Below are 144,179 nucleotides of genomic sequence, written 5' to 3' on the forward strand. Positions count from 1 at the left end.
GATTTGAAAGTAGAATAAATAGCTTAGAAGAGAAGGTGGAAAACTTTATACAACTTGTGAAGTCTTTGAAAAATAGAGTGGAACAAATAGAAATCATTATCTCCATAAAACAATAAGAAATCTTAGAGTAAAGTCAAAAGATTGTAAGAAATATGAAAAATGTCATCTATTATTAAAATAACAACAACTTGGAAAGCAGATTAAGAGGTAATTTAAGAATCACTGGTCTTCCTAAAAAACATGATGAAATATAAAACCTGGAAGCCATTTTACAAGAAATCATGAAAGAAAACCGCCTACGTCTTTTAGAACCAAAGGACATGAAAATAGAAACAAAACAAAATAATCCACTAAATACTTCTTGAAAGAAATCTCAGACTGAAAGCACACAGGAATGTAATAACTCAAATAAAAGCTTCCAGTAAAAAAAAAAATACTGCAAACAGTCAGAAGGAAAATGTTCAAATACTAAGGAACCACAGTTAGGATCACAAAAGATTTTGGCAGCAAGTACTGTAAAGCTAAGTGGCATAGCAGATAAGAGTACTGGGCCTGGAGTCAGGAAGACCTGAGTTCAATTCTGACCTCAGACACTTACTAACTTTTTGACCCTGGGTAAATCACTTAACCCTGTTTGCCTCAATGTCCTCATCTGTCAAATGAGCTAGAGAAGAAATGGCAAGCCACTCTAGTGTCTTTGCCAAGAATACCCCAAATAGGGTTAGTTACAAAGAGTTGGATACAACTGACCAACAACAAATCAGATTCCTTTTCTTTCTTCACCCTTTCTTTGTAAAGAAGAGTTAGGAAGGAAAGAGAAAAAAGTATAAAAAGATATGGAGAGAAATACATAAAAGTCACAATAGTAAATGTGATTGAGCTGAACTCACCAAAAAAAAATTAGAGGACAGCAGAATGGATTAGCAAGAAGAATCCAGGAATACAAATGTTAATAAGAAACACACTTGAAATATTTCTAAAGATCTGCCTATTGCTAAAATGAGGAGCTGGAATAGAATTTATTATATTTCTGATTCATTTAAAATGTAGGTATAATAAATCTCAGACAAGGAAATAATAAAAATTGACATGAATAAAAAGACAAGTAAGGAAATTTGGTTCTGCTTAAAGGCACCATAGATAAAGAAATAATATCAGCATTAATGTTTATACTCCAAATAGCATAGTGTCTAAATATTTGAGGAAAAGTGAATTGAATTTCAGGGAGAAATAGAGAAAGGATAATTGTTTGGGAACTCAATGTGCTCCTTTGACATTAGGAGATATCTAAGTTTTTTTAAAGTTAGTTAATTAAATTAATTTAGATTATTTTTCCATGGTTATATGATTCATGTTCTTTCCCTCCCATCCTCCTACCCTCCTCCCATAGTCAACGAGCAATTCCACTGGGTTTTACATGTGTCTTCGATCAAGACTATTTCCATATTATTATTTGCATTAGGGGGATCGTTTAGAGTCTAAATCCCCAATCATATCCCCATCAAACCATATGATCAAGCAGTTGTTTTTCTTCTGTGTTTCTACTCCCACAGTTCTTTCTCTGGATATGGATAGTGTTCTTTATCACAAGTCCCTCAGAAATTGTCCTGGGTCATTGCATTGCTGCTAGTACAGAAGTCCATTGCATTCGATTGTACCACAGTATATCAGTCTCTGTGTACAATGTTCTCCTAGTTCTGCTCCTTTCTTTCTGCATCAATTCCTGGAGGTTGTTCCAGTTCACATGGAATTCCTCCAGTTCATTTTTATTTTTTTATTCCTCTATTTATTTTTTTAAAAACCCTTACCTTCCATCTTAGAATCAATACTGTGTATTGGTTCCAAGGCAGAAGAGTGGTAAGGGCCAGGTAATGGGGGTCAAGTGACTTGCCCAGGGTCACACAGCTAGAAAGTGTCTGAGGCCAGATTTGAACCCAGGACCTCCCATTTCTGGTCCTGGCTCTCAATTTACTGAGCCACCTAGTTGTATTATTTCTTTTAGTACAATAGTATTCTATCACCAAAAGATACCACAATTTGTTTAGCCATTCCCCAATCCAAGGGCATCCCCTCATTTTCCAATTTTTTGCCACCACAAAGTGTGGCTACAAATATTTTTGTACAAGTCTCTAATTTTTTTTAAAAGATGGAATCATAGAATCATAGATAAAGAAGAAAGAACTTCAGGGCTTGAATAGAAGTTTAGAAACATTATATATGATGGAACTCTGATATTAAATGGGAATAAAAAAGACTACATATTCTCAGCTCCATGTGGCACCTTTACAAAAAATTAGCATATGCTAAGGTAAAAACTTCATAAGCAAAAAATTTTGAAAAACCTCATAAATAAATTCAGAAAAGGAAATATATAAAACACATACTTTACTTATCACAACACAATCAAAATTAAAATCACAAAGGACATTTTACAAAAGGCTTCTTAGAGACTAAAAATAATTTAATTCAAAAGAATTATTAGACCAAAGAGGAAATCATATAAAGAAGAGATAATAGGCATTAAAGAAAGTTATAACAATGTCTCATCATTCCAGAATTTTTGTAATTCATCACTAAAACACTTTTCATTAACGAAAGGAAGAAAGAACAGATTGATGAATTAGGTCAGTAACTAAAAAATAAAAAATAATAAAAGCCACAAATGAAAAAATTCCAAATAAAGACAAAAATGAAAATTCTGAAAAGCAAATAGGAGATAAAATTGAAAAGTAAAACCAAAAAATTTCAAGTAATAAAGCTAGAATTTTTAAAAGATGAATAAGATAATTAGCTAATTAATCTGTAAAAAGAGGAAAACCAAATTGCTGATATAAAAAATGAAAAAGGCGAGTTCATGACAAATAGGGAATAAAAGAAATCATTAGAAATTATTTCCCCCAATTATATGTCCACAAAAATAACAAATGAAACAGGTGAATATTTAAAAAAATATGTACGTTATCAGAAGAGTAATGATGTCAAATAATCTAATCTCAGGAAAAACAATTGAACAAGCAAAATTCCCAAACTAAAAAAGAAAAAATCCAAGGCTGAATGTGTTAAATAAATTTTATGTAACAATCAAAGAACAATTACCTCCAATTTTATATAAAAAGTATCTCCTTAGGATACTTTTTATATACTTTTTTTTTTACTTATCCTGAGAGCTGAGGTCCCCATTGCTCATGTGCACCCATCTGGTATGATTCCCTCGATATTATTAACCAGTTTTTATCTTCCCAATTACAATTAAGCAGTTGATACCACTTAGATTTTACAAAAGGAGAAGGCGTAGCAAAGACAGGAATACACACACACAAACTCAACAACAACCAAAACACCCAACTTTCTTCCACAAACTAAAGCTAACTTCTCTCTTCTGCATTCAGACTTACAGTGGCGGGTTCAAAATATTCCCCTCTCCATTTCCCCCACTCCATCCCCAATACCCACCAACCTTGGGGGTACTTCCTCCTGAATATACACAAGGTCCCTGTCGCGAGTGGGAACTAACTCAAAGCACAAAAGTACCGAAACATCTGGAGGAGACACATGTAGCCAAAGGGTGATGGGATCTGGGAATCTTTTTCCTTTATAGTTCTCAAAAAGTTCACTTCCGAGTATGGTGCAACCAATGGATGAATCACTCTCTTGCCTACAAGATAGCATGTCTCAGTTCCTGGATTCATGCATGGCTGTGCTGGGTGAAGCAGGTCATTCCTCAGGGCTAGTTCCTCATTGAACTGGGCAGACTCAGTTTCCACCCCCAGTTGCCATACTTCTGATGGTTCTTCCAATCTTTTCAAAGCATTCAAGATTGTAACCTGGTCTGTTCTGTCTTTGAATGCTCATTCATGTATTTATCAAGAAAGAATAAATACAAGAAACAAAAATACTACACCTTTTTCTTTTTAAGTCCTTACTTTTGATTTTAGAATTCATACTAAACATCAGTTCTAAGGCAGAATTATGGTAAAGGATTTTAAAAAGGAAAAGAAATAGAATAGTAAAAGCTAAGAAATTGGGGTTAAGGAATTTACTCAGGGTCACACAGCTAGTAAGGCCATATTTGATCTGATCTGAGGCCAGATTTGAACCCAGGAATTCCCGTTTCTGGCCTGGCTCTCAATCATTGAGCTACCTAGCTACACCCTATATCTCTTTCGATTCTCACAACAATTCTGTGAGCTATTAGGTGCTATTATTTATCTTCATTTTACAGTGGAAGAGAGCAAGCATTTATGAAGGACCTTCTATGTGTCAGGTACTATCCTAAGCAACAATACGAGGGAGGTAGGTGCTATTATTATCTCCATTTTACAGTTAAGGGAACTGAGGCAGACAGAGGTTAAATGACTTGCGCAGTGTCACCCAGCTAGTATGTGCCTGAGGCTGGATTTGAACTGATATCATCATCATCATCATCATCATCATCTATATAGTGCTTACTATGTGCCAGGCACTCTGCTGAGCCCTTTTATACTTATTATTTCATTTAATATGCACAACAACCCTGGGAGATAGGTGCTATTATTATCCCCATTTTACAGGTGAGGGGAACTGAGGTGGACAGAGTTTAAGCGACTTGCCCACTGTCACAAAGTTAATCATTGCCTGAGACTGGATTTGAACTCAGGTCTATTTAGACTCCAGATCCAGGGCTCTGTTCATTGTGTCACTTAGCTGCCTGGCCAATTTTTTTCCCTCTCCAAACAACTTTAATATAACACCTCAAATTGAATTCTGGGGTAGCAGAACCAACAAAAGTTTAGGTGAAACAATTTTCCTGTCCCAGACAACTTGGAAGGATGGCAGGAAGGGATTGTCTCACCAGGGTGGTGGTTGGCCCTAGAGAGCAGCTTGGGATGTGCCTCAGAGTCAACAGCAGGCTTTAGAGGTGGCAGTAGCAGATCCAGAGCTTTCAGCAGGCAATAGGGGGTGCCAAGCAAATGGCAAGAAGGAGATTACAGGAGACCCTCTGCTGGCTTGCATTGCCCATACACAGTTACAGGACAAGGTTCCAGGGCAAAAAGGAACACTAGCACGCTGAAGCTTGTGGCCATGGGGTGGGGGTACCTTGACCACAGTTCCAGGACAGAGAGGAGTGCTTGTTGTTACACACAGGTTAGAGAACAATGACCACATCTCTCCATAAAAGAATTGGAAACTTATACTCAGAATTACCTCTGAAAACAGGAACACAAAAACCTGAAGCTTGGGACAAGAGCAGTGCTGAATTCTAACATAAAGTTAAAAGTCAAGCAATAGGCTGGAAAAATGAGCAAACAAACAAAAAAGAACCTGACCATATAAAGTGACTATGGTGACAAGGAAGATCAAGATACAAATCCAGAAGAAAACAAAATGAAAGTAGCTAAATGCAAAAGCCTCAAAGAAAAATGTGAATGAGTTACAAGCCTAGAAAGGACTCCTGGAAGAGCCCAAAAAGGATTATAAAAATCAAATAAGAGGAAAAGTTGGGAAAAGAAATGAGAATAATGGAAGAAAATAATGAAAAGAGAGTCAATTGCTTGGTAAAGAAGGCATTAAAAAAAACACTGAATATTTTAAAAAACAAAACTGGCCAAATGGGAAAAAGATATAAAATCTCACTGAAAAAATAAACCCTTAAAAATTAGAATTGGACAAATGAAAGCAAATGATTCTGTGAGACATCAAGAAACAGTAAAAAGCAATTAGGGGGCAGCTGGGTAGCTCAGTGGATTGAGAGCCAGGCCTAGAGACGGGAGGTCCTAGGTTCAAATCTGACCTCAGACACTTCCCAGTGTCACTTGTATGACCCTTGGCAAGTCACTTGACCCCCATTACCTACCCTTACCACTCTTCTGCCTTGGAGTCAATACACACACTCCAAGATGGAAAGTAAGGGTTTAAAAAATACACAGACTCCAGGTGTTTTCTTTTTTATCTTCTGGGGGCAGCTAGGTAACTCAGCCAGGCCTGGAGATGGGAGGTCCTGGGTTCAAATCTGGCATCAGACCCTTCCTGTGTGACCCTGGGCAAGTCATTTACCCCCCATTGCCTAACCCTTAACGCTCTTCTGCCTTAAAACCAATTATACAGTATTGATTCTAAGACAGAAGGTAAGAGGGAGGGAGAGACAGAGAGAGAGAACCCAAATGGAATCACAAAGGGTCAGACCCAACTGAAAAAATGACTGAACAAAAATTAATGCTTGTTCCTTTCCCTTTTCACATTCACTGACAATGGCCTACCTTTCCAGGCTGTCTGCACATTGCTCAGTTGATTCTAATTAACTCAAGTGGTTTATTGCTATCTTTAGGATCAAATATAGGATTTCTTCCTTGATTCTTTTCAAATATACATTCCTGTATTTTATAACATATCATTATTAGTACCATAGTAGGAATAAGGGCTAGACCTTATTAGACCAATACCAGGAAGTCCCACAAGTTCAAACTTGCTGTCATTTCAGGTTGGCATTTTCTCTGCGACTTTTAAACAAAGGGAGTTGCTTTGAGCACCTGGAGGTCAAATTACTTGCCTAGGGTCACACAACCAGAATATGTTTGAGGCAAGACTTGATCCCAGGTGTTGCTGGCTTCCCATCCAACTCTATCCACTAGGCTGGGGCTATTTCTCTAGTACAGTATTGTTGTTTAATCGATTAGTTACGTGTGGCTCATTATGACCCCATCTGGGGTTTTCTTGGCAGAGATACTGGACTGATTTGCCACTTCCTTCTCCAGTTCTCCTTACAGATGAGGAAACTGAGGCAAAAAGAGTTAAGTGACTTGCCCAGGGTCACATGGCTAGTAAGTATATCATTTGTAAATAAGAAAATAAAGACACACGTTGGTGGGGTTCCACACTTTTTTATTGACAGGCACAAACAATCAGAAAATTTTCCACTATGAGACTTCTGAAGGTTTCCTCTGAGAGGCAGGAGTCACAGACTCCAATTCCAGAAGATATCCGCTCACTAAAAGCTTCATGAGGTGTGATCCTTTGTGTTTCCTAAACTGGTCACCAGAGATCACTTCAAAAGAAGGCCCTCTGATGGAGGTTAAGGAAAAGGAACTTGCCTTTGATGGGGAAAGGCCTGGGCAATGCAGAAGGAATGCCTGTGATTAAAAACTGTGAGCCCCATGGCCCAAAAATTAAAATTACGGTGCCTCATTCCATGGCTGCCCCATTTTCCATTTGTCCCTGTTTTGGCAGCCTTAACTTCAACCAAGTTGAGGCATGGAATGCTCACTCCTTTTTCTAAGTGTGCCATCTTTTAAGGAATATGTGGGCTGTGATGCTGGACTCATAGAGGTTGGGGGCCACCATGACACCTGGGAATACCTTGGGCTTGAATAATAACTTGGAAACCCGTCTTCCTCCTTCAGTGGGTTATGTGGTGCTGCTCAAGAAACTTTAGTGCTGGGGCAGCTGGGTGGAGAGCCAGGCCTAAAGAGGGGAGGTCCTAGGTTCAAATTTGGCCTCAGATACTTCCCAGCTAGGTGACCCTGGGCAAGTCACTTAATCCCCATGGCCTAGCCTTTACCACTCTTCTGCCCTGGAACCAACATCTAAGATGGAAGGTAAGAGTTTTATTAAAAAAAAAAAAAAAGAATCTTTGGTACCTTTGAGGCTCAGTATTCTTTAAAATGATGTTGGAACCTTTTACATGTAATTGGGGAAAAATAAAATTAAAAAACAAAAAAATCTTTAGTGCCTCCCTACTGCCAGCCAAATAACATTCAAACTCCTATTTCTGAGATTTGGGGCTCTTTATAGTTTGACGCTACTCTCTGCCTCAAAGCTTGTCTCCTAGTGCTCCCCTCACCTCTCTCTATACTATTTACCTAAGGAATCTTGGGCAAGTCACTCGATGGATAGTTCCCTGTTGGCCCCACGTGGCCTTTTCTGGTGCATAAAATGAGGGGGCTAGACAAGATGCTGGCTAAGGTCCCTTCGGACTCTGAAGGCCCTGACTGCAGCTCTCCACACTAGGGGATTGAAGGAGAGGAGACCCCCGGCCTGCTGAGCCACAGGACAACAATCCCAGCACAAAGGAAATTATTTATTGGTTAAATTGGTCCCTCCCTCCTCTACCCTCCAACCCCACTGTGTCAACACCCCACTGTCCAGCTGTGTCCCGGCCTCTGGCAGGACTGGGTCAGCGTTGGGGGAAGATGTCCCTGCACTGCTGAAGTATCAGCTCAACCACCTGGTTCTGAAACACCATGGTCATAGGCATGTTTCCCTCCTCGCTCTCGGGCCGCAGTAGCGTGGGCCCAAAGACGATCGCCACACTCTGTACGGACATGCGGTTTTCTTCTCTGTGTTCGATCACCCTGGGGAAGGCAGGCACGGGGATCAGGGTGGAAAGGGGATACGGGGATCCCCGTAACCCCACTGCAGCGTGGATTCCTATGCAAAGCTCCAGGGTCTCTAAGCTGAAGGAACAGAACCCTCTAGGCCTCCCACACCAACAAAATACAAATAAAGAGAGGAAAGACCTTCCTCACCTGCAGAGGTGCTGGAAGAGAAGACGCATGGTGTTCTGATTGGGGGCGGGAAGAGAATGCACCAGGTCCCGGACGTGGCAGCTCCGCTTAGCCTGATCCTGGAGTTCTGGGGCGAGAGGATGGGTACGAGAAGAGAGAAGGACTCAGTCAGGGGGTTCTGAGCCGGAAATGGTTCTCTATCTGTGCAGGGAAGGGCTGAATTCCCACCCTGAACTGGGTGTTTTTTCTTTCTTTCTTTCTGCAGCTTCCTCTTGACATTCAGAGGCCTGGGCTGGGGGAGGCAATCTTGAGAAACCCAGAGGCAGTGCTGAACTTGGGAGTGGAGAGACCCATGTTCACATCCCACCTCGGACACTTACAAGCTGGGGGGCTTCAAGTAAGCCATTTAGTCTCCTAAGCCTCAGTTTCCTTGTCTATAAAATGGAGATAATACCTATAGTGCTTAGCTCGCAAATGAGATCATGTACACAAGGCCTTTGGCAAACTTCCTCATACTCTAGAAATGTCAGGACTTATTAACAGGGGAGCTGTTCTTCCTGGGGAGAGGCCGGATGGGATTGTAACCACTGATTCCATCTCTCTATTCCTATCTCTTCTCTGTAGCTTTGAAAAAACCCAAACAACCCTTACTTTCTGTCTTAGAATCAATACTAAGTATTAGTTCCAAGGCAGAAGAGCCATAAGGGCTGGGCAAAGAGGGTTAAGTGACTTGCCCAGAATCCCAGTGTCTGAGGCCAGATTTGGCCCCAGGACCTCCCGTCTCCAGGCCTGGGTCTCTATACATTGGGCCACCTAGTTGCCCCCCCTTCCCCATAACCTCAACACCATGCCACCACCCAAGGCCCCCATCTCTCACTGATGGCAGAGATGAACTGGTGGAAGTGAGAGAAGGGGAAGAGGGGCTCGGGGAGCTCCCGGAAGAAGAGCTTCAGTGCTCCGGTAATGACGTGGACGTCCTCCCAGCGCCCATCGTCCAGGTCCAGGCGTTCATCTGGAGGACAAAAGGAAGAAAGGGTCGATGTCTCTTGGGGTGGGAGTGGGGAGAGCTGGCCCAAGTCCTCTCTTCCCCATCATCTGTATAGCAAGAGGGGAAAGAAGCCTCTGACATGGAGAGAAGAGGCCATCAGGAATCCGAGGGAGGCATGTATGAGGAGCTCATACAGGATCTCAGATGCCAGGGGCAGGTTTGAGGAATATTTTATAGCCATGTCAGCCAAGGGAATCTCCCTCACCACTCAGCCTTCTATGTCAGGAGCCTGGCCCAGATCCAGCTATTTCCTGGCAGAGGACTACAGGAACATGGGGCACAAGGCCCTCGGTACATGGAGCTCCTCTTCTCTGGGGGCTATTGGAACCGAACACAAAGTAGCCCCACTGCCCACCTCCAATATGGGTACCTTGTACATTCTTTAGCTGAAAAAAAAAATGAGAAGATTCAGGGGAACTCACCATGGTCCACCTTGTAACGTAGTTTCTGGATGGTGGCCAGATTCCCGCTGATGCGGTATAATCCATCAATGTCCAACCCTAGCAGAGGTGAGAGAGAAGGTGGTTTCCACCTCTTCTAAGAAGCCCTTCTGGATTCACTGGGGGACAGAAGGGACATAACTCCACTTTCCCCACCATCATCTCCTGCTCCAATAAGTGATATATTTATCTACTCTCAGCAAGTCCTATTTATCTCCTGGTTTGATTCACAGCCTTCCTTCTTCAGTGTTTGCTCAGCTGCCTCCATCCTCAACTTGTCTACATAAAATACACGGTCTCGTTTTTCCTAAGGAGCAATTACTGATGAAAATGGCATTCCATCTAACTGCCTCTGGGGCTCCATGCTTCCCCAAAGGGCAGAGCTTTGGGTCTGTTCTCCTAGCTCTGTATAGGACCTCACCCAGTACCCAGTTCAATAAAGATTCAGGGTGCCTACAGGGCATGAGGGAGAGGAGAGATAAAAAGCTAATGGGAGGTTCCTCTGACTTCTGAGTACCCCAGACCCACCCCTACATATCCTCTTAAGAGGCCTGAGAATCCCCGCTCTTGGTTCCTAGTGCCCACACGTACCCCGAGACTCCACTGTCCGGATACACTGCTGCACAAAGCGGGGTATGAGGCTATTCTCTCGCTCACACAGCGTCGACAACGCACAGCCAAACACCTGGTCTGGAAGGATAGGCGGGAGAACCAGAGCTCAGCCTCCATGAAGGCTGCTTCTAGGTTCCCCCTTCCCAGCCCTCAGAAAATAGAGATCCAGAGTGTGTGGGGGGGTGGGGTGGGGGGGGAACGATAAAATACACATATGCAACTATTGTGCTATTCAGGAATGACAAGAGGGAACAGAGAAGGGGGAGCAAGCTTGGTAACTCAGTGGAGAAAGCCAGGCCTAGAGATAGAAGGTCCTGGATTCAATCCTGGCCTCAGACACTTCCTGGGCAAGTCACTTAAGCCCCATTGCCTAGCCTTACTGCTCTTCTGCCTTGGAATCAATATTTAGAATTGATTCTAAGGTAAGGGTTTTTAAAAAATTAAAATAAATAATAAAGAGGAGGCAACATAGAACCAGGATTTATACTAGAATATCACTGCACAGAGACATCAGGGGCTCAATGGTTAACACACTGGTCCCGAGTCAGGAAGTCCTAAGTTCAAAACTAGTCTCAGACACTTCCCAGCCATGTAACCTTGGGGAAGTCACTTTAACCTCTCAATGCCAAGGAGGCAGCTAGGAGATCAGTGGATAGAGTGTTGGGTCCAGAGTCAGAAAGATCAGAGTTCAAATCTGGGCTCAGAAGTTCCTAGCTGTGTGACCCTGAGGAAGTCACTTAACCTCTGATTGCCTGACAAAAAGATTTGCTGGAGAAGAAAATGGCAAACCACTCTAGCATCCTTGCCATGAAAACCCCATGGATAGCTACAGTCCATGGAGCCACGAAGAGTCAGACACAACTGAACAACCATACAGCAAAAACATTATTGCACAAAAATGATTTTGAAAGAGGGAAAAAGTGGTCAGTGCAATGATCAACTTTGATTCCAGAGGACCAGTGTTCAAGTATGTGACAGAGAGGTGATTGGACATGGCCAATGAGGAATTTGTTTGTTTTCTCTCTGCATATTGCTTACCAAGGTTCTCTTTCCCCTTTTTCTTTTTCCTAGGAGGGGAAAGGAGGTAGAAGAGAGACTATAAATACTTATAAAAAAAATCCAGTGATATGGATGTCCACACTACCCAGTGTGCCTCCCATCCTGACTTTGTTGTGTCTAGACACACACACCCTACCTTTGATGTAGCCCTTCTCCCGAAGGGATTGCAGTGTTGGTCTCCTCAACAAGAATTTTCGGAGTTTGTGTCGAACCTTGCTGGAGTCACTCTCAGGACCCATGGGACTGACTGTGGGTGACAACCCCAGCACCCATTAGAGGGGTTACCTGGAAGCCCAGGGCTCCAGGTACCATATAACCTTCTAAGAGAACTTCTCCATACTAAAGTCATTCAGAGATTTCTCCCCGAGTCTACCGAGATGGGGGTGGTGGCAGGAAAGCCTTCTCTGCTCTGTGAGGAAAAGACCCCTTTCTTCTCTTCTCTTCCCCCACCCCATATCTCTCTCCCACATCATCCCAGGTCCCAGCCCCACTTACTAGGATGCTTCTTTTCCTCTTCTTTCTCCCTTCCACCTCCCAGCCGTTCACTGGACCCAAAGTCAGCACTGTTTTCACAGTCAATCTCAGGGTAGGAGTCTGTGGACTAGAGTCATAGAATCTTAAGAGCTGGGAAAGGTCCTCTAGTCAAATCTCATTTCCCCAAAGTGGGAATCCTGACTATCTCAGAATCCTCACTCTTTCAGAAGATAAACTTCCATCACTGGACAATGAAGAGTTTCCCCTTTTATTGAGAAATTGATCTCCCTCTACATTTGAAAGGGAGAATAAGGTAGTGCAATAGTTCTTCAACTCCCGAGGCTCAGAACTCTTTTATACTTTTAAAAGTTGAAGATCCCAAAGAGTTTTTGTTTATGTGAGTTATGTTTACAGATATCTATACTATTAGAAACTAAAACATCTTAATATCCTATAAAAATAGGTTTGATTCCAAAGACCTCCTGAAAGAGTTTTGGGGACCCTCCCAGGAGCCTCAGGACTGCACTTTGAGAACAGCTGGTGGCACTGGATTTGGAGTCAAGATGATCTGTATTCAAATCCTACCTCTGATACTATTATTAGCTGTGTGATCTTGGGCAAGTTATTTCATCTCTTTGGGGCTCAGTTTTCTCATCTGAAAAATGGGAAGGAATTTATTTAGATGGTCTTTAAGGTCCCTTCCAATTTTAATTCTATTAGATCTGATGAACTTTAATCTACTGCTCCTACTTTTGCCCTCAATATACAAAATTTAATTCAATTCCTCTTTCTTATGAGAGTCCTTCAAATATTCAAAGGCTACAACCCCATCTTTTCCTCCCCACCTTCTCCTCCCCACCAGATTCTCTTCTCCAAGGCTAAATATTTCCAAGTATTGGAGATTATTTCTCATATAACATGTTTTCCACTTTTTTTTGGCCATTTTAATCACCTTCTTCAGTATACTCCAGTTTATTGCCATCCCCCTTTGTATGTGATGTCTAGAACTGAACGTAATGTCCTGGCTCTGGCTTGACAGAGAGTCTGTGGTCTGCCTAGTTCTAAAGGCCAGACTTCTATTAATGCAGCTTAGTTAATTAATGACCTTAGAGTCAGTCGCGTTTTCAATATTATGATACATTGACTCATATCAAGCTTAATGTCTATTCATATATCCTAAACAGAACTTTTTAACCTTTTCTATGTCATGGACCCCTTTTGCAGACTGGCGAAACCTATGGATCCCTTCTTAGAAGGATGTTTTAAAATAAGATACTTAAGATGATAAAGGAAACCAAAAATACTGAAATAAAGATGCAATTTTTTTTCCTATCCAAGTTTGGATTAAGAACTCTTATTTTCTGGGGGGCAGCTGGGTGGCTCAGTGGATTAAGAACCAGGCCCAGAGACAGGAAGTCCTGGGTTCAAATCTGGCCTCAGATACTTCCTAGCTGTGTGACTCTGGGCAAGTTGCTTAATCCCTATTGCCTAGTCCTTACCACTCTTCTGCCTTAGAACCAATGCCCTGTATTGATTCTCAGTTGGAAAGTAAGGATAAAAAAAAAAAGAACTCTTGTTTTCTAGAAGTTTTTCTCAAACAGTGGGTAAACCAGAATTTCTCTATCTTGTATCTGCACGGGTGATTATTTTAAACCCAAGCATGGGATTTCATATTTTGATGATTTTTGATACTGATGAACCAGTGATCTCATCAATGTGGGTACTTGTTCCAGTTGTACATCTATGACATATTTTGTATCTTTCTTATCCACTTCCTCCCATGAGTTTTCTGCAGGGGGTCCCTCCTGTGGTGTTAGAAGCCTTCTTGGAATCTCTTAACATTTTGTGGATGCCAATGGAGTACACAGGCCATGAGATCTCCCTCCCTCTTGATAAATGACCAACCAGCCTCCCCTTTTGGTCACACAGCTCTGTGATGACATCCTTTACACTGCTTCTCCAGCACAATTTACCACAGGTGAATGTCATGGTACCACCTACTCCTCTTTACCACTATCCTCATTTTATATTTTATTCCTAATAAATTTCATGTTGTTAGTTCTGGCCCATAGAGTCAGCTTGAGTAAATACTTATTTTTTTAAACCATTACCCTCCTTCTTATCAATACTGTGTATCCAAGGCAGAAGAACGGTATGGGCAAGGCTTGCCCAAGGTCACACAGTTAAGAAGTGTCTGAGGCCAGATTTGAACCCAAGGCCTGCTATCTCTGGGCCTGGCTCTCAATCCACTGAGTTGGCCAGCTGCTCCCATAAATACTTTATGGTTTTTTTTTTAAACCCTTGTACTTCGGTGTATTGTCTCATAGGTGGAAAATTGGTAAGGGTGGGCAATGGGGGTCAAGTGACTTGCCCAGGGTCACACAGCTGGGAAGTGGCTGAGGCCGGGTTTGAACCTAGGACCTCCTGTCTCTAGGCCTGACTCTCACTCCACTGAGCTACCCAGCTGCCCCCAAATACTTTATGTTTTTAAACCCTTACCTTCCATCTTAGAATCAATCCTGTGTATTGGTCCTAAGGCAGAAGAGGGGTAAGGGCTAGGCAATGGGGGTTAAATGACTTGTCCAAGGTCATACAACCATAAATATTTTTAAATCCTGATTCTGGCATCTAAGATTACTTCTCCTCACATTTATATCATCCATAAAATCAGTAAGTCTAACCCCAGCTTCAAAAGCCCTTTCCACAAGGACTTTGGTGGTCTCTAATCTAATTCAAGAAGAATCTTGAAAAGTGGCAAATGAACTGTCATCCAGAAACTGTTAACTGTCACAGAAGGAGAGAGACTATTTGAAAAACAAAGATGAAGGACTACAGGAACTTCTTTCCTAAAAGACTAAGAGAGTTACTTTTGAAAAACACTAAAGAGACATTTTTTGAAAGAACTTTAAAAGTCTTAGGTTGAGAAAATACCCAAAAGAAAATTTTCAAGAGACTTTGACTACCATTCTGAGAGAACAGTTCAGTGGAGCTGGCTTTCCAGAGTTGAAGAGAAGTCAGAGGTTGTAGTTGATGGTTAAAGGGACTCTGGCTATAATCTTCCTTACTTGTGATACACTGTTAAAATATTCAAATATATCTTTCTATTGTTTGTTATATGAGTAATAAATTGTATAGTCAATAACAGTTATATTTATTTAATTCCATGACACTAGGAGTGAAGGGTAGTCTGAGAAAGGGAAGAGGGGAGAGAAAGTTTATGGGAAAAGAGGTTTCCTTGTTTTACTTAATAAACAGGTCAGAGATAATTGACTAATTAATAAGAATCATCATGAATTATAATAACTTAAGAGAAAATATCAGAATACATCTTGATTACTTTAGAAGAACTCAGGATAAACCAATCATTCTGGAAGGCAATTTGGAATTATGCCCCCAAAGGACTTTAAAATATTGCATGCCCTTTGATCCAGCAGTATTACTACTAGGTCTGTACCCCAAAGAGATAATGAAAAATATTTATAGCTATGCTTTTTGTGCAGCAAAAAAAAAATGGAAAATGAGGTGTTGTCCCTCTATTGGGGAATGGCTGATATGCGATGGTGGTGGAATATTATTGAGCTATAAGGAATGAAGAATTGCTTGATTTCTATATGAACTGGAAAGACCTCCATGAACTAATGCAGAGTGAAATGAGCAGAACCAAGAGAACATTATACACAGAAAGTGAAACATTGTGGAACAATATAATGTAATAGACTTCACTACTAGCAGCAATGCAATGACCCAGGACAATCCAGAGGAACTTATGAGAAAGAATGCTACCCACATCCAGAGAAAGAACTGTAGGAGCAGAAATGCAGTAGAAAACATGTGATTTATCACTTGTTTGTATGGGTATAGGATTTGGTTTTAAAAGATCACTCTATTACAGAAAATGGATAACATGGAAATAGGTATCAAGTGATTAACACTTGTATAACCCAGTGGAATTGCTTGTCAGCTCCGGAAGGTGGGGAGGGAAAGAAATCATGTAAACCTGGAAAAATATTTTAAAATTTAAAAACAGAGCATAAACAACAACAAAAAAAATGAATAATATGGAAATGGGTTTTGAGTGACAATAATACATGTATAACCCAGTGGAATTGCTTATCAGCTCTGGAAGGGAGGAGGGAAGAGGGAAGGAGAGAACATGAATCATGTAACCATGGAAAAATATCCTTTAAAATTTAATTAATTAATTTTAAAATATTTTAAAAGTGATTTTAAAAAAAGAACACAGGATAAGAAGTAGGTAACAAGTTTAGGAGCTAGCTGACTTGGAGGGGGAGGTCTGGTGAGGTTGTTACCAGGCTGCATAAGGCAGAGAGAGAGGAAATTATTTCTAAAAACCTGCTAAATTAGGATGCCTGCCATTGATGTCTCTATTTTTTTCATTTAAAAAGACATAAGATATAAATATAATAATAAAGTCAAATAGGGGCAAGGCAGAAGACAGAGTCCTAAAGCAGATCATTAAAAAAAATTACTTTCTTCACCCCTATCTAGAGTGACATTGATCTCTTAATCAATCGTTTTTTAGGTATAGGAAGCCATCTAACCAGGCTATAGAAGACCAGAGTTGGGGCTGTTGTTGCCTCCATCTTGACCCTGCTGGGGATCAGGTCTCACTTCTGAGGTACCTAAATGGCGGGGTTTGGGGGAACAGGCGCTGAGGATGGGATTGTAAAAATACACACACAGCTGCTGTCTCCCCACCACCCACCCCAATATCCTCTAGAGTTGAAACTGTTGGATAATGAAATCCTGGCTCTGCTACTTACAGCCTGTGTGAACTTGGGCTCACTACATGACTTCTTTGGACCTTTCTTTCCTTTTCTGTTAAAAAGAGGGGTCTGAGCTAGCCCAACTCCACGGTCTCCCTCAATTCCTGATCCAAACTATGAACAAAGTCCCTTATCACACACATAGGAATGGAATCCAACAGAATAACCAAAACAAAAAGTAGACTTTCTCTCACTTTTCTATAGTGATAGCAAATTATCTCATCTAGTTCAAGGCTGAGCCTGGGCTGCGAGGGTTGGCTGCCAGCCCCAAGGGTACGCCTGGTCTCCACTAGGACCATTCCACCTATAAACATGGCCCCTTTCTCTCTTGGTTCCTTTCCTCAGGAGCTCCCCAAACTCAAACGATGCCTCTAAATTTTGTTTCACTGCATATTGTTACCTGCTCCTGGATGCCCTGAATGATCGCCTTGTACCAAGTCCCAATAATGGTCTCTGAGTCGTGCTGAATCAGGTATTCAGAGCTATCTCGGCTCCGGAGCTGGAATGGCAAACATTTTCTCAATGAGGTATTACATTGGCATTCTTGATTTAAAAGAGGGAAGCCCCTGATCTGAGGTGAACTTTTCACCTTGCTTTGGTATATTCTTTTTTTTCTTTTTTAATTTTTATAACCTTTACTTTATCTTAGAATCAATACTAAGTATTAATTCCAAGGCAGAAGAGCAGTATGGGCTAGGCCACTGGGGTTAAGTGACTTGCACAGGATTGCACAGCTAGGCAGTCTCTGAGGACAAATTTGAACCCAGGATCTCGCATCTCCAGGCCTGGTTCTCAATCCACTGAGCCACTCAACTGCCCCTGGTGCATTCACTTATTAAGTACCTTCTCTGTGCAAGGATTATTTGAGTCTTTGTCCAAGCTCTTGGTTAGAAAATTCCAATAAGGCAAGACAGAGCAGGACAGAGCCCTATAGATAGCAGACCATGAAAGATACTACTTTCCCCACCACATCGTGACATAAGTCCATTAACCATTAACTATATTACCTCATAAGACTGTATTACTCACTGGAGATATAAAAAAAAAGTGAGGCAGAAGAAGCTAGAGGGCAAGAGAAGAGCTGAGAATATTAAAAACAAACAAACAAAAACCGAAAATGAGAGAATTCGAGGGAGAGAAGAAGAGAAAGAGGGAGGGGAGTGGGGAGAGAGAGACAAAGAAACAGAGAGAGGGAGTTAAAAGGAGAAAGAGAGAGAGGGGGGAGTTAAAAGGAGAAAGAGAGAGGGAGAGGGAGTTAAAAGGAGAAAGAGAGAGGGAGAGGGAGTTAAAAGGAGAAAGAGAGAGGGAGAGGGAGTTAAAAGGAGAAAGAGAGAGGGAGAGGGAGTTAAAAGGAGAAAGAGAGAGGGAGAGGGAGTTAAAANGAGACAGAGACAGAGACAGAGACAGAGACAGAGAAACAGAGAGAGAGGGGATTAGAAGGAGAAAGAGAGAGGGAGTTAGAGGGAGAGAGACAGAGAGAGAGGGAGTTAGGAGAGAGGAAGAGAAAGCAGTGGTGGGAGAAAGAGAGAGATATTACAAGAATAAGATGAGAAACTGATGGCACAGACTGGTCCCTGTTGCAGATAATCTATCTTATTCTCTATTCCTTGGCATGTCAAGTTCCACCTGTGTGTATTTGTCCAGGCTGATCCTCAAGCCTGGAATGTGAAGGCTCAACTCAGGTATCATGTCCTGTGGGATCCTTTCCTAATCCCATCCATCATTAGTGCTTTCTCCTTCCTGTTCAATTTATCATGCTCATACTTATCTGTTTACATGTTGTATCCCTCTTTACCCCCAAAGGAATGTAAGCTCCTTGAGGGCAGACTATTTTTTATTTTGTATTTCTAAAACCTAGCATTCTGTCTTAAATACAGTTAGTGCTTTATAAATGCTTATTGGGTTGGATTGGCTCCCCTTAGAGGGGCTGACATGATTAGACTGATGTCTTAAGAAGATTATTTAGGCGTCCCATTTACAGCACCTCGCAGTACTGTGTTGGGCACTGTAGGAGAAATAATGATGGTCAATTTAACTTGTGTTTCCTAAAATGGATATGTAAGGTAAGGTCCATGTCCTCCAGCAGCACAGAATCTATTAATATTTAGGGCAGACTCCAGAGCTCACCATACCAGCAAATGCAGAAATAGCTAGCATTTAATAATAGCTTGCATTTATATAACACTTAATGTTTGCAAAACATTTTATCTCAGAAAAATTGTGTGAGTCCTTTTACTGAAGGAAGAAATAGGGAAGTGGTTCTTATGATCGTCTCTGTTTTTTCTCCTGCCCCTATTCCTAGTGGGGCTCAGGCTCCCACCTCCATTTTTTCCCTAAAGGATAAAGAAAGCCTATGGAGTAGGGACCTCCCCCCCCCATTAGGACTAAGTGGGATTTTACCACCCTGCTCTGATATATTTACTGCTTAGGGGTATGGTGAGAAAAAGAGAAGGCCCCAAAGCTAGGGCAGCTCCAAGAATGATCAGATCACTGTGATTTCAACAGCAAATGCTCAACTCAGGCTGGAGAGATTCCTCCCCCAGTTCCATCCTCCCGTCTTTTCAGTACCTTCTAAGGAGCTGGGAAACTGGGCTCACAAGGAGAGTTAAAGACAGAGTTAAACTCCGGACCTCCTTAAATGTGAAGAACTTGGAATCCTTGAGGCCAGGGGTGATAGGTCAGGGGTAAAAGCCTTATTAGCACTGATCTTGTTCTTGACCCTGGTTTGGGTCTTAACCTTAAGTATATTCCACTGGGCTACTCCTGGTGGGAATCCACTTTGTTGAGAAGTACCAGTCATTTAATAAACTCACTCCTTCTTCTGACCCCTATTGAGTCCCAGGATCCTTACCTCTAGCACATTTTTCTTGCTGGACTTGTCTTTTGTGGCCCAATTCAGAGTAGCTCCTCGGAGGTCCACGGTATATTCTGGAGTCGACAAGTTGGATGGCTGTCTCTGGAAGAAATGGGGAGGAAGAATTTCCCTGAGTTCTTATTCTCCTTATCATCTTCATTCCCCCAACTCAAATGAAACTTCCAAGGTCAGAGAGCAAGAATCTGGCAATTGGCCTGTTCAGACTGATAAAAGAGAATGAAAACACCCAGGAGACCTTGGGGAAATTAGAAGCTTTTATTTTGTGGACCTCACTCAACTTGTTCTTTCAGTATAATTTACCTCCACTCCCTAAAACACACACACACACACACACACATACACGCGCGCGAATGCAAGGAGTATGGGTCACACAGTAATAGGATAATTGATTTCGAGATGGAAGGGACATTAGAAATCACTAGGTCCAAACCATTCTTTTTTTTTATCCTTATCTTCTGTCTCAAGATCAATTCTAAGACAAAAGAGTGGCAAAGTCTTGGCAGAGTTAAGTGACTTGCCTAGAAGTATCTGAGGCCAGATGTGAACCCAAATACTCCAGACTCTAGGCCTGGAGCTATATTCAACTGTCTCACCTAGCTGCAACCAACCCACTCATTTTTACAGATGAGGAAACTGAGGCACCAAGAGGTTGTGACTTGCTCAGGATCATACAGCTAATGATTGTCTATCACGAGTGGCATCTGAATCCAAGTTATCCCAACTCCATGTTCAGTTCACTATAATCAGGGGTTCTTGGAGACTGTGAACTTAAATGAAATTTTTTTTTATAACTATTTCAATCTGATTGGTTCTCTTTGTAATTCTAATTCTAGGCATCTGATACGATATATCTTAAAAACATTATTCTGAGGAGAGATCACAGGCTTTATCTGAGGGTTAAAGGGGTTCATGACATAAAAAATGCTAAGACTATCCCAATCAGTAAACATTTAGTGAGCCCCTACGATGTGCCAGGTACTATGGTAAGTACTGGAAATATAAAAGCAAAGAAATGCAGTAACTACTCCCTAGGGACTCAGTCTAATGGACTATGTCCAAGATCTTGCTTTGTCATTTTCCTATTCCAGTAGGAAGGCTAGATCCCATTCCTTGAACTCAATGTCCAGTGGCTAATTCAGGGAAGGTTCATTTCCTTCTCCAGCTCATTTTATAGATGAGGAAATGGAGGCAAACAGGGTGAAGTGACTTGCCCAGGGTTACACGGCTAGAAGTCTCTGAGGCTACAACTGAACTCAGGTCTTCCTGACTCAAGACCCGGGCAGCTAGATGATGCAGTGGACAGAGTACCATTTTACAGATGAGGATCTGGCCTTAGACACTTCCTCACTGGGTGACCCTTGGGCAAATCACTTTACCCTGTTTGCCTCCGTTTCCTCATCCATAAAATGTAAAAATCTATAAAATCTGTAAAAAAAAAAAAAAAATCTGTAAAAATAGCTGGAGAAGGAAACAAAAAACCACTGCATTATCTCTGCCAAGAAAACCCCAAATGGGGTCTCAAAGAGTTGAACACAACTGAAAAATGACTAACTATCCCTGGGAAAGAAATAAAGGCAATGGCTCAGATGTAAGAGCAGTACCGAGAAGAAGAGACCTAAGTGGAACATATATCTTCACGGGCAGTCTTTCCCATCCAGTGCCTCAGATAAGGCATGTTTGTGAGGAAGACACAAAGTACCTGAACACTATGTTCCTAGAGATTCCTTCTCCTTCTAAAGACAGCAGGAGGACACCTACCCTGTGTGTGGGGGCAGGATGCCTCCCAAGGAGGACCAGATGCCTCCCAAGGAGGACCAGATGCCTCCCAAGGAGGACTGGGTCCCCATAGGGATCAAGTGGAGGGGACTGTCTGTTCCTGATATGACCCATGCTAGGTGGGGCTCTCACCAGGCTGCCAGCAGTTGAGGCCTTTGACTCCTTGAAGAAGGTCAGAATCCCGCCTTCAAGCACAGTCCAGGAAGAGCTCCAATTCTTCTTCCTGAAAAAGGGCAATAATATCATTATTACCATCACCATCAGAAGAAATAGATATAATATTTACATATAATACTATATATTAATCATACATACATATTATATATTATAACTATTATAATTATATATGTTTTATATGATATATTAATTCTATGTCTATATAATTATATATAATATTTATATAATATATTACAATATAACTATAAATACACAAGTTATATATAACTAGATATTGTGTATAGTATATTAATTATATATAATTTCTATAATTATGAATGCTTATATATACTATATTGATTATATATAATTTCTATATAATCATATACAATGTTTACATAATATAATTATATATACATAAACTATATATAACTATTTTTATATATAATATATTAACTATATATAATTTCTAAATTACACGTTTATATAATATCTTAATTATATAATTTCTATAATCATGTGTATCAGAATATATTAATTATATATACATAGTTTATGTGTGGTTATAATTATATATCATATAAAATGTTTACATATCATCTATAACATATACATATATACACATATGCATATACATATACATATATAAAAGCATTATATATAATGTTTGAGTTTATCTACATAACCTCATCTGAACTTCAAAACAACTCCATGAAATAAATCTAGTACAGGTATCCCCATTTCACAGGTGAAGAAACTAAGGTTAAGTGACTTGCTCATGGCCACATAGCTAGGAATTATCAGAGATGAGAGTCAAACCTATATTGTCCATTACACTTCGATGCCACTCTTGGTGCTTACAAGCTACGGAGAAATAACCTTGGTAACGTTCCCATCCACACCTCACTTCCCCTCAAGTTCTGGGCTCTGACTCCCTCAGCGCTCTCAATTGCCCCTACTACTCACCGAAGACGCTTCCCTTTGTCCACTGTCTTGGTGCGATAAAGGACACCAGCTTTATCCAGAGTCTTAGACTATACATGTTGGGGAAAGGAGAAGAGATAAGGTCAAAAGCAGGAAGCGGGCTGAGGGAATCACAGATTTCAAGGCTTAGCAGCCCTTTTACAGGAGGAGCCCAATAAAAGCCTCTTGAATTAATTTGTATCAACTATTCCAATCCTTGATGCTCCTGCCTGGATGATGCTCCTTGAGGATAGACTCTCTTTTGCTTTTTTTTTTTAACCCCAGTGCTCAGCACAGTGCCTGGCACATAGTAGAAGCTTATTAAATATTTAGTGGATTGAATTGAGGATAGCTAATGGGACTGGACAGCCATTAGAAAGATCTGCCTTGAAATTTTTGTCCACACTTTGGTCCTAGTTCACAATCAAAGAATCTCTCAGCTGGAAAGAACCTAAGAGTTCATCTAGCCTGGTGCAGGATGGACTCCAATTCTTCTTTACTGAAGAAGGGCAGAAATATCATTATTTCCCTTCTGAATCTTCTCTTTTTGCTATCCAATCATTTTTCAGTCATGTTTGACTCTTTGTAAACCCATTTGGGATTTTCTTGGCAAAGACAATTCTGCCATTTCCTTTTCCAGCTCACTTTACAGAGGAGAAAACTAAGGCAAATAGGGTTAAGTGACTTGTCCAGGGTCACATAGCTAGCATGTGTCTGAGGTCAGATTTGAACTCAGGAAGATGAATTTTCCTGACTTCAAGCCTGGCACTCTAGCCATTATGCCATCTAATTGTCTGAGGAATCTTCTCTACCAGATCCTCGAGCAAAGAGTCTAGAGATGGGTAACTGCCTTCCATAGCCTTTTTTTTCACTTTTTAGTGCATTATTTTGATAGCTGTGACTCATCTCATGCTTCAAGGTACTATAAATGTGTGAATTTCAACCAGTAGAAGTGAGGATAAATGATGAATCAAGACATCATTGTTATTGCTATTACTTCTTATCTACTGAAACAGAAAAGCGCAGTCCCCATGTGGGGAGACTCCTTTTCTAAGCAGAAGAAACTTTGTATTAAGTTTTGTTTACTGAAAATCTTTTTGCTTGCATGCTAAGAGTTAATCATTTTCTTTGAAGCAGAGACACTAAAAATCTCCTAAATTTGGCAAAAAACTTTTTCCTTCCTTTTCTAATTTCTGCAGGACCAAAGGGACTATCCCCGCTTCATCTGGAAGTACCTGAGGAAGGTATGGGCAGCATAACTCCTCCCATGCTTACTAACCATCTGAGATCCAGCTAGTTACAATTTATCGTTGCAATAATGCATAAACTTCAATAAATCTCATCCAAATATGAGTGGAATTGTGTGTTCTGTTCTGCTTTCATCTTTTAGGGCAATGAGGTAATATTCATCAAAGAATTATCTTTTTAGAGAGTGTTGTTAGTGCTAAATTTTGGGAAATGGGTAAAAGAACCTAATCACCAGCTCTCCAACCTTGGAATAAGAAAGGGCACACTCACTGCCTCCTGAGAGCCCTTTCCATATTTGGACAGTTCTCATCTCTAGAATCAGATGGAATAATAACAATAATAGCTAGTTCTTTACATAGCATTTTATGGCTTGCAAAGAGCTTAACAGATCTCAATTGGTCCTCATGACAACTTTGGGAGTTGGGTTCTATTATTATCTCCATTTTACAGATGAGGAAACTGAGGCAGATAGAAGTTAACTGACTTGCCCTGGGTCACACAACTAGGAAGTGTCTGAGGCTGGATTTGATGTCAGATTTTCCTGACTCTGGTTCCAGAGCTCTTTCCACAGTGCCATCTAGCTGTCACAGATGTTAATCACCCAGCTTGAGGCTAAGCACCCAACTCTCTAGTGTCCCAACTCATCATGGGGGAAGAGAAAGGGAAGTTGTCAAAATGGAAATGGAATCAGTTTAAGGAGAATTATTCTATTCCTGTGAAGGTAAGGCAGACCATGTTTATTTACTACCCTTGTACCTCACTAGACAGGTGGGAAGTAGGAGAGAGATCAGAATTTATTAGAGGAGATAAGGGTGAGGGTAGCTAGATATGGGAACAAAGAAAACAGAGGGGCAAAGAGTGGAGGGAAGGAGAGAGAAAGAGAAACAGAGAGAGAGAGAGAGAGAGAGAGAGAGAGAGAGAGAGAGAGAGAGAGAGAGAGAGAGAGAGAGAGAGAGAGAGAGAGAGAAGCAAAACCTGGATCGAGGTTCACTCTCATGGCACCTTACATGGCACCCTTTCCCTTAAGGAGCCCCTAAAACCACTTACTTTTGCCTCTGGAGGACTGGTCAGTGTCAAGGAATCATTGTTCTGACTGGACTTGCTGCTGCTCTGGTAGCGCTGACCTGTGACAGGTACCTGGAAAAGGAGATGGTCACTCAGGGTCCCCCCATCTGCATTCTGACATCCCTCTCTTACCTTCCCCTCCCCTGGACCAGTACCTGGGGAAGCTCCCACTGGGTAGTGCTGTCACTGGGGTTGTAGAAGTACGGCTTCCCCTGCTCATCCTCAGATCTCATCCACTGGTGAGGAAAAGTTCAGTCAGTGACCACTATATATTGGGGGTGGGGGGAGGGAAGTAGTTCTTAGACAGGTGAACTCCCAAAAAGAAGTGGGGTGACTCGTGTCTCTGAGGCTGGGGTAGGGATAGAAAAGGGAAGGAGAGAGAAGGAAGAGAGTGAATGAGGGATGGAAAAGGGAAAGGGGAAGAAAAGAGGAGGGGAAGGAATGAATGAGAGGGAGAGAAGAAGAGAAAAGGAACATGATGAGAAGGAAGGAGGGAAGGGAGGGAGTGAATGAGAGGGAAGGAAAGAGGAGAAGGATTGGGAAAAGGAAGGAGGAAAAAAAGAGTAAGTGGATGAGGGGGAAGGAGAGAGGAGCAGGATGAGAAAGAAGGAAGGAGAAGGGAGGGAGTGAATAAGAGGGAAGGAGAGAGGAGAAGGGCAGGGAGAAGGAAGAAAAGGAGAGAAGGATAACATTTCAGAAAAGAAAGTGGATGGCCACAGAAAAGGATAATAGATTTGAAGGGGAAGGGGCTCCACAGGAATATTTGTAAGGGTCCAAGAGAGTTGTCCTCTTTCCAGATCTAACATACCTGCTCCTGGGTATAAAGGTTGGTATAGAGCAACTGCCCATCTGGAGAGATGTGGCAGGACCAGCCAGGAGGTATATGGGGGTCAGTTGTTCTCCCTGGAGTTGGGGATCCTGGGATGGGGTCAGTGTAAGAGCTCACTGGAGAGTAGTCTTCCTCTGGGTAGCATGTTAGCTCCTCTGGATAATCTGCCTCTGGTGTTGGTGGCTGGAACACAATGCCCCACGTCAAGAATCAATGGGTTGCTCTGCCATTTTGGATACTCTTTCTTACCCAAGAGCCTCCTACTCCCTCAACCCCATCCACCACCCATTTCCACCTCCCTTAAGACTTCGGTTCTATCCCAAGGTGACATCTTCTCTCCCCAAACTTCACCATCCCATTCTCACCCTTTGATCCATTGGGCTACAAGGGGCAAGTTCTGTTTGCATCTCAGGGGTGGTGGACTCCTCCCACGCAGTCTCACCAGTCAGGGGGTTGTAGAAGAACACTCTCCGGCTCTCTTCATCCCAGTACTGATCCCACTCAGCTTCAGGGTCCCCTGGGCTGCCCAGAGGAGATAGAGAGGTAGCCGGACTAGATGCAGATTCAGTAGGCCCAAAGGGAGACTCCCAAGTGGTCTCCCCGGTGCTTGGATTATAATAGTAGGGCCGTCCACTGCCCAAGTCTGTATGAGTCTCCCACACTGGGTTGGTGGAGATAGGGATTGGGGCAGGGGCAGGAGTAGAGGGAGAGGCTGGAGCCAGAGCAGGAATTCGCTGCTGCCTCTCTACATTCACATATACAGGGTCCAGAGAATTCTCTACCTGTGAAAGGAAGAAGAAGGGTCAGACATCATAGAACTGAAGAGAAGAAAAGAGGTAAAGCATTGGTCTACCTGCTACTGGGAAGGAAGGAAATCAGAAGTCAAAGAGGAATAGAGAAATAAGCTTGAAATAATCACCTTCTGGAGCGTCAATTAAAGCCCCATTCACATAAGGGGGCCCTAAATCCACTCATTTTCTGGCCAATTTCAGGGATTTAGAACGGCATATAAGAAATATTTGGAGTTCTTTTTTTTTTAACCCTTACCTTCCGTCTTGGAGTCAATACTGTGTATTGGCTCCAAGGCAGAAGAGCTGTAAGGGTAGGCAATGGGGGTTAAGTGACTTGCCCAGGGTCACACAGCTGGGAAGTGTCTGAGGCCAGATTTGAACCTAGGACCTTCCATCTATAGGCCTGGCTCTCAATCCACTGAGCTACCCAGCTGCCCCCAATATTTAGAGTTCTAACTGAACTCTAAAAATAAATCTCCATTGTAACCCATCATCCTCCCACCCCCTCCCACTATTTTGCATCTTTTTTTCTAATAGTGGGGCATGATATCTCTTTAGGGATCATTCCCTTCCTAGACACGAATCGATTCAACATCTATTTACCTCTTTAAGAAGTGACTATGTACAAGGCATTGAACTAGATGCTGGGGATATGACTAGGAATCTCAAAGTGTCTCAGCCCTCAAGGAGTTTATGTTCCACTGAGAGGAGGAGGATTCCAACATGGGCACAGAAAAGGGACCATACAAGGTAGATTGTAATAGGGCAAAGTTAAGATCCAGACAAAATGCTATAGGAATATCTGAGGATGGGAAGGGAGGATAATTTAGCTGGTGGGGAAGGGAAGCAATCAGGGAATGCTACTTAGAGGAGGCGGCAGCTGAGCTACGGACCTTGAAGAAAGAATGAGAAATGGCAATGAGAATGGGTGGCATCAGGACCCAAGAACAGAACTGAAAGTCAAGCCATAAACAATTTCTGCTTAAGATGTCTGTGTGAAGGGGGCAGCTGGGTAGCTCAATGAATTGAGAGTCAGGCCTAGAGACAGGAGGTCCTAGGTTCAAACCTGGCCTCAGACACTTCCCAGCTGTGTGACCCTGGGCAAGTCACTTGACCCCCCATTGCCTACCCTTACCACTCTTCTGCCTTACAGCCAATACTCAGTATTGACTCTAAGATGGAAGGTAAGGGTTAAAAAAAAAAAAAAAAGATGTCTGTGTGAACAGTGGCAGAGAAGTTCATGCATGTGCCATTGGAAAACCCCCCAAATAGCACCAAACTAAATAAAAAGGAAATTCAAAGAGAAACTATAGCAAGTGCTTTCATCCAAGTTAGAACTTCACAAAAAGGAAGTAAGTAGGCATTTATAAAGTACTTTCTTGCCAGGTACTCACTTTACAAATATCTCATTTTGTTCTTGCAATAACCCTGGGAGGCCAGTATTGACCCAAGGGAGGTGCTCACGGCGGTGTTCTGGATATCCACAGAACTCTAACCTCAGACACCAGAGGACCCGGAAGAGTCAGTGCTGGGATCCAATGGGGGGAGGGAGGGGGGTTCAGGATGGCAGGGAGAGGGAGGGCCTGAGACCTATCAGCATCCTGAGCACAGTCACAGCAGAGGAAGAGGAAGTCAACGGCGGGAGCCAAGGTCACTGAATTCAGAACCAAACAGGGTGTGACTATCTGAGTCAAGCATATACAGTGAGACAGAGCCCAGTTCTGGCACAAAGTCCCAATTCAGGAACAGATTGTAGATAGGAATAAAATACAAATAGACACTAAACTCTATAAATATGATGGATTCATAGACAAACAAGAGTCCAACCCAGAAGACACTAATTCCACACCACTCTAAGTAGAGCCTCAAGGGGAAAGAAGTTCATAACCACAAGGGCTACAACAAGAGTACCTAGAAGAAATGAAGTAAGAAATCTTAAAAAATGAAATTAAAATGAATGAAGAATTATGGTTGGGGAAAAGTAGAAGGAAATTTCTGGCCCAAATGGCTACCTGAATGGGGGTAGATTTTCAAGTTTCAACAGATACACTACAGCAAAAACCTAAAAATTGCACGAGTTGAAAGAATTTCCAAGAAATCCAATAAAAATGAACTGATGCAAAGTGAAGAGGAGCTGGATGAATATTGTACCCAATAATAGCAATATTGTAATGATGATCAACTGTGAAAAACTTAACTACTCTGATGAACACAATGATAAAAGATAATTCCAAAAGATCCAGGATGAAAAATTCTATCCACTTTCAGAGAACTGGTACACTCTAAATGCAGATTGAAGCATCCTTTTTTTCCCCACTTTTGTTATTTTTCTTATTTTGGTGGGTACCTGTTTTCTTTTGTAACATGGCTAATACAGAAATGTGTTCTGCATATTTGAAGCAGCCAAGGTGGTGCAGCGGATAGCATGCTGGGCCAGGAGTCAAGAAGACTCATGTTCCAATCTGGCCTCAGACACTTATTAATTGTGTGACCCTGGGCAAGTTACTTAACCCTTTTGCCTCAATTTCCTCATCTAAAAGGATTGTTACAGTTAATAAATATTGATATAACAAGATGAAGAGTGAAATGGCAAATCACTACCATCTCTGCCAAGAAAACCCCCAAAGAGTCAGGACTAAAAATGACTAAATAACAATAAGGTTTTACAAGACTTTCCATGCCTTCTCAAGGGATAGAGGAGGGGCAGGAGGGAGTTCAAATTTGGCCTTAGACACATCCAAGCTATGTGACCCTGGTGTGAGAAAACTGAAGGAATTCAGGAGATTAGGACAGCAAATGGTTAATTGTGGAAATTGAGTGATCTACACTGAGTCCATCTTGTGACTCAACTCTGGAGCTAGCTCAGCCCCTTTTCTATTCAATCACGGGCTTAATCCAAATTCTGCTTTGTGAGAAAAATTTATTCAATCATGGGAATTGGAGAAAACCTTATTGTGCTGTTTGAATCTAGCCCAAATGGCTGGTAAACTGGACTGCCTGTGCTTGTTGTACTAAGTATAGATTCGAAGACTTAAAGATTAGACAATTGGGGTTAAATGAGTTGTCCAGGGACACACAAGCCAACCCAAGACCTCCCGTCTCCACGCCTGGCACACTATTCACCTGTCCCTGTACCTGCTGTTAGAGATTCTTATGTACCAAGGACTTGGGTTATATTGCCCAGAAATACAGAGCTTATCACTGAGGGAAGGAGTACTTTTATAATTGTACATCTCCAGCAGCTCGTATGTCTTACCTGAAAACTGGTCCATTCTGATTAATCAGTTATTGTTTCTATGTTCCTTTGATAGTTTACAGATACTTAGCGAGGAATAGAGCACCTCTTATCCTGAATTCAGGGAATTGCACCTGTTTGCTTTCCTCTTCCCAACTTGGAAAGCCCCTAATATTCTAACCAATTAGAAATCAGATTACCTAATACTGTAATGTTTCCCTTTAATTGGTCTTATTTGAGTAATCACCTAATTAATGCAAAAAAGTCTGTCTCCTTTTATACTCAGGGTCTAGTCCTAAGCTGAGGAAGGGACTTGGTCCCTATTTGTTGGGCAGTTGGCATACATTGCTTAATAAACTAATATGCTCAGAAGATCAAATCTTTGTTCCCTTATTTCATCTGGAAAAGTCACAATTTCTGTTTGACTCAGTTTCTCAGCTGTGAAATGGGGATAACATCTATTATGTAGGGTTGTTGAAAGGTTCAAATGAGATAATAAAATGTTTCGCACAGTGGACTAGCCAATAGTAAGTGCTATATTAGTTATTATTATTTTTAATTTGTAAGGCTCTACATGAGGAGGCAGCAAAAGTGGAGGGCTTCCCTGAGAAAGCCCCAGGGTAACTGGAAATACACAGCAGCAATCTTGGAAAAGATCTGGAGTGGTAGTAACCAGAATGGTTATGAGCATGACAGTGCCCATCCTGGGACATCCCAGGTACTAGGGGCTCTGAGATCTCTGGTATTCAATCTTGAGATGCCATTGAAGGCCTGAAAGAGTGTCAGTGTTCTGAACTTCAAAAATTCAGTAAAGACCTAACCCTGGGAGGTAGAATGCTCATAAGAACCCAGAGGAACTAGATTACAACAAAGCTGAGCAGATTGCAGAGCCAAAAAGCACAGCCAAATGTAGCCCTAGGTCTAGGTCAAAGTCCCATTTCAGAATCTAAGGCTGAACATATGGACAAACACAATAAGATACAGACTATAAAGAATTAGGATGGAGGGGCAGGTTAGATCACCAGGCCTGGAATCAGGAGGACCTGGGCTCAACTCTGGCCTCATATACTTCCTAGCTGTTTGATTCTGGCCAAGTCCTTTAATTCAAATTGCTTAGCCCTCATCCTTCTGTCTTAGAATTGATTCTAAGATAGAGGGTAAGAGTTTAAAACAATTCAAATTAAAATGGATCCAGAGATACCCCAAAATCCAACCTAGAAAGAGAGAATAATTCCACAACTAAAAGCAGTGGCTCATAGAGAAAAGTGTGTTTTCCACAAGGACTGTAGGAATACTTAGAATAAATTAAACAAGACACTTTAAGAATGAAATAAAAGCTCTGGAGGAAAGAATTGGAAGGAGAATAAGTAGCTTAGAAATAGGAGACAAACCTTACCCAAGGAATGGATTCTCTGAAAAGTACAATAGACCAAAGAGAAATGAATGATTCCCTAAGAGAAGAAAAATATCTGAACAAATATGACTAGAAAAAAAAGATTAGAAGATATAAAGTTATCAAAAAACAAGTGACAAAGGGCAGCTGGTTAGCTCAGTGGATTGAGAGCCAGGCCTAGAGACCAGAGGTCCTAGGTTCAAATCTGGCCTCAGACACTTCCCAGCTGTATGACCCTGGGCAAGTCACTTGACCCCCATTGCCTACCCTTACCACTCTTTTGCCTTGCAGCCAATACACAGTATTGACTCCAAGATGGAAGGTAAGGGTTTAAAAAAAAAAAACAACAAAAACAAACAAACAAACAAAAAACAGCGACCTAGATACAACAAGTCAAAGAGAGGTGAGTTAGGAATCCTTGGCCTCTCTGAAAAGCAAGACCAAACAAAAAGCCTGTACACAATATTTCAAGAAATCATAGATGAAAACCACTCTGATTTAATAGAACCAGAGGGCAAAGTAAAGACAGAAAGAATCCATTAATCATACAATATAGTCTATGAGGAAAAGGGAAAGTTCTGGGCATGTCGTCAACAACATTCAGCACTTCCAAGGCAAAGACAAAAATACCAGAAAGAAAGAACTAAAGAACTAAGGAATCAGTCAGGTTCACACAAGTCCTGGTAGCTTCCATCTCCACATGAATTTTTAGAATATAATATTGCAAAAGAGAGATTTACAACCAAAAATAACTTAACCTAAAAAATGGAGCACAATCTTAAGGTGGGTGGGGATGGGAGTGGAATTTGGACCTTTAAAGGAACTGAGATCTTTTAAACATTCCTGATGAAGATATCAGAAACTTTGAAACACAAGATTCAAGAGAAATCTAGAAAGTTCAATGTATTTGAATAATTAAAAGGGACTTATGATGATGAATGGCTAATATTCCTTAGAGGAGAAAGAAACAAATATCTTGTTAGAACCTCAATTATCTTCAAAGAGTATAGAGAGAGATAGTTTAAAATAGTAGAGAATTAGTGGGAGAGATGTAAATTGGTTCTGTTCTGAAAGTTTTAGAGAAAGGAAAGCAAAAGTATTACATCAATGTAGAAAGTAGGAAGAAGAGAGTGGAAGTTGTTATTTCCTATATTTGGGGTATACCCACATGAAAGAAGGGGTAGAATAACAGGGGTCAATGAACTTCACTGTTAGCAGAATTTGAGAAAAGAGTTTGAGAATAAACACACAGTTTGGTGAAGAAATATATCAAGATCAATAAAGAAAAAGCAGATATGGAGAGAAGGGGTTAAGAGAAAAGTCAGTACTGGGGAGAGAATAGTTATAAGCAAAACACTTCCTGATTCCAAAGATTTAATTAAAAAGGGGAAAAAAGGAAAGAAATGGAAACTAAGTTAGTGTCCATTGATCAGAGAATTGCTGGACAAACTGTGGCATATGAATATTGCTGAGTTATAAGAAATGTCAAAAAAAGATGATTTCAGAAAAACCTGGGATGTCAGAACTGAGGTGGAATGAAGTGAGCAGAACCTAAACAATGTATACAATAACATTGTAAAGAAAAATAACTTTGAAAAATTTAAGAATTCTGATCAAAGCAATGTCCAACTACATCTCTGAAGGTCCTATGCTGAAGCATGCTGTATCTCTCCTGAGAGTGGTATTTTGGGACATGGTCATTGTGTGGATTTGATTTGCTAGCCTATGCTTATCTATTGTAAGAGATTTTCTTTTCTTTTTTATAACTGAGGATATGGTAGTAAGCAGAAAGGATGCCAATGATGATGCCAATTTAAAAAAAAAAGGAAAAAAGAGGAGGGCCATTGAAACATTTTGATTATACATGGAAGTATATATAGAAGGAAGTTCAGAAGAAAGCACAGTAAGTCGAGTTAGGATTTATTAAGGACCACAGACTGTGCCAACTTTGAGGGATATGAGGAAAAACAAAAAAAAAATGGTCTTTGTTTTCAAGAAGCTCGCTGTCTAATGGGGGACAAAACATGCAACAACTGTGTAGAACCAAGCTATAGACAGTATAAACTGGAGATACCAACAGAGGCACTAAAATTAAGGAGTATTAGGAAAAGTTTCTCACAGAAGGTAGATTTTAACTGAGTTTTGAAGAAATCAGGAATGCCAGGAGCTGGATTTGAAAAGGAAGAGTAGCAGGCATGTGGATCTGCAAGTGAAAATGCTCAGATGCTAAGAAATACAGATAAGTGGTACAATTTTGAAAATAAGTTAAATTTATTATATACTTTGAAAAAAAAGCTGTGGTATAGAACAGAAATTGTTTCTGCTCTGTTTCTTTTTTCTGCTCTACTTTGTATACGGAAATGCTCATGGTTTGAGGGTTTTTTTATTTGGCTGTTTTGTATTGTTGTGTTGAAGACCAAAAAGAAAGAAAAGAATTGGAAGGCTAAAAAAAAGGCTTATAACAGGAGAGATGGAAAACTTTACTCAAATAAACAATTAACCTCTTGAAAGTAGCCAGGAGCAAATAGAACTCAATCACTCCATGAGACAAGAACCACTAGGACAAAGTCAAAAGAATGAAAATGTAAGAAAATGTGAGGAACCTACAATCAAAAACAATAGACCTGCTGTATCCCAAAGAGATTAAAAAAAGGGAAAGAACCTGTTTGTACAAAAATATTTGTAGTTGCACTTTTTTGTGGTGGTAAAGAATTGGAAACTAAAGGGATATCACTCAACAAGGGAATGGCTGAAAAAATTGTGGTATATGATGGTGATGGAATACTATTATGCTATAAGGAATGATGAATAGGATGATTTCAGAAAGGGCTAGAAAGATCTTTGTGAACTGATACAGAGTTAAATAAACAGAACCAGGAAAACATTATAAACAGTAACTACAATACTGTGGAATGATAAAATGTGACAGACTTTACTACTAACAGCAAAAACGATGATCCAAGACAATTCTGAGGGACTTATGAAAAAGAATGTTATCCACCTCCAGAGAAAGAACTGTTGGCATAGGAATGCAGGTGAATACATTTGATTTATCACTTGTTTATTTGTATATATGTTTTGGGGTTTTGGTTTTATAAGATTCTTCACTTATAAAAATATTTTTTGTGTGATAAATCATGTATAACCCAAATCTAATTGCTTCTCAGCTCCAGGAGGGGGGGAAGAAAGAAGGGAGACTATTTGGATCATATGATTTTGGAAAATTTATGTGGAAATTTGTTATTAAAAATAAAAACAAACAAAAAGCAATAGACCCAGAAAACAAGTCCAGGATAGAGCATTTAAAAATCATTGTACTCCCTGAAAGCCATGATCAATCACTTTTAGGCTAAGATGGCTGCAGAGTAGAAGTAAGGGTCTTCTTCTCTTCAAAACAATATAAAGTGCCTCAAAAGGACAAAAATCAAAATCAGATGAGCTAAGGGGCAGCCTTGAAGGTAGGAAGGGTTTGGGCAAAATTACACCTATCAAAGCACAAGCTGATCACCCCTCCCCCACTCTACCTACAGTGCCATTGTCAGAGCAAGCACAGGGAAATCTCTATGTTTTCAGGGGCTCTCTAAGGGCACCATAGACTTACCCATGAGGGCAGTGAGACTTGGGACCCCAGGAGGCTAAGGAATGCAGAGCTTGGGTGCAGAGATAGGGCAGAGAGGGGCTGCCCACAGCAGACTCAGTGGAGACTGAAAAATAGCCTCAGGGTAAAAACTGCTCTGTATCTCGAAAAAGAGAGAGCTGCCTACCCTCCTCACTCAGACTTCTAGCTGGGAAGAGAAGAAAAAACTAACACAACAATGGCCACTAACACCCAAGAACTACAATCAATAACTACCCCCCCCAAAAAAAAAAGTCTCTGACTCTGTATAATTTCTATGGAGAAAAACAGTAGACTACAGAGGAGACAGCAGAGAGTGACAAACAAGCAAACACATCTAAACTTTCCAAAAAAAAAAAATGGAACTTGGTCACAAGCTATCCAGGAACTCAAATTAGAGTTCAAGAACCAAATAAGAAAGATAGAAGAAACTTGGCAAGAAAAGTGGGAAATAGTTTTTAAAAAAAAGTTTAAAAGATGAATCTCCCACTTGGAAAAAGAAGCCCAAAAATCACATGAAGTGAAAAGCAAATTGGAGATCAGAATTGACCTGCTAGAAGCCATGAAAAGCAGGATAGACCAAACCAAAAAGGAAAATCAAAAGATCATAGCTGAAAACCAGTCTTTAAAGACTAGAATTGGGCATGTGAAAGCCATTACCAAAAAAATCCTGGATTCTATATTTTGAGAAATCATTATTGAAAATGATAAAATCTATCAGAACCAGAGGGCAAAGTAAAAGAAAAAAAATTCACCAATTACCTGTTTTTAGGAGAGAGGTAGTATGCTTTATCTTTGGAAGTAAAGACCTGGTTAATAGTTGGTCATTGCATTTTTGGTCAGTGTCTTTAAATCTTCTAAGAATTTCTAAAAAATTATTTTCCTGGTTCTTTTTACTTTGCCTGGCAACAATTCATCCAGGTCTTCCCAAATCTCTACAAATTCTTCAAATTTATCATTTCTTATTATATCACAATTTGTTTTGTCATTCTCCAATGATGAGTGCACCCGCTTTCTATTTCTTTGTGACCACGGAAAGCGCTGCTTTAAAGAAGTATCAGGGGAAAGCTGTGATCAAATTTGAGTTTCCTAAATAACCTGAAAATATAATTGAGTGTGAACTATTCTTAGTCATGAGCAAAAGTAAATAGTTCCTCAATCAAATCCGAGTTGGCCACTGAATTAAGGCAATTGATGGGGCACAGGTAATTTATTTATTTTATTTTATTTTAATTAAACCCTCACCTTCAGTCTTAGAATCAACACTATGTATTGGTTCCAAGGCAGAAGAGCCATAAAGACTACTAGACAATGGGGTGGGGGGTAAATTACTTGCCAAGGATCATACAGCTAGGAAGTATCTGAAGCCAGATGTTACTCCAGGACTTCCTGTCTCTAAGGCCTGGTTCTCAATCCACTAAGCCACCTAAGCTCCTCCCAGTAACTTGTGATAATCAACTGAGAGGATCAGTCATATTTGGCCTAGAGAAAAAGTAAACTAGAACCATTTCAGGATGGTCCATTAACCTTGTTGGGTAGGCAAAGGGTCTTGGGTAGGTTCTACAGATTTCCATCAATGTGACAAGTGGTTGGGGACTGGTCAAACACACTGAGGGCTGAAGAAAGGAATTTTCTAGAGAGAAAGGAGCACTGGATTTGAATCAGAGTTAAAATTATAAGTCTGTTACTTACTATCTGTGTGACCTTTGGCAATTTTGACCTCTCTTGGCTTCAGTTCCTTCAAATGAAAATAGTTCTGAGGTTTCATCTCATAAACATTAAATTGACAAAAGTGAAAAAGATGGACATCATCAATGCTGGAGGAGTAGCATGTGGTGTTAGAGGAATTGCTAAGACAGAAAATTATACTGTGTCAATTATAGATTTGTAGTAGAATTTTGATATATTTTTTTTTGGTTTCACTGCTTTGTTACAAGGAAGAGTTATTCTGGACAGATGTGGAAAATGACTGCTATAAACACAAAAGGCATAAAATCTTTTTTTAAAAAAATATGCCAGGCACACTAATACATTATTGGTGTTGCAAATTGGCCCAACTGTTCTTGAAAACAATTTTCCATTGTAGGAGAAAAGCTGCTAAATAATTTATCATCTTTGACCCACCAGTCCTGCTACTGAACATGTACTCAAGGAAGTCAAAGACAAAAGAAAAATTTTTTGTGGCAGCAAAAAACTTAATAAGCACAATGTCCAACAGGGGCACCTAAGTGGCACACTGGATAGAGCTGACTCCATAGTCTAGAGCAGTGATGGGCAAACTACGGCCTGTGGGCCAGATGCAGCCCCCTGAAATGTTCTATCTGGACTCCCAACATTATTCCTAATCTGACAAGTACTATGAGTAGGATACAATACAATGAAACTCCGAAAGAGTTGCCTTAGAAACAGACTAACAGATGAGCATTTCCTTTCCTTTGGTCCCCTCTTTAAAAAGTTTGCCCATCGCTGGTCTAGAGGACCTGAAATCAAATCCAGCCTTAGACACTTCCTAGTTGTGTGAACATGGACAAGTTGCTTAATCTTGTTGGCCTCTGTTTTTTCATCTATAAATGAGCTGGAGAAGGAAATGTCAAACTACTCCAGGATCTTTGCCAAGAAAACCCCAAACAGGGTCAGGAAGAGTCAGACATGACTGAAACAACTGAATAATAGCAACAGAAAAGTGTCCAAACAATTGAACAAAGTATGGTATTATAAATGTAACAGAATATCATTAGTGTATCATGAGAAACATCAGAAGACTTGTATGAAATGATGGAAGAGTGAAAAAAGCAGAACAAGAACTTCAAGAAATGACTGGTAATGACTTCAAGAAATTAAATAAAACAACATAAAAAAGGATCTGAACTCAGAATAAATGAAATGAGCAATGATGAATCCAAAGGTCAGGTAGCGATGGTTGCCAAATAAGGCAGAAGGAATAAAAATAGTTATACTGGACAGTTTTGTTTGACTGTAATGAGACTTCTGGAATAAGGAGGGGGAATATTAATCGAATATTTATTAAGTGCCTCCTATTATACAGACATTGTGTTAGGTGCTAAGGATACAAAAGTTGAAATAATGAAAGTCTTTACTGACAGTCAACTTATATTCTAATGGAATAAAGGAGAAATTATTATGATGTATTTTTTTAAAGACAAATAAAATGGTTTAGAAAAAATGGTCTCTAAGGTTTCTTTCAGCTCTAAGTCTATAACCTCAGGCAGTATGGTCCTTGCTATCTAATCACCATTTGACACATCATTTCTGTGCCCCCTTCCCGCTCTGCTCCATTCAGAAGTGGAAAGTGGTAATATGTCCACTACCCTCTGAGACCGTCATAACCCAGGCAGAAACCACATGGGCACCCCAAAGTGAAGCAAGAGAGAGTGACATCAGATATGAGGAAAAACTTCCTGAGAATAAAAGGTAGGTTGTAGCCATTGGAATAACTGCCTGAGGAAGTTCAGGGAATTCTTTCTGTGTGTTTTAAAAATTTACACCCTTGAGACTTCGTTTCCCAGCATTCTTTACTCTTCCCAGGATTCCCTTGTCTCGTAAGCTAGTGTTTCTCACACTGGCATGGGTTTGTTTATAAATTTGCTGAAACCCATGCTGGGTGGGGGGGAATTTTTTTGGGTCTTTGGCTTTGGCTCCAGCATGGTAGGCTGCTGTGTCTTGAGATCTTTGCTCTGCTCACTTGGCTGAAGAAATCCCTTTCTCTCTCACTTTGTTGTTATTAAATCTTATAAAAATATAATACTAGGAGTATTGTATATTCATTTTTAGTCTTACATTTCCTATAGATTTTTAGGAATTATTACCTCTACCAAACACAAATTGAGGAGGATAGAAGATGCACTCAGGAGCTGAATGATTTAGACATCTAATATCCCTGGGTGTTAATGCTCTCTACTGCCTCAAATAATCTTGTATTTACTTAATTGCCCTTCTCTGATAAAATGTAGGGACATCAAGGTGATGCAATGGATAAGAGGACCAGGGCAAGAGTCAGGAAGATGAGTTCAAAACCAGCCTCCAATATTTACCAGCTGTGTGACCCTGGGCAAGTCACTTAATCCTATTTGCCTCAGTTTCCTCATCTGTAAAATGACTTGGAGAAGGAAATGGTAAACTACTCTAGGATCCCTACTAAGAAAATCCCCAAAGGGGTTGCAAAAAAGTCAGACACAACTGAACAATACCTGTCTCTAGTGGTGAGACTCAAATGAACTGCCAATTTTAAAGAGGCACAAATGTCAATTATTGTTAGTTATTCATAAGACCTCTGAAATCTCATAAGTCTAATGCTCTGAGCTGACCTCTGAAAGGCTCTGCTGCTCTATGAAATTCAGGCCATGACCCAAGTTCCATGCTGAAAAGCTTCTCTCTAATGATTCAGATGCAACCTCCTGTCCTATCTTCCCTACGCCTACTCCCAGACGCTCAAATAAAATTGTATTATGTCTCAGTTCCTCAAGTGAAAGCTTGCTCTTGGCCACCAACCTCTGAAAAATGTGCCAGTGACAACTTCTGCTGAGCTTGAGTGAGAAAGCCACAGTTCTCAGGCTTCTGGACCAATCCTGGGCATGAGGTCAAAAGCCCAGGATTTATAGCCCCAGTTCCTTGGAATGTTGTGCCCTCGGGGTCCTGGGCATTTCAAGGGAGCATTCTTGCTGTGCTTGAAAGGCAGGGGCATCGTATAAGAAAGGGACCTGCAAATGCCCGACCGGCTTCTAGAATGGGATCTTCTGGACCTGTTCCTCAGTCCTGAAGGCCAAGCATCACAGAGCTCCAGCAGCATCAGTCCCACCCCTCCTCCTCCGCCTGGCTACCTCGAGCTAACCAGGTTCTTACCACATCCCACCCCACCCCTCTCACAGCACTTCCTGACAACGGCCAACCTTTTGTAGCCGGGCCTTCCTCCTTCTCACACTGATAGCACCGTGTGCTATGTCCCTGGGTAGGCCCCGGCGTTCTGGCCCTCCTCACCATGCCCCTCTGCCCGTCTGTCTGCCCCCTCTTTTCCCTCTCTCCTGGCATGGAAAGAGAAAGCCTTGCAGGGCGAGGATTCCGGGTTCCCCACACCACCACCCAAGCCCCACAACACTCACCAAGTCCGATCCCCATTCCTCCCTTAGGAAGCATCCCCTGACCCAATTCTCCAATCCATCATCTATTTCAGCAATTTTCTGAGAGCAGATGGGGTGATTTTTAAGGTCCCCTCTTGGGGTTCTCTGTTCCTGTAATCCCCACCTCCCAAAACAACATGGACACGTCTCTGTCCCTCCTGTGATGCGCTTGCTCGTGCCACGTCCCCAATACCAACCTCCGAAGGGTCCCCGGCACCACACCCCTCTCCGGGGCACCTGGCCTGCCTCTGAGAGGCCTGGCTCCGTCTCCAGCTCAGCTTGGCAATCATGTCCACCATCCTAGCCCCTCAGGGCCAGTCACAAACTGGGCCCCGGGCTGGATCGGGGGTGGAGCCCGATGGAGCACAAGCCTCAGGGATGGGGCACAGGGGAGCCCAAAAAGAGAAGTTGTCCAGAGGTGAAAGGAGGCTGGGTCTCCAGCGCGTTTCCTGTCAGGGCCAAGAGAGCGGAAGTGTTGCTGGGGGCAACAGACAGAGAAGCAGAGACAGAGTTTCAGGGGCTAAGAAGTCAGTTGGTATTTTTACACTTCCTGAGACAACAATGGATCCCCCAAGCAGAGGCCGGGTTGAACCCCTCATCTACGCATTCGCTGTGAGCTCCTGAGATCATCACCCACAACCCCCAAAGCCCATCTCTTTTCTCTGGAGAACCCAAAGCTCCAGGGATGAACCTCTGGGGCCAGCGGATGGGAGCATCCGAGGCCTTCATCTCCTGTTGTCCCCACCAAATGGCAAGTTCGACTCTAGGCCTCTGGACACATGGCCCGGAGTCTGTTAGCAAAGAGTCAGTCCTTCACTGGTTTATCGGATCCTCGTGACAAGTCAGGGAGCCGGGCCTTATGGTCCCTCACTGTCCACAGCAGCTAGCTAGGTGGGACAGGAAGACCCGAGTTCAAATCCTGCCTTAGATATTTCCTAGCTAACCAAATCATTTAACTTCTGTTTGCCTCCATTTCCTCAATTGTAAAATGGGAATAATAATGGCACCTATCTCCTAGGGTTGTTGTGAGGATCAAATGAGATAATACTGCTTGGAATATAGCAGATGGTTAATAAATATTTGTCCCCACTGCATCAAGGAGACCGATAGGGCCAAGGCTCACTCATCTCCTACTGGCCTGAACTGTGCCTCAAGCTTTCTCTTCCATCACCCAATGCATCCCTGAGCTCCAGAAAGCCGGGCAGAAGGTGTGGCTGCCCAGAAGGGGTCCACAGCACAGGACCTAATAATTTACACTTTGCTCATAGTTCTCCTCTGACTAAGGCCCCCAAACAGCAATCTCATCCCTGCGCAAGGTAGTTCTAAGACTATTTAGAAAAGCATGGCTTATGGGGACAGCTAAGCGACTCAGTGGCTAGAGAGCAAGGACTAGAGACAGAAGGTCCTGGGTTTGAATCTGACCTCAGACACTTCCTAGTTGTGTGATCCTAAGCAAGTCCCTTAACCCCCATTGCCTAGACCTTACTGCTCTTTTGCTTTGGAACCGATATAGTGTATTAATTTGAAGGTGGAAAGAAAAGAAAGAAAGAAGAGAGAGGGAAGGAAGGAAGGAAGGAAGGAAGGAAGGAAGGAAGGAAGGAAGGAAGGAAGGAAGGAGTGCAGACCTCAAGTTGGGGACAGTTCTGATAGCTGGGCTAGAATAGGGAAGAAAAGAAATAAACATCAGGAGAAAGGGAGACTGCTCACCAAAGAGGGAGCTAATGATGGAGAAAATCAGAGTCTGAGCCATAGATTTATTTAGTCCAGTAGTTCCACATGTGAATACAATCCTCCCTGGCTCAAGAAGATACAGAGGTTCTAGGGTAAAATACAAACTCCTTATCCTAGAATTTAAAGCCTTCCAAATTATCTTTCCAGCTTCACTTCATCATCATTATTGCTGTTGTTCAGTTGTTTCAGTCATGTCTGACTCTTTATGACCCCATTTGGGTTTTTCTTGACAAAGATGATCCTGGAGTGGTTTGCCATTCCCTTCTCCAAGTCATTTTATAGATGAAGAAACTGAGGCAAACAGGGTTAAATGACTAGTCCAGGGTCACACAGCTGGTAAGTATCTGTGGTTGGACTTGAACTTGGGTCTTCTTGACTCCAGGCCTGGCACTCTAGCCACTGTGCCACCTAGTTGCCCTTCACTTCATTATTACTCCCCGTATATACTTTACTCACTATATTCCAACCAAACTGAACTACAAATTGTTCCTAGATTTCATCCTAACCTCAAGGTTGTCCCACATAAACATACTCCCTTCTCATCTCTGCCTGTAGGAATCTTTCTTCCTTTAAGGCTCAGCTCCAGGAAGCCGTCTCTAATTTGCTCACTTCCCCCCCATATGACAATACCATCTCCAGTGGGGAGAAAAGAAGGGAAAAGGCTTTGATATAGCACCTAGTATGTGCCAGGCACCAAGCTAAATGCCTTTTTACAAATATTATCTCATTTTATTCTAACAACTGTGAGAGGTAGATACTATTATTATCCCCATTTCACAAATGAAGAAACTGAGGCAAAGAGAGGTCAAGTGATCTGCCCAGGGTTACAGTTAGTGTCTGGAAATTTTCAAGCTGCCCCTCAAGTTTTGCTAGAATGCTGTCTGAGGGGGCAGCTGGGTAGCTCAGTGGATTGAGAGCCAGGCCTAGAGATGGGAGGTCCTGAGTTCAAATCTGACCTCAGACACTTCCCAACTGTGTGACCTTGGGCAAGTCACTTAACCCCCATTGCCTAGCCCTTCCTACTCTTCTGCCTTGGAGCCAATAGACAGGACTGACTCCAAGATGGAAGGTAAGGGTTTAAAAAAAATTATTTTAAAAAATAGAATGCTGTCTGAATCTTTCCTGTTTTACCACCACTCTATGAGATATTATTTACCAAGATTTCTGTCTAAGGTTCCCATCATCCCTAGCCCCTTAAGGAGACAAAATAGACTAAACAGTTTGAGGGCAGAGGCAGTATCACTTTTCAGGTTTGTATCCCCAGCACCCTGCACACAGCCGGTAGCTTAAGAAAGGTTTGTCTAAAAGCACCTGAGGACTGAAGATGAAGTACATGAACTCGATTCCTCCCAGGGTGGGGATGGACTCAAAATGCTGAAGCTACAGGTCTGAAAAGGTCACTCACTACTCTATAAACTCCAGTGGCTCCCTATTACCTCCAACATCAGCAAAGGCCTAGGTAACTGGGGTTAAGTGACTTGCCCAGGGTCACACAGTTAGGAATTGTCTGAGGCCAGATTTGAATCCAGGACCTCCCATCTCCAGGCCTGGATCTCCATCCACTGGACTACCCTAGCTGCCCCTCAGATGGACCTTGGCAGGAAACTTTCTATCAATAAATCTGCCTGCTCTTGACTCCATTCTACATCATTCCTTTGAGCAGGGTGTTCCACAAGAAATCCTGTAAATCGCTGAGTACACAATAATAATAGCTAACATTTATACGGTTCTTACTAGAAGTCCGACACTATGCCAGATGCTTCCCAATCATCATCTCATTCAATCTTCACGACAACCCTGGGAGGTCGCTGCTACAATTATCCCCATTTTACAGATGAGGAAATTGAGGCAGCTAGAGGGTAAGTGATTTGTCCAAGGTCACTCATCTAGTCTAGACTTAAACAGATCTGAGTCTAAGGCCAATGTTTTCCCCACTATGATGTAGTAGGGAAGTGGTTTTACTTTCTCAAACCCTTCCCCAAGAGGAAATCTCAAATTATCTCCCTTCCCAACCACACAGGGAAGTCCAACAAATGTACAAGGTCACCCACACACACAATCCCTTTTTTAGATTCTACTAGTAGAGATTCTTTTTTTTTCCTATATCACAAATCCCTCTGGCAGGCTCATGAGTCTATGGAACCCTTCTCAGAATAAATGTTTTTAAATGCATTCATGTAATATGAATTTATGATTTATTTATTATAATAAATGAATAAATTAATGTATTATTTGTTTGTTATACTAAATGAATAAATAAGCAACAAATGTCAAGGAGCTCTGGTTAAGAACCGGGGCCCTCATGGGGCTCTCTTATTCCTGGACGGGTGGCCTTCTCCTGTTTGCCCTCTGCACACATTTCTTCTCTGCCCAGTCAGAGGCCCCCACTCAGTCTTAGCCTGGAGTTCAGGAAATTGGCCTCCCGCCCCACCCCAACCACTCCCTGGCCCTGTCCAGGCCAGACTTTACTCTCTCTGCTGTTAAAAGGGTTTCCCTCTGCTATTCCCCTGCCCTCATTCTTCACCCTTCAGCATCCCTCTGCCTTGCTCCCAGACAACCACAGTACTGGATGCATCGGCTGCACATAGCTGGGGAGAGAAGCAATGGTACCCAAGACTAAATCTGTGGAGAGGTCAGTAGAAGGATCTAGAGAGCTGGGAAATGAATGAGAATACCTTTGGCTGGAGAAGTGAAGCCCTCTACTACCAAGTGCCCAGCCCTCAACCCAGCAGCCTGACCTCAGAGACCAGACTCCAGACTCTCTTCAGTCGTAAAGCTCCTTGAGCTTAAGCCCCACCACCCATCACTTGTGACTCAACTCAGAGCAGCCAACAACCCTGTGGTAGGCTTAGCTGTCTGGTGGTGAAGGGTCACAGTGGAGGAGAGATGGTTCTTTCATAAACAGGATGGCATTCAAAACTTGGGAAGTCTGCCTCTGGCTTTCTGGATCTCTTTTCACAATACACACAGAATTTCAGACTCCCTTGGATAGCAAAATAGATAGCCCCCTTCCTTCCTTGTCTGTTGTCTGTTGTGTGGCCTTGGCCTAAGGCCTCAGAGTGGCATTCTCTCTCTCTCCTTCTCTCCCTCAAAAACAAAACACCAGTATAGAAGGAAATGTTGAAAGAAGAAAGGGCAGGACAAGGAAAGGGAATCAAAATGTCTGAGAATACACAGTTGATAATTATAACTCTGAATGTGAATAGGATGAACTTGCCCATAAAACAGAAGCAAATAACAGAGTGGATTAGAAACCAAAATCCTACCATATGTTGTCTACAAGAAACAGGTAGACATACATAGAGTAAAAATAAAAGGCTGGAGCAAAATCTTTTGGGCTTCAACTGAGAAAAAGAAGGCAGGAGTTGCAATCATGATTTCTGACAAAGCCAAAGTAAAAATAGATCTGGTTAAAAGAGATAGGGAAGGTAATTATATCCTGATAAAAGGCAGTATAAACAATGAAGAAATAGTAGTACTAAACATGTATGCACCAAATGGTATAGCATCTAAATTTCCATTCCTCCCTCCCTCTCATTCTCTCTCTCTCTCCCCCTCTCCTCTTCTCTCTCCTTTCCACTCTCTCTCTCTCCCCCTCCCTTCTCACCTGACTCTCTCTCCCTCTCTTTCTGTCTCTCCCATCTTTCCTTTTCTTTCTCTCTCCCTCCTTCCTTCCCCCCTCCCTTTCTATCTTTCTCTCCTTCCTCTCTCCCACCTTTCTTCTCAGTCTCTCTCTCTCCCCTTCTCTCTCCTTCCCTCTCTGTCTGTCTGTCTGTCTCTCACACACCCCCCCCCACACTGAGACTATCCCTCAGGAAGCAAAAAAAAAAAAAAAAAAAAAAAAAAAAAAAGACCTGCCTCAAATCATACCAGAATAGGAAATACTGAGTGACCAGGAATAAAAAAGAATGAGAAGGCACAGATATAAGGAGAGAAAAATGGGCAGAGACGCAGACATCAGGACCCCGTGCATACTGAAGGGGAAAACTCTCGAGACTATGAGGGATGCCCAACCATAAGCCCTCTTTAAGTTCAGGAGAAGCTTCCAGACTCCCTCTCAAAGGAGGGAGGCAGAGAGAGCCCAAAGGTCAGCAGGAAGAAAGACACATGTATTAAATGTCTACTAGGTGCCAGGCTCTGTGCTAAGAGCTTTACAATTATCATCTTAATTAATCCTTACAACAATCCTGGGAGGCATATACAATTATCAACCCCATTTTACAGTTGAGGAAACTGTAGGCAGTTAGAGGTGAAATGACTTGCCCACCTGAATTTGAAGGGAAGGGGCATCTTTGTGGTGAGAGGGGGAAGGGACCTTGACCAGCAGTTTGGTCAGCTGTTCTCTCCCTCTCCCCACACCCTCAAGACTTCAGTAAATCCTGTTAAAGTCCAAAGCCATTTATATTTCAGGGCAAGTGGCCAGATTCTTCTCTCCTCTTTCTCCCCTCCTCCAGGAGGCTCACCTCCAATCCATCAGCATTATCGTAAGGGAATCTTGGAGGAAGAGTTCAAACCCTAGGGTGACTAGCCAGACCCTCCTCTGCTCCCTCTTTCTCCACTCCTCACCCAAGACCAAAAAATGAGTATGGTGAGATAGTCACAGAGTGGGGCCTACTGAAGGAGACAGAGGGCCCTACAGTCCCCAGAACAACCCAATGGGTGGAGAGACCCAATTGCTTCTCCCCACTCCCTTACCTAATCCTCCCACCTAAGTTCAAGTTTCCCCAAAGCTTCTATCACAATGGCAGAAGGTGAGGTCAGACAAGAAAACCCAATGGAATCCACAGAGTCAAAAGCAAAACATTTCCCACTAGACCAGTCAAGGGGCTCCATCCAGTTCCATGCCAGAGGTGGGGAGTGACCAGAACAGGAAGGAAAACTATAGACATTGTATAATCAACTCTCCAAAGTCCACGGGGCCCTTCCATTTTGTCTATGTGCATTAGACTTCCCCAGCTAGATTCCTTGTAGTATGAGGAACCTTCATGGTACTGTACAGCACTCACTGGCTCTGGAAGCAGAGGACCTGGGTTTGAATCCTGACTTGGACATTTACCAGATGAGTGACAGCTTCAGGCTTTGGATATATGATTCTTTGATATTATTAATATTGTTAAACCCTTACCTTCCACCTCAGAAGCAATACTATGTATTAGTTCCAAGGCAGAAGAAAGGTAAGGTATAGGCAATGGAGGTTAAGTGACTTGCTCAGGGTCTCACAGGAAGCATCTGAGGTCAGATTTGAACCCAGGACCTCCCATCTTTAGGCCAGGCTCATCCCCTGGGCTACCCAGCTACGCCCCCCTCATTATTTTGTCCATTCTTTTTTTTTTTTAACCTTTACCTTTCATCTTGGAGTTAATACTGTGTATTGGTTCTAAAGCAGAAGAGTGGTAAGGGCTAGGCAATGGGGATCAAGTGACTTGCCCAGGATCACACAGCTAGGAATATCTGAGGCCAGATTTGAACCTAGGATCTCCCGTCTCTAGGCCTGGATCTCAATCCACTGAGCCACCCAGCTGCCCCTCTCATTATTTTTTAAGAGACAGCATGGTCCAAAAGCAAGAACACTGGATTTAGCATCAGAGGATCTGGGTTCAAATCCTACCTGTCCCTACTTGGGTGACCCTGGACAAGTCACTAAACTTCTTTGGTGACTTAAAGCTTCTCGAGACAAGGGCCCAACTCTTGTCTTTTTCTTGTATCCCAGCTCTTAGCACAGTGTCAGGGGTGAGGTAGAGGGGAGTTAATAGGTGGGGTAAAGGGAGTCATTATAAAGGAATCTACACAAATACCTAAAAGATTTGGGCTTTGACCAGCCCAAATTTCCAGTGGGAACTTCTGGTGTGGGAGCTCCCTCACTGCAAATCTATCATTCTTCCATCACTTACTAGACAAGTACTAAAAAGTTGCCTAAAGGTTAAGGGCCTGGGGCAGTTAGGCAGTGAAGGGGATAGAATGCCAGGCCTGGAGTCAGGAAGACCTGAGTTCAAATCCAACCTCAGATGCTTACTAGCTGTGTAACTCTGGGCAAATCACTTTACCCTGTTTACCTCGGTTTCCTCATCTATAAAATGAGCTGAAGAAGAAATGGCAAACCACTAAAGAATCTCTGCAAAGAAAATTCCAAATGGGGTCACCTTTATCCAGGGTGCCACCCCTCAAACCATGATGCCACTTCTCAATCCAGGTGCCAATCTAGCCACCCCTGAATTCAGATAAAGCACGTGAACAGTAGTTGGTTCCCCACCTCCCCCATCAATCAAAGTTCTAAATGAAAAGTAGACAATTGAAAGGTATTCCCACCTATGTCTTTGCTGGGTCCCCTGCATTGGGACTGAGAAGAGCAGATATAAAATGAATCAACGCTTATTCAAGGGGCAGCTGGGTAGTACAGAGGATAGAGTGCCAGACCTGGAATCAAGAGGACTTGGGGTCAAATCTGGCATCAGAAATGCTAACTGTGTGGCTCTGGGCAAATTCTTAAGCCCCAATTGCCAAGCCCTTGCCACTCTTCTGTCTGAGAACTTAGAGTAAGACACAGAAGGAAAGAGTTTATAAAAAAAATAAAAATAAAAATAAATAAGTATTCAAGCCCAAGCCTGGTGATATGTGACTGTCATCACTGCTAAGAGGGAAACCTGAGGTTGGTGGAGCAGTTTTCTGAGCTATGGTGGGACAGCCTGGCACCAATATGATAAGCCCAGGGGGGTGTGGAGACCAGGCTGCCTAAGGAGGAGTGAATGGAAGGCCCTCATCAAAAATTGAGCAGGACTATGTTTTGGCTCTGATCCACTCTGGGATAAGGCTGATGAGTGATTACTGCTCTTCCAGCCTGGTGGAGACAAACAAACCAAAAAACATTTATTGCGTACCTACTGTGTGTCAGACACAGGACTGGGCTAGTGGGTTGGGTGAGAACATCAGCAAAAAATGCAGCAGTCCCTGTCTTCAAAGAAGCTTCTGTTCTTAAGAGATCAGCCAGGCCTGACCCTGTCATTTTTTAAAGGAGGAAACTGAGGCCTCAGCAATTAGTGATTTGCCCCAGGTCACACAGTTAATAAATTTTTTAAGTTGACAAGGCCTTCTTTGAGGTTTTCTTGGCAAAGGTACTGGAGTGGTTTGTTACTTCCTTCTCTGGTTCATTTGACAGAGAAGGAAACTGAGGCAAATAGGGGTAAGTGTCTGAGGCCAGAATTGACCTTCTGACTCCAAGCCACTCTGTCCACTGAGCTACCTAGCTGCCCCTATCGCTAAAAAAGAACAGAAGCCAGACTCTGGCCCTGGCTTTGGCCCCTTCTACTAAGTCCTGTTGGCTCTGTCAGTTTAAGTGTGCGATGAGTTTCAGGAAAGCCCCGTGGGTAGGGAGGAGTTAGGGGTGGAAGAAAAGGGGACATGTTTCCTGTCGTGTGACCTCTCAAACACACAGAATCACTGCCCCATGCCCCTTCTAATCCAAAGTGCCAAGGAGGGGCTGAAAGGGGGAGGAGGGTATCCCCTTTGAGATCAGAAATGCTGAAAAGGGAGGAGGAAGTATTGGGAATGTGGGAGCTGGGTCCCCTGAGGGTAATTCTTTTTTTCATGTCTTCCAGAGTCCAGGTGACAGACAGTGAGGCTACACTGTTTCCTCATTCCTCAGGAACACATTTTATCCTCCTGCCACTGAAAGGAGCTGGAACCCGGGGAGGCCTTACACTCAGTAGGAGAAGAAATGGAACAAAAGGAGAGCTTTTCCTATGCCTTCCCTTCCCTTCCCTTCTTATTGTCAGCCCCAAGTGCAAGAAGTTTAGAAATGGATTAAATCCCTCCTCTCCAAATCTAAACATGAGCTTGTGACTTTGATCTACACTGGTCACCCATGGCAGGTACCCTATCCCCGCAGGCGCCTTTTCACTGACCCTCCTACCTTCCCCAGATACTGTCTCCCCTCTCCCCAGGTGACCACCACTTTCTTATCTTGTCTACTCCTGGATTGCCCAACCCATCCCCCCAGACCCTCCTACAAGCTTTCCAATGTTGGCACTGACCGTCCAGTCCTTCCCTGAGAGCAGCACAGGCTGTCCTGTGCCTTGGCACCTCAGCAACAACCATCACGCCTCCCTTTCAGAGGCTGGCACTGGGAGTTCCTCCCTGTTCTAGAAATGGGCATTGACTGTTCTCTCCCCCATCACTAGCCCCTGGGAGATAGGTTGAGGTAAAGAAACCAAGTTCAGAATGGGTTCCTTCCTTCGGATGGGAACGAGAGACTAAGAGAATAAGAGAGGTTTTCTTTTAGGAGGAGAGGAGGGACAATTACTTGAGAGAGGTCAAAGGCTCTCCAGTCCAGTGGCCTGTGGGAGATTCTGTGGAGTTTTTGTTTCTTAACCTTTGCATTGGCTGTAAAGGGAGAAAGGGCCCAGGTGTGAGCCATTCTTTGGACCAGGATTTCTTAACCCTCTGGAAAAACCTATGGTGCCATGAACAGAAGAGCATTTTAAAATGCATAAAATTTTACAAAACTATAGAATTACAAAGGAGATAAATCATATTGAAATATGGTTATTAAAAGATTTTTTAAAGACAGACAACTGAATCCCCAATTCAGAAACCCCACTTTAGATGCTTCGGGATGTGGCTGTAAGACCTAGGAGGTGGATAAAAGTGGAAGGGGGCGGGAGTGTCACACCTGGAACCTAAGGAAGGGGTCACGCAGGGTCCCCACTTCCAAGAGAGCTCAGGCTGCCAGGATGCCGGGGTCAGTCTGGGGCTGGGTTCTGAGTCAGTGCGAGGGCATGGCCCGTTCAGTTATGAATGAAACTGGTGGGGCTCCTGGGGGAGAAGGCGGGGAGCCACCCGGATTCCAGCCCTTGCTCTTCAGGGATACCCCTTCAGCACATATCTCTGAGCTTTCCCAGACTGCCCCACAAGGAGACTGTGTGACCAAAGGCCAGGGGGAAGAATGCCTTCATTTCCAATCACTGCCAAACTCGAAGCCAGCCTTGGAGTTTGGCCCAAGAAGGGAAAAAAGTAGGGGTGCCTGGAGGAAGCAGATAACAAATGTAAAGAGCCGGAGACGAGAAAGAGGGGAGGGACAGGGAAGAGGCCACCTGGGCGGGAGGTCCCCTGGCCAGCTATGGAAGCGCAGGAAGGAAGGAAGGGGGGAGGGAGAGAGAGGCCCAGCCAGGATCCTGCTCCACGTCCAGCTCTGCCCTGGGGGCTCACCCACCCCCTCCTCCTGGGAGGCTCCGGTTCTCAGGACTTGGGAAGGAAAGCCTACTCACAGATCCGAGCGGGAGTGGGGCTGGCAGGTGGCTGGCACCCAGCACCTCTCCTTCTTCTAGCCCGGCCAGGCTCTGGCCACTTCCCAGCTCCACCCAGTCTCCTCCCAAGGCCGGGGGCAAGGGCCCAGGTGGGGCACCTCTGGGGCTATTTGCATAGGGAGGGGCCAAGGCTTCCTGGGCAATAACCCTTTCCTAGCTGCCCCATCCCGTGGGCTTCCTCGGGAGCTGGCTCAAGGAGGAAGGAGGAGCTTGGCTCTCTGGGAACTCCACCTAAGTACCTTCTTTGCTGCCAGCGGGACAGGGAGAGGCTTGCTGACTTGTTCCCCCAATTCCTCGGCCTCAAAGAAATCCCACCCCCACCCCTGTTTCTCTCATTTACACCATATATTTCTTATGAGGGCGCAGACCTAGATATGTGTTTTCTATTAGGATGGGAGATTGTTGAAGTCAGGGATGGTATTTTCAGCTTTATAGGAGGCAGCTGGGTGACTCAATGGATCGAGAGCCTGGCGGAGAGACAGGTATTCTGGGTTCAAATTTGACCTCAGACGCTTCCTGGCTATGTGACCCTGGGCAAGTCACTTAACCCCCATAGCCTAGTCCTCACCGCTATTCTGCTTTGGAACCAATTTACATTATTGCTTCTAATGAAATCAGATTAAATGAAATTAAAGGCCATTTTTAAAAGAGAGGGAAATCATAGTAAGCACTTAATAAATATTGTCTGACTCACTTGCCAGCAATGAGGTAAAGCAGGAAAAGGGTATCTCAAATGCCTAAAAACAGTGATGTCAAACTCAAATAGAAATAAGGGCCACTAATCCATTAATAAGGATGAATTTAGTTTAAGGAGGTAATATTATCTATGTTTTATTGTATTTTATTTCTTTTGTTAAATATTTTCATTGTTGGTCAGTTGTTTCAGTCAAGTCCAACTCTTTGTGACACTATTTGGGGTTTTCTTGATAAAGATACTGGAGCAGCTTGCTAGTTTCTACCCCAGCTTCTTTTACAGATGAAGAAACTGAGGGTTAAGTGACTTGATTTTCTAATTACATTTTAATCTGGCTGTATTCCCCTATCCCTCCCCAGCCTACTTCCTCGGCCCCCATGTTCACTACCTGTTCTAAGAGAACAGCTTCTACCAGTGGTTCCCAAACTTTTTTGGCCTACCGCCCCCTTTCCAGAAAAAATATTACTTAGCGCCCCCTGGAAATTAATTTTTTTTAAATTTTAGTAGCAATTAATAGGAAAGATAAATGCACCTGTGGCCATCACCACTTCCCTGGATCACTGCAGCACCCACCAGGGGGCAGTAGCACCCACTTTGGGAATCACTGGTCTAGACCTTTTAGTCATGGATCCTGTTAGAAGTCTGATTAAGCTAATGGACCCCTTCTCAGAATAATGCTCTAGAATGTAGAACATGAAATATAAAGAGCTGCCAAAGAACAACTATGACGAAATGAAGAAGAAATGTTTTTCTTTCCAAGTCCATAGATTTTTCTAAGACTGAAAACCAGGCCTATTGGTCTAATTTGGCTAGAAAATAGAGGTTGTAAATCAATGTAATAGCATGGAACCAGGGTAGAAAAGTAGGAGTGTGGGAAGGGACCTTGGAGTATATCTACTTCAACCCCCTCATTCTATAGATGACGAATCTGAGGCCCTGAGAGGTTGTGACTTGCTCAAGGTCACTCAGGAAGGCAGAATTTGAGCCCAGATCTTCTATTTCCAAAGCCAGTTGTTGGTCTTTCTCCATCATGCCCAACTTTTTTCTGACCCTGTTTGGGTTTTCCTGGCAAAAGTCCTGGAGTGGTTTGCTATTTCCTTCTCCAGCACATTTGACAGATGAGGAAACTGGGGTAAACAGGGTAAAACACTGTGCCAGGTAGATGGGAGTCAGAAGATGGAGGACTTTATGCCAATCTGAGAAATTTGTATTTCACAGCTGAGTTGAATTTTATCATTCCTAAACGAGCCAAGAGAGACTTTTCCTATTTCTCCATTAGCTAAAACCCAATGACAATAGGGGGCAGCTAGATGCCACAGTGGATGGAACACTAGGCTTGGAAACAAGAGCTCTCATCTTCATGAATTCAAACCCAACCTCTGACATTTACTAACTGTATAACCTTGGTCAAGTCACTTAACCCTGTTGGCCTCAATTTCTTATCTGTAAAATGAGATGGAGAAGGAAATGTCAAACCACTTCAATATCTCTGCCAAGAAAACCCCAAAAGTGGCCATGAAGAATCAGACACAACTGAACAACAATAAAAAATATGGATGATTTCTAATATCACCAGCCCTGATGCCTCTTGGCTCACCAATCTTAGCCCTGGATAACCCAACAGGATCTCAAACAAATCATGTCTGAAACTGAGCTTATTATTTCTCATAAGCTGCTCTTCCTTCTGACATCATTATTTTTGCCTGAGGCCCTTCTTATCTCCAGCCCCTTAGGTGCCTGGTATCTGGCCTCCCATGTTTGAAACCTCAGCTAAATTATTTTTGACTCTTTTTCCCCCTCACTTCTCATATCCAATTAATTAGCCAGTTCAGTCAATTCCAAGGTGATGACACCTCTCCAAACTGTCCCTTCTCTTCTCATTTTCAATATATCACCCAAGTATAGGTAGACATTATCTTGTGACAATTATTATTGTAACTGCCTTCTAAGAAGTACTCCTGCTTTCATTCACTACTTTCCCTCCAATCTAGTCTTAATCAATCAACAAGTATTTAATAATCACCTACTATGGGCCAAGGGGCAACTAGGTGGTACAGTGGATAAAGGCAGACAGAATCAGGAAGATTCACCTTCCTGAGTCCAAGGCCCCAGAAACTTACTAGCTGTGATTATGGGCAAATCATTTAACTCTATTTGTCTCAGTTTCCCCATTTGCAAAATGGGCTGGAGAAGGAAATGGCAAACCACTCCAGTAAATTTCCCAAGAAAACGCCAAATGGGATCACAAAGAGTCAGACACAACTGAGAAATGACCGAACAATCATGGGAGAGCTACTGGGCAAGTTCCAAGAATGAAATGAGCTCACATTCTAATAGGCAAGTCAACAAGTATAAGCATTTCCAGCATACAGGGAATAAACAAATGAATAATATATAGATAATCTGGGAGAGGGCACTAGCAGATGGGGAGAATCAAGAAAGACTTTTTACAGCTTCCTTAATTCTACCTTATAAGAATGTCTAGGATATGATACTCTCTTCAAAAATCTTCATTGGATTCAGGCCTAGAAGGGAGTTTTGTTGTTACTCTTGTTCAATTGTTTCATTTAGTCAGGTCTGACTCTTCATGACCTGTGGTTCATACTGTCCGTGGCATTTTCTTGGCAAAGGTACTGGCCATAGTTTGCTATTTCCTTCTCCAATGGGAGAGAATTTAGAAGAAATCAAGGCCAATCCCCTTATTTTGCAGATTAGGAAAAAGAGGCCCAGGGAGATAAAGTCGCTTGCACAAAGTCCTATCAGAGACTTTTATAGCAGAGCAAGATTTGAGCCCCCTCAGTGGCTGGCTGATATGATTTTTTTTTTCCAGTTCTCTTGTAACTATGTAGCCCTCTAATAGCATTCATACTGCAAATGGTGGGGCCCTTGCTGATCACTTCCTGTTCCCCTAGACTTGTTTACAAACACATAACCAGGGGAACTGATGGTCACAGAAATGGTATGGAGAATGGCATTCAGAAACCAAATCCCAGACTAGCGAGCTGGTGAAAGGAAACATAAGAGGAAGCATAAAAGGTTTATATTTCCCCATTCGGAATTGGATAAAGATGGATCCTCGGTATTTGGTGACCAGGTCACTTATCCCTTGTTGGGGTTAGGCTGGGAAGGGAGGTGGCCACCATTTTTATGTAATATGGGAAAGTGAAAGTAGAGAACATAATAGAGTGGGATAACTCCTCATGACCACATTGGATGGCATCCAGCTTATCAATGACCTTTCTAAAATACAGTGCCCAGATTTAACCACAATGCTCTAGCTTTGGTCTGACCAGGGCAGATTATAGAAAGATTGAACTTCCCTCTTCCTGACTGATATATCTCTCAGTGCGGGCTCAGATTGCCATAGATAGGGTAGCTACCATTTCACATAGTGGACTCTTCTTGAGTCTATAGTCCACTAAAATCTCTCTATCTCTTTTTTCAGACAAAGTTCCATCTAGCTTTGTCACCTCTATTTTTTATTTCTGAAGTAAAAGCAACTAAATGGCCACAGAGGTAGAGTGTTAGACCTGAATCCACCAGGAAAAACAGTTCGCATCCTATCTTGGCCACTGTGACCTTGGGCAAGACACTTTATTTCAGCCTCGGTTTCTTCATCTGTGAAAGGAAAACAATAATAGCCTTTTAGAGAAAAAGTGTTGCTTTGAATATCAAGTTAGAGAACAAAGTGCCTTGTAAATTTAAAGAGTGTCATGGGAAGACTTTTTGTTGTTGTTCAGTTTCAGACATGTCCAACTCTTCATGACCCCATTTCGGGTTTTCTTGGCAAAGAAACTGGAGTGGTTCCCCATTTATTTCTCCAGTTCATTGGACAGACAAGGAAAATAAGGCAAACTGGGTTAAGTGACTTGCCTAGAGTCACACAGCTAGGAAGTGTCTGAGGCCAAATTTGAACTCAGGTCCTCTTGACTTACGACCCAGTACCCTATCCACTTTTCAAACTAACTGTCCCACAGTTAGGCTACCTATTGTTATTATGTCAATTTTATAAACTTAAATGTAAGACTACATTTTTCCCTATTGAGATTCATCTTGTTAAATTCCATTCAACCCACATGTTTATATACTTGTATTCTTGGTTTCATTCATACGTGTAAAAATCACACTCTACACATAACATTTGATTTTTCTGTCTTAACAGTAAATTCTTGTAATAAAGTTGGATAAAATGTAGAATTCAAGGCAGCCAACTTGAACTTTCTAAATATGGTTGGTTTTTAAAAGTTGATTTACCTTTATTTAATCTACCCTGAGTTTATATTTTATATTGAATTAAGCATACAACTTAAAAAACTAGAAACAGAACAAACTAAAAATTCCCAATTAAAAACCAAAATGGAAATCCTGAAAATCAAGAGAATAATTGAAAATTATTCTTTCAAAATTGAAAGTTAAGAAACTCATTGAACTAATAAATTAAAGTAGGAGCTGGTTTAATAAAAAAAATGGTAGATGGATAAATCATTGGTTAATAAAGAAAACCAAATTATAGTATCAAAAATGAAAAGGGCAAACATACCACCAATGAAGATTAAATTAAAGCAATTATGGGGCAGCTACTGGATAGAGAGCAAGGCCTGAAGCAAGAGGCCCTGTGTTTAAATGTAGCCTCAAACACTTCCTAGTTCTTAGACCCTGGGCAAATCACTTAACCCCTACTGCCTAGTCCTTACTATGATTCTAATAAACTTTATTAAATTCTAAGAACTAGTCTCTTAATTTTAATTCTTATAGAACCAATACTAAGTATCAATTCTAAGGCAGAACTTAAGGGTTAAAAAAAAGAAAGCAATTATTAAAAGTTATTTTGCATGATTTCACATGCTCGAAAAACTGAGGAGCTAAGTAAAATGGATGAATGTTTACAAAAATATAATCCGCCTTGATTAAGAGAAGGAGGAATAGAATACTTAAATAACCCTATCTGAGAAAAAGAAATCAAATAAGCCATCAGTGATCTGCCTAAGAAAAAAATCCCCAGAGCTATATGGATTCACAATTGAATTCCACTAAACATTTAAGGAACAACTAATCCCAATATCATATAAAGTACTTGAAAAAATAAATATAGGAGGAGTCCTACCAAATTCCTTTTATGAGACAAATATAGTGCTGATACCTAAATTAGGAAGAGCAAAAACTGAAAAAGAAAATTATAGAACAATTTCCTTAATGAATATTGAAGTGAAAACTTTAAATATTAGCAAGAACACTACAGCAATATATCACAAAGATCATATACTATGACCAGGTAGGATTCATACCAAGAAGGCAGGGTTTGTTTAATATTGGAAAAACTATCAATATAGCTGAAGGTATTAATAACAACACAAATTATATAATTATATTGACAAGTACAGAAAGACTTGACAAAATACATTTATTCCTACTGAAAACACTAGAAAGCAAAGGAATCAATGGAGCTTTTCTTTAAAGGACAAATAATATTTATCTAAACCCAAGCAAGCACTATCTGTAATGGAGATAAACTTGAAGCCTTCTCAATTAGATCAAGAGTGAAGAAAGGAAGATTCTGAGCTTGCCCAAATCCACCTTCAAACAACCACAAAAGAAAAAATTTTGGAGCAACAGAACCAACAGAAGACAAGAGTGTGGAGATCTCTTTATCATCTCTGATAATCTGATGACAGTTTAGTTGATAAGGAAATAAGGACAGGACAAGGGAAATGTCTTTTACTTCATGCTTCCAGATCTGGCTCCAGGAGCATGGAGTTTATTATATATATATATATTTCAAGACTCATTTCACACAAAAGAACCCCCCCGAAACCTTGCAGATGTGTAGAAGTTACAAATTATGTCACATCAAAACACAAAACATTGGCTTCAGAATAGACCAAAGCCAAGGCTGAATTTTGACTAGGTTCTTATCAGAAAGCCAAGTTGGGGAGTATCTTGGCCTTAGCTATAACAGGCAGCAGCATTCCTTGCTGTGTTAACAGTGTTAACCCTTTAAATTCAGGTTTCATAGGAACTTAAAGCTTTTCAGTAAGGCCATAATACTTTTCAAGAAGAAATCACAAGGATCACAAAAGGGGTCAAAAGAGGAGTCTCAGATTTTTATCTAGTCTCTTATTGGCTTCCCACACAAGCAATTTCAGCCAAAGAAAATGTGGAGGGACAGCAAGAAGAATCAATCTCACTGGGTTAAGAGGTGAGAGCAACGGAATTGGCAACATAAGGAACAGTCTACTGCAAACAAATACTGAGGAGCTTGAGGAGTGATTCCAAGCAAGCCCAGGGGAACCTTTGATGGAAAGAACAATCCTAACACACTCAACATTAGGAGATAGCAGCTGAGGAGTGGAAACCAGCTATTGCACAAGGCACCTGAAGAACCCAGAGATAGTACTCCCTTCATCTCAGAAGTAGAGCTGAGCCTCAACATATAGGCAAGATCACAAAAAAAGCCTCCCTCCAAATGAGTAAAAAACAAAGAAAAAGCCTGACTGTGAAAAGCTATTTCAGCAAAATGGGAATTGCAAAATGCAAGCTCAGAAGAAGACAGTAATGCCAAAACAAAAATTATGAACCCTCAAAGACAAATGTAAAAGGAAGTCAGGTCCAAAATGAACTCCTGGAAGGGGCCCAAAAGAAGATCAAAAAACAAATGATAAGAGATTTAGAAAAAAACTTAGGGGGGAAAAAGACAGAAAAAGTCATTGGAACAAAAACTCACCGAAAAAAAAGGAAATACAATGCCTCAAAGAAGAAAATGGTTTGCTAATGATTAGAGTTAGACAAATGGAAGATAATGGCTCTATAAAATAGCAGGAAACAAACAAATTCAAAAAAATGAAAAAATAGAAGAAAATCTAAAAGATCTCACTAGAAAAACAAATGACCTAGAAAATAGGTGCAAGGGAAATAACCCAAGAATCACTGGATTGTCTGAAAACCATGATAAAAAAGGGGGGGGGGCATATTATTGCAACACCTTATTGCAAAAGATTATCAGAGAGAACTGCCTTGATGCTCTCCAAAAGAAGGGAAAATTGAAATTGAAAGAATCCACTAATCACTGCCTGAAAGAGATGCCAACTTTAACAATCCCAGGATTAGTACAGCCAAATTCCATAACTCCCAGGTCAAGGAGAAAATACTGCAAGCAGCCAGAAAACAACAACAACAACAACAATTCAAATATCATGATGCCACAATCAGGAATTCATTGGACCTAGCAGCTTCTACATTAAAGGACCAAAAGACATAGAATATGACCATGTTGGTGAACTCGTGACACATGTACCAGAGGGGGCTGCTCCATTCCCCCTCTCCACCTCTCCTGAGGAAATTTTTCATATGTCCGCCTCTCTGCCCAGCAGCCCAATGTGAGTGAGCACTTCCTCCCTCCTATCTGGAGTAATGAGTGTGTGTGTGTGTGTGTGTGTGTGTGTGTGTGTGTGTGTGTGTGCGTGCGTGCGTGCATGCACGCACATGTCACGCACTCACAGGCAGTTTAGGCACATGGTCTCTAAAATGTTCATCATCATCACTAAAATATGATATTCCACAAGGTAAAAGATCTAGGACTACAACCAAGAATCATGTACCCAATGAAAATGAACATAATACTCCAGAAGAAGAAATACATATTAAAAGAAATAGAAGACTTCCAAACATTCTGGGAAAAATGACTGGAGCTGAAAAGAAAATTCTATAATTAAATTTGACACTCAAGAAAAGCATAAAAAGGTTAAAAAAGAAAAGAAAAACTCAAGGGACTCAAGTGGGGAATTAAATTAATAACATTTTTACATGAAAGTGTTAACTGGGATACTTAAGATATGATACAAAAGACTTAAAATACTTAAGATAATAAAGGGAAACAATGAGGTTAAATTAATTGATTACTACATAGGGTGATAACTAAGATACTTAAAATATTTATGATACTTGAAATACCTAAGGTACCTAAATTACTTAGGATACTTAAGGTATGGAAGATACTTAAAAACTTTATCACAATTAGGGCAGTAAAAAGGAACATACATAGACAGAGAGCAAGGAGTAAGTTGAATCTGATAGGATGATATCTAAAAGAAGACAAAGCAAAACAAAATTAAGGAATAAGAGGGAAACACTGGTAAAAGAGAAAAGGAGAAAAATTGGGAGTAAATTTTCTCATATAAGGAAGTAGGTAAAAAACAATACAGTGGAGGGGAAATTGGCGGGGCGGGGAGGGGGTGACAGGTAAGTCTTGAACCTTACTCTCATCAGAATTGGCACAAAGCAGGAAATTATTATCTGCTTGCAGTTAGTTATGGGAAACCATTTTACTCTACAAGGTAGTAAGAAGAGTAGGGGTAATGAGGCGGGTGACAGGCGGGCGGACAAAAAGCAGAGTGAACTCAGGGAGTTGATAGTCGGAAACAAAAATTTTTGTGAACAGAGGAAGGCTGAAAGGAGAGGAACACAAAAAATAAATAAGAGAAAAATAAGAGGGAGGGAAACACTTAGTTAGAAATCATAACTGTGAATGTGAACAAGAGGAACTTACCCATAAAATGGAAAAGGTTAGCAGAGTGTATTAAAAGGCAGAAGACCACAAAATGCTGTCTACAAGAAACATATTTTAAGCAGGACGACATATATGGACTAAAAAAGTAAAAGGCTGAACAGAACCTATAATGATTCAGCCAAAGTTAAAAAAGCAGGGGTAGCAATTATGATCTCAGAATGATTGTAATGGAATACTATTGTGCCATAAGAAATGACAAACAAGATGATCACAAAAAAACTGGAAAGACATATGAAGTGAGGTAAAGTAAAGAGAGCAGAACCAAGAGAATGCTATACATTCTATTGCTATACATGCTAATAGCAACAAAATACAATGATCATCTGTGAATAATGACTATTATCACCAATGTGAGGTTTCAGGACAACTTTAAGAGACTCAGTGGAAAAAGCTATCCACTAATTGATGAAGATAATGAAGATTGAATCATCCTATCCTTCATTTATTTCCTCAAATTTTTCTCTAGTGTAAGTGATATATATGTCTTTCACAACATGATGAACATGGAAATATGTATTGTATAGTAATACATGTACAATCTATATCATACTGCCCTTTTGGAGAAGGGGAAGGGGTGGGAGGGAGAGAACATGGATTGAAAAATGTCAGAAAATGATTATTGAAAACTGTACCAACATGCATTCTGGAGGAAAAAAAAAACTTTTGAAAAATAAGGTAAAACATGGATGTCCATTATCAAAACTATTATTCAATATTGTACTAGAAATACTAGCTATAGGAACAAGAAAAGGAAATTGAAAGAATAAAAATAGGCAATGAGAAAACAAAACTATCACTCTTTGCAGGTAATCTAATCTGATCTTAGAAAACCTTAGAGAATCAACTAAAAAACTAATTATAACAATTAACAGCAAAGATGAAGCATACAAAATAAACCCACATAAATCATTAGTATTCTTAGATACTGCCAACAAAAGCCAGCAGGAAGAGAGATAGAAATTTAGAATAACTCAGTCAACATAAAATATTTGGGAGTCTACCTTCCAAGATGTGTAGGATGAGATTCTGCATGTAATTCTCGGTGTAAGCCCAATTTTCAAGAACCCCTTAGTATTACTATTCCTTAGAACAAGACTACCTCCCAACCCATACAATTTTTAGTTTTCCTGACCTATTTTCAAAAACCTTGAGAAGAGTTTATCTGTAGTCTAGGAAAGATACCAGCTCTAGGAAGAGGGGCAAGATAAGCTGAAGGAGGAAGGAACACTTGTTTCAAATGTGTCCATCCTTTACTGACCCAGACTGAAAATCGCATGACACTTTTTTTTTTATGATGGGAGTCTTTAGGATATAATATTGAAATATAGGCTCAAGATTTGAACCATCGGAGCCCTCCTTTTGTGTGTAATTAGTCAGAGGAAAGGAAGAAAATCTTACATCAGGATTATTATAAAAAAGTCTGTGGTACGTAGAAGAAGAGAGGACATTTTTCCCTCCAGAAAGCACAATCCCTTTTCCTTCCCTTCCTCTCCCCTTCCCCTGCCCCCACTTCCAGCCTGTTTTCTCCAAATAAAACCTAGTCTCCTGTCTGCTCATTTCTGAGTGTGCTAGCTCCCCCAAAATTCCACGCCATACACAAGACAAATCCATGGATTATAGGAACACAACTACAAAACACTTTTCCCCAAAAGAGACAGAGCTACATTCTGTTGTTACTATTACTATACTGTTTACTGGTAAACCAAAACCAATATAATAAAAACAACAATTCTAAGTAGATTTACTTATTCAATGGCATACTAAATTACCAAAGAATTATTTTATAGTTAGATAAAATAGCAACAAAATTCATCTGGAAGAACAAAAGGTCAATAATATCCAGAGAAATGATGAAAAAAATAATGTTGAGACTGCAGCCTGGCCCTCCAGTCCTGCTCCAGACCTCTGCAGGAAGGGCCTGGGGATCCTCTTCTGTCCTTTCCTCCAGACCTGAAAACTTCTTTCTTTCTTCAAACGAGGCGGGGAGAAGGAGGGAGCAGGGTAGGTGGAGAGAAGAAGTGAGGAAGAGTAGAGTGGAACAGTCAAGGCTGGAGATGCCTACTAGTTGCGCAAGTGCATTCCTCTACCCTCAAGCAAGATGTCAATTTTTACCTCAAGCTGTGAATCTTTACCCTATGGACTTATGGGTGACTCCTTTGCGCATGAGCAAGTAGGCGGGCCTATAAATTTGAAAGATCCTATTGGTGGTTCTGAAAAAAGAGGGTGGTGCCTGGCTTGTTGCCTCAGGTGTGAGCTTTGTGCCTTCTCTCTTTGGAGTGGAAAGTTTGCTGTCTGGCCCATCAGCACTTGGGAAAGCTTGGCAAGGAAGTGCTGCTGGAGCGAAGCTCAGCCCGGTGGAATCCAGTTTTCTTCTCCTATCCTTGGCCTCGACAGGTCTGTCATTCCGGGAAAATGGGCTGAATGAAATGAAAGAGAATGCCTCCTCCCAAGAAGAAAATGACCGGAAAATGACCGGCATGTTGGAGAGCCAGTTCACTTGACACTTCTCCAACCACAAGAAGTTTTGTCATGTAAAGATGGACCGAGCAAGACTCCTATCACATATCTGTCAGATCCTGTGGATGTATACAGTGGATAGATGCTTGTGAAGCAGCCAGTGAATAGTGCCTGAAGATCCAGCTTGCTTGCTGCCAAGGATGACCTTCCTCTTATGGCCTGAAGAGCTGGAAGGCTTTCCTGAGACTACAAAGGAAGTGATTCTGAAGCTTCAATTGACCCTTTCCTAATCTAGGCTCCCCTCCCCCCTCATTGCCACTCCCCCTCCCCAATTCCTTTTCTCCAGAAAGGAGAAAAAAGAATGGCTCCCTTTGTAACTCTAGACTGAGCCAGGCCTGTATTTATTCCTGAAGTTCTTGGACTGGCATCTGTCCCACTTGTCCCCCAGCCCTCTGACTTGGCCCTCTCCCCAGGGGAGATACAGCTACTGTGGCCTTACATCAAATACGGCTGAGTTGTCTCAGAACACCACCAAGACCTGGCTTCCCAGTGAGCAAACAGCCAGTTGAGTCTGAGGGAAGAGATGAGCATTGGAGTGACTCTTGCCACTGGGACTTAGCACTTGATTGGTTTTATCCTCTTTCATTTTAATTGGAATCTTTCCTCCTCTACCTGAAATGACTTGACTTCCGGCTGTCTCAAAGTCCTTTCAGTTACTACAAATAATATTGATTTTGCTGAGAAAGATGGGGGTTTGGTGGGTTGAGGGGGGTGGGCAGGTGGAAGAAGAACTGTCAATGTCCCTTTAACAAGTCCCTTTGAGGAGGAGAGTGTTAAGGAAGGTGGCCCAGAAATTTCAGATTGCAAACTACATTACAAAGTGGTAATTATGCAAACAATCTGGTATGAGCTAAAAAATACAGTGGTGGAGCAGTGGAATAGATTTGGTACATAATACAGAGTGGTAAAAGACCATAGTAATCTAGTGTTAATAAACACAAAGATCCAAGTTTTAGGGTAAGAGCTCAATATTTGACAAAAATTTCTGGGAAAACTGGAAAGCAACTTAGCAGAAACTAGCCATAGACCAGCATTTCACACCATCTACCAAGGTGAGATCAAAATAGATAAATGATTTAGACATAAAGGGTAATATCGAAAGTAAATTAGGGGAGCATAGGAAAAGGTATCTGTTAGGTCTATGGATAAGGGAAGGGTTTATGACCAAATAAGAGATAAATTGAATTACAGAAAGTACAAAAGATAAGTTTGATTACGCAAAATTAAAAACCATTTCTACAAACAATTTGAATGCAGCCAAAAATAGAAGGAAAATAGGAAACTAGGGGAGAAATCTACTGCAAGTTTCTCTGATAAAGACTTAATTTCTTTTTTTTTTAAACCCTCACCTTTTGACTTAGAATCAATACTACGTATTGGTTCCAAGGCAGAAGAGCGGATTTCTTAAATATATAGGGAACTAAGTCAAATTTATAAAAATGAGTCATTTCCTCATTGGGTTCAAAACTGGTCTCAGACACTTCCTAGCTGAGTGACCCTGGACAAGCCACTTGACCCCAATTGCCTAACTCTTACTGTTTTTCTGCCATAGTATTTTTTTTTCTTTTTATCTTTATTTTATCTTAATCACAAATTTCCACATAAGTTTTCCAAAGTTATAAGATTAATGTTGTCTCTTTCCTTTCTTCCTCTCCCCTCCCAGAATCAACAAGCAAAATCAATCTGGGTTATACATGTATTATCATGCAAAACTTATTTCCATTTTTGTAAGTGAATCATCTTATAAAACCAAAACCCCAAATCACATACCCAAATAAACAAGTGATAAATCATATGATTTCATCTGCAGTTATACTCCAATAGTTCTTTTTATAGAGGTAGATACCATTCTTTTTCATAAGCCCCTCAGAATTGTCCTGGATCATTGTATAGAGTAGTTAAGTCTATCACTTTGATCATTCCATAATATTGCAGTTACTATGTATAATGATTTAGTGGTTCTGTTTATTTCACTCTGCATCAGTTCACATAGGTCTTTCTAGTTCTTTCTGAAATCATTCTGTTTCTTCTGTCATAGTATTGATTCTAAGTCAGAAGGTAAGGGTTAAAAAAAAACAAACTAACAACTATATAGGGGTAACTAGGTGGCTCAGTGGATAGAAAGCCAGGCCTGGAGGCTAGAGGTCCTAGGTTCAAATCTGACCTCAGATATTTCCTAGTTGTGTGACCTGGGGCAAATCACTTAACCCCCATTGCCTAGCTCTTACCAGGCTTCTGCCTTAGAACCAAAATTGATTCAATGATGGAAGATAAGGGCTTTATAAAAAAAGATATGAACAGGAAGTTTTCAGAAGAAATCAAAGCTATCAATAGTCACAAGAAAAAATGCCTTAAATCTTCACCATTTAGAGAAATGCAAATCAAAGGAACTCTTATCTCACACCTATCAGATTGGCTAACATGACAGAAAAGGAAAATGACTCAGGCTGAGGGGTTGTGGAAAACCTGGACCACTTTTGGTGGAGTTGGTGAACTTCCAGCCACTCTGGAGAACAATTTGAAATTAAGCTCAAAAACTGTGCATACCCTTTGACCCAACTACTACGTTTGTATCCCAAAGAGAAAATAGAAAAGGGAAAAGGACCTATCTATCAAAAACATTTATAGCAGCAAATTTTGTGGTGGTAGAGAACTGGAAATCAAATGCTCTTCAATTGGGGAATATCGAAACAAATTATGGTATATGATTGGGATGAACTACTACTGTGCTATAAGAGATGTGCTATATGTAAGCAGATGGTGTCAGAAAAATCTGAGAAGACATATGAATTCATGCAAAAGCGGAGTGAGTAGAGCCAGGAGAACATTGTACACAGTAACCACACTGTTATAAGGATGATCATCTGTGAAAGATTTAGCTACTCTCAGCAATACAATGATCCAGGACAGTTCCAAAGGACCTATATGAAAAATGCTATCTACCTCCAGAGAGAGAACCAAGGAACTTTGAGTGCAGATTAAAGCAAACTTATTTTTATTGCTTTGTGTTTTCTTTTGCAAGATGGCTAATATAGAAATATGCTTTGTATATTTCCTAATGTACAATCAAAATCAAATTGCCTTCTCAAGAAGGGAGGAGGGGTAAGGAAAGAATTTGGAACCCAAATTTTAAAAAAATGATTGTTAAAAAATGTTTATATTCACTTGGGAAATATTTAACAAAATAATAATATTCTACTCTGAAAATGTTTATTTTTAAGTACATTACATTTTAATTTATTAAAAAAATAAATTCCACTCAACTTCAAATTTGTCTATATCTTTTTGGATTCTACCAACAAAGGTGGTATAGTTATCCCTCCAGGCTTTGTGCTTTCTGCAAATTTGATAACCATTCTTTTATCTGAGTCATGGACAAAATGTTAAATAGCATACAACCAAGCACAAATCCCTGAGGCACTCCACTAGAGACCTCCTACCAAATTCACTTTAAGGCATTAGTGACCAGTCTGGTAAGTCTAGCCCTCTAACCAGTATAGAATACATCTAATGGTACTATGTTCAACCCCATATCTCTCTAACTTTTCCTCAGGAACAGCATGAGAGACTCTTGTCAAATGTTTTGCCAAAATATAGATCATCTCTACCTGTCATTTCTTTTCTCTGATAATCCCATCAAAGGAAAATGAGGTTAGTCTGGCATGACCCGTTTGTGAGGAAGCCATACTGGTTCTCTGATCACTGCTTCCTTTTCTAGACATTAACTTTGTGTCATTCACGAGCCATTCCTTTAATAATATGTTCTTGAATTTTGATAGTGATCCAAGTTAGGTTTAATGACCTTTAGTTTTCAGAGTTCATTCTCTTCCCACCTCTTTTTTGGGGGGGAGAGATGGGCCAGGGAGTAAGATAACTTTTATTCTTCATATTGAATTGCCTTATTGAGGGAGGGTAGTTGCTATGATAGAGCACTTATTTTTTTAATTAAATTATTTTATTTTTTTCCATGGTTACATGTCTCATATTGTCTCCCTCCCCTCTTCCTTCCCTCCTCCCAGAGATGACAAGCAATTCCACTGGGTTATACATATATTATCACTCAAATCCTATTTCCATATTATTCATTTTTGTAAAAGAGTAAATGTACTCCTGTGGTTGCTTCCTGATCAGTGATACTTTTAATGATGCCCTTTCATTGACACTCATAGCCCTCACGATGCTACATTTGATATAACAATTTTATCATTCAATTCTCCATCCATCTACTTTTACAACCTCTAAGTGGCACACACAGTGCTAGGCCTACAGTCAGGAAGATGAGTTTAAATCAAGCCCCAAACACATGGATATGTGACCCTGGGCAAGTCACTTAACCTTTGCTTCATTTCCTTCATCTGTAAAATGAGGATAATAGCACTTACCATCCAGTGTTGTTGTGAGGATCAAATGAGATATTTGTAAAAAGCTTAGCATAGTGCCTGGCACATTTTAACGTGTAGTTTTGTATAAATACATTTTTATATTTGATATATTTGTATATGTAATATCTACTATTTCCATGTAAATATATACAGCTACATAAATGCTATTATTAGCCTCAGTTTTCTTATCTGTAAAATGGGAATGTTGTGGGAGAAAATATCTTGCTTATCTCTACTACTATGCACGTGGGAGAACTCATTTCCTCCAAGGTCCATCTCATCTCCAAACTTCTCCATTTCAATGACATCTTTCTATTCCATCAGTTTCACATCTTTGGATTCTTCTGTGTCTCTCAAATTCCTGTGTCCAGTCACTTGATAAGTCTGATCCAAACTCCACAACATGTCACCTCTGTCCTTTTATTTCTATTCAAATGGTCACCAACCATGCTAATTTAGGCCCTTATACATCTCTTCCCTGAACTACTGAAATAGCTTTCTAATTTGTCTTCTTGCAGCCATTCTCTTTCCTTTCTAATTCCACTACTACATACATGCCAACTGATATTCCTAAAAACAAAGATCTGATCACATTACCATTATTCCCTCCACTATGCTAAAAAAAATCTTCAATGGCTCACTATTGCCTCAAGGAGAAAAATACAGTCTTCAGCCTAGCATTTAAAGTCCTTCACTATTTGGCTCCTGACCCTTTCCAGTCTTATTTCATATTACTTCCCTTCATACACTTCCATTCTGATCAAATTGTCCTGCTTGCTGTTCATTCATCTCCTGTTGCCATGCCTTGACACAAGGGGTCTCCCCATGTCTCAAATCATTTTCTCATCCCCTCTCCCTTGTAGACTTCCTAGTCTATATCTAGGGCCACCTCATCTACAAGACTTTTCCTAAACCTCCAATTCTGAGCATACTCTCCCTCATGAAATGTACTTTGTATTTATTTACTTGGAAACCTCTGTGTCCCCTGGTAGAATGCTTGCTCCCTGAGCACAGACACTGGCATTAGTTTGTTTGTTTTTTGTCTTTGAATCCTTGGCCCTTGGCATAGTGCTTTGCACGCAATAGGAACTTAATAAATATTGAAGTGAGAGTCCTACATAAAGATTTATTGTCAAAAAATGTTCCCCTTATAGACAAACTACTCAAACATAGAGACCACATCTACATTTATATCTTCTAGCAAGAGATGGGAAGGAGGAGAAAGCAGGAAGGCTGTGGACAAAAGAGGTACCTAATAAAGATTTAATGTGTTTGTTATTTCCCTTTATCTTCTGTCTTTTCCTTTCCTTTGATGACCAACTATTTAAAGCAACAAACTATGCCTGTATAACTCTTTCCATATTGCTTCAAGTCAAAGCCATTGACAAATAGGAATTAAAGGAAGTCTTTGACAGCTTACATCCAGACTCTGGGTTTGTGCTCATAATATTTCTCCCTGCATCTTCCTCTCTCCCTACTATGCCCCAAAGAAAACACACTTCCTCTGGAGTGAGAAGTCCTAGGATCAAAACCCACCTCTGCCATTTACTACCCCTGTGACCTTGGGCAAGTCATCTAACCTCCTTGGGCCTCGGTTGCTTTATCTGTAAAATGGAGGGAGGGGGTGGAATTGGATGAGATAGCCTCTGAGGTTCCTTCCAACTCTAGATCTACAATCTATGTTCTGTCTCTCTAAATTGTTTCCATCTTCAAAGTCCCAACCTAAGGGCCACCTCTCTCAGAGTCTTCCTAATTTCAGATCATTCTTTTTCTGCATTTTGACTGTACTTACTATTGGTACCACACAATTTAAAATCTAATAGTAGGGGCACCTAGGTGGCATAGTGCCTGGAGTCAGGAGATCCTAGGTTCGAATCCGATCTCAGATACTTTCTAGCTGTGTGACCCTGGGCAAATCACTTAATTCCAATTGCCTGATCCTTGAATTTCTTCTATCTTAGAAATGATACTAGAACAGAAAGTAAGGGGTCAAAAAAAATAAAATAAAATGTAATTGTTCTCTGTCTCTGCATCTAGGTTAAAGCTTCTGATGGCAGTGGACTTTGATTCAATCGATAAATATATATATTGAATAATTCAATTGTTTCTCAGACCATCACCACTGCACTAGCTATATTTTCCTCCCTTCCCCATCTTGATCCTCGGTGAACCAGTTTAACTCCACACTTCCTTCTTCTCTCTAGCCCCTTGCCCACTTATCCTATCCTGATCTTGTCCTGACAAACCTTACTCTTGGATTACTTCTGACATCCACTTGCCATCTCCTTGACTCTACTCATGTGCTGCTGAACAAAAATGAAGAAAATCCAAAACCATGTTGACAGAGTCCATTACAACTGTATGTTCCATGATCTCAACTGGGCCCTCACTGCTGCAAAGCAATCCTTTTATACATCCCTAATTGACTCCCACTCCCACTTACCTTTTCTAAGCCTTGTCATACCTCTCCATGGTTCCTTCTTCTCTGCCCCCTCCCCAACCCTTTTTATCTGGTAATCTCCCCTAAATAATCTCCTCACTAAAAAAAAATTGAAGATATCATCACAGGATGAATTAGAGCTTCCTCTTTTCCACAACTCCTCATTTTATGTCTCTCACTGTCTATGGTAGAATAATGCATACATTTTCAGGCACAGAACACGTTTTGTTTGCCTGACTATTCTTATTTGTGTATAAGGGAGGATTTTAATGGGGGGAGAGAGATGTTGTTCAGAGGAGTGAGATGAGGTGATAGAAAGGCAAAAGCAAAAGGAAAAGAAAGAAAAGAGTGTCCATGAATTGCAGATTCAGAGAAGAGAACAGAGGCCCAGTTAGGAAGGAGACAAAGACAATAAGGACCATGTTGGTATTTGCTATTGTTTCATTCGTTTCTGATTCTTTGTGATCTTACTTGGGATTTTCTTGGCAAAGATACTGAAGTGGCTTGCTATTTCCTTCTCCAGCTCATTTCACAGAGGAGGAAACTGAGGCCAACAGGGGTAAGAGACTTGTCCAAGGTCACATAGTTGGTGTCTGAAGTCAGACTTGAACTCTGGAAGATGAATAGTCTTGACTCCAGGCCTGGCATTCTATCTATCCATTGTGCCACTTAGCTAGCATTGGTATTGCCACATTAGATTTTTTGAAAAACTAAACTGTACATTGGTAGATTCTGATTTAATAATTTAATGAAAACTTATAATATATAATATAATAATATAAATAATAATCTAATCATCTTTTTTGCCCTTCATATAGAATAATGTATCCATAGAGTAATATTCATGTTTGATGATGAATACGTTCATGATAAAGGAAATTAAATTTGTTTACAGAAGGCTTCTTAAGCCTGACCCTTGAAGGAAGATCCACATGGTGGAGGTGAGGAGGAATGATCATGCCAGAAATGGAGGATAGCTGAAGGCACAGACATAGGAGAAGCAACGCCTCTGTGCATTGGGAATAATAAGTAGGTCAGCTTGGCTGGAGCTTAGAGCTTGTGAGAAGGAGTAATGTGTAGCCAAACTGGCAAGACAGACCAGAGCTAGATTGTGAAGGTCTTTAAATGAGTTTGTATTTTATTAAAAATGGGAAGTCGAGGGCAGCTGGGTAGCTCAGTGGATTGAGAGTCAGGCCCAGAGACAGGAGGTCCTAGGTTCAAATCTGGCTTCAGACACTTCCTAGATGTGTGACCCAGGGCAAGTCACTTGACCCCCATTGCCCACCCTTACCACTCTTCTGCCTTGGAGCCAATACACAATATTGACTCCAAGATGGAAGATAAGGGTTTTAAAAAAAAAAAGGGAAGCCATTGAACTTCCTGGAAGAATAGTGGCATGGTTAGATGGGCACTTTGGAAATGTTACTTTGGCAGCTGTTTGGAGATTAGATTGGTGAAAGACTGGATGTAGGGAGACCAATTAGGAAGCTACTGCAATAGTCCAAATGAGGGGTGATCAGGGTGGTCATAGTGGGAATAGAGAAGGGACAGATACAAGAAATACCGAGGAGGTAGAATTGACAAGATCTGGCAATGAATCAGCTATGAGTGATAGGAAGAGCAGACAATGACTCACTCTTGGGTTAAGAACTGGGGAGACCAGAGGAATGATGATGCCCTCACCAGAAATAGGGAAGTTGGGAGGGGTGGATCTGGGGAGAAAGCCAAAGGAGTCCTGTCATGGACCTGTTAAGTTTGAAATGCCTCCAGAATGTCCAAGGGCAGATGTTAAGCAAACAGCTGGAGATAAAAGATTGGAGCTCAGGAGAGAGATATTTGGGGCGATAATTGAATCCAGGAGAGCTAGTGCGATCACCGAGAAAAAAGGAACCTGGTATACACTCATACACGGGAGTAGGAAATGGACAAAAATCCTATAAGGGGGGCTGAGGACCATCACAGAGCGTGTCACAAGTACTCGGAGAAGGCAGGGTATCCAGAAACAGTGAATGATCAGAAATGTCCAGTGCTATGGGGAGGTCAAGAAGGCTGAATATGGAGAAAAGATGAATGGATTTAACAATAAAGAGGCCTTTGGTGACTTGGCACAGAACAGTTTCGATTAAATGCTGACTCTTCTTTGTGTATACCTCTCACTGTCTAGGACAGTGCTGGACACACATTAAAAACTGACCTGCCTGAAGTAGCTTTGAATTCACCCTGGCCTGTAGTGCCGACAGACAGTGGGGACAGGCTGATCAATCAATCAGCAAATATCTGTTAAATGTCTACTATGAGGAGGCAGCTGGGTGGCACCACTCTTCCCGCAGAACCAATACATACTCAGTATTGATTCTAAGATGGAAGGTAAGGGTTTAAATAAAAATGTCTACTATGTGACAGACACTGTAGTAAGTGCTGAGTTGAAGGCTGCCTCAATAAGCCCAAATCCAGTTGCCACAAACAGACCCTCTTCTTGGAAAGAGAAAGAGCTGGGACAGATCTATTATCTCTGTTCTCCATGCTGTCTTCTATCTCCCTGAGATGGAGGAAGGAGACTTTCAGACTTAGAGATGACATAGGAAAAAAAAGAGAGGACCATCTTTTATTTATATCTACTAAGGACAAAACTAAAATAAGTTTTGCTTCCCATCTTTCATACACTTTTCTCCTGTCATGAAGAAAATGGGAAAAGGAGAAATTTGGGTGGAGAATGTTGCATATGCTTTCAGGTTGATTTTGACTTACTGAACTTTTTTCTTTTTCTTTTAAAAATCTTTTTTCAAGGAAAAATTGCTGCATGCGGGAAGGAATATATTTCTAAGTAAAAGATGTAAGTAAATAAAATTTAAAAGAAAAAAGGAAATGTCTTTCAAAAATCTTTGTTACAAGGAAACATTGCTGCCTGGGGGAAGGAATATATTTCTAAATAAAAGATGTAAATAAGTAAATTAAAAAGAAAAATAGAAATTGATTTCATTTGCAACCAGGAGGTTTGGGGTTAGATTTATAAACTCCTTCCAGTCAGGCTATCCCTTAGTGCTCTACTGAATGATCAAATTGTATGATCAAAGTGGGGGGAGTGCAGTCTTCTTGAAGTAGGAGAGATATAATCTCCCCACTTCCTGAAGCAAGAAGGAAGACATCTCTCTTAGGACAGCTACAGTGGTGACCTGCTATGATATAGGATGTGGGATGTGAGTGACTGCCAGGCTTACATTTTTCATTTTTATAAAAAGGCTTTCAGGGTTTGGAGGATCAAATGAGATAACATACATGAGCTTCTTTACAAACCTTAAAGCATTATATAAATGCTATTACTATTGTTATTGTTTTTCTGAGCCTCAAGACAACCCAAGCTTTGAAGGCATTTCAGATAGTCTTAGTCATGTTGAACAGATGAGAACAAATAAGGTTCAGGGAGGCCTTGCTCATGTAGTCTTCAGCTAACAGTGGCAGAGCCAGAATGAGAACCCATTTGTTTTGACTTCAGAATTAGAATCCTCTTCTGTTATCCCTCCTCCCACCCTGTCAATAGTCCCCTCTGTCTCGGGTCCACCACCCCTCCCCCAGGAGGGAAACTGCCAGTTACCTGGGGCTAAGGTAGGGCAGGGATAGAAATACTCCTCCCCCCTGGCATAGCTGGCATAGCTGGGCAAAGACTCGCCTTGCTAAACACCCCGATAGCCTGCGGTTATTTTTCAATGTGAAAGGAACTGTAGTCTGAATGGGGAGAACCTGGGGGCAGCCGCTGCCACTTTAGGGGACTGGGGTGAGGATGGCACCAGGTGGGGTGAGTGGGGAGAAAGAATTTATCAGATGCCCGCTTCCACGGAATGGCTAATCCCTCTCTTTATTCTCCCACCCCACCCCCACCCCCGTCTCTATGCTGGGGGTAGGGGGACTCCAACAGATAATACAGATGTGAAGACCATGGCCTCTGGATTATCCAGATAAACTGGGCTTGGGGCAATTGGCCAGAAGGGAAGCCAGACTGGGCGACCCGCGGCTTCACTGGAGGTGACCTTCCACGGAAACTGCAGCCACAGAACCCTACCCCCCGCCCCCTCTAATTTTCGGGCACTCGGGGCCATCTCCTGGGTTAGCATCAAATCCTCACCAGAAGCGTCTCTCTCTGACCACAGGGGGGCAGGCTATCCTCGACAGCCGAAGAAGAAGACTAGACTGATGAAGAACAGGAGAGGGCAGGAAAGGGAATGGAGAGATAAGAGTAGGAGATGAGGGAGAGGAAACAATGAGAGGAGAGAAAGGACAGAGATTGAAAGAAAAATGGAGCTAAGATGAGAAAAGGAAGGAGGAAGGGGAAATTGGAAAGAGGGCCAGACGGAGTAACTGGGGAGATGGGAAGATGAGTAGGAAGAAGAAGGAAAGGGAGACTAGGTCCCTAAGGTTCCCACAGGAGGATTTTCAGGAGTGACTCATGGTCACAGCTCCTTCCCATCAGGCTCCCGCAGCTCCCACTCCCTAGGTACCTTCTTTTCCGGAAGCTCGCCTCGCACGTCTTGGATAGACTCATAGATGTTCTCCGAGTCGCTCCGGCTCTGGGAGAGGGGCTGACTCTGGCTGGGGGGGCGACTCTGGGCAAGGGGTCGGGGGGAAACCCAGGAGCCTGCCACGCTGCAAGCCTTGTAGGATCCGGAGCTTCCCAGGAGCCCAGAGATGGGCACGACGGCTGTCCGAGCCAGGTCATCTAAGGACTGTGCCGTCCTAATAGGGGCTGCGGGTCGGAGGTAAAGGGTAGTAGGGAGGCCAGGAGCCAAACTGCTTCGTTTGCCAGCATCGCGTCGCCGCCCCGGGCTGTGGAAGGAGCTGAAACGGCCCAGGGCGCCAGTTGTGTTCTCTGAAGGGCTCCCTGAGTCGCCACTCGACGGGGCGGACGCGGTCTCTGCAGGGATGCTCACGAATTTGTAATCGTAAGTGAGCGGCTCCGGAGCGCAGGTGGCCGGAGCAGCGGCGGGTAAGGGTATCTGGGAAGAGGACAGGCCATTGGGGGAACTGAGCCGTGGCAGCTCTCGAACATACTGGGCGGGCAAGTAGAAGGGACGGCTGCCAGGTTCTCGCCTCACATGCCACCAGTGCTCTGTGCTCCGCCGCAGCAGCTGGTAGCGCTCATTGGGCCGAATGCAGATGCGTCGTCCATCCTTGCCAGTGTACTCGAAGGCATGCTCTACCAACACGTACTCGTCTCCCTCGCCATCCGCCGTCTCCATTCTGGCCCCAGCCTGGGCTTACGGGCCTTTCCCACAGCTTCGCTACCCTGCCGAGGGAGAAAAGGGTGGAATGGGGAACGGAGAAGTTAGCAACGTAAATGAGAGAGGGAGAGGAGGAGGGGAGAATTCGAGGATCTTCGACAAGGGACCCTCAGTTTCCTCGTGTGTCAAATGAGAAGCACAACGCTTTGGGGTTGCCCCTTTGGGACACAGAGAGGGCATCCAGTCAGACTGAGACTGGAGCAGCCCCACCCTAAGAGAAGAGAAGGGTCCCCCCCCACACTCTGCCCCCAGCTCCACCTATTGCCGCCAGTGACCTGTGCACCTGTAAGCACGTGGGAAGGAGCGGCAGGAGGGGAGGGGGTGCCCAATTCTGCCTCGCTCCGCTGCCTGTGAGCACTGACTCAAGGGAAACCGGTTCTCTCGGTTTCTCATCCCGGGGCGGTGGCTCGACAGCATCACCATAACTATGAACCCGGAGCCCGGGCCCGCCCAGAGAAGGCCCATGTCACACCACTGGACAGCTTCTGCCCTGAGAGTGACCGCTCATACCGCTCTCTTCTATTAGCGGGACCCCAGGCCGCTGCCCCTTGGGACCTTCCTAGCTGAGGAAACCATTAGAGAATGAGGAAGTTCTAAATTGCCCGGTGGCGGTAGTTAGGTGCCTCAGCAGCGGAGAACCTTAATGAATGAGCGTGGAGGGGATGTAGATTTGACTTTAGCCAAAGGAGGGAGCTCGACTCCCAGCCTCTGCCTGGCTCCTGAATCAGGAACGATCTCTTAGAAGAGAGATGGCCAGGTTGCCTTCAGGAGAGGTACTTACTGCCCCTATTTCATACTGTTCCCCAAGGAGGTGAGGATTTAAACCCTCTCGCCCTAAGCTGGGCAGTCCCGTGTCACAGAGTGGGGACTAGAACAGAGTCTTAACGCGTGGGGGGAGGGGGAGAAGGGAGGAAAATATGGGAAAGGGAGAGAGACGCAGATCCTGACATCCTGGGGCTGCTGTGACCCTTTCCTATGTAGGTCATGAGTCAATGGCAGAAACTGAAAAAGCTTCAGCCCCTCGGAGCCGAGCACTGACCACACCTTTTCCTGCCCAACAAAGGTGGCTCCGGACTGGCTGGCTGGGCAGGCAGTTGGGCTGCTGGGACCTGGGAACTTGAAAGAGGGAATATCTGGGCTCCACAACTTTCCTTCCCAAACTTGGGGTGGGGGAGGATTGTAGGGTAAACAGAGGCGCTGAGAGGCAGAAGAGCATAACCAGACTTAGCCAGCAGTTGGACCAAACTAGTCCTGCTTCTGTGAGTCCGAGGCCCCTCCCCACCCCAAGCTCCATTTCCTTCTGACTCCATCAGACACTTACTCACAAAGCGTTGGCCACTTCGTGGACCCATGAGCTGGACTGCGAGGGGTTTCAGAGGCTACTAGCTGGCCAGCAAGTCAGGCTCTGACATTTGAGAAGATCAGTGTGAAGTTGAGAGAATCTCTGAATGCTGAGGGTGAGATCTAGAAAGGAGAGGAAAGGTAAGGAAGGGAAAGAGGAGCCTCTCACCCCAAGCAAAATTACAGGGCAATGAACAACCTTTCCCCAAAAGTTATACTCTGGGAAAAAAGAAAAAGCCCAGCAGCCAAGGTGCATCCCTCTCCTTCCTGTGCATGCCTCCCTCCCTCCTCATTCCCAAGGCAGGCTCTGAGCTTACAGTGATGACAAAGAGGCTCCCTTAGATCAGGGAGACCTTTAGGAACCTGGTCTCCCTTACAGCCCCTTCAAAGATTAGACAGAGATTGGGCCAGATCAACTTGACTCAGAAAGATGGGGGAGGGAAAAATGATGTGGGAGGCCAGAGGCAATACTGAGGTAGGGGAATCTGGGAAAGAAGTTTAATAGACTTAACAAGATGAGAATCCACCTTTTTCTCCCTTATTGGCTGGGGGGGAGGGGGAGCTATAGATGGGTCTAGAAGTTGGTGGAGTGAAGGGTAAAATCTCAGTGCCATCCCTACCCCTAGCCTGGTCCATGGGGGGTAGGACTAGAGCGTAACCAAAGGGAGGAATCTCTACCCCAATTGTGCAATCCTGCCCCCTCAGCCTCAAGGGGTATGGGGAGCCAAGGGACTTGCCAGTCTGAGACTTGAAGAGATGTCTACAAAATGCTCAAAATTGAAAGATCATTTGAATAATCAAATAACATATTTTGCATTCAGTTCAAAGTCAAAACAGGCACTTCCTCAAATCCTAGCTATCCTTAGCTGTCCTCTTAGCATGGTTCCCCTAATGCCCACCACAAGATCCCATCTTACACTTTTGTAAAGTCTCTGCTAAGTCTGGTTGGTGTTGGGAGGGAAAATTGGTTGGGTTCCAGCTCATTGTGTGACACCAGGGAAATGGCTCCCCACAGGCTGGGGGTGGGGAAAGAGCAAGGGAGTGAATAAGTAGGTACCAGAGTACAAGTGATGGCCATTAAAGATGGGGAGGGGTTGCAGAAGAAACCTTTGGGAGTGAAATTGGGGGTAGGTCCCTTTTTGATTCCTGCGCTTAAAGAACTAGGAAGAGCCGCCAGTAGGAGCCAGGGAGGGTATGATTCTCCAAAGGTGGTTCAGCATAAGAGGAACTGAGCAGACCAGATTAGTAAACCTCATCGCTCCTCACCGCTCCCCACCTCCCAGCTGACTTGAAGTAATGCGGAGTGAGGGATTACGACCCATGGGGCAGCAGCAGCCCAAGTTTATGAGGTTTATCCAGACGCTTCTGCCTCCCTTCGCTCCATTTTCCTTGACTGTCAAGAACCCCTCGCCTCGCGCTGCGCCCCCTCTCCCCCCCCCCCCAGCTTCACTTTTCTTCCCTGGATCCCATTCCCCTTCCTTTCACTCTGCCTCCCTCTGTTCTTTTCTTCTTCTTAAACCTTCCTCATCCCTCCTCCACTCCCTTTGCTCTTCTGTCCCCTATTTCTCTTCCTGCTGATCTACAACCTGTCTTAGGGTGTTCTGGAGTCTGGATTGAGATCTCTCTAACCTTTAACTCTGCTCAAAAGGAGAATAGGGCTCCCGGGGAGTTGGGGGGGGGGGCGGAGGCGGCGGCGCTGTTACTCGCAGTTCCTCTGAGCCTGGCTTGGCTTGGGGTCCCAAAGTGGTTCTTGAGGTTGTGCCTCTTCTTCCTCTCTGTTCACTGCAAAGGATCCTCCCCCTCTCCCCCAACACACACACCCAAGCTGTGCTGCCAGCTCCCTGAACTCACCTGGACATGCCGACGGACCCAGGGCTAGCTGGCTGGCTGGCTCCCTCCCTTTCTTTCTCACTTGCTCACTCCCTCGTTTCCTGTTGAACAATATAGCGAGTGGAGTCACCGGAGAGCGCCCAGCATACTTCCTCCTAAACTGGGGAGTGCGGCTACTGGGAGAGACAATCCCCGGCGTCCTTGCTTCCTGTCCCTGCTGGGCCAGCCCTCCCAGAGCCGAAACCTCAGCCACACCTGGGCTTGTCCTCAGAAGTGGGTAGGATCAGGGAGAAGGATTTGTCTTTTTGCTAGAAATGAAGCTCCCACGACAGATTTCCTTCCCCATCCCCTTTTCCATAAAATGTCTCCCCCTCTCTCCCAGTTCCAAAAGTTGGAGGGGCTCTCTGGTTCTCCCACCATGTACTGTATTCTCCCCAAAATACTAATAATTGTCCCGTAAAACACACACTAAGGTTTGCAAAAAGCTTTAAAAAATAAGTTACCAATTATAGGTTATATTTACAATAGTGCTTTAAAGTGTGCAAACATAGGTTGCTATCCCATTTGGTCCTCATCCAATGTCTCATTTAAGCCCCCAAATAATTCGGTGAGCAAGCTAGTCCAGGTATGAGCTTCACTTTACAGAAAAAGAAACTGATAGAGGGCAGCTGGGTAACTCAGTGGAATGAAAGCCAGGCCTAGAGATGGGAGGTCCTGGTTCAAATTTGACCTCAGACACTCCCAGCTGTGTGACCCTGAGCAAGTCACTTAACCCCCATTGCCTAGCCCTTAGCACTCTTCTGCCTTGGAGCCAATACACAGTATTGGCTCTAAGACAGAAAGTAAGGGTTTTAAAAAAAAGAAAAAAGGAAAAAGAAATGGATGCTCAAAAAGATCAAGGTACTTGCCCAAGGTCACACAGCTCTGGTTAGAGGCAGGATTCAATCCCATGATTCTTGACTTCAGGTCAAGCATGGTTTCTATTGCCCTGACCCCTAAATCTTCCTAAGATCTCACTCCAGTAAAGGGAGGTCCCTCCCCTTTCAAAAGAAATCATTCACAGAAGTCTCCAAAAATGTAAACCGCCATACTAGATGCTCTCCTTAGGCAGGGCATACCTATTCTTTCTCTTATCAGCACTGATAAAAGGTCGGGTTGTATAGTTTCAGTTTGGCCCACAGTCCACTCAATAGCTTACACTTTATTTAAGGTTTGAAAAACAGCAATTCTTGTCAATCCATTGAGAAACTGGATTCAAGTCTCAGCTTTACTATTGACTACCTATGCGACTTTGGACTATTCATGTAACCTCTCTGGGCCTTAAGTTTTCTCTTTTTCAACTACAAAGTGGAGGGGTTGTTTTAAATTATCTCTAAGGCCTATTTCGGCTCATAATCCTATAATTTTACAATCCTTTAAGAGATTGGTTGGAGCCCTAAGCTGTTTACATGCTGACCAGAGGGGCCAGAAGGTGGCCAGGATTCCTTTGCTGGACAGGTCTCTGGCTCATCCTTTTGTGTCCTTTCCCCTCCTCATCCTAGCACGCCCCACCTCAACCCCCATTGTTCCTTGGGGTCCAGAAACATGGGAGTTGGATTCAATTTAGTAAGCATTTATTAAATGCCTACTATGTTCCAAGAACTGTATTGGGTGCTGGGAACCCAAAGATGAAAAGAAAACAGGGTAAAGGGAATGGTGTGGTATTCTTCAGGGTTGTTCACTCCTTTTTGTCCCCCACCCTACTATTGGCTTCCCAGAATCAAAATAAACAAACAAATAAATAAATAAATGAAGAACAAGAACACGAACAAGAACAAGAAAGGAAGGAAGGAGGAGAAGAAGGAGAAGGAGGAGGAGGAGGAGGAGGAGAAGAAGGAAGAGGAGGAGGAGAAAGAAGAAGGAGAAAAAGAAGGAGGAGGAGGAGGAGAAGGAGAACGAAGGAGAAGGAGAAGGAGAAGAAGAAAGAAGAGACGATGACAAAAAAGCAATTTCTTCACACTGGGAAGTTGTATTAAAAGATCTGTAATTTCTTTAATCTTTTTGTTAGCTCAGAATTCCCTGCCAGTCAGTGCTTCAGGCAAAGCACGAAAAAGTAAATATTTGAAGTAATGAAAGGTAAACTCTTCTCAAGTCTTGAAAAAAAAAAAGTTGTAGGTTTCCATGAAGGTGTTCAAGGGGGAAAAAAAATAGACAGCTATCACCTTAGTAGATATAGTCCTGGAATGAGGGTTAGGGAAATTTCAGCAAAACAGTCTCAGTCTTGTCCTACCTCCATTGCTAATTGACCCCGAAGTCTCGATTTTAGCATCCTTGCTACTTTCTTTGTTGTGGCTGCCTTTGTCTATGGTTCCATTTGTCTGGGTCCACAAGGCTTCTTACAGCTTCCCCTTCCTTCTCTCTATCTCTATGGGTCTTCTATTTGTCCCATTAGGAGCCAGGTTCCTCTTTGAGTTTGTTTCTGGATTCAATTTGGGTTCCTCTTTTAATCTGTTTCTTAGACCCTGTGAGGCATGGGCTATCTGTCACTTTTCATTTTATCTGGTTTCTTCCTTTCTGCTTCACTCAAGGAATTAATTTGAACTTCATAAAAGGATCATTTTGTGGGAATGCATTATTGACAGTTCAACACCTCATTTCAGTTCTTTCTTTTGTGAATAGTTCCTGGACTTTCAAAGACCACTCCCTTAAATTCTTCCTCCAGTTAAATATTTTTGATCCTCTGCAAATCAACTAGAGTGCTCATGGCAAAAACCATAGTCCAAAATTCCAGATAATTCTCTAAGGACTTGGAGAAGCTCAAACATCATTCCTGTGTTATGGGAGAGCTTTGAGGTAAAACCCTGGATCTGGATGACAGACTCCAATAAATCCAAGAGATTTATTAATTTGAATGTAAATCAAATGGTTAAGTCAAATTGGATGGCCGAGGGAGGCAGAGCATATGGAATGCTGCTTCCTAGAGGAAATGTCTTCTGGGCTTTTTATACTCTTTTGACAAGAGGGCTTAAGTGACGAGAGATGGGATGATGATGGCATGTTCCTGGGTCTTTGTAATCTGAGATGGGTTATGTGGTTATGTCCAATGCCTCAAAGTCAAAAGGGGGTAAACTGTTCAGTTTAGAGAATAATCAGATATCTGGGATAGATGCTCATCAGGAGCAAACCTGAAAGGTACCTATCTGTGCTCATCAAGAATGAGGGGAGAGGAAGAGGGGGGCAGCTGGGTGCCTCAGTGGATTGAGAGCCAGGCCTAGAGAAGGGAGGTTCTAGGTTCAAATCTGACCTCAGATACTTCCTAGCTGTGTGTCCCCAGGCAAGTCACTTAACTCCCATTGCCTAGCCCTTACCATTCTTCTGCCTGGGAACCAATACACAGTGTTGATTCTAAGATAGAAGGTAAGGGTTTTAAAAAAGAAAGAATGAGGGGAGAGGCCAAAGAGAATCTTCTTCTTAGCTCTAAGTCACCTTTTCTTAGCACTGCAGGAATGCAAGGAAAATGAGTCTTTAGTACACTCTGATCTGGCACACAATCTGGGGTTTTGGAGTGTCTAGGGGAAGCCTGTACCCACATATCACCTGCATATACAATGCCTTGTATGAAGTCTCAGAAAAGTCCAAGGTGGATAAATCTGCAAGTCCACTCCCAAAGAAAAACCATTTAGACTGGAAAACTTATGTTTCCAGCCTTATTACACATTACATATTATCCTTTTTCACATTCTGGACTGGTCAAACCAGTCTTCTTGTCATAGTACTCCATTTCTTATCTCCATGATTTCTAATAAGCTATCTCTCCTGTCTGGAATGCTCTCTCAGAATCCCTAGCTCCCTAGAGAGAACAATTTTTTCCAATAACCATCTAGGTAGCTGAAGCAGGCAGCTTCAAAGATGCCAAGGTCATCCACTACATCCCAGGTCATTGCCAATCATCCTGATTTTTGTCTTGCCATTGGACTTGGATAACTCTGGAAGAGAGTGAGGCTATTGACTTTGTGCAACTCTGCCTCACTTAATCCAATTTAGTTGGAAGTCAAGAAGTCACCCCTAGATTATGTCATTGGTCCTCTTCAAAGAGGATGAGCAACAGCTCAGTCATCACACCAAAGTTTTCCTGACTACCCCCTCTCACCTATTAATGCTCCCTCCATATTTATTTTGTGTATACCAGCAGATGTTCTTCTTGTCTCTCTCTGATAGGTTGTTAACTTTCTGAAGTCAAGGATTATTTCTTTCTAGCCTAGTGCCTGACACAAAGAAACTGCTTAAGAAAAGCCTTTTGAGTAACTGGAGGCTGCAGGGTAGCTCTTTCCCCCTTAGGGCTCTTTTTGGAGGTGAGAATAGGAAAGAGGATCTCCCATAAAAATAACAATGACTTCCTCTGTTGGTGAAGGAATCTTTGGACAGCCAGTGACTTCAGCCAAAGCCTTGACTTCCAAGGCAAAGATGTCTTTGTAGTCTTACTAGACCCTTACCACTTCATCTGGATCCGAAAAGGCAAGCTCTTACATCAGAGGTATTCATCTTCCCTGAACACTCTGTATACGTCATATAGGCTTATGGTGTTTTAATGAAGATGTGAGGGGGTGAAGGGATGAAGGTAGGAGAATTGGAGGAATGGGAGAAAGTGGAGAGGAAGGTAGAGGAAGAGAAAGGAAGGTAGCGGTCCCCAGCCCCACCTGGGGAAATAGATCAGAGCCCTTCAGGGGCTTAAATAAAAAATCCGAGAGCAACTTTAGGGTTTTGAATAGCTTGGTTTTATTTAGATTAGAAAAGGGAAGGTCTAGGGAAAACTAGGAGGTAGGAAGAAAGGGGAAAAGGCTCCAAGAGAGAGATCAGGGTCTCAGGATGGAGAGCGCTCCAGGGTAGAGAGAGCTCAGGGTAGAGAGCAGAGGTTCCAGGGCGGAGAGAGAGAAAAGGCGCCAAACTTTCTCTTTTATACATTCTCTGACACCTCCCACAAAGGAAGTGGGAGTTGTCAGGGGAAGTTGTAGCAGGGATCCCTGGGAGATGTAGTCTTCCAGGGCTTATCACAATTTCAAATGACACATTCCCCCCTGTGATCCTTTGGGAGACTAATCTCCCCAAAGGATCATAACAAACATAAATAAATTTACAATTACAATAAAGAGTACATACATCATTACAAAGGGAGAAAGGTAACAATTTTTTTACAATATAAGAAAATCAAATTGTGCTTCTTTTACAAAAATATTCAGGGGGCAGTCCCCTTTTTTCACAACAAAATAGAAACATACATAAAACAAATTCATTTAAACAAAACAGATGAATTTAACAAATGAATTTTAAACCAGACAAATGAATTTAAAACCCCCAAAGTTCAAAATTTTGCACATCCTGTTGCTTTCTTAGGCTCCTGGATCAGCATGCGTACTCCATGTGGTCTCTACAGGCATCTCCATTTGGATTCCAGGAGGCAGTAAACTTTTTCCTAAAATAACCTAGAGTCTCCATATGAAATAAAAACATATTCCCCCCTGAGGAGGATAGAAAGAAACAATGAAATCACAGAGGGATATATGACTGAGGCAGGAGGCATATAAATCACTGTCAATCAAATTCATTAGAAAATTTAGCACAAAAAGGCTAAATAACTATTGGATGAAAAATTCTAAACATCCAATTCTAAATTTCATATGAAGAAAAGTTCTAAATAAGAAAAAAAGAAAAAAATCACACTAGATCTTTGAATAATGTCCAGTTAAAGTAATCCATGTCTGACATCATACACTTACCCACTTAGTAGCCAGTCAACCACCATAGTAAGAAATTTAGAAAAAGGACTAGATTTGTATTCATTGGTCTGATATTGGTCTGATATTACTTCGTGTCTTCTTTTCTTCTTTTGTCATTTCTTCTCAGGGAGCCAGAACATCCAATTGTTAGGTACTTGACATAAATTTTCACAAGGAGTGTAGTTCGAGGAATCCTATGTCTTAACATATGTTAAGCGTCACAACCTTGATTCTCACACTAGGTTCAAGTCCTTTTTATTGGCATAGAAGTCTTAGCAATCCTAGTAGGATTGGTTTCTCTTTTTGACCTGTGTGCTCTTTTGGCATCATGCAGGTTAGGTACATGCTTCTTTGGCACTATATAGATATCCGTGCTTCTTTGGCACTGTATTGATGAAATCTGTGCTCCTTTGTTGATCCCATTTCGTCGAATAAGGCATATGTACTAAGTCCCTTAATAGCAAAATACCAATGGCAGTTTCAATAGTCTAAGGCTTTTGGGTAGGCAGTTACAGTTAGAACAAATGGATATACTAAACCTACGCTAATCTAATAATCAAAAACTCTTTCAATTTAGATAACATGTGCTTCAAATTCAAAAATTGCACATGCAGTTATAAAAAATGTGCTAAAATTTATATATATACATATATATATCCTATAGTTAGTGACAATGAGAAAAAATATATGCATACGTATGTTGCAATTCATGCCACCTAAGGAGGGGTAGAATAGAAAGGTTCTTACTCAAGAATTTAGATGTGTTTCCTCTTAACTTAGCCATAACAAACTTCTTTAGGGGAGAGGATCTGGGGAGCAGCACGCTGTCTAACAGGGACCTCCTGTGCCTGGCTTGTGAAGAGGGAACTTTCGGTTTGGGTTAAATCTTAAGGAAGAGAGAATGGATCTGTTTCAGGATGAAATTCCACATCCTTTATCTCCTCTGTTAACTAGGCAAGGGAGAATGGTGGTAGTGGTGGGGAGGAGAGCTTCCATTGATGAATGGACTGGGTCAGATCCTTACTGAGCAGGGGGCAGGACAGTACCTGATTTATATTTCTTCCCCTCTCCTATCATGTGATTTCCCTTGGTCCCCAAGGATGTCCATCTGTGTTCCTCAGGGACATGGTGAAAAGGCTTTGTGCAGGAGCAAAAGATAACAGCAATAACAAAGAGGACCCCACTCTCAAGCTCCCAGTACACAGGCACTCTGATTCCCACCAAGAAAAGCAGAAGGAGCTTGAAGCAGATATTTGCCAGTCATCACCCCCACTTCCCCCAGCCTGGAGAGGAACTAGGCAGAGGAAGCAAAGCTTGGTCTATTCAATTCTCATATGGAGAATAAAACCCTTTCCCACTCTTCCTCATCTCCCTCACCCCAGGACAGACCACTTTCATCTTCAGAAATTCTAGGACCTTAGGCTAATTAGAGATTAGCTGCAAGATGATTAGGTGGGTAGAGCAGTGGGCCTGGAGTTAGGAAGACTCATCTTCCTGAGTTCAAATCTGGTCAAAAATGAGTTCTAACTATGTGATCCTAGACAAGTTACTTATTCCTGTTGGCCTCAGTTTCCTCATCTGGAAAATGAGCTGGAGAAGGAAATGGAAAACCACTCTGAAAACCGCAAATGGGGTCACAAAGAGTCAGATATGACTAAAAATGACTATAAACTACAAAGATTAAAGGGGAACCATCCCAGAAGGCAAGGGTAGAGATGGAGCTAGTGGCTCATGACCCTGAGAATTTACCCTTCCTAGTGGAGAGGGGAAGCCACCCCCTACTCTCTCAAACACACACAACTGCTAGGCAACCCTCCCCCCCAATGTCTGTTACATACTTTTGTAAGCAGGACTGGGCAGGGAGTCTCTGAACCAAGCAGTTCCCAAAGTGCCCCCTTACTTGTCATCCTGTTCATTCCCTCGAGGACCCATGCTCTTGTTGAAGTGGGCACTCACTCTGCCCTGCAAATAATAACCCTCTCATACCTCAGCCTGACCAGTTCTGGACAGAATCTTGCCCCAAGTCCTACAGATGACTCTCCCAGTGCATACTTTTGATATTTCCTGGATATAAATGTAGCACGTGGGCTATCTGCTCTATTTCCTTTTGGCAACATGACTGGTGTACCACCATTACAGCAAAAGGATGGCTGAAAGTCCGAAGGATAGGACCAGCCTCTAGAGACAAAGGATCAGTCTAATAATCAATATTAGGCTAATACCCAGAAGGCCCTGGGATGAAGACAAGATGAAGAACTCCCTTGCCCTCCTCACGTGCTCACAAAGGGCTAAGGTTCTACTGGGGGTAGAAGCAGGTAGGTGGTCCTAATTTGCACAGAGAAGTGTATATATGATAAATGGATGAAGACTTCCCATCAGAAATGACACAAGGGGTGGCAAAAAATTGGAAAATGAGGAGATGCCTTTTGATTGGGGAATGGCTGAACAAATTGTGGCATCAGCTGGTGATGGAATACCATTGTGCTGAAAAGAATAATGAACTGGAGGAATTCCATGTGAACTGGAAAGACCTCCAGGAATTGATGCAGAGTGAAAGGAGCAGAGCCAGAAGAACATTGTATACAGAGACTGATACACTGTGGTAAAATCGAATGTAATGGACTTCTCTACTAGCAGCAATGCAATGATCCAGGACAATTCTGAGGGACTTATGAGAAAGAATGCTATCCACATCCAGAGAAAGAACTGTGGGAGCAGAAACACAGAAGAAAAAGAACTGCTTGATCACATGGGTCAATGGGGATGTGATTGGGGATACTGACTCTAAATGATCACCCTAGTGCAAATATTAATAATATGGAAATAGGTCTTGATCAATGATACATTTAAAACCCAGTGGAATTGCTTGTTGGCTACTGGAGGGAGGTGGGAGGAGGGGAAGGAAAGAACATGATTCATGTAACCATGGAAAAATATCCTAAATTAAAAATTTTCAAATAAAACAAGTAAAAAATGATTAAAATAGGTAGATCAAAATACCTAACACTTAAAAATACAACTTTTAGATTAAAAAAAAATGACACAAGTGGGGAACCTTGAAAGAATCAGGAGAAGGGACAACCTGGTAGATAGTCAGGCCTAGAGATGGGAGGTCCAGGGTTCAAATTTGACCTCAGACGCTTCTTAGCTGAGTGGCCCTGGGCAAGTCACTTAATCCCTACTGCCTAGCCCTTACCACTCTTCTGCCTTAGAACCAATATACAATACCGATTCTAAGATAGAAGGTAAGGGTTTAAAAAGAGAAATGATGAAAGTGCTGGATCCAGAGAAGTATGGGAAAACTCATATGAACTGATGCTGTGTAAAGTGAGAGAATCTGGCACCAATACTTAATTCTAAAAGAAAAGAGGTTTTAAAAAGAATCAACACATTCTAGGAACAGAGAACAATCTCAATAAAAACAGGAAGGAGTATTGCCTGGCAAGTCACAGGTCCTGGATTCAAATGTGGCCTCAGGTACTTCCCAGGTGTGTAACCTTGGGCAAATCTTTTAACCTCCATCACTGACCCTTGGCCTTAGGGCCAATACATCCCAGGGTCTGAATCCTAGTCTGCAGTAACACGACTGGGATCAGGGAAGGGGGAGAGGAGGTAGGCTGTGTACAAGCTGTTATTTGGTCCTGTGTGCGGTATGACCATGCTGAAGATTTTGGCAGCTGTGTGGAGAGGTTGAACTCGAGGGGGAAGACCTAACTAGAAGCTGGGAATCAAAGAAGCTCTTCCACTCGTCGTGGTGAGGTCCACCCGAGGCGAGATTGCTGGGAAAGACGTTGCCTGTGGAACTGATCGACTTTTTCATTTGCCCGGAGACCAATGATACCCTTGGAAGTCAGTGTTATTGAAACACTGACTCACAGCCTTGGTAGGGAAGTTGCAGCCTTTGTTATCCGCCCCAGAACCCATCCCCTCCCTCTACTTAAAGTGCTATATATAAATGTTAATTATTATTATAAGGGACAGCGTGGCACAGTAGAAACAGCCAGTATTTATCTAGTGTTCTAAGGACTGCTGAGTCCTTAACAGATATATCACTGAAGCCTTGCAGCAATTCCTTCAGGTAGGGATTGGTAATCCACATTTTACAGACATTGAGAGGCTGGGGGAGGTTAGGGACTTACCCAGGGGCACGCAGCCCTCAAATGTCTTGAGTCGGGGCTTTATCCTGCACAAGAGCTCAGTCTTGGGATTCATGGGTCCAGATCTCAGGTCTGACACTTCTGGTGTGACTTTGAGACAATTTATTCTCTCTGGACCCTCTTCTCTAAACTGGAGATAATTACACTGGCCACTTCACAGGTTGTAAGGGAAGCACTTAGAAAACGATCTACTTCATTTTGGTATATGCTGAATTAGAAATGAATGAAAAAACATGAAGCACTTACTTTGTGCCAATATACACAGAAAAGTTGAGACAATCCCTGCTCTCAAGGAACTCAAACTCCAACGAGATAACACATAAGAAAATTCAGCCCAAGGTACACTGGGGAAAGGAAAAGGGAATGAGGATTTATACAGGGCCTACTGTGTGCTGTGCTAAGTGCTTTTTTCAAGTATGATCCTCCATACTTTGCAGGTACGATTACAAGAACTCAGGTCTACCAGATTCCATCCCAATGGTTTATCCACTGAGTCATCGGCTACCTTTTGGGAAGGCTTGGGGCTACCTTCGATTACATCAGTAGATCAGAGGCCCATATTGAGTCTAAAGGGCAGTAAGGCAGGACAGATGGAAAGGTCTGGAGGACCTTGAGACAAAGGCAGGGCAGACTTGGGGATACTTCATCTTTGAGAAGATAGTTGGAGACTCATCTCCTCTGAGTTGTGTGAATAGACCGAGTCTGGATGGATTCTAGGTGGTTCACAGCTGGGAGAGAGGGCAAGATGACTTGTGTCCTCAGTGATGTGATTAGGACTACTCAACCCAGCTGGTGAAAACAGAGATTTACAACTAGACAGGCCCTCAGAGGCCATTCAGGGTTATCCCCTTATTTCAAGGATGAGGAAACTGATTCCCACAGTTTAAGTAATTTGGCCAGGGTCAGAGAGGGGGTGCTTGGGTTTCAGCTGAAAACCTGCCCTGAAGGTTCTTGGTTTCAACCCTTCCTCATTTTAAAGGCACCTATCTTTCCCTTCCCTATCATCTTCTTTCCCTTCCCTGACCTCCATTTAAACACTTGAGTGTGGACATTTTCCTTGGGAAAGGATATGGTAAGCTCTTTGTGAATGTGATGTGCATTATTTCTTCCAAGGGATATTTTTGTCATAACAGGCAAAGTTCTTTAAACCAAAAGAAGGAATCTCCAAGGGTCAACCTTCAGCTGAATGGAGAACCTTTCCTGAAACCTCAGAGGTTTCAGTTTATTTCAGAGGTGGTCATCTACCCCTAAAATATTTTCAATATCCAGCGACTAAATCAGTGGTTCTCAAACTTTTTTGGCCTACCGCCCCTTTTCCAGAATATTACTTAGCCCCCTGGAAATTAAATTTTTTTAAATTTTAATAGCAATTAATAGGAAAGATAAATGCACCTGTGGCCATCACTGCCCCCCCCCAACCCGCCAGGGGGTGGTGACGCCCACTTTGGGAATCATTGGACTAGGACACTATAATGAAGTTTGGGTTATTGCTGTTTCCTCCACAGGCACAGGCCTCATTGCCCTCTGTCTAATCATCAGGGACAGAGCAAAGTTTTTATCAGAGGACGAGGGAAGTGACAGGCCGGCTCCTCACATCCCCTAGACTTGGGTTCTGTGATTGGAAAGACAGCTCTGGGAGTCAGAGGAGAGGCCAGGCAGTTAGGATAATAAAGTCTTTACTGCAATATCATCCAGAGTAGCAGCAGTCAATACATTTGATGCAAATCACTCCTCGGGGAGAGAGCCCCACTCACAAGAAATGGTTTATTGTATAAAATAAAATCAAAACCAAAAAACAGCATGGGCACCATTTGGAATCTACTTAGCTCTCAGTTTGAGGCAGATGGGGAATAAAGTCAACAACTGTTAAAACTTATGTTTTAGATGGATTTGGGGGGCTTCAAAATTAATGCTAAGAAACCCAGAGATGGCAGTGATGAGGGGCAGGGCCATAGGATGAGGGAGGATTCATCGAACACATTCACTTGGATATTAGAGAAAAGTCACTACACAGGGCCAGCACACATTCCTACTCTTCTCAGCCCCAACTCACAAACACACACAGACACAGGGAGCCAATCAACTGGGAAAATTCGGGAGATTAAGGCTTTGAATGAATTGTGGTCATTAGCTGGGTGATTCTTGCTTGGAGTGCAACACAGTTCCTTTCTCAAAGGGCTCTAAGAGGGCCTGGGTTCTTGGTTGTCTTTGGGTGGCAAGGGGGGAGTAGGAATGGAGGAACCCTCCCCACACCCACCCTCTGCCTCCATTCATTGCACAATACAGACAGTTCTGCTGGGTTAGGCAGTTAGGCAGGTGACTCAGTGGCTTAGTCAGCCCAAGCAGCTACCACCTGGGGTGGGGGCAGGAGAGGGAAGGGGAACATCCCTGACAGTCCTAGCAATAATAGCCACCTTGTGCCTCAAATGCCAGGTCGTGCCCTTAATCTGCAGGTATCTAGGCTGAGGAAGGAGTCCTAGGAGTGGATCGTTCTGCAGTGGGCCATGCCAGGTGGATGGTGGATAAAAACAGACGTGTCACCAGAATCCCCCCAGAGGGTGAACACCTCATGTTTGGGGAAAAAAAACAACCCACACTCCTCCTTGCCACCCCAATTCTAATGCTAGTTCTATCAATGAACAAGTTTACAGTCTCTTATAATGCTTCTCTAATGGATGAGTTGAAAAATGTCTATAAAATAATGGCTTCCTATGAAGATAAGATTAAATTTCCCTTTAAACACCAGGCTTGTGCAGGAGCTCTGTCTGAGCTGTCAAGACAGCAATACAGATTCTTTCCCTGAAGCTCAGCCTTCAGTGGGGCCAGGCAGAGGCTGCTTGCTGCTGCTGTCGCTGATTTGTGGCCAGACAGAGAAGCCGTGGTTGCCCCTCAGGGCCTGGAGGCCCTCACCAGGAGGAATGCCAGGCTGATCCCTGAGGCCAATCACCTTAGCCCGCCACAGGCACTGGCAAATATGAGCAGGTCAAGGAGACTTCAGAAGCTCCTGCAGACCATTTCTGACTTCCCCATCTCTGCCATTCCCAGTTTGAAGCTGTCTGTCAGTGGGGGAGAAAAACAGGACACACTGGTCGATGTTCCTAAAGATAAGGAAGGTGGAAAGTGCTTTTAGTGCTGGTTTTGAGTCATTTTTGTGGTGGTCTCCAGTTGGGACCAGGCTCCAAGCTGAGAAGCAGACGAGGCAGTCAAAAGCTCCTCCCTCAAAGAGAAATGGGACACGATTCTCAGTTGTGAGGAGAGATGAAAAAGGAAAAAGAACGAGCTTCTCCGTAGGCCCAATTCCACCACCAGGCACTCGGGGCTATTTGGCACAATGTTGCTCAAAAGGAGCTCAGCAGGGCCCCTCAGGATACAGAGCAGATCTGGGACTATGCTCCATCTTCTTTGTTGTTTCAAGCAGTCACTGTATTCCCACTCCACCACGAGTAGGACTGGATATCTTGGGTGGTCTGGGCAGAATTCAAATATAAAAAATATTTTTTCCACTCAAAGGGAGGAAAAGAAAAAGAATTCCTTAGAAAACTAGAACTTTTAATCAGTAATGCAGAATTTAGAATGTTTCCAAGTCTTGCTTCCACAGTAGGTGCTAGTGGCTGACTTAGGTGAGGTGATGAGAGGTGAGGTGTAGGCCCCTAAAAAGGAAGACCCAAAAAGGCCAGGACCTGATTAGTGCAAATAGAGGCAAACAGTCTTTTAGGAGTATTCCATGGCAGCACAAGCTTCTTGGGTCCTGCATGTGAACTGATCAATGCTACTTCTGTTGCTTTTCCAGGGTGCTCACATCCCAGGGGCTGGACAGGTGCAGTGACTGCTACAGAGTCACCTGGGTGAGTCCTCCAGTCAATGCTGAAGGTGGGATGGGGAGGGAAATGGATGATTATTTTTTTTCCACCCTTAATCTGCACATGCCGTCCCTGCTAGAAATGCATTTCGATACTGAACCCATGCCTTCTTTTCCCTGGTGGCCTGAGGTAGAGAAGCACACAAGGCTGATGGCAAAGGGTTAGGTATAGAGATTTTGTTCTTGATACTTCCTTCTGCGGGCACAACGGGGACATCCATTCTTCATCAGGGCTTGGCAGCTACTATGGAAGACGGTTTTGCACTCTCTGCACCTGAGAGGAAAAGAAAAAGCTGTGTGGTTTAAATAAGCTCTGTGGGATGCCCCCTTCAGGCCCCAGGATCTCTGGGCAGGAGTTCTGGATCTAGAGTGCTGATCTGAGGCTGGAAACATCCTACTCAGCAGTTTTCCTTCACCAAGATAGTACAGTGGACTTCTTCTATCTCTTAGGACAGAGGACTAAAGAGCTAGGGCCCTAAAAATATTCAAGACTGGTTGGCTTTTTCTTTCTAGGAGAAAGGGGCTGATTAGTGAATCACTAAAAGCATCTGAAGGCCTGTCTGGGTAGGTGGACAGGTGGGAGAAGGTTGTTGCCACTTACCGCGTTGTGGTATCAAACTCAAAAGGAAAGATGATGCCATTGTGGTGGCAGATTTGGCAGATGAAGCCCCGCTGGGTGCACAGGTCACAGTGATAGACATGCTGAGAAGCAAATTGGATCAGAGCCTGCAGGAATCCCTCAAAACTCCCATCAGCAATCTGCCAAAAGGAAGCATGGGAGGAAGTTCTACCATGAGGGTTGTACATGTAGATCACGGTCCTGCCATTCTGGGTCTGGCCTTGCCACATACCCCCAGGGGCTTTGTGTGGCAGATCATGTGGAGGGAGGAGAAAGGCAGGAGGAGGGGCAGGGGAGAGAGAACAGGAAAGGGAAGGGGAGGGGCTGAGTTTCCTAACCCTTTTATCTGTAACATCTTTTCCTCCCCCCATGCCTCAACATTCTTTTAAAAAAGATGGAGAAAGGGGAGAGAAGGGTGAAACAGCCCATATATATGGGTTAATGGGACCACTGGGCCCAGCCTCCATTACTATTCCCTCTACCTGGGACTGTGCTCTTGCCTACCACTGCAGGGCACTGTGGAGACTGTCCACTCTCAACCCAGGCAGGCAACACCACTGTGAAGCCTATAAAAATGGGCTTTTACTGTTCTAAGCATCAATAGCCCTGGGGCCACTTTCCCATTCCCTATTCATTCTTTTTCTGGAAGGGACCCAACAGGTCTTTGTGGAACAGGGACTAAATTCTCACCTGCTGAAGGTCAGCAACGCTGTACTTGTGAGGAGACTCTAAGAGATAGTTTCGATGGTCGAGGCTTCAGAGAAAACATGAGAGGGTGGTTAGCGGGATTTCCCTGGAACAAAAACTCATGTTTCAGGGGCGGAGGAGGAAACTAGCTCAGACACTAACCAAACTTTGGCTTACACAACACAGATGGCTAAAGATCCCCTACAGTGTTACATCCTGAGGAACAGAGAGGAAACACCTGGGGAAGCTGTCTTGGTGCAAAAATCTGATTGGCTTCATTGTGGGAGAGAGGGCCAAGGCCCAACTACAGAAAACCAAATCTTTATGGTTCCTTGAGAAATTTAGGCTTGGTAACCTGCATGTCACTTTTCAAGGGTTCCTTTTACCATCTGGAAGAAGGATGGGTCACAGCAGCTAAGGGTGCTTTGTCAGAACTGTACCAGACATTTCATATCTATGTTTATATATTTTGAATTTAAGGATAAGGGGACAGCTTTTCTTTCCTTCCTCCTCCTCCTCTCCTCCCGGGGACAGACACACTCACACATAGACATAGACACACACACACACACACACACACACACACACACACACACACACACACACACACACACACACCCTCTTCAAAACTGTACACAATAGGGTTGCTGGGAATACTGGGAAGCCTGGAGATTTCCACTGAGAGCCAGAGGTCAGCATACCCTGTACCTTAAGGGGAACACAGATACTGCCACTAACTTGAATGCAATGACTTCTTCCAAGTAAACTTCCAGCTTTACAGGGAACAGGAAGCTGCCCTTTATCACTAGCAGGAAGACAGTGAATGTGAATTGTAGCCTGGCCCCAGTGTCCCAAAGGAAGGGGTGGGAGTTGTATTTGGACAGAGTGCTATCACTCTCCCATCAGTGCATCTTGTCCCATTGTTGTGGAAACTTATGGGATCTAGCAAGAGCAGAAGGTCCTTCCCCACGGGCATCATGCCCTTTCTCTTCCTGCTAGACTAAATGCCATGTGACTCCTTGATCAGGTGGGTCACTGGAGGCAGTTAAAAGTCTTGGCTGGGTTCATGCTAATCCATAGTGGTCCAAATATAGACCAAATTTCCACTCTTAACTCTGGCTTTTTGAAAATCCAAGGAAGATGTGTATTTAGCATTATTTTCCAGTGTATACCTATAATATTCTCCTCCAAATAGGCCTTGTTGCCAGAAGACAGCTGGAGACAGCTCCCACTAGCTCTGGAAAGCTGATTTAAAATTTCAGTGTGAGCACTTACACCTTGTAAATCAGCAAACAGATACAAATCAGGGCTTGATTTATTGCTTTGTTGATTGTCTAGTGTTAAGAAAGTGATAGAGAAGAGTTTAATTATGTAAATTAAAGAAACAGCCAGTTGGCATCATTTACCAGCACACTCCCTGAGTGCAGCCTATATAAGAATCAATTCAGAAATTTGCTATTGTGATTTTTGAGCATGAAATTTCCTTCTCTGGACCTCAGTTTCTCTATTTGCATAATGGGAGGATAATTCCTGTTGTGAAAATAAAAAGGTTTTATATACTCACCAAAACAAACAAGTAAACAAAAAACCCCAATCTTTCTGTATATGGGGATAAGTCTTTGCTAAAGAAGGAATAAAAGCTGAAATGGATAATTTTTGTCACAGGCCAGCCATATTCCCTCCTTCATTCCTCTCAGGGCACTGTTCTTGACTCCCCAAACTTTTCTCCATTATGACCCAGCAATCTTCTCAGCCTACAAGATTACTCCAGTCCTTCAACTCCTTCCTCTGATTGGCCAGTTCCTCCCAGAACCACCATTTTAAGGAAAATGCCCAGGATGGTCATGTTTACTTCTTCATTCTTCCTGAGATCCACTAATGACTTCTTTTCCCACCATGACCCTGTAGCCTTCTCACCCTGTAAGATCGTTTGAATTCTTCTGAATGGCAAATTCCTCCTGAAACTTCCATTTTTAAAAAAGTGTCCAGGAACCATGCCTTCTTTTTCTCTGCCCCACCCCCCAAATCTTTGACTTCTTCCTCTCCTTTCTTGTCTCCTACTTTTCAGTTTTCTCTTATGAACCAACCTAGAATCAGAATGTCAGCTCCTCAAAGGCACTGAGTCTTTTTGCTTGGATTTGGTAGTCCCAGTGCTTAGTATAATCCATGGCACTTAGTAAACCCTTAATGAATGCATGCTGACTTGATTTGAAATATAACTGTAAAGCTTTTTCACAAAGAAAAATAAATGCAGTTAGAATTGCAAGTGAAGTAACTTTTAAAATTCTTGTAACAAATTTCTCTGATAAAAGTCTGAAAGCCAAGATATAAAAAGAATTGATATAAATATGTTATGAGATCTATTCTCCATTAAGCAAATGGTCAAAGAATATGAATCGGCTATTCTCAAATGAAAAAAAAAAAAAAAAAAAAAAAAAAAAGGATCCAGATTACTGCTGATCAATAATATCAAATGGAAAAAGATGGCAAAGGAGGGAAATGGAGATTGTTAGATTGGTTATTATGGACAGGTCCTCTAATACACTGCAGAATTATGATTTGGTTCAATCACTCTGGAAAACAATTTAGCACTGTGACTAAAGGGTCACTATCCTTTGACCCAGTGACATAACTATTTAGGCAGATAGCTCCACAAGGTCAAGCATAGAAAGAAAGAAATGTTTACAGCAGACCATTTTTATTATACCAAAGAAGTGAAACAAAATAGCTATCAATTGGGAAATAGCTAAAAATTGTGAGTTATCTGAATTTGATGTATTGTTATAGGTTTAAAAGAAATGATGAATATGACAGATTCAGAGAAAGACAGAAAGAGTTGCACATAGAGTTCAATGATTGGCACCAGAAGAATAANCAGAGAAAGACAGAAAGAGTTGCACATAGAGTTCAATGATTGGCACCAGAAGAATAATTTCTACAACTAAAATAATCCTATGAAGGAAAATAACTTGGAAAGACTATGTATCCATGTATCCATCCATTAATCTATCAATCTATCCATCTATCAATCAATCATTTATAGATCCATCCATCCATCCATCCATCTTACAAAGGAGGACTTCTGTTTGTGGTTGGTATGGGTTAGTGGGTTATGAGTTAGTGATAGGGAAACAAAATAGCACTAAGATAGTTTTTAAAAGGCACATAAGAAAACATTAAGTATAGAAGGCGACACACGGCAAATTTGCTACTTCCTTGGTAAAATTAATGTTTTAAAAATGATATCACTGACAGTTTCTTATACAATCTTTCTTATTCTCTATAGACTAAAATATTTGTTGATTATTTTAAAATTCACACTAAAAGAGAAGTATTTCTAGACCTTTAGGAGAAAAGTGATATAAGTATCAAGGAGTGGAGCATATTTTTATTCCATAATATCCATCTTTTACATGGAGTCCCTTCTATCACCGGACAGTTTTACTGTTAAAGTTTCCCTTTACACCGAGTCCAAACATGACTTCTTTTAATTTCTGCCTGTCACTGGTTCTGCCATTTGGTGGCAAATCTGGAATCTCCCTTTCATAAGACAATCCTTCAAATATCTGAAGCCATCTCTTCTGTCTGTTCTCTTCTACAGGCTCACATCTTTTCAGATGGCATGGTGTCCAGTACCCTCAGTGAAGGTGCCCTCAGAGAAGGTTCCAGTTTTTCAGAATTTTAAAAATGTAGACACATTAGCTCACAGTACCTCAGGAAACTCTAAAACTAAGCTGAAGAGAAGGTGCTGGACTACAGTGCTAGAGAAGTTTCCTTTAACCAATGTGATCAGGTCCAGTTCCTATATCTGCCCTAAAATGTAACACCTGTAACTGAACACAAGCCTCCAGATGTCTGACCAAACCCTCCTGGACACAATGCCACAATGTAATTGCATTATGTAATTGGCTACCAAGTCATACTCCAGACTTGTCCTGAGCTTACAGTCTATAAAAGCCAACCAACTGGATTTCCCCTTGTTCATTTATTTTAGCCTGCTGAAATTTTTTTGGATCCTGATTCTTCTGCCAATGTGTTTGGCAGTCATGCCAAACTCTGTGTCATCTGTGGTTTTGACAAGCATGTCACCTATACCTTCCAAGTAAAAAAATGTTGAGCCGAACAGGCCTGAGGCCAGATCTCTGGGACATTCAATGCCAGATTATGCTCCAGATTGGCTCTGTTTTATTAATGAATACTCTTTGGGTTTGAGCACTTTTATTTCAAAGGCTCTAAGCATTTTATAAACATGGTATTGATCTCCCAAGTATCACTTGAGAAGATAGGCAACTGGGCAACTAAACCTGCTTTCACCTTCATGTTACAATCATGAACTGTTGTTCCCTATCAATGAAACATTTATTTGAGATATACTGTTCAAAAGTTTTATAAACTTACTATATACATCTTTTTTGTTTTTACGTAGTTATTTGCCATAGATATAAGAAGTTAAGTTGGTAACGATTTTATTTAATTTCCAACAGGCAAATGAAATCAATCCCAGATTGGTGGACCTTGAGAGGCCAATCTAATTCAATCTCCTTATTAACTTACAGGGAATAATTAATAGGGAACATGAGGCCCAGAGATACCTGAAAAGTCCCAGCTTCACTAAGAAATCTTGTGGTTGTTACTGACTCTGAAATTCATAGCTCCCTGATTCCTCTCTGGTTAGCCAGCCTATTGACATGAAGATAATGAATGAGGGGCACCATCTATGCCACAGCCTCTCTCAGCTGAGTACTAAGCTGTTGGATCATCCTTGGGACACCTTCTAGCTCTAAAAATCAAGACTTAAGTGTTCCACATAGGTTCACTTTTCTGCAGAAAGCCATAGGGTAAGGAGCCAGGCATGTTCTCTAATTCCCTGAGTGGTTTTCTGATTCCCAAACTAGTTCAGGGCTAATAACTTCCTGTTGGTTCTACAAACCCAAACTGTGAGGAAAGGTACATGGTCTTTACCCAGATATTTGATATGCTAGAACCCATGCTCATACCTGGACCCATGGATGGGGAAGTCAGTTTTGCTCTCACCTGACAAAGATTTCACCATCTCTAGTTATAGGGAGTATAAAGGGTTGGACACTTATGAATTCCTGGTCATGAGAGTCTTATAAAAGTAAGAATGAGTCAGTTCCTCCTGAGTGCTAACCATGTGACCTCTTAGTCACCTTAAAAGCCTGGAAAGCTTGGACTTCGGGGTTTACCATGAGGGCAGAAGTAAAACCTGCCTATGGAGCTGTTCTTGAGATTCCATTGAAAGGTGGAACCCAGGCTCAGAATTTACAACACACTATCAGAACATCCTTCTTTTGGATCACCTTGGCTGAGCTAGTGATTCCTAAAAACAACCAAACTATTCTTTTGAGAAATGAGGTCCTATTGCAGGAATAGTTTATGGGGCCTGCAAAGAGGAGCATGGGGTTCCAGAAACTAGAACAAGCAATCAGGAGAAGTCAGAGAAGATAAGAAGTTGCTTATGCTGTACTCTGGACTGCCACTATCCTTAAAGAAGTAGTTTCACAACTTTGTTTAGTAAACTGACTGTAGTCATTCTCCATGGTATCAGAGTGACTCTACTGGGAAATGAAATCATGGTTTGGAAAGCCCACCCTTTTGACAGGTAAGTTAGTCCTGAGTATTTCTCTTAAGTGCCTTTTTCACTCAGAAGATCCTATATGTATAACCCCAATTTCCCTATATGGAAAAAGTTGGATTGAGGCAGGAAGTTTGAGGCACAAGTGATTTATTCCAACTTGCTCATGGGTACCCGAGATGGGTCCCAAGTCTTGGCTTTCTGGGCCTGATTCCAAAACAAATTTTCTAGAACCTCGTTTGAGGGCTCCACCACAACATGTTTAAAGTAGGACTATTTGGCTACATGAAGTCATGGCTCTAGAATGTTATTCTGGGCTGAAAGATGCATAGAGTATACAGTGGTTTGGGGGCTGGCACTTACCGCTTACTTAGTTCTTTCAGGGCCCCACTTCTGCACAAGATCAGGTAATCACCTAGAAGTTTAAGTTGCTCCCGGCTTCTCCAGATATGGTTCATCCGTTCCACGTGATCATAAAGAGACTTATTCACTAGCTGCAGGTTGATGAGGGGCTGGTTCCGGATTTGGGTTAGGAACTTTAGGGCCTGCCGGCAAACCTACCAAACACAGACACAGCACTATATTGATGATGAGAGGTAGGGGTATCCATATTAGCCCCATGGGCCCTTTCCAGCTGCTTCACTGCTCTTCCAGGTTTCTTCTAAACCTCATTCTTCCTGATTAAAAGATTAAAACTCTTTCAGCAAGCACTCTTCTTCTGCCCTGACTAGAAGACAAAGTGGCCCAAGATAGTTCTGGCCACAGGAAGCATTAGATCAATCATTGCCAAAAGATAGTTTGGTGGTGCCAATGGATGTGTCAATGACTTTGGCTCTGATAAGGGCTTCCTCATGACCAACATAACATAAAACCAGATGAGGAGTCATGTGATATGCTTTTAAGTACCTTTAGCACCTCCAAGCACCAAATATTTTGAATGGCATAATCTGATAACAGAAGACCTGAACTGTAAAGTTTTCTTATCTCAACTGGCAGGAACCTTAGAGAGTTCAGCCTATACCTGAGCAAGAGTCTCCCCTTAGTGTCTTCCCAATGAGTGACCATTTACCCACTGAATGAAGACTTCCAATGACAGTGAGCTCTCTATTTTAAGAAAAACAATCCATTTCTGGACAACTCTTATTTTAAGAAAGGCATTCCTTATATCAAACCAGAATCTGTCCTTGTAACTTCTATCCATTGACCTAGTTCCACTTTCTTCCACATAATAAATAGCCTTTCTAATACTTGTCCTTCATGACAATCTTTTCTGTCTTCACTTCTCCAGACAAAACATTGTGAGTTTTTTCAAACAATTTTTGATCTGATAATAACTTCTAGAACATTGGACAAATCACTTAATCACATTTATAAAATGACCTCTAACCCTTTTGGTCCTCAAATTCTGTTCCAGTGTTAACTTTAACCCTATTGCAACCTCAGCTGTCCCCTCCAATGTGTGGCTAAGCTAATATGGCAGGCCCATGATGATCTATCCCCTGACCTTGGATAAAGGAGAGCTTTTTGGCACCAGTTTCCCCATCTTCAAGCTCTCCAAATGGTTTCTAAATTCTCATCCACAAATAACTAACTCCTCCTCTCACTGGACCCAACTTCCTAGAACCCTGACATTTTGGAAAAGTCTGTCCTAATCCAGACAGCCTCTTTATAGGACAAACACTTGTTTTAAAAATTAAACCCACATGCACACTTTGCTTGTTTTTAAAAACTCACCTTCCATTTAAAAATCTGTACTATGTAATTGATTCTAAGACAGAAGAGCAGTAAGGGCTAGGCAATGTGGGCTGACTTGCCCAGGGCCACACAGGTAGGAAGTATCTGAATTCAAATTTGAACTCAGGACTCTCTCTAGGCCTGGCTTTCAATCCACTGAGCTACTTAGCCTCTCCTCCTACCCCTCAACTTACTTTTAAAAACCTCTTCAGCGGTGCTATTCCACATGATTACTCTAAGTAGATAGTGCTTTAAATTCATCAGATGAGATAGGCAAATTAATAAAACCATTTTTTTGGTTTGTGGTGATATCCTGCCATTCTTCTGTGTGTCAATCATCAGGAGCAAAGAAACATAACAACCACAAAGAAAAGAAATCCCCAAGAAAAGCAACTTTCTATTTTGTAATTTTCATCACTGTCAATGTTCACACACTTCCTAATCTCAGATCAATCTAGAAAAAAACATGAATTTTCCTTCTGCAAAAGTGATGTAGGGAAGAACAAAAACCACAAGAGGCCTACATTCTGGTGTTCCCCAGGAGGCTCCTAGCTTAGCTAAACTCCTGAATACTCCCATGCTCAAATTCCAGTCAGATGCAACTGAAGTGACACTGAAATAGTTAAACCAATACCACACATGATATAACTCCTGCCACCATGCCACCACCTCCCCCCACCACCCCACCCCCAAACTCAAAAGACTGGAGGAAGAAAGGGTAGTGGGTTTAGAAGAATCTTGGATCCCTTTGGCAGTCTAGTGAACCCTTGGGACTCCCTTGTCAAAAGAATGTTTGTTGCCTACATCAATAATTTAAAGACAACCTCAAATTTAGATAGATGCTAGTGCCTAATTGGAGTCCAAGGATCTCTTCTTGGCCCTCTTATCTTCTCCTTCTACATTCTCTTGCTTTGGTGACCTCAACTCCCATAGGGGGTGGGGGTGTTCAATTATCACCTCTAGACTGATATCTCACAGATCCATTTATTTAGTCCCTCTCCCCCTCTCTCTCTCTCTCTCTCTCTCTCTCTCTCTCTCTCTCTCTCTCTCTCTCTCCCCCCCTCTCCCCGCTTGAGCTCCCTGCTCGTTGGCCATTTTGCACTGGATGTATTGTAGGTATCTCAAACTCGGCATGTCCAAAATGGAATCCTTATTGTATTCCTCAAATCCATCCTCCTCTTCCAAACTTCCCTGTTTCTGTTGGGTATTACATCCTCAAATTACCCAGGTTTGCAACCTTGATATTGCCTTCAACTCCTTGCTTTCTCTCACCCTACATATTCAGGCAGTTGACAAATCTTGTCATTGCTACCTTCACTACATTGCTTACACCTGACTTATTCTATCTATACCATCATCACCTCATTACCTCCCACTTGGATTGTTTATTACTCTGTTTTCTCTCCTCTCTAATCCATCCTCTCCCAGCTGCCAAAATGATTTTTCTAAAGTACAGGCTAGACAATGTCATTCCTTTTCTCAGACTCCCATGTTGCCCTACTGCCTTGAAGGCAAAATTCAAACTCCTGTTTGGTATTTAAAGGTCTCCACAATCTGACCTCTGACTTACATCAGTAGTTTCAGAAAACATGTCAGACTATTCCCCTTTACACAATATGGTCCAGTCACATTGGCCTTACTGTTCCTCATAGCCAACATCTCTTCTCTCTATGCCTTTCCACTGGCTGGATCTTATACCTGGAATATATTCTCTCCTCCCTTCTACCTCTCTGAGCCTGGATTTTCTCAGTTCAAGGGCCATCTCCTATGAGGCCTTTTCTGATTTCCCCTCAACACCACAGGGACTAGTAAACCCCTGCCCACTTCCACCAGTATCTGTTTTAGATAAATGTTGTTTCTCTTGACTAAACTGTAAACTCCCAGTGGGCAAGAACTGTTTGGTGCACTAGTATGATACATGGTATATTGCTGGCTTGATTACCTGGTATCATACTTGTAAGCCATATAAAATATTACGTACTCTCATTAGACTGTAAGGTTCTTGAGGGCAAGAACTATGTTGTTTTTCATTTTTGTATCCAGCACCATAGTGCCTTGCACATAGCAGATGTTTATTAAATTGAATTGAAATATGATGGTTTCTTTAAACTCGGTACCTTCCCTAAATACAGGCCAGTGTACACAGGAGCATTAAATAAATGTTCATTTGACTAGATCTCCAAGATGGATCCTTAGGAATAGAAATATCATTTGTGGCCATGGAACACAATCACAGCACCTGCGATGGGAAGGCTCAACTCAACCTTAGCTCTGGACTCCTGTCACCTGAGCTCGCACTAAGTGAAGGGAATATACAGATAACCCAGTATGTCAGCAGATGAAGTTTGAGTTTTCCAAACCACAGAAACCATGTAGCCGGAGCCTGTCCAGAGGACTTACGGTGCGTTTAGTGAGATCCCAGTTATGGATGAGCCTGGCTGGAATCACCGAACTGTCATCCTGGTGGCAGATGTCACAGTAATAGAGGCCAGAGAAGGCACAGAGCTTGGGTCTCACAAATGAGAATCCAATCTGTCTGGAGCAGCCTGGAGGGTTAGAAGGAAGACCATGAGAGTGTGAGCATCAGCCAGAGGGCTCATAACCAGCCTTTTCTATTCCATTCTTTTCCTTCTTTCTAGGCTGATGCCAGTCTCACTTACTCCCTGGGGTTTTCTTTTCTTTTTTTTTTTCCCCAACCCTTGAAGTTTATTTAATACGATTTTCTTCCATTCTATACAACAAAAGTATAAAGACAACATTGCCTAAAATGCTACAAAGATACAAAACTCATTGCAGAAATTTTCTAGTACTGACTGTACAATAAAAGCCCAGAATGCAATTTACATTTTGCAAAATTAACCTGTTAGCTTCCCAAGGGGTCACAGTCTCAAAGGGCTGGCTCCTCAAAAGGCAGCACCCTCCCTGGGGCTTTCTATATCTGACAGTGACTCTTCTGAAGCAAAAGACAATGGGGACATTTCAAGTCCCTAGTTGTCCTGTCAAGTTTAACAGATTGACTTAGAGAGATTTATAACAAAATTAGACTAACTCAGATCCTCAGGAAAAATAAAGAGAAATTGGTGATGACAAGGCACAGCCCCACAGGGAAGCCATGAAGGGACCCGACGAACACTCACAGCCAGTGAACAACACTACCTTAATGCTTCCTGCTTGTGTGCAAACAGGCCTTTTTATACTTTGGCAAGAATGTTCTGAAACCTCCAGCTCCAGACACTAAGAGGACCCAGAAGATGCAACAAGTTATAGCAGGAGGTTGCTACTCCAGATAGCAAAAAGCTAAAGCCCCAGAAACTTCCCCTCACCCCAACAAGAAGGGGCCCTTGACCCTTCCCTTTTATTTTCTGACTGATTTTTATTAATGATTTTTGTTTTTAATTAGATTTAATTAGAGGGAATTAGATCCCTCTGCCATCCACACGACCTGCATGACTGTGGACAAGTCCTCTCTCCTCCCCAAGCCTCAGTATCTGTATACATAAAATGAAGGACTATATTAGACAGCCTTTAAGGCCTCTTCTAGCTCTATATTGATAATCCTACGATACTACCCTTTCATGTACCTTCTAACAAAGACTTTAAAAGGGGGGAAAAAAAGAAAAAGCAGTTCAGCAAAACCATCCAAACATATCAATTGCATCTGATATTATTTGCAAAATTCCACAGTCTCCCACTTCAGCAAAGAAGTGAGGGTACATTTTCTCAACTCTTCAAGGACAAAAATCAGTTGTTATAATTAAATAGCTGAACTCTCCCATTTTCAATAGGTTATATTCACATAACATTACAATCTTCCCCAGTGCAGGCTTCTCCACATTCCTCTTTTAAGAGCAAGGGAGACCAAGTAAAAGTTATAAGGGGAGATATAAATAGCTTGTTAACATGCCAGCTAGTCAATGAAGATTTATGAAACAATCAAGGGGAAGAGGGAAGAGACTTTTGTACTGGAGAGGGATGGAAGGAAACTAGACTAGTCTTTGCCCATAAAGACTTTATAATCTAATAGAAGAGGCAAGACTTACCAAGTACAATAAAAGGGTTCATCTGAGGGCTATGCTAGCTAGGTTAAGAGAGAAATGGAGACTGATAATGAAGAAAACTTCCTGGAGGAGATAAATGTGTGAATAATAGAAGGATGCGGTGGCAGTCAGGCAGAGGCTATTCTAGGAATCTGGAACAATTTGGGAAAAGATGAATTTATTCAGCTGTAAGATAACAAGGTTGGACAAGATGATTTCCAAGATTTCTTTTTACTCTAAATACCACAATCTAGATATCAGGGAATGGGCAGTGGGAAGAATAACAAGAGGAAAATTTGATAAAAATGGTGTAGGTTGATGGGTGATAAAAGGTAAGAGTGGATAGGCTGGGTGGGACTAAAGAGTAGAAATCTCTGAAGACTGAGGAACAGTTTGATCAAGAGGATGACAACTAGCCCATATGCAAAACATGAGGAAAGGAACCATTTTTTTAGATGCATAATGATTTAGAGCAGGAAAGGCTAGATAGAAGCAAAAAGGCCTCAAAAGAGTTGTGTGTCTGTGGTAACTAGACACAGGATAACGTGGACAAAGCTTGAAGAGGGAGAGACAGAAGAGAATGGGTAGTAGGATTAAACAATGTGAAGAACAAAAGAGGTACAAGAACAAGACAGAGAAGGATGAGTTGGCAAGAGGAAAACTTAGAAGCTGTGCCTGACTCATTCTATCCCTGATCCATTTTCTCACTTAAACCATAAATCTTCCCTTAGGCAGAACAATCACCACTGCAGAACTTGTAGTGAAAACCCTAAAACTTAGTTTCAAAAGAGCAATTTCCTCCTTTTCCTTAATCTGAGACTGGTATACTAATATTATCCCTGGATCTCAGTTTTAGTTCTATTAACTATTAACTAGGAACATGAGTTTATGTGTTTATGCCTCTTTAGCCATCATTCTCCTTTGTAAAATGAAGGGCTTAGGCTGGATAATTCTTTTAGCTCTAACATTCTAGGACTTTAAGAATCTTACAAATAGGGGCAGCTAGGTGGTTCAGTAGACAGAGGGTCAGGCCTGGAGTCAGGAGGATCTGGGTTCAAATCTGGTTGCAGATATTTCCTAGCTGTGTGATCTTAGGTAAGTCATTTAGCCTCAATTGCCTAGACCTTACAGCTCTTCTGTCTGGGAACTGATATTTAGTATTGATTCTAAGTCAGAAGGATTTAAAAAAAAAAAAAAAGAATACTATTCTGTAGAATAATGTCCATTCTGAGTACCTAAATGTACCAATACCCTCGTGCCTCTCAGCACAACTTTTACCGAAGAGGAGCTAAGCAAAGCTAACATTTTGCTTCTTGGAATGGTCCAACTACCTTCCCTGCCATGTGAAGTCCATTTCTCCTTTTGAGGCTATGCAATCCTTCGGAGAGTAAAGGAAAGAACTCTGATTTTACTGTTGGTGGGAAATCCCTTTCACCCACGCAGATCAATCAGAATGACTTAGTAAGCTCCCTAAGTTGTAGGCACTTGTCTAGGTGCATAGAAATTAGATGATTTATCCAAGGTCCTCCAGCTGTTAAGTGTAAAAGTTAGAGTTTGAACACATCTTCCTAACTAAAAGCCCAACACTGTATCCACAATGCCCAGTTGCTGCTACTATGCACTTAATAAATTAAGAACACAATCAGATTTCTGGAATTCAGATATAAAGATAATAATGTTGCACCAAACTAGTTGGGTTCCAAAGGGATTGAATGGCAACTTCTGGAAGACATATGGCTGTTTCACACCTGAACATCTATGTTATCTAATCAGTTTCTACTTTTTCCCACCTTACTTCAGACACACACAAAGATGGTCACACCTTGGATCTTGTCACTATACACAAATTGTACCACAACTCTTCCATTTTTGAAAATTTCAAAATCTCTTATCTGGCCACACACTAGCCTCTTCCACAAACAAGGCACTCCATCTTTTGATTAATTATTTTCTCTGGCTATCTTCCATACCTGCAATATTGCCCTTTCTTCTCTAGCTCCTAGATTCCTTGGTTTCTTTCAAGTCCCAATAAAAATCCCTTCTTCTACAGGTAGCTTTTCCTAACCCCTCTTAATTTCAGCGCCTTTCTTCCTTTATTTATTTCCTATTTATCCTGCATATATTTGGTTGTACATTTGTCTGCTTCTCTTCCTCCCCAGTATACTGTGAACTTCTTGATGGCAGGGAATGCCCTTTGACACTTTTTGTATTCCCAGAGCTGAACATAGTACTTGGCACATAATAGGCCCTTAATAAATGTCTAATGACTAAAGGACTTGATGATGCCTTCTCCCACACTATTTCCTTCATCTTTTCCCTCAACTGGTATCTGAAACAGAATTTGGGTGGGTAGCATAACTTTTCAAGAAGTTTCTTGCTAGTTTTGTTTTTGACCACTGTTCCCTCTTTATTATGTCATCCCTGGCTCCTTTGGCCCTCAATCAGGTACCAATCATAAGGACTATTTCCCTCTAGTACTAATATTCTATAGTTTAGTTACCATACAACTACACTAGATTCTCTCCTTCACTTTATTTTATTTCTCCTTTTTTCTTTCCTTAAACAAAACAACTCTTATCTTCTGTCTTAGAATGGATAAAAGTATTGATTCCAACGCAGCAGAAAGGGTTAAGGTATTTGGCATTAAATGACTTGTCCAGGGTCACAAAGCTTGTGTCTGAGGTCACATTTGGACCCAAGTCCTCCTGACTCCAGGCCTGGTCCTTTATCCACTGAGATATCCAGCTGCCTCTTTACTTTTTTTTTTTTTTTTTAAACCCTTAACTTCTGTGTATTGGCTTCTAGGTGGAAGAGTGGTAAGTATGGGCAATAGGGGTCAAATGACTTGCCCAGGGTCACACATTTCCTTCACTTTTAATGATGTTTTTTAAAAGTGCCTCCAAATATTTTCCATTCTTTGGTATGTTTAGAATATAGACTATTCACTTAGGAATATAAATTGATGGAAATGGATTTTTGGAGTGGGTGGGTTAAGGAATAAGATTCAGGATGAGATGAAAGACTACTACTTTTTTTTTTTTTAAACACTTACCTTCTGTTTTAGGATGAATATTGTATATTGGTTCAAAGGTAGAAAAGTGGTAAGGGCTAGGCAAATGGAGTTAAATGACTTGCCTAGGCTCACACACCTAGAAAGTGTCTGAAGCCAGCTTTGAACCCAAAACTTTCTTCCCATGGAGCCACCTAGTTGCCCCTAGATGAAATACTTTTAAATAGAAGAGAATAATGGAGGAGGAGAGGGAATATAGCTCAGTTCCCTATGGTGTTGGTACATGGATAGCTCAAAATAGAGACTCCATCCCTGCCAACAGCTAAGATGCCTACTGAGATGGGAGGGCCACAAACTGACAGGGAGAAAGAAACATAAAATACATAGGTTTTATGCAGTCTTTGTGCAGCCACAAGGGAAAAGAAAAAAAACACAAACTAGTAATTTAACAAAAAGATCTTCATGATGTGCCCTGACTCTTCAGTAACAAAATAATGTATTAAAAGTGCTTTATGAACCTAGGATCACTCATACCTGCACAGAAGAAGCTCTGGGAGTCCAGTCCTTTCTCTGTGGGGATGGCCACCAGGTACTGCAATAGGAAGCCATTTTTCCCTGTTGCATACTTCAAGATTTCTTGGGAACTCTCATCTAGGCTTCCCCCAAGAGTCAATGCCTCTTCTGCTGTTTCCAAATAGGAGGTTAAAACTTTTCGTACAAGCTCTCTCCAGGCTGCTGCCTCCTCTGCACTCTGGGCCTTCAGTTTCAAGGTGGCTTTGGCTGTGATGATCTTAAAGAAAGCTGGGCTCCCCAGACTTGTGTCAGGAAGAATATCTCGGATTGTCTCAATCCCATGGCTATCACTTAATATCTTTTCATTATTCCTCATTTTGAAGCATTTTAGAGACTCTAAAGACAAGGAAAAAATTAAGGGAGTCCAAGTCTTCTCTGTATGCATGTAGAGAACAGATTCTTTAATAGCATCCAGTTCAGGCATCAGTGGAAATGGCCAATCAAAATGGCCACCTAGAGCTGCTTCCACCTGGGAGACTGGGATGAGGTGGCTGAAGGAGCTGCCCTGGGGATGCTCGATATCTTCCACAGGGTCTGGGGCCTGAAGTGTTTCCCATTCTTGCTCTTGCTGAGGTCGGCATTTCTGCAGTGCTTCATGCAGTCGGTCCAACCAGTCTTCAGCCTCATCCTGGCAGGGAGCTCGAAGGGTCAGCTTCTTGTTGGAGAATACCAAGTCAAAGCGCCCATCACTTTGGGCTGGCCCCACAGACTCACACCGAAGAAGGGAGCAGTTCTCTACACACTCACGGTCCTCATCATTTAGATAGAGTCGGAACTCAAGTGGGGAGAGCTCACAGAAATATTCTTTCCAGATGCCCATGGCCCCACGACGTTCCAGTGTGCCCAGCTTTATGAGGCCCCTGAACGGGTTGGAGAGCCCTACAATCAAATATATTTCAGAAAATTATAAGATTTTAGAGCAAAAAACAGATACTCCCAAAGGATCAGAAAAGCAAATGAGGAATAAAGTACAAAAGCTAAAGGGCAAATGCTTGGCTGAGAGATGTGATTCACTAAAGCTGAAATAGAGACAGAGAGAGAGAGAGAGAATCCAGGTGCAAACATATGCTTATAAACATTATAAGGTTCTTTAACTGAATTTTGGAGATGTCCTCTGGAGTAGGAAGTGCCACAAACTAGTTCCACTCAAGAGCTTAGAGAGAAATCCAGGGGGTAAAATAGATTTAATGTAAAACCCAATGAAAAGAGAGCCAGGCCTAAAGACAGAAGGTCCTGGGTTCAAATCTGACCTCAGATACTTCCTAGCTGTGTGACCTTGGGCAAGTCACTTAACCCTTACTATTCTTTTGTCTTGGATCCAACACACAGAATTGATTCTAAGACAAAAGGTAAGGGTTTTTAAAAATAAGAATATTTTTTAAAAAACAACAAAAAGGAAAGAATGTTCTATTTCATTCAGAAAGAAATGTCTATTTCAGAGGTCGACACCATAGCCAAGACCAGGACTTCATTAGTCCAGTCAGAAATTTTCTATTGGGTTGAGAAAACTGAATACAGGAAGAAATGTTCACTTGTTTTTGAAGGAGAATATCTAAACTCATAAATACAATACATTGTAATGATTTAAAAATGGTATCTGAAAGCCCCAAATATGAAAGGATTATCTTTATCATAAAGAGAGACAAAGGATGGTAAACATTACGAGAACTGCTTAGGAGTTCTCATCAAGACTATTAAATCTTTAGAAAGAATTACTAGAAAGTTTGGAGTCTTAAAAGGAACCTTGGGATAGTGATGAGAGCCACAGACTTATTTTATAGTCAGGCAGTACCCATTTCCTTATTGTGAGAGAAAAATCTCTTGAAGAATCTCTATCACTACAACATTCATAATTCTGAGCACTATTAAGGCTATCAAGGAGAAATTATTTTGATTTAAAAATGAGATTTAGTTTGCTATATGATCTAATTATAGTTTTTATTTTCTGATACCAGTTTCCTCCCCACTCCTTCAAGGGAGACACATTTAATAACAGAAATTAACAGGAACCAGGATTCAAATGATAGAAATACCTGTTGTTATACGCAATAGAGAGCTCTAACTTAAGAAAGAAATGGGGCAGTCTGTGCATACCAATTTGTCTCCGATGGACCACCCAGAAGTGTTTGTACTCAGGATCAGGGATTGGCTTGGTCGGTCTAGTTTCCAAATGTGGCACACAAGCTTGATCCGAGGGCTCCATGAAGTGGTTCTTCCCTGGCCCTTCAGAAGCAGGATTATGGACATCAGGTTTTGTCTCTGGGGTCCCTCCCCCAGAGAGATCTGAAGCACTATCTGGAACCCTCTCAGGGGAAGGCCGATAGAAATCATCCTCTGAGATCCAGCTCTTGCTTTCCTATTTTGTAAGAGAGAAGTAATAAATATTGACCTAATGAGAAGCATTGTCTATGGATAAACAGTTTAAGAAAGGAGGCCCTGAGTTCTAGTCCTGCCTCCCATATATATTGGTTGTGTGACCCTGGGGAGGTCACTTAACCTCTCACTGCCTCTGTCAACCCCCTGATATTTCTAAGTTGTTGAGCAGATGCCAATCTACATGAGGGAGTGTTTTCTACATTAATGAAATCACAAGGTACATCCCCAAACTTGGCCACCATTTATATAATGTTTGAGTTTGTAAAGTGCTTTAGGTGCATTCCTTTATTTGAGATTCAGAACAAGCCTATGAATGAAGTACCACAGCTGTTATCCCCATTTTACTAAAACATACACTGAGGCTCCAGGTTAGGTTGCTAACATTATGACCTTGCTCTGTTTGGACAATTGGTATATGTGTTTGATTGAATGTCAGTGTGAAGTCAATGAAGCGTCAGTCTATGGAGTACAACTGAAAGCCTCCACATCGTAATCTCCCCTAAGTGAGATAATACCACAATAGCCATGAATTGAGGAATCCATGCTTAACATTGGCCAGTGAGTATGAGAAGGCAGGATTTGAACAAAAGCATGGATGACTCCAAGTCTTCTTTGTTACAGGAAAGTCTCTAAATTAAATGTTTTTGTCTTAAGGCATGCTTTATGTTAGAGAGAAGAAGGTTCTCTATTTGATCATTTAAAATGTTTTCACTTTTCTGCATATATGCCAACATCTTCAGGTCTTCTTTAGACTATTCCCTTAGAACTCCTATCCCCTTTAATCCAGCTTCTCCAGCTTTGATGGCTTGGAGGCAGGAAGATGGATGATTCCCTTTCCTTCCCCTTCCTATCTCAACTCCAGCCTATAAATGATCAGTTCTAGGTATAAAAACCAAGAAGAGAGAAAAGGCAACAAAGCAGATTGAATGTGTCTATCTCTCTATTCAAAGGAAATCATGTATGTACAAGTCACAAATATGCACAATTAATAATATTGTTTTTAACAAATATATTAATGTTGCAAGCTGCAATTCATCCCATTCCACTCTGAGGTCCCTCCATAAACAAACAAACAAAACCCCCATATATACACATATCTATAAATACAAATGGAAGAACAGGCTAAGGGAATGAATTTGAAGATTTTCTTGTGATTGGCTGTTAAGTGCTAAGTGACCACCTATTTCCTTCAAATCAGGAGCAGAAAACTTCCAGGGCAAATTAGTAATTCTTGTTAGACCTGACTAAAGACCTTGGCTTAGGCTTTCAACCACCAGGGCCAGGAAGAATCTTATAAACCTGGCACTCCTAAAAGTCTTTTCCACTAGGTAGGGCCCTCTCAAACTGGATAAGGAAATAGTATTTCCCTCCAACATAGAACCACTGAGTTTTCTATAACAGCTTTCCTATACTTGCTACATGGATAACAGAACACTAGCTTGTGAACAATAGCATTCCTTGGTCAAAGAAATATGAGGATCAATTTCTGAAAAATGTGGTAAGATGATCCCAATATCTATTACACTAGCAATCCTTCCACACTCAGGATATCTGATCACAGATTCACGAGAAATAGAATATGAACCTGGCCTATACTGAATCCCTGATGGAAATGACTATTATAACATAATTGGGTTAATATGTTTACTACAGGTCCAATAGGCTAAAAACAGTGGTTGCTATGGTAACAGGTGCTAAGTGAGGGTTCCTTTGAGAGAAAACCTGTTGCTATCTAAAGGTTAGAGAGATCGGTAGACCTGGAACTGATGCTTGGGCAGCATTGAAAGTGCAAAGAGAAGAGCGGGGGCAGCTAGGTGACTCAGTGGATAGAGAGCTGGGTTTGGATTCAAATGTGACTTCATATATTCCCTAGCTGTGACCCTGGGCAAGTCACTTAACCCCCATTGCTTAGCCCTTACCGCTCTTCTGCCTTGGAAATGATACTTAGTATTGATTCTAAGATAGAAGGTACGGGTTTAAAAAAGAGAAGTGACAAGGAGCTTTTCTGCATCAAGACAAAGAAAACTTGCTCATCATTTATCCCCTGCTCCTAACTCCAGAGTTTTCAATCAAATCAGAAAGCTACTTTCTTTTTTTTATTATTTTTTTATTTTTTAATCCTTACTTTCTGTCCTGGAGTCAATACTGAGTATTGGCTCCAAGGCAGAAGAGTGGTAAGGGTAGGCAATGGGGGTCAAGTGACTTGCCCAGGGTCACACAGCTGTCAAGTGTCTGAAGCCAGATTTGAACCTAGGACCTCCCATCTCTAGGGCTGGCTCTCAATCCACTGAGCTACCCAGCTATCCCCAGAAAGCTACTTTCTTATTTCCTTCACCTTCTGCTTGTTCAGATACATGGCCCCTGCCTATTCCCATTCAGAAAGACCTCTCTATGCTTTTTTGATTCATAAGTGTGGAAAAAAAATCAATATCCAGAATATAAACCTCATTTCTACTGCCTTTCAGAAACCAAAAACAAGCACACTGGACAGTGCGCACACATGCAGCTCCCATAGTCTATCTGGGCAGCAGGCCTGAGAGGACCATCATAAATATGACCTCTTGGGTCCCTTATGGCTTCAAAATTACATGATCTATGACTACAAATGTATTATTTCTGCCTTATTTTATTCTATGGTCTTTGCATATTTAAGTTACAAGTCTGTGTTTAATGTATTTTATAAAATAATCATTAGGGATAGGGATAGTCAGGAAAATAGTTAAGAAACATTTATTACAGGCTTACGATGTGCCTGTAACTGCATTAAGAAAGGCAGTACCAGTCCTTGCCCTCAAGGAGCTCACATTTTAATAAGGAGACAACATGTAAATAATTGAGCACATAGAAGAAGCACACATAGAAGAGTAGCTGGAAGAGACTCTAATCTCGGGAATAGAGGGACAGGGAAAGGTCCCAGCCCCATGGAAGGGGAGATTTGAACTGAGTCTTGAAGGAAGCCAAGGAAGCTAAGAGGCAGAGGTGAGGGGGGAAAAAGCACTGCTAGGCACAGGGAGTGTATGTTGGGGGACAGTTACTGTAAAGGCATGGAGATGGGAGACTGAGAGTTGTGTATAAGGAACAGAAAATGGGCTGCCAGTGTAAGCTGAATCTTAAAGCTATGAGTGTACAGGTTCAAGAGCTTTAAAAGCCAAACAGAGGACTTTATATTTTACCCTGGAGGTAACAGGGAGCCACTGGGGTTTACTAAGGAGGTAACAGAAAAGTCCCTCTAGCAGCTAAATGGAGGACAGACTGGATTGGGGAAAGAGTTGAAGCAGGGAGACCAATTAGATGGCTACTGCAATAGTCTAGGGAAGATGTGATGAAGGTATGAGCTAGGATGGCTGCTGTGAGTGAAGAGAAGGGAACTTCAGGAAGCAGACTCTATCAGCACAGGCTGGCACTCTCCCTGTGACTTATTAGTCTCAGAAAATTGCCTAGAGTGCTTAGAGGTGAAGTGACTTGCCCAAGGTCATACAGCTAGTGCATGTTTAAGGGAGGATTTCAACCAAGGTCTTCTAGGTTCTAAGTTCTGCTGCTATTCAACTGCTGGCTGAACTGAAAAAATTACTTAATTAAAATTTTCTTTCTGATCCGGTCTCTACTTCTTCTCCATATCTGAATGGCACATGTGGCTGTCTCACCCTAATGCTTTTGGGACCAGCACATCCAAAGGTGCACTGGGAACTGAAGAGCCAGCAAAGTGTTCACTCAGCCCCTCTGACTGACTCTTGGCTGATCTTAGTGCTCAGCCCTAGGATTTCAGGGTGAGCTGTAGCATCAAACACACATGGCAGGAGTAGAGAAAGAAACTGCTGCTTAGAGCCAGGATGACTACTACACTCTCTGAATGAAAGAGGAAGTGATACTGAAAACTGGCAGCTCCCGACAAGAGCCCCCCTGGCTGCTGGGAAGAGACTCAGCTTTAGTTTATCTCAGAAAATCACTCTACCTTCAATAATTTTGGTGCCTGCCATCTTTCAATCTCAGTTCAGCTGTGGAAACTAGAGAGGTGAACAAGCAAAACCTTTATTCATGTGTGTGCAGCCTCTCTCTCCTATTATACTGCATGCTTTTATAAATGAGAGTTATGTATCTCAACCTTGTATTACCTGGGGCTTTACACATGGTAGGGGCCTAATAAATGTTTGGTGGAATGATATTTAGAGTTGGAAAGGCCTTTGGAGATCTTGAGTACAATCTTTCATTTTACAGATGAGGAAATGGAGTTTAAGAAAAGTGAAATGACTTGAAAGGACATGGCCCTTTCATTATAGCAGGCTGCCTTCCAACCAGCCCTCCATCAGAGTCAGTAGCTATTGCCCAGAGAAAATAACCTGCAACACCTACTGGAGAGGGAGCTGATGAAGCAAGGTAATAATCCATCTCTGAGTCATGCTCCTGGCTCATCTCCTGGCCATTTGATGCACCGGGTGCTTGTGTCTCTTCTTTAGGATTATAAAGCTGTGGGGATGAACTCCTACCAGCATCATCAGTGTCAGTTAAACAGGGCTGAGGCAACCTCAGGGCACTTGAAACCAGGGACACTGGCACATGCTTGTGGATATCCAAAGGGCATCTTGGGTCAGTAAGCAGTCCTGCAGATCCTTCCAAATGCAGGTGTGCCGTAGTGCTAAAGATTAGAGAAAGAAGAGATGATTAAAGTGGAGGAACTTTGAGAATCCTGAGATTTATTTCCTTGGATTCTTATTTTGATGGTTGGCACTAAATTAATCTGTACTTTGTTGAATTCAAATGTCCCAGAAGTTTCTGAACAAAAAAGGATTGAAGATGTGTGTGTCACAAGTTATTAGCTGACAGAAGAATAAAAAGACCATAAATAAACTCATATATATATATATATATACACACATCTTCTCATATACTTTGCTCCCTCCATGCAGTTCCCTATTTTCCCAGTGTGCTATAATTATAGGATTATATATCAGGAGTTGAAAGATCAGAAGCTAGGGAAGGGTGGAAGAAGGGAAAATAAGAAACACAAAGCGCAAAACACATTGGGTCACAGAAAACGTACAATGCACATGAGGAAGAGCTGGAAATAGGGGCTGGTCATCCTTTAGTAAAACCTAAATCCCAAATGTGAGGGACCAGAGTCTACGAGTACAGTGATTACTGTTTATTAGTTTCTGAGCTCCAAAACTTTGGGCATTGGAGAGAGCACTAAGGCTATTCTTTAAGGATAATCATTTACTCCAAGTATTTTCTACTGGAAAGTAATGAGGAAAAGTATGTTCAAGGGTAACTACTTAAGAAAGCTGGGGTACCATCAAATAACAAATACATGGTTAGGACTGCACAGAGATTTGTTGCTGCTCTTAATCTCTATATTCAAGAGATGTGGAATCACATTGCTTACCATCTTAGAGAGGCAGAAGGGAAGGGAAGGAGGGAAAGAATTTGGAACTCAACATTTTGGAAGATGAATATTAAAAATTGTTATATGTAAAATCGGGGAAAATATTATATTAAAAGAAAAAAGGGGTTTGGAATCAGCTTAGGAGATATCTCAAAGGAATTCTAAGAAATGGCAGAAAGGATACCTTTTATACCAATAAAAGTAACAGAGTGGCATGGTAGGAAAAAAAGGATAGATGGGGTGATGGTGTTCAAAGGAATAGATCAGATTAGGGATTAAAGAGTGGGAAGTTGCTGAAAGTCAGGGGAGTTTTCCCTTCCCTGGAAACTCTGATAAGAAGTCCAAATACAGTACATTGTTGTCATATTATGATGTAATCACACAAACTAGCTTTTCCTTCTTTGTATCTGAAACATACTTGACTGCAAAAATAATCTTTAACTCCTTTTACCTCTCCATTCTAAGAATTCTAGCAGTTTTCTAAGTCAACTATTTTCCTTCCTACAGTCTCCATCTTTTATTCCCTTTAGTCATTGGATTACACCACTGTCAAATCCAGGGCCCTCAGATTGATTAATCAAGTTTTTTGGAGCATAGTGGAACACAGTGGAAACAACATATTGGGAGATAGCCACAATTATTAACATAAACACTGAAGAATCAAAATATGAAAATCAGGGCCACTCTAATATAAAGCTGAGACAGGGGAGAATCTAGTTCTGCTTCTGTACTCCTATCTACAAATATCAAAGTAAGTAAAGAACAGATCTCTAAATTGAGGTATAAAACACAATGTCCTTTGGGTTAAAGTGATATTTTTAATTCTAACATTTTACTTTTTAAAAACATATTTAGAGAAGCCAAACTTGTAACTTGGAGTTAGTTGGCAACCAAAATCACATTAGAGCTGTAGTAAAGACAGGAATTTTTGCCAATCAATTTTAAGTATCTCTAAGCTACCTGTCCTAGAGTAAGGCCTTCTTCTAGTCCTGAAAAAGGCTACTTTTCCACAACTAGAAGCCTAGCATGAGGTTCTTAGTTCTAGTTCACTAATTCCTTAAGAGCTAATAGCTCTATAGAAAGAGGCACTTGCTTGGTTTTCAGCACTGAGCTTCCCAAACATTTACAATGTTAACTCAAAGGCCTGGAAAATTCCAACCACGAGGCTGGCTAAAAAGATGACTTCCAGCCAAAAGGTTCAGCTTACAACAAAGAAAGGTTGACTCTTCTATTAAGAGGAAATGAAGGCTTGTGATATGGTGGGAGGATAAAACAGTAAGGCAGGTTAAGTAATGCTTTAGTAACTAGCACCTTATAGGTTTTTGTTCAATTAACTCGATCAAATTTATTTAGACTAGTATTTGAGATGTCTGTCTCTGCTGCAACCAATCCTATCTCTTCAATATCTCTCTTCTCTTGCCTAATTTACATTAGGCAAGTCCTTCTGGAGAGCTAGTTAAAATGCTTGTTCACTGCCCTGTCTTTCCCAGCTTATTTGTTTCCCATTCTATGCCTCTGCCCATGCAATGATTCCTCTTTGCCAACTATATCTATCACTTTCTTCTGGAAGTCAATCTCACTGACTCTGGTCACTCATCTCTATCTGTATCCAGGACTTAGAGATCATAGATTTAGCCACTAAAGGATACATTTTTTGAAAGGATGGATGCTACAGTGGAGTGTTATGTAATGGCCATTATTAAAGGCATGATGAATGAATAAATGAGTACTTACTCTTGCAAAGACCTGTCAGAATCAAAAGTATTTGCAGTCCCTAGGTCTGAGTCATAGGACATGGGTTCATCAGAGCGAGCAGGGCTTCTGTTACCGTTCTCTTGGAGGAGACAACTGTCTGAGTTCAGGCTGCAGGACAACTGAGAGGAGCTGGCTGTGTTGAGGCTGAGAGAGGATGAAGTAAGCTTCATGCCACATCTGATCTTGTTGCTTGAGTGCTGGACCTCGATGTCTTCAGAGCCTGAAGACTGTGAAATGGAATCTAGAGACTTCTTCCGGTATAATTCTGCACCTCCAGTTGAAGAATCCAACTCTGATAGTGGGCAAAGGCCAGACAGTGCCAGTGGTGTGATAGTCCACTCATTTAACATGGCAGACTTATAAGACAGTTCAAAGGACAAGGAAGTCAATCCTTGTAATAAGCTGAGGAAGATCTCACTTTCTTCAGGATCTAGTAGCAAGGCCGTTGGCTGATAGTACTTACAGAGCTGAGACTTCTCCTGCAGAAGCAATTTCAGGTAGCATTCCAAAAGTCCATCATTTAGGGCCAGCCGCAGCCAGGCCCGGCATCGGCCCACATCTGTATTGATGAAGGTCAAGTGCTCTAAATCAGTAATTGTGTTTCTAGGAAATAGAAGGAACAAGTTCTTTTCAAACAGTTTAATCAGAGCACAAACAAAAGTAGCACAACTTTATAGACTATGTAATAAGTAACCCATATAATTCCTGAAACAGGTAGAAAACATAAGTTTTCATGTGTTTACTGGAGAAAGTATCTTAAGGCTGTTTAAAATACTTAGGATATTTTCGGCCCATGCACCAAAATAATAAATAATCATAATAATAAAATATTTAGGATATCCCTTTACCTTTCATCCTAGTAGCAACTGTAAGAAAGAAGGGCAAGGGCCAGGCAAATGGAGTCAAGTGATTTGCCTGAGGTCAACACACCACTAGGAAGAGTCTTGAGTCCAGATTGGAATTCAGATTCTTCTGACTCCAGACCAGGCTCTCTGTCCACTGAACAACCTAATTGTCCCTCCACCTGAATTCTTACAGTCAGTATATCATAGAAGATATAAGCTTAAAAAAAATCCATAAATCTCACCTTGGGGCCCCTTATCATTCATTCAAGAAATATTTGTTGACTACCTACTATATTCAAGGTGCACACTGATGGACAGATATCGACCCTCAGAGTCCTTGCCCTATAATCCAGTAGGTAAAATACAAAGAAATGCCTACAATATGGATTAAAGAATTTAAGTGCTATAAGAATACAGAGGGATTATTTCAAATCAGGATGAGTGTTTTTACATATACAACACTGTGCTGGCATCAAGGAAGGAAATTTTAGTTGGGAACATTCTTCTGTGTCCTACACCATACAGCACCTAGCACAGTGCTTTATATGTAAAAACTCTATTACTGAATACCCCACATCTAGTATCTAGCATAGAATTTAGCTAGAAGTGTAGTCTCAGTAAACACAGCTCTCCAGTTCATTTGGACTTCTATCCCACTGTCTCTTACTATGCACAAAGCCTATGAAAGTTCCTGAGAAGGGCCATAACTCTTTATCCCCATGTTTTTATTTGTAGATTTTTCCAGTAGATTAGATGGAAGCTCAAGACATACATTTGGGAGATTAAAGTGTCTCCATGGATCTAAGATATTGCCTTGCTATAGTGCTCTAACCTGTGAGTAATGACTTTCAGGAGAGGCCAGAAAGCTGGCTGAGGCAGAGGTGTCTGGCCACCTTTTTTCTTTCTCTTTCCTCCGGCATCTGCTTTGATGTACTTAGCTTGCAGGCCATGGATAAACCCAGCTTCCAAGGCACTGCACATAATGTTGGCATCTCCATCTTCACTGGTGACAACAGCATCAGAGGCTGCATACTGCTTCTGTAATGCCTTCACAGACCCCACCAGTTTCTTCTTAATCACCTAGGAAGCAGTCAACATATCATAAAAGTCTTTAGAAAAATATCCCTTGGTGGCCTTCTGGGGTTTCTCACTTTACTGAATATTTCCAAAACATAGTGTCACAGCTAAACAGTATTCCCTATCTACCAAAAACTAGCACTTCAGTCACTGAAATTCTTTGCATAGGGCTTTTTTTAACCTTAAAAGAGACATCCATGGGATTACAGTATCACAGATTTAGAGCTAGAAGGGATGATCAAGCCTAACTGTGCCACTCTTTATTTTACAAATGAACAAACTCATAAAACATAAATGACTTGTCTAAGGTCACATGGGCTTTTAGGTTAAAAATTCCAAAAAATAACTCAAATTTACATAATACTTTATCTATCTGTCTGTCTATATTTATTTATTTCTCCCAGTATAAAAGGATAAGAGAAATAAAGCCAACATTACTAAAGCATCTTAAAACTAACTCATGAAATATATCTTAATATAATCAATTATTTACTCTAGAAAAGAATCTATTAAGGTGGCAGAGCAGGTAATTGCATAAAACAAAGTATTTATACTCAGAGGTTCAAACCCTCTCCCATGTTCATAATTAATTTACTGATTTATATTGTTCCACTTTTACCAGCCACAGCCTTCTTAACATTAATTGAACGAAAAGTACTAGGCTACATACAATTTCAAAAAAGTCCAAATATTATTGGACCCCATGGTATCCTCCAACCTTTGAAGACAAAGTAAAACTACAAAAGAACCACTCCATCCCCTCACATCATCAATCTCAATATCTATTATCACATCCATTCTAGCAGTCACCCTAGCCCTAACTATAATAACTCCACTACCAATACCTCACAGCTTAATTGACCTTAACCTAGGACTCCTTTTCATCCTAGCCTTATCAGGACTATCAGTTTACTCAATTCTATGATCAGAGTGAGCATCAAACACCAAATATGCCTTAATTGGAGCCCTACAAGCAGTGGTCCAATCTCATATGAAGTAACATAAGCCATTATTTTACTCTCTATTATGCTCATTACAGCTCATTCACCCTAAAAAAATCTAACAATTACCCAAGAAAACATGATTAATCACCTCAACATGGCCCTTAGCTATAATATGATTCATTTCCACACTAGCCGAAACAAACCAAGCTCCATTTGACCTGACAGAAGGAGAATCATAACTCAGGTTTTAATGTTGAATACGCTGCAGGACCTTTTACCATATTCTTCTTAGCAGAGTATGCCAACATTTTTGCAATAAATGCCATAACAACTATTCTATTTCTAGGCTTATATATTGATTACAACCTCTACTTCAATACAACCACCTTTATAATTAAAACAATACTTCTAATAGTAGCCTTCCTATGAATTCAAGCATCCTCAATTCCAATATGACCAACTAATATATTTATTATGAAAAAACTTCCTACCAATTTAAATTAGCACTCTGCTTATGATTTATTTCAAACCCAATTGCACTATCAAGCATTCCCCCACAAATATAAGAAATATGTTTGACAAAAAATTATCTTGATAGGATAAATTATAGGGATTAAAGTCCCCTTATTTCTAGAACAAAAGGAATTGAACCTTCAACTAAGAACTCAAAATTCTGTGTTCCCTTTACACCACATTCTAGTAAGGTCAGCTAAATAAGCTATTGGACCCATACCCCAAAAATGTTGTTTTACATCCTTCCCATGCTAATGTCCCCCTCCAAATTAATAATTATCTCACTTAGCTTACTTGTAGGTACATCAATTACACTAATTAGTAACCACTGTTTAACTGCCTGAATAGGTCTAGAAATCAACACATTATCCCAATAATAACCTACCCACACCATACATGTACCACAGAATCCACAATCAAATATTTCTCAACCCAAGCTACAGTACCAATAATTATTATATTCTCTATTATTTATAATGTCTCAATAACCAACCAATGAACCTTTTCAAAATCCTTACCTTTGTCTTAGAATCAATACTGTGTAATGGTTCCAAAGCAGAAGAGTGGTAAGGGCTAGGCAATGGGGGTTAAGTGACTTGCCTAGGGTCATACAGCTAGGAAGTGTCTGAAACTTTGAATTTGAATCTAGGACTTCCCACCTCCAGGCCTGGTGCTCTATCTACTGACCTACTTGTGCCCATTTACATTTTATTTTAAGGCTTACAAAGAGTTTCCTCCACAGTTCTTTAAGTCATTAGTATTGGGACTCAGGGGTGACATCACAGCTACTTAGTATCAAAGCCAGGATTGGAACTCTGATTTCCTGAGCCTAAGACCACAACCAAATGTGTTGTTATCAGCACTATATAGTGCAAAAGAAACAATCATTCCCTTGGACTTAAAAGTCTGAGTTCACCCTGAGATGCCAAACCAATAATGCCAAGGAACTGATGGGGGAATACATGGAAGGGTGAAGCCCTTGACACCAATTCTGGCTAGATTTAGCCCCTAAAACAGTGATGCCAGTGTATAAATTCAAGTGAAATCTATGAGAAATTAGACAGTGGGCCCAACAGATAACCACATGGAAGAATAGGTAGAAAAAAGGGTTATCTCAACATTAGCCACCATCATATATCCGAACTTCTGATGGAGTTCAGTCCAGTTACTGCTCTTAATGGCTCTTCCCTCCATGGGTCATGCTTGAGATGATCCCCTTGGTTCATATAGATGGGTAATTAACTTGCAGAGGAAGATGGTAACATGAGTTTCTAAGTCAAGATTCTTTGAAAAGCAAACCATATGAAAAACTCACTTATTTCTATTGGTTAATCACAAAATTGTGATAGAATAAGAATCTTCAAAGGGATACTCAGACAATAGTAAGTAGGAAATCCTTTGGTCCCAGACTCAGGTGGTGGCTATTTTTTTTAAGGGAAATATGCTTGCACATTTTTTTTTTTTTTGCACAGAAATTACTGTAACTTTGTTAGAGAAAAGCTAATTAAATGTCTAAACCATCTACTGGGTTTCTAACCTCTCATTTTCCATTTCTGTCTCTACATTCTTTTCTCATCAGCTCACTTACCAGGATAGGTGCCTTGGGGTCTAGCCCGTTTTCCACTGTTGAAAGCATCTCCACTCCTCCAGCAATTCACTTAGATCATCACATGATAGCTATGGCAAAAAGAACACCCACAACACAGTGAGACACAAATCCTCATTTTCTTGTCCTTCCCATCCCATGGTTCTCTTCCTCTCTTGCCATTCCCCAATGTACCTACCAGGGGAAGCCTGAAGGAGAAGTGAAAATGGAAGTTTTTAAAGAAGGAAAAAAAAAAGAAAAAAAAAGAAAGTCAGGCTCTGAGAGATGAGGAGACCTAGTCAATATGGATGAGCCAGCTCCAGGGACAGCAGTTCTGCCCCTAAGGATAACTAGGTGTCTTTTATAGGAGCAGGAAGAGGACAAAGCCTAAATGATTAAATTTAAGTTGGAAGGGAATTTCCAACCAAATTTAATCATGAACCTGGGGTCGGGAAGGATATTCAGAATATTCCAGGACAGCCTACAATACAGGCTGGGCACCATAATAGCTTCACTTGCCCTTTATACATTTTTTTTTAAACACTACCTCAGCAGAGTCAAAACAAGAGGTTTAACCTTGTGAAGAGTGAATCAAACTTTCTTTATCTATCAATCAGCAACTTTTAAATTAATTAATCAAAAACTTAAGTACCCCTACTTAACACTAAGCTAGAGAATTCACAGTCACTTACTAAAGTAAGCTCACACCTCCAAAGACTACTGCCAACCTCCTTCAATTCAATTACATCCCAAAGTTCATTCTGGATCTTTTGAGGCAGTGTAGTTTTCTCGGAAACTGATCTCTCCAGAAGCCAGGAAAAGAAGGCCTGCTACTCACCCAGCTCACTGGCACAGGATTCAGGGAAGTCCAAAAAGAGAAGTCACAAGGCAAAGTGCGGAAGGCAAAGTCCTCCAAGCCCAAGATCCAAGCTGAAGATCCCTAGACAGGAAGTTCAGGACTTTTTATAGTCCTTTTCCCACGTCACCTCCTGTCCCTTCCTCCACTTTATGGGAACCAATTTCAGTCTTTCAACTTGCCTAGCACTGCCCACGGAGGTGGTCAGTGACCTCTGGAGTTGTCACTCACTCTGGCAATTAGTGCCTGGTAAGGGTACTTTAAGTTTTTGATTAATTTAAAAGTTGCTGATTGATAGACAAAGAAAGTTTGATTCATTCTTCACAACCTAAAAGCTTGTGTGACCTCAGGCAAGTCATTTATACTTTCTGAGCCACAGTTTTGTTCATTTATAAAATAGGGGGGTGGCACAAAAAAGGGAGATTAGACTAGATGGTCAAGTCTAGCTTTGAATCTGTGATACTATGATCTCAGGGATGTCTCTTTTTAAGATTGCCAGTTGAAGAAATGGAAACCCTGAGAAATGAGGTAACTATGTGCCTAAGGTCACATCAAGGCAAAAGTGCTTTTTAAGGTTAAAAAAAGGCCTATGCAAATAACTGCAGTGACTGCTTTTGCTTCTCTTTCAGGGTGATAACATATTTTTTAAAATGATACCAATGTCTTTTTTACTTTCTGCTAATGAGAAGCCCTCCTTTCCCACCACCTCAACGTGTCAATCATTCAGCAGAGCCCACTGTTAGCATATGTCCATGAGAACCACATTCCAAGCCTCTGGTAAAGAAAGGTCACTTGAGGATGGGGTAGGACAATGTCATCAGGATATTTGTTTTTTTCCAGAAAAGAGATTTCTGGCCCCTATTCTCAAGACAGCTGACAAGATTGCCTAGTCTCTCCAACATCCCCATAGCAATCAAATCAAAATAGATATTTGTGGTGTGCCAATTCGGTACAATAAACTGTGGAGCATAAAATGACATGGTACTACCTACCCTCAAGAAACTTACCATCCAGTGGGAGAGATAATACAAATATATAAAATAACAAAAGACTTAAGAAAGCAATACAAGAAATGACAAAATGAAGAAGTGTTGAATTAGTGAGTAATAGGGAAAATAGCTCCTAAAAGAATTCAGGAAATATATTAAACTTGAGGGATTTGGAAAGACTTTAAGAAGAGAGAGTAGCTGGGTGGGGTGGCACAAGTCTGAATCCCTGGTCCCAGGAATCCTTTGAGCTTAGGAGTTCTAGGTCACAGTAGGGATAAATAGCCAAACAGGGGTTCTCACTAAATTTGGCCCCAATATTGGGAGTTCCTAGAAACAGGTTGCTATCACACTGCTATGGAGGGCCAATCTGGTCCAGAAATAGTCACAAATCAAAGCTGCCATGAAAATCTCCACCATCATCCCTAAAGCATTAAAATTAAAGTATGTTTGTGGTATACCAATTATCTACAACAAACTGTGGGAGATGGTAATACCTACCCTCAAGAAACTTACCATGGAAAGACAACACAAACATATAAAATAACAGAAAACATGAGACAATAATACAGGGAATGAGAAAAGGTGGGATTAGGCCTGAAAATATTCTTCTAGCCTAAGCAAGTCAGGGAGATCCAGGAAAGAGAGAAAGTAAAGGAGTGAGTAAACGAGCAAGTAAGAAAGGGGGTAGGACTTAGGCTTGGTCTTAAAGAATGGGTACTTTATGAACAGATTATGGCATCAGTTCAGCCAAATAATAGAAAAATTGAGTGAGTATGTATATGCCCATGGCACTCACATATATATATATATATGTATTGTAAGGCAAGTTTGTTGAATTGGTGTGTTTGTGTGGAGGAACAGTAGGATATAAGTCTGGAAAGTGTAGGCTGGGGCTGAACTATGGAAGCAAGCTCTACTACCAGTAGGTAGTAAGGAGGATTTCTGCTTTGGCTACCATTTTAGATGAAAGTTTCCTATTGGCTGCCAATAACACCACCATGTTCTCCTGAATCCTTCCTACTCATTCTCACAATTATCTTACTCTCAGCTACTGGGAAATTTGGGAACCAATAGCCTTCAATCCTTTTTTTAGTTGGTAACCAGGACAGGAAACAGAAAGTTGCCACAGGTAAACATTTTGCTACAGCTAAACATTATAGGCTGTCACTAAAATTACTCTTAAAAATCAAATTGTCTTTAGAAGCTCAGCCCCTCCATATGCCTCCTGAGGTCAGCAATAGTACAGAAGGTGAAAGATATTTATGTTTTGTACCATGGGTGTCTAAACCTCAGACTTTATCTCCTATGTATCTAATATCCTGTTGTGGCCCATGGACCCCTACTCAAATCTGCCCTCCCTAGACAGGATTCATGCTTCATAACTCTTCCTCTATTTGTTCTTCAAAACTCATTCCCTCAAGACTTTGTCTTCTTCCAGGCTCATTCCTAATGATGGGTAAATATTTGATAACAGCTTCACTTACCTCTCCATGGGGATTTGGGGATGAATCACTTTTATAATGACATAATTTCAGATACTTTCCTACTGCAGGGTATACAAATATTTGGAGGTGGGTGATTTTCTCCACTCCTCAAATTGTACAATATGTTCCGGATACCAAATTTTCCAGGCCTGTTCATCACCTCTAAGTCCTTCTCACACCTAATATAGATATAGTCAAATCATATTAATTTAGGAAGGCAGTACTGTAGTACAGTGCACTGTAGGAAAGCCAGTGTGAATTACAGATTTTTAAAAAAGAGAAATTCGGTTTTATTACTTTAAAATAAGGTAATACAAATTACTAATTGTTAAATGTGATCATGCTAATTTTGCTTTAATAGAGAGTAAGATTTCATAATTATCAAACTAAGTACAAATTTGGTACTATGGTAATTTTAAAGTGTTTAAAAATTGCTCTCTTGGGAAATTCATTCAAAATAACAAAATATATAAAATATATTTTAAATTAGAGAGTTAAATTTTTAAATATATTTTAAATTAGTTAAATTTTGGACTTGTATCTAATAGAACTACAAAACATTCTTTATCAAAACAAAAAGAAGATAAATAATCGGAAAGTTCTTCATTATGCATGGTTGGCATCTGACAACATAATAAAAATGACACTAAACTGATTTAGTGCTATACTAAAGGAGTTACTTTATAGAATTATAAAAATAATAAAATTTATTTTGGGAAAAATACTATAATCTCATGGGGAATAAAAAAAAAGAATAATGGGGACATAGCATTAGTATATTTCAAACTATAAGCCAGTAATCAAAGACTTTTGGCATTGGCTTTATTTATTTATTTGTTTGTTTTAAGTATAAACCCTTACCTTCTGTCTTGGGAGTCAATACTGTGTACTGGCTCCAAGGCAGAAGAGTGGTAAGGGTAGGCAATGGGGTCAAGTGATTTGCCCAGGGTCACAGAGCTGGGAAGTGTAAGAGGCCAAATTTGAATCTAGGACCTACCGTCTCTAGGCTCTCAATCCACTGAGCTACCCAGCTGCCCCCTGGCATTGGCTTTAAAAAAACAAAAGTAGATGAATGGAACAGACCAAATAAATCAAGACCCAGAAGTAATTTTACACAACTTGTGAAATAAGTTTGATAAACCTAAGAACTCAAAATGTTGGGGAAAGAATTCCAGACTATCAGGAAAAGTGGGAGACAACTTAGTAAGATTAGACAGGTATATCACAGTAGGCTCAAAACAGATATATGATCCAAATGAAAAAACTCAATCAATCAATCCAGAAAGGAGGTACTTTTGTTTTACAACTACAGTTCGGAGAAAATTCTTAATCAAATAAAGAAAAGAAATAATCATAGAAGCAATAAACATCCTGGTTTTGTCCCGTTACCCCAACATTGTAAGACCATTAATGAATGGCCTTACATTGATTACATATATTATATACAGTATAATATTATATATTAATATATATATTCCAAGGAGTTAAAAGACATTTTAAAAAGTTATACCAAAATATTCACAGCATCACCTTTTTTTTTTTTTTTAAATCCTTACTATCTGTCTTAGTAAGACTTTAAGACAGAAGTGCAAGGCTAGGCAATGACCTGCCCAGAGTGACAAAACTAGGAAGAGTCTGAAGCTAGAACTGAGCTCTGGTCCTCCTGACTCCAAGCCTGATGCTCTACCACTGTACACAGTTATCTAGTTACCCTGGTATCACTTTAAAAAAATTTGTTTTTCCTATGTGTGATAGTAAAAAACTGGAAACAAAGTAGGTTCCCATCAACTGGGCTGACCAAATTATGGTATATGAATGTAATAGAATATTATGTGCTGTAAGAAGTGATGACTATGGGGATGCAGAGAAGCATGGGAAGACTTAAACTAGGAAACTATATAATATGCAATTAATATAATAAACAAAAACACTGAAAGATAATATTGATTCACTTTAAGGACCACTATAGGGACCAGGAAAATAGATGATAAATCAGTTCTCTCCTGTGGAAAGGGGAAGTGGGGCATGGGAAGGAGGCAGATTACAAGTGTGATTGTAATGTTCTTCTCAAACCACTATGTGGCAGGTCAGGTGGCCTGGGCATTTTTCTCCCTGATCCTCTACTTGTTAGTCAGCCTGGGGACAGCAACTGAGAGTACAATAAAAATAAGTCTCAGTAGAATGAAGAAAAACAACAAACATAATTCATTCCCTGAGGGAGTAGGGAGAAGTGTATAAGCAAAGGGAATGGGAGAAATAATGAAAGAAAATGCAGAAGCTTTGCAAATCATGATATTTAATCTATGCATGAAAGCCTCCAGCCAAAACAGCTGCATCAGCCTTCTTCCTCCCCAACTAAAAGCAGTACCATAAAAGCTATATGCTAAAATGGTAACAGTTAAGGCAGGCAGATGGGAGACAAGATTCTCTACAAACATTTACACAATAGATTTAAACCCACAAACATAAGACTGGGCACAATTTTCTAGAATTCACCGCATACTTTCCTGCCTAGGATGTCCAAACCATTCACCTACCCCCACCTCTATTCTTACCAAGTCCCTGGGTGAGTAGAAACAATTGTGTTAAAGGCTTGCTTTGGTCACCTAAAGAATCCCATTTCCTAGTCCCCTGGCTCTCTTCACTTGGGCATCCCACCCACTTCAACCCCTACACTTAAGACACTTATTTCTGATGCCTCGGCACAAAAGAAGAAGAAGAATTTAGAGCAGGCTTAAAAATTTAAAGAGGAAGTGTAAAAAACCTGCATATCACTACTAATGGCTCTCAAAATGTTAAGTTCCATAAGAAAGAGGTAACTTCTGCGCCCTAGATCCAACTTCTCAAACCTAACCACCCAACACCCAGACAATCCCTGAACAACAGTCTGGAATGCAGTTATTGTACTGTTTATATGAGTCATGTTTTTTCTGCTGGAAAATAATGTTCAAGTTATCTAGTGATTCAGAGCCCAGAAAGGCAGCTGATCTTCCAAACATGTGAACACCCAATGAGAAAATATCCTTCCACCTTAAAAAAGTGCCCCTAGAACGGCTTCCTGGGGCCTTGGCATCAGAGAAGGCAGGTTGCTACTCTGAGTCCCTTCCTAATACTTCAGGGACCTTGAATTTTCTTGCAGCTGAATTGCCAAAGAAAGAACAAGATTTTCATGTGATACTACAAGAAATTGTGTTGGTGTACCTTACCCCTCACCTCCAGACCATCTGGCAGGTGCCTAATCTGTTACCCTCTCTCACAGAAATTTGTCAAAACTTCTAGGTTTCCATGTTAGCTAATAGGGCTTTGCATTTGAAAGGAGAAATACTGAAAGCTCCACCCTTTCAAAAGAATAAAATTATCGTGGTTAGTGAAAAGACCAGGAAGTGGGGGTGGTCAAGGTGAGGAACCAAAGTGAATATTTTGTGGCAAGAGGCCTACCTGGGAAGTAATCAAACAACACTCTCCAAGTAGCTTCTTAGTTCAAGCACACAGAAGACAGAATTATAGTATAATTGGCAGCTCTGGGGAAAAGCCAAATACTAACTGGATTTTGCCTATGTATTTGTCAAGTCACCACCATTATTTCTTTTTAAAGAGGCAACAATTTCTAGATACTGTCACTGGCCACTTCCTCCTGCCCTAGTAGTTCTGGAATCAATTTATGTTCCCCATGACATCTGGTGAGAGGAGAAAAAATAATCCAAACCCAAACCTCATAAAAAGAAGAACTAATCTCCAGCAGTCTATGCCAATATAAGCTTCCATCTCCACAAGAGACTAATCTACAGTATGAATTATATATATACATAAATTATCACTGCTTGTATATTCACCAGTTCCCCCATTATCAAGTGTTTAGATTTATGTGTATTCACTCCCTGGTTGGCAGGTAGTTGGTGCTAAAAGAAGGATGATTCCTTAAGCCAGAATGATGATCAAGCCAATAAGGCACCTGAAAATCACTCCTGTGAGCTGCAGGTATCCTCCGAGATATATATAGCATTAGTAATCCTTCCATCCAGATGTCAGTCAAAAGGAAGTGACAGCTTGATTTGCTGTCCTAGGCAGGGTACATATGATACATTTCTACAAAGTATTTTGATGACACCTGCCTTTAAAATGATTGAGACAAAGGATAATTTAACCAGAAACTTGGCCAACTCTCAGGACCAAGCAGATAAAAATAATGATAAACCAAATCCTAAAGCTTAACTAACCAACTGATCTAAAATAGGGGTTGGAAGGAGAATCAATAGATTCAGTACTGACTGAGGTGCTGAAAGTAGTGTAGGATGTTGGAGATAATGATCTGAAATAAAGGTCCTAATCAGGAATGGAAAAGGTAAGAGATGAGAAATTTGGACAAAAGGAGGAAGGGTTTGGATTTGAGGTGTGTTAGAAGACAAGAAAGGGAGAAAAGGGTGTGAGGTTATATTTCCAACCTTATATTCAACTGAAATTACTCTCTCCAAAGTTTTGATTTCTTAATTGACTAATCTGTTGTCCTTTTCTTAAATCTTTTCTTTTAAACTTCCCTGAAACACTTGACACTGTTGACAGCCTTCTCCTAGATACTTTTTTCCCTGACTTTTTGTTCCCTTGCTCTCTCTTGGTTCTCCTCCACTTGTTTGACAGTTTCATTTAAATAACTTAGATAGATCTCTCTGCTGGATTCTCATCTAAGTCAAATCCACTTCACTATGGGTACACCTTAATATTTCTTCTTTTTTCTTTATATTCTTACTTGGTGATCCCTCAACTTCCACGAGTTTTTCAATTATTATATATATAGACAAATACCAGGCAATATAATATAAATTCTCTAGGCCTTCTTCTACGCTACCTATTGGATATTTTTAGCTAAATTTTAAATTCAATATTTCTAAAACAGAACTTGTTCTCTTTCCTCTCAAAACTATCCCTCTTGGGGGCAGCTGGGTAGCTCAGTGGATTGAGAGCCAGGCCTAGAGACAGGAGGTCCTAGGTTCAAATCTGACCTCAGACACTTCCAAGCTGTCTGACCCTGGGCAAGTCACTTGACCCCCACTGCCTACCCTTACCACTCTTCTGCCTTGGAGCCAATACACAGTATTGTAAGGGTTTAAATTAAAAAAAAACAACAAAAAAACCTATCCCTATTCTGAATTGTTTGGTAATTGTCAAGGGCATTGCCATTCTTCAAGTTATCTAGGTTTGCAACACTAACATCAAGCTTTTGTTGCTGTTGTTCATTTGTTTCAGGTGTCCAACTCTTCATAAGCCTATTTGGGGTTTTCTTAGCAAAAATCCTTAAGGTGATTTTCCACTTCCTTCTCTAATTCATTTTACAAATGAGAAAACAGAGGTAGACAGAGTTAAGTGACTTGTTAGTGACTGGGACCAGATTTGAATTCCTGATTCTACAGTTGGCACTCTACCCACTAAGGCCATCGAGCTGCCTCAATGTCATGCTAGACCCCTTCATTCTCACTTACCTTACATATCCAATCAGTTGACACAATTTGTCATTTCTAGCTCCACAGCATCTCAGCCTAAAGTCCCCTTCTCCACTCTCACACAACCACCATCCAAGTTCAGTCCCTCATCACTTCTTTCTTGAATACTGCAGTATTTCCTAATTGGTCACCCTGCTTTCTTTTTCTCCCTTCTCTACACTGTTGCCAAAGTGCAGGTCTGTGCATATAACTCCCTCCAAAAAAATCCTTTGGTCCTAGGACCAACTACAACACCCAATTTAGCATTTAATTCTCTTTATAATCTGGCCTCTTCTATTTTTCTTACATTAATAATAGCTAACATTTGTATGTGTTGCAGAACCCTCTGGGAAAAGGTGCAATTTAAGTTGTTGTTCAGCTGGTTTTCAGTCATCTCCAACTCTTCATGACCCCACTTGGGGTTTTCTTGGCATGGATACTGTAATGGTTTGTCATTTCTTTCTTCAGTTCATTTTACAGATGAGGAAACTGAGTCCAAAAGGGTTAAGTGACTTGCCTGGGGTCACACAGGTAGTATCTTAAGGACAGTTTTGAACTCAGGAAGACTGAGTCTTGATGACTCCAGACCTGGAGTTCTATCCATTGCACCACCTAGCCCTAGCTGTCATGATGATAAGTATTTGACAGATGAGGAAACAGAAATTAATTTGGCTAGACCAGAGTCATATGGCTATTATCTGAGGCAGGATTTGAACTCAGGTCTTCTTGACCCCAATTCCATCTACCACATCACCTACCTATTTGGCTTTGACCATTATCCTTCTCCCAAAAAATCTTAATCCCAATTTCCCTTTTGCAGTGGAGTACATGCAGGTTCCCAACCTCAGTGTCATCATCCACTTCTTACCTACCTCACATGTTCAATCAGCCAGCTGCCCTATTCCACCAACTCTACAGTGCAACCATAAGGATCTACTTGCTCTTCTTCACACATGCTCCATGTTCCATCTCTGTGTCTTTGCAGGAGCTCTTCCTCATGCCTGAAATGCTCTCCCTCCTCACCTCAGTCTCTTGGAATCCCTGGCTTTTCTGAAGACTCACTGCATGAGGCATTCCTAGTCCAGTCCTGTTCTGTCCCATCTTCATCCCTTCCCCTTCATCCCCAGAAGCTAGTACCTTCCTTCCTCTCTAAGTTAACCTTATTTCTTCTTTGAATGTGTCTTGGATATACCCATATGTTGAAAATGTCTCCCCCCTATGAGAATGCAGACTCCTCGACAGCCAGGCCTGCTTTTTTTTTTTTCTTTTTTACCCCCTACTAAATCTCCATTGTTTAACGGTTAATAAACGCCTGGTGACTGAATAGTTTATGAATGGGAGATGGGAGAAACGTAACCAATTAGGATTGGAAGCTGAAAAGGCTTAATAGGTGGAATAGGAAGACTAGAAAAGACAAAATTGGAGTGAAGAGCTTAAGCTGAGGGGCAGAGCGGCATGAGGAGGCTGGTAGAGTGCAAAAGAGGAAGATGTACGAACAGGGGTGCTCAAGGGCTTGGGAAAACTGAAGGGAGATTGTTATGGGGAAGGGGTGGTCAGGAAGGTAGAATCTAGGAGTGAAAGGTCACGAGGGGCGGGAGGGGCGGGAGAGGCTGGAGCATCTGGGTATCGGCTGGGACCTGGGGATTGTAGGAACAGAGATCGGGATCAGGGGTCCTGGAGGAAGGGTCCTTGGCAACTGGTAAGAGTGACAGGTGTAGACTGGGGGTCTTCCTCAGGGACTGATTCAGAGGACGCAGAGACCGTATGAGCGCCCTCCGTGCCCCGCCCACAGTCCAGCTCGGACCCCAGACTCACCTCAGGGGGAGCTGAAGAGCACGAAAACTTCCTCCAACCTCTACCCTTTCGCCTCTGACCGGAAACCGCGGCTTCCCGGCCAGTGATAACAGGAAGCAGCCCGGCCTCCCATGACGCCATCACGTCAGCCAGGCGTAGGCCCCACCCCCTATCTGTAAAGCCAATCCCCCGAGCACGAGGGCCCATGGGGGTGGGGCCTGTGGCTCGGATGGCCTCACGTGGAGGCAGCACTCTCCCGTCAGCTTTGGGGCAGTGGGCTGAAAACGGGGTCTTCGGAGCTGCTCCTGTGGATTGGTTAAACTGGCTGGGTCCGGGGTCACGTCGTTTTCCCTTCTGTTTGAATGTGGAGACTGGACCCACTAATCATCCTTAATTGTTGTAATTTTTTTCCCCTAAACTCTAAATCTTTCATCTTAAAATCAATACTGTGTATTGGTTCTAAGGCAGAATAGTAAGGATTAGGCAGTGGGGGTTAAGTGACTTGCCCATGATCATACAGCTAGGACGTGTCTGAGGCCAGATTTGAACCAATACCTCATCTCTCCAGGCCTCGTGCCCTATCCACTGAACCACTTAGCCATTTCCCAACTGATGTAATTCTTTAGAAAAGCAGTCCCATAGCCATACCACTGCTGGGTTTATACCCCAAAGAGATCATAAGGAAAAAGACTTGTTTAAAAATATTTATAGCCACACTCTTTGTGGTGGCAAAAAATTGGAAAATGAGGGGATACCCTTTGATTGGGGAATGGGTGAACAAATTGTGGTATCTGTTGGTGATGGAATACTATCGTTCTCAAAAGAATAATGAACTGGAGGAATCCCATGAGAACTAGAATGACCTCTAGGAATTGATGCAGAGTGAAAGGAGCAGAACCAGGAGAACCATATACACAGAGACTGATACACTGTGGTATAATCAAATGTAATGGACTTCTACTAGCAGCAATGCAATGATCCAGGACAACTATGAGGGACTTATGAGAAAGAACACTATTCACATCCAGAGAAAGATTTGTGGGAACAGAAACACAGAAGAAAAACAAGTACTTGATCACATGGGTTGATGGGGATATGATTGGGGATGAAGACTAAATGATCACCCTACTGCAAATATCAATAATATGGAAATAGGTTTTGATCAGTGACACATATAGAAAAATCAGTCCCATAATGCAAAAGGACCTGTTTGTACAAAAATACTTATAGTTGCCCTTTTGGGGTGGCAAAGAATTGGAAACTAAAGGGATGTCTCTCAGTTGGCAAATGGCTTAACAAATTGTGGTATATGATGGTGATGGAATGCTATTGTGCTATAAGGAATGATGAACAAGATGATTTCAAAAAGAACTGGAAAGACCTATGTGAACTAATATAGAATGAAATAAGCAGAACCCAGAAAACATTATACACAGTAACTACAATACTGTGGAATGATCAAATGTGATAGACTTTACTAACAGCAATACAATGATCCAGGACAATTCTGAGAAACTTATGAAAAAGAATGCTACCCACTTCCAGAGAAAGAAGTGTTGGAATATAAATGCAGATGAAAACATGATTTATCACTTGTTTATTTGGGTATGTGAGTTGAGGTTCTGGTTTTATGAGATTATTCACTTACAAAGATAAATAATATGGAAATATGTTTTGCATGATATTACATGTATAACCCAGGAAAAAAAAGATTAAAAAAAAAATAAAAATTAAAGAAAACAAAAAGAACTAGACCCCAGAAAAAGAAAAGTAAAGTAGCCCAATGGAGTAAACAGGATTGCTAGCCTCAAAGCTAGAAAGATCTGGGTACAATTCCCAAAGTTGGATGAATACTGGCTGTGTGACCCTGGGGAAGACACTTAGTGTAAACATCTTAGTGTAGACCAAGGCTCAAGTCACCAAGCAGTTATGAAGTGCCTACCATGTATCAAAGGTTGTATAGAGTGTTGAGGGAGGACTAGCACCACTGGTAGGAGGTCTTGCTAAGACTTTTTCAGGACTACTTTCTTTGCCGTCCACCTGCCACCCAGCTCTCACCTGTGGCTCCAAGAATGTGCAGAGACTACAGTAAACTGAATTGGCAGGGGGCCTAAACCAAGTTGAGGGTAACTGAAAGGACTCAAACCTTTTGATTAGTTGGGGGATGTCTACCTCAGGCATGGGATGACTAACCCCCTCATAACTGGCAGATGAGAACAATTTGTTCTAATCGTCACAAAAGTAGCTAAAACAGGTGTGGTGGAGAGCTAGAACTTGATTAGACATTGAAGAAGCCAAAGTCATCTAACTTCAGCCTTGGCCATCACCAAAAAGCCTGATTTTTGTCTTTCCACTAGTTTGGATGAGTAAAACAGAGTGAGGCCAGTGACACTGTACATCTCTATCTCACTTAGACCAATTTATGCTCCAGACAAAAGACATAGCTTGGGGGGCAGCTGGGTAGCTCAGTGGTTTGAGAGCCAGGCCTAGAGACAGGAGGTCCTAGGTTAAAAATCTGCCCTCAAGGGGGCAGCTGGGTAGCTCAGTGGAGTGAGAGTCAGGCCTAGAGACAGGAGGTCCTAGGTTCAAACCCGACCTCAGCCACTTCCAGCTATGTGACCCTGGGCAAGTCACTTGACCCCCATTGCCCACCCTTACCACTCTTCCACCTATGAGAAAATACAAGGTTTAAAAAAAGTACAAGGGTTTAAAAAAAAAAATCTGCCCTTAGACACTTCCCAGCTGTGTGACCCTGGGCAAGTCACTTGACCCCCATTGCCTACCCTTACCACTCTTCTGCTTTGGAGGTAATACACGGTATTGACTCCAAGACAGAAGGTAAGGGTTTTAAAAAAAAAAAAAAGACATAGCTTGATTTCATTTTGATCCTCTTTCAGTAAAAAGGATAACAACAAACTAACCATGTGTCAAGGACTGTGCTAAGGCTGGGGGATACATACAAAGAAAAGAACACAAAACAAAACAAGTCCCTATTCTCAAGGTACATGGAGGATGCAAACTATTATCTACAAATAATAATATAAACAGGATAAAATGTAGATTATCTTATAGGGAAGGCACTTTTGGGGGTTTTAAATTTTTTATGGGTTTAAAAAACTAACCTTATAATAAATAAACATAGTTAAGCAAAACAAATGGACTCCTTTAGCGTTCTGGTGAAGACTATGGAACTCTTCTCATGGAGTCCTCTGGCAGTCTGGTTTGAAGACTATGGAATTCTTTTCAGAATAATATTTCTAAATGCATGTAAAATATACAGGTATGCAAAGGAAACTAATGTTGAAATAGCTGTTTTCAAAATATTTTTAAAAGCAAATCCATCCTTGGTTTATGTAGATTAAGTTGCAGAGATGTCCTTCTTTGGTTTCTGTAGCCATTTGGAGTTTTCTTGACAAAGATACTGAAGAGATTTTCCACTTCCTTCTCATTTTACAGATGAGGAACTGAGGCAAAGAGTGTTAAATGACTTACCCAGTATCACATAGCTATCTGAGGTTAGATTTGGATTGACAAAAGATGAGTCTTCCTGACTTCAGAAAAGGCATTTTATCCACTTTACTAATCAGTTAACCATTCTGTATTATCTATCACCCCTAATGGTTGTGCTGTTCTGTACAATAGCTTTGTACTATTCTCTATTATTAATCACTTATATTCTGTATTTACCTTAGTTCTGAACTGTTAGGCATTATTAATCACCTATAGTGGTCACCTACTGTACCATATCCTCCCTATGTTCCCATCTTTGATGAAGGCATTCCAGAAGGGTACAATGACAAATGATGACAAGGTGGGACAATGGGGAAAAACATGGGACATATACACTAAGTGCCCTGTGTGTTAGTTAAAATCACCTGGGTTTCTATTTGGAAGGATTGAACCTCAATATAATGTTTGACAAACTTCTGTGGACCTGTGGGGGTCCTTAAAACTACATTTCCCATGATCCAACGGGTTTCATGGGTTTCCAGTTTTGGATGACGTATTCAAGGTGAGGGACTGTTTGAAATTAGGGGGAAGTGACTTGGAACTTCCTCTTTAGTTACCTGAGCTGGAGGAGAGAGGAAGGTAAATGGCAGAGGTGAGGTTGGAATAGGTTTTTTTCTTACAGGCGTGTGGTCAGTCTATCTCTATCAGCATGGCTTTTATTAAAATACTATTCTCCCTTTTGATTTCGGCCCTCATCATTTTTAATCATAACACCTGGAAGTCCAGGGAAATCTCCCAAACCTGTGAATTTCTCCTTATTCCCTTTCTGGTGTCCTCAAGTTCACCCATGACACATCAGACCCAGAACCACATCTCTCTCTGGATTTGAACCCATCTTCTCAGTGGTTATTTTCCAGGGAATTTCTACTTGCACCACCCCTTAACACCCAGGAGTGGGTTATTCTGGGAAAAGGTGAAGATTTCCCTAGAATGGGAGGTAACAAGCCTGAGATCCTTAATATGCAAACCCTGATCCACACCTTGGGCTACCCCATCAACCCAGGGCTATTGGACTACTCATCTGCTCCAGATTGGATTATTCCATCAACTGCAAGGCTATTTTATCAGTGATTAGGTTATTATACAATCTTAAAAAAATCTCTTCTTTAAATAACAATCTTTCTTACTCCTAGATTGAATGGAGTTTTAAGCTTCCCATAAAAACTTGGATATGTTTTCCCACCACAGAGTGATTTGCCACTTCCTTCTCCAGCTCATTTTAGAGAGGGGGACCTGAGGTAAACAGGGTTAAGTGACTTGCCCAGGGTCACACAGCTACTAAATGTCTGAGGGTGGATTTGAACTCAGGTCCTCCTGACTCCAGGCCCAGCATCTATCTCCTTTACCCTCTAAATGCCCAGTGATATTACTCAATTGAAGAAATTAAAAGATAATCTCTCTTAATAATCTCTAGTCACCACAAACAAGATAACTCATTATAAGCATCTAAGTTTTAAAGACTCAAGATCCTTCCCAGAACTCCAGTCTTCTATTTTAAAAAAGACTAATTTAAGTCTTTCTGGGGCACCTAGGTGGGACAGCGGCTTTCCGAGTTTCAAATCTGACCTCAGACACTAGCTGTGTGACCCTAGGAAAGTCTCTTAACCCTGTTTGCCTCAGTTTCCTCATCTGTAAAATGACTTGGAAAAGGAAATACCAAACTACACTAGTATCTCTGCCAAGAAAACCCCAACTGGTGTCATAAAGACCAACAGTGATGGTGAACCTATGGTATGGGTGCCAAAGATGGCACTCAGAGCAGAATTCATTACTAGAAAGGCAGAGGGCCTTAGGCATAGTTACTCTCCTCTCCCTCTCCATCATGCCTGATGACATTTTCCCCATCCTCACCCATTGGCTCAGCAACCAATGGGAGTGCACAAGGGGTAAGATGGGCAACTCACAGGCAGCAGAGCTGGAGGCCAACAGAGTGCTCAGGCCACTCCCCTCCCCCTTTCTACACTCCCTGGGGACATTCTTCACTTCACCCAAGGCTTCACCCAGCAGCCCAATGGGAGTACTCCCTTCCTCCCCTGTGTGGGATAAGGGGTCACTGCATCCAGTGCTCGGTGTGGGAGAGGGGTACAGCACAAGGGGGGATGGGCACACCATCTCCAAAAGGTTAAGGTTCACCTTCACCGGACTAAGCTATGACAAAACAATACTTTATTCACCCCCAGAGAAAGGGATGAAATAAGAGAGGGAAGGGTTGGTTTCTGAAGCAACTCCCTACCCTCGCTTTCCCAGGGTAGTGAAAAGGACAGTACCCTTTTTCTCTCTAAGAAAAATTTTTAAAGTTCTTCCAGGACCCATGAAGAATCACTCACAACTGAATAAGCCACAGCCCGGAAGAGGTGATGAGCATGTGAAGGCAAGAAAGGAGGCAGTTATGGGTGGTGTTGTGGCATCTCTCTTTAATATAACAATACTCAAGTATTTCAGTACCTCTCAGAGATCTCACCAGTGCAGCCATTTCCATTTGTGCAAGTCCTATCCTGTTTTTCTTGCCCCTATTTTCCCATGAAGAAAGAATCTTCAGGGAGAATCTAGCCAATGCAGAAGGCCAACCACTGGGTCTTTTCACAGTTCTTAGGTCTCAGTCCAGTCCTCAGGCAAGCTCTGTATTATTTAAGTTAGAGCACTACACCTGAAGTCAGTAAGACTTGAATTCAAATCTAATTCAGAGAATTCCTTTGTGACCTTAGACAAATCATCTACCTCTTTCTGCCTAAGTTTCCTCACTTTTTAAATGGAGAAAACATTAACTACTTCTGGAACATCAAGGAAGCACAATGAATAGAGCCCCAGACACTTTCTAGCTGTGTGACCCTGGGCAAATCACTTAATCCCATTTGCCTAGCTCTTGCCCTTCTGTCTTAGCATTGTTACTGAGACAGAAAGTGAGAAGAACCACCGCCTGTTTGAAAGAATCTTGAACTTCCTGTTAATGTGGCAAAGGCTATTTTATTTCATCTTCGAGAGAATGGGTAGTCCAGAGCAGGCTCCCTTCCATCCTAGTCCCTAATGAGAAGCAGTCCCTCACCTCCTTCACCATTGTGGGGGGGACTAGAGAGTTCCACTCTAGTCACGAGAGCCAGCCGATGGGAAAATGATTTATAGCCCCAATCATTCACATGGGCTTTGACCAAACAAAGTAAAGCAACCTCACCTGGTAGCCTCTAAAGGTCTAACCAGTTATATGTTCCTTATCATGTCCTGCTGATGTGGCGAAAAGGAGCTTAAGAGAAGAATGTGAAACTTGGCTCAATTTTTTTTCTCTTCTTTTCTTTTTACTCCGTTACACAGGCTTATGAGAGGAATCCATCATCTTGTTCCTCTCAGGAAAAAACAACCCCCCTCCCAATAATGCCTACTTCCTAGAGTTATTATAAGGATCAAATGAGATATCTATACTTTCTTTAAAGCACATTGCTTTGTTGCTTTCAGTGACCCCATTTTCTTTATAGCTATTGTATATTAAATGCTAGCCCAAGTGCACTGACTGACCTCTAGAACAGCACTGGTGAACCTTTAACAAGTTTGAGTGCCCTGCCCAGAGGGCAAATTCAAGCTGTCTGTGAGCCCCCACATTACAGGAGACAGTTGAGGGAGAAAGTGCTTGCTTTGGGTGGCTGGAAAGAAGGGTGGGGCATGCAAAAAAATGTCCTCTGGCATTGGGAAGAGGGGGAACAGAGCAACTCCCCAAAGTGCTGGCTCTGCATGTGTGCCATGTCTTCACCAAGGAGGTTCTAGAGAATCCCTTTACTGGGTTGATGATTGAATTATATATACTATTCACCACAAGCTAGTTAAGTCATTAGATAATTATATGATTACTAAGTCCACTACATTTTGTAGACTATAGAAAGCAAGGGAGAATGCATGTATTAATATATATTTAATGTATTATGTTATTGCTATGTGATCTGCCCATCTCAGACCCTGAGAAATAAAGCAATCAATAGGTACTTGTTTCTTGCCCTTAGGGCTACATAATCTTTTACCACTATTATTATTCCATTTTAGGTAGTTATGTATAAATAGAAAGGATTCTTTCCAGGAACCCAGTTAACTTTTGGAGAACAACTTCCCTTGCCTCAGATTGCACCCTTAAATGTCACGGATGCATAGATATGGTCACAAGGTCATCAGATGAGAGTGTGCACAGTTCAGTACCACTATTGTGAAAGGACTCAGCGCACATACATTCTTATTTAGCCCATGCTCTTTGCGCTCTGTAGGCAGAGAGGCCCCACAGTTGGGATTACATAGATAAGAAAAGGTCTTTGACTTCTATACTATTTTGAGCTTCTTCCCCCAAAGGAAGGAAGAACAAAATATAGACAAAAACAAAGAGAATGACTAAGGAATTCATGAGTGCCTCCTGACACTCCAAGAGCTTTATCATCACTCCTCTTCCCCATCCCGCAGTACACACTCTGTATCCTTGTGGGCCTACTCATGGTTGACACATTCAGAGGTGCTTGGGAATCTGTTAGACTGATTCATTTTTCTTTTCACTAACATTGGTAGATATAAATTTCAACATATACAGAATAGAAAAGAGGCTTGTAAATGAAAGTGTGAACTTCTGTTAACAGTTTTAAAAAATGTTGCTAAATTTGACACAATATTAACAAAATAGTCCTGCTTGTATGTGTCCCCTTCTGAACTTTCACCTGCTCTATATATTTGCAAATGTTTGACTGACACTTTCTTTTTTGCACAATGATCACTTCTCATCAACTCTCTTCCCCAATCCTCCTCCTTCCCTCAGCTCCCAAATAGAAGCTCTCCCTGGAAACAAATAATATAGCCTGCTTAGGAAAAAAAAAAATCAAAAACAAAGCTGACACACTGATCATGTCTGAAAATATCTATCTCTGCTCTATATACCTAGTCCATCACTTCCCTGCCAAGAGATGGGAGACAAGGCTTCATCACTTCATATAGTGCAATAATATTCTATTATATTCAAAGACCATAATTTTTTTTTTGTTTTTTTTAAACCCTTACCTTCTGCCTTAGAATCAATTCTCTGTATTGGTTCCAAGGCAGAAGAGTGGTAAGGGCTAGGCAATGGGGGTTAAGTGACTTGCCCAGGGTCACACAGCTAGGAAGTGTCTGAGGTCAAATTTGATCCTAGGACCTCCTGTCTCTAGGTCTGGCTCTCAAGCCTCTGAGCCACCCAGCTGCCCCCAATTGGATTTATTTGCAAAAGGCTCTTATTCCCTTTATTGATCTCATTTTAGAGCCTAGACAGGCGTCAATATACTAGGATCATTCAATATGGGTCTATAATCTGACTAAAACTGATGTCTTGGGTTGTAATTTCATGTGTCCCTTCCTTCCCCAGAACAAACCAAGACTAGTGTCCAAGGATGGTGGGGAGGCTGAAGCACTTCTCTCTCAGGATCTTTTCTTTTGTGAGTGAATGTTCCATTGTTTATTTGTGTGCTATCAATAAACCCAATCTATACTTAGATAAGGAGTAGGTGTGGTTGTATTTCTGTTCCTTAAGATCCAGACCTAGAGTAATCAGGGAAGATAAAGCAGGCCCAGAGATAAAGTCTTGCAAAACTGGGTAATTAGTGCAATAAGAGAAATCCTAACAATTTTCCCTAGCAGTCAGAATGAGAAATGTCTTCCAGACTGGGGGAGGGAAGGTGGCATTTAAGCTGGACCTAGAATCATGGAAAAGATTTTGACAGGCAGAAATGAGAAATGGGGTCATCCTAGGCAGAAGGAACAGAATTAGCAAGGATACAGAGGTGGAAAAGCATGGGTCAGTTTTGGGAACTGGAAAATAGTACATATGTGAGGGAGGTTTGTTTAGTAGCTTTCAGTTGTGTCTTACTCTTTGTAAGAAACCCTTTGGGGGATTTTCTTGGCAAAGATATTGTAGTGGTTTGCCATTTCCTTCTCCAGTTTATTTTATAAATAAGCAAACCAAGGCAAACAGGTAAAGTGACATGTCCAGGGTTACATAGCTAGTAAGCTTCTGAGGTTGGATTTGAACTCCAGCCAGTGGAACAGGAGGTAAAGCCAAAAAGTTAAATTATAGCCTCATTGTGGAAGGCCTTAACTTCCTGGCTAAGGAGGTGGACCTTTATTCAGTGGGTATAGAAATGACTTAGAGACACAACCCATTCTGGATTGTTTTCCTTTATCTGTAATGGGCCTTAATCTTTGCTAGGGTGGCAGCTCACCTCTTTTTAGCTACTAACAATTGGTCCCTAGCCCTCTGGACCCCTTCCTTTAACCCTCGCAACTCCCACCCAATGTCTTCTGGGCTAGGTAAAATATAAAGGCTTTCTTTCTTTAATCTCTGAGACAAAGGCTGAAAGTTGATAATTAAGAGGAAAATGACAAAATGAGGCCATAAAGCTTAGAAACAATCAAATTTTAAAAGTCATTGAGTTCTTAGCTCCTCTCTTATGCTCAAATGATATCTGCTAGAGAGATCAACTCCCTTCCCTTGCCGCCATTTTTTTTTCCATTTTTCTCCTTGTTCCACTCTACCTGAAAAGGTGGGGAGAGAGAAGACACTTCCCTTGTATATTTATCAGTTAAGACAGGGTCAGGAGAGCATTTTTTTATTTCTAGAGTGGTCATATCTGACTCTTTGTGACCCCATTTGGGGTTTTCCTGGCAAAGATACTCGAATAGTTTGCTATTTCCCTCTCTAGCACATTTTACAGATGAGAAAACTGAGGCAAACAGGGTGAAGTGACTTGCTCAGGGTCACATAGCTAGGAAGTGTCTGAGGCTGGATTTGAACTGAGGAAAAGGAGTCTTCCTTACTCCAGACTCCAGGCTTGGAGCTCTACCCACTGAGCTATCTAGCTGCCTCTTTCTAAGGCCTATTACCTATCAAATGACTGGCCAACTTGAGACATCATCATTATCATGATAACTAACATTTGTACAGCACTTAACAGGCATTGACTGTGCTAAGCTCTTCATAATTATTTCATTTGACCCTCACAACTATCCTGCGAGGTGAATATCATTGTCACCATTTTATATATGAGGAAACCGAGGTAAAACAGAAATTAAGTGACCTAGGGGAGCAGCTAGGTAGCTCAGTGGATTGAGAGTCAGACCTAGAGATGGGAGGTCCTAGGTTCAAATCTGGCCTCAGACACTTCCCAGCTGTGTGACCCTGGACAAGTCACTTGACCCCCATTGCCCATCCTTACCACTCTTCTGCCTTGAAGCCAGTACACAGTATTGACTCCAAGACAGAAGGTAAGGGTTTAAAAAAAAAAAAGGAATTAAGTGACCTGACCGGGATCACACAGCCAGTATTAGAAGTCCTGACTCAAGGCTCAGCACTCTATCCCCTGTGCCACCTGGCTGCCTTAGCGTTGGTACCACCAAGACAGGTGACATGACTTCCACACCAGTGCTCAGCTCAGCTCCCCCGGGGATGGAGTCCAAAGGCTGCTCCCCAAAGCTACTTCTTGTTCCTCCAGGGATCGGTGCTGGCTGTTGGATTATTCTTCTGACCTTTTAGA

At 41.8% G+C, this 144,179-nt stretch overlaps 2 protein-coding genes and 1 pseudogene across 2 annotated transcripts; 1 reads left to right on the forward strand and 2 right to left on the reverse strand.

The window, feature by feature from the left end:
• Positions 1-8,032: 8,032 nt before the first annotated feature.
• Positions 8,033-78,143, reverse strand: ARHGAP27 (Rho GTPase activating protein 27). The gene is made up of 18 exons (XM_044671578.1): positions 78,074-78,143; positions 76,203-76,345; positions 74,102-74,886; positions 26,178-26,594; positions 25,792-25,995; positions 25,139-25,219; positions 24,966-25,055; positions 22,674-22,741; positions 21,684-21,774; positions 19,752-19,856; positions 17,301-17,399; positions 12,135-12,240; positions 11,776-11,886; positions 10,560-10,658; positions 9,951-10,028; positions 9,358-9,492; positions 8,502-8,607; positions 8,033-8,327 (listed from the first exon to the last, which is right to left on the reverse strand). Exons 3-18 carry the CDS (start codon positions 74,837-74,839, stop codon positions 8,150-8,152), a joined length of 2,706 nt encoding a protein of 901 aa, XP_044527513.1. The 5' UTR covers positions 74,840-74,886; positions 76,203-76,345; positions 78,074-78,143; the 3' UTR covers positions 8,033-8,149.
• LOC123243577 lies at positions 62,682-62,894 on the forward strand (annotated as a pseudogene).
• An 11,544-nt stretch (positions 78,144-89,687) lies between the features above and the next one.
• Positions 89,688-133,208, reverse strand: PLEKHM1 (pleckstrin homology and RUN domain containing M1). The gene is made up of 12 exons (XM_044672281.1): positions 133,171-133,208; positions 122,556-122,644; positions 119,266-119,513; positions 117,568-118,191; positions 114,804-115,086; positions 110,172-110,433; positions 108,039-108,956; positions 102,858-103,003; positions 99,087-99,280; positions 93,131-93,194; positions 92,423-92,580; positions 89,688-92,095 (listed from the first exon to the last, which is right to left on the reverse strand). Exons 2-12 carry the CDS (start codon positions 122,601-122,603, stop codon positions 91,984-91,986), a joined length of 3,057 nt encoding a protein of 1,018 aa, XP_044528216.1. The 5' UTR covers positions 122,604-122,644; positions 133,171-133,208; the 3' UTR covers positions 89,688-91,983.
• Between the last annotated feature and the right edge of the window lie 10,971 nt (positions 133,209-144,179).

The sequence above is a fragment of the Gracilinanus agilis genome, chromosome 4 (assembly GCF_016433145.1).
Source record: "Gracilinanus agilis isolate LMUSP501 chromosome 4, AgileGrace, whole genome shotgun sequence".
Taxonomy (NCBI): domain Eukaryota; kingdom Metazoa; phylum Chordata; class Mammalia; order Didelphimorphia; family Didelphidae; genus Gracilinanus; species Gracilinanus agilis.

What these genes read in the sequence shown, in the direction of transcription:
- PLEKHM1 (XM_044672281.1), bottom strand. Translation starts at nt 122,603, where the DNA reads ATGCTTTCAACAGTGGAAAACGGGCTAGACCCCAAGGCACCTATCCTG. An exon ending in CTGAAAGTCATTACTCACAG is followed by an intron (nt 118,192 to 119,265) that starts GTTAGAGCACTA and finishes TCTATTTCCTAG; the next exon opens with AAACACAATTACTGATTTAG. An exon ending in GAGTTTGATACCACAACGCG is followed by an intron (nt 92,096 to 92,422) that starts GTAAGTGGCAAC and finishes TTTTCCTCTCAG; the next exon opens with GTGCAGAGAGTGCAAAACCG.
- ARHGAP27 (XM_044671578.1), bottom strand. Translation starts at nt 74,839, where the DNA reads ATGGAGACGGCGGATGGCGAGGGAGACGAGTACGTGTTGGTAGAGCAT. An exon ending in GCGAGCTTCCGGAAAAGAAG is followed by an intron (nt 26,595 to 74,101) that starts GTACCTAGGGAG and finishes TTCCTTTCACAG; the next exon opens with GTAGAGAATTCTCTGGACCC. An exon ending in ACCTTTATACCCAGGAGCAG is followed by an intron (nt 25,220 to 25,791) that starts GTATGTTAGATC and finishes TTTCCTCACCAG; the next exon opens with TGGATGAGATCTGAGGATGA.